This window comes from Oryza sativa, chromosome 2, assembly GCF_034140825.1.
Source record: "Oryza sativa Japonica Group chromosome 2, ASM3414082v1".
Lineage (NCBI taxonomy): Eukaryota > Viridiplantae > Streptophyta > Magnoliopsida > Poales > Poaceae > Oryza > Oryza sativa.
Genome location: NC_089036.1, coordinates 12,382,660 through 12,525,009, shown reverse-complemented (window position 1 = coordinate 12,525,009; position 142,350 = coordinate 12,382,660). Strand labels below are relative to the sequence as shown.

At 40.7% G+C, this 142,350-nt stretch overlaps 10 protein-coding genes, 1 long non-coding RNA gene and 1 other non-coding gene across 28 annotated transcripts in view; 6 read left to right on the top strand and 6 right to left on the bottom strand.

The window, feature by feature from the left end:
- Positions 1-23,237: 23,237 nt before the first annotated feature.
- LOC4329142 (aspartyl protease family protein 2) lies at positions 23,238-25,201 on the bottom strand. Its single transcript, XM_015767657.3, has one exon. It carries the CDS (start codon positions 25,071-25,073, stop codon positions 23,529-23,531), a length of 1,545 nt encoding a protein of 514 aa, XP_015623143.1. The 5' UTR covers positions 25,074-25,201; the 3' UTR covers positions 23,238-23,528.
- Positions 25,202-35,206: 10,005 nt separating this feature from the next.
- Positions 35,207-38,854, bottom strand: LOC9270966 (uncharacterized). 2 transcript variants are annotated; one of them, XR_010739680.1, is made up of 8 exons: positions 37,605-38,785; positions 37,181-37,281; positions 36,978-37,056; positions 36,619-36,781; positions 36,152-36,235; positions 35,950-36,045; positions 35,769-35,847; positions 35,207-35,439 (listed from the first exon to the last, which is right to left on the bottom strand). It is a non-coding gene; the product is annotated as an uncharacterized lncRNA (long non-coding RNA). The 2 variants fall into 2 exon arrangements; XR_010739681.1 differs by lacking the exon at positions 35,207-35,439 and having other exon boundaries at positions 35,554-35,847; positions 35,950-36,053; positions 37,605-38,854.
- Positions 38,855-41,013: 2,159 nt separating this feature from the next.
- Positions 41,014-57,383, bottom strand: LOC9269067 (vacuolar cation/proton exchanger 1c-like). 3 transcript variants are annotated; one of them, XR_001542769.3, is made up of 11 exons: positions 56,987-57,383; positions 47,710-47,777; positions 47,576-47,604; positions 46,546-46,742; positions 46,248-46,463; positions 42,514-42,651; positions 42,294-42,410; positions 42,151-42,215; positions 41,939-42,055; positions 41,758-41,848; positions 41,014-41,499 (listed from the first exon to the last, which is right to left on the bottom strand). XR_001542769.3 is itself a non-coding variant. In NM_001424281.1 (11 exons), exons 1-11 carry the CDS (start codon positions 57,287-57,289, stop codon positions 41,477-41,479), a joined length of 1,353 nt encoding a protein of 450 aa, NP_001411210.1. In that variant the 5' UTR covers positions 57,290-57,350; the 3' UTR covers positions 41,080-41,476. The 3 variants fall into 3 exon arrangements, 2 of the variants coding, with proteins under 2 accessions (XP_015622640.1, NP_001411210.1); NM_001424281.1 differs by having other exon boundaries at positions 41,080-41,499; positions 42,151-42,204; positions 56,987-57,350; XM_015767154.3 differs by lacking the exon at positions 46,248-46,463 and having other exon boundaries at positions 42,151-42,204.
- A 10,400-nt stretch (positions 57,384-67,783) lies between these two features.
- On the top strand, positions 67,784-75,467 carry LOC4329138 (uncharacterized). Of its 8 annotated transcripts, none has more exons than XM_066307771.1 (16): positions 67,784-68,387; positions 68,514-68,612; positions 68,721-69,225; positions 69,538-69,670; positions 69,789-69,881; positions 69,975-70,017; positions 70,112-70,198; positions 70,348-70,474; positions 70,613-70,663; positions 72,090-72,152; positions 72,263-72,355; positions 72,471-72,670; positions 72,810-73,003; positions 73,090-73,166; positions 73,873-73,939; positions 74,863-75,467. In XM_066307771.1, the coding sequence occupies exons 8-12, from the start codon at positions 70,412-70,414 to the stop codon at positions 72,492-72,494; spliced, it is 294 nt and encodes a 97-aa protein (XP_066163868.1). In that variant the 5' UTR covers positions 67,784-68,387; positions 68,514-68,612; positions 68,721-69,225; positions 69,538-69,670; positions 69,789-69,881; positions 69,975-70,017; positions 70,112-70,198; positions 70,348-70,411; the 3' UTR covers positions 72,495-72,670; positions 72,810-73,003; positions 73,090-73,166; positions 73,873-73,939; positions 74,863-75,467. The 8 variants fall into 8 exon arrangements, with proteins under 8 accessions (XP_066163868.1, XP_066163865.1, XP_066163867.1 ...); XM_066307768.1 differs by having other exon boundaries at positions 70,348-70,504; XM_066307764.1 differs by lacking the exon at positions 72,810-73,003 and having other exon boundaries at positions 68,032-68,387; positions 68,721-68,857; positions 68,926-69,225; positions 70,348-70,504.
- An 8,661-nt stretch (positions 75,468-84,128) lies between these two features.
- Positions 84,129-91,864, top strand: LOC4329137 (C2 domain-containing protein At1g53590). Its single transcript, XM_015771118.3, has 12 exons — positions 84,129-84,837; positions 86,425-86,499; positions 86,654-86,797; positions 87,325-87,420; positions 87,527-87,658; positions 87,741-87,893; positions 88,003-88,044; positions 88,656-88,704; positions 89,338-89,430; positions 89,579-89,762; positions 89,914-90,040; positions 90,281-91,864. The coding sequence occupies exons 1-12, from the start codon at positions 84,712-84,714 to the stop codon at positions 91,214-91,216; spliced, it is 2,157 nt and encodes a 718-aa protein (XP_015626604.1). The 5' UTR covers positions 84,129-84,711; the 3' UTR covers positions 91,217-91,864.
- Positions 91,865-95,020: 3,156 nt separating this feature from the next.
- On the bottom strand, positions 95,021-103,972 carry LOC4329136 (uncharacterized). 3 transcript variants are annotated; one of them, XR_010739108.1, is made up of 18 exons: positions 102,376-103,972; positions 102,200-102,285; positions 101,984-102,067; positions 101,761-101,899; positions 100,672-100,743; positions 100,481-100,575; positions 100,250-100,336; positions 100,104-100,179; positions 99,702-99,995; positions 99,068-99,207; positions 98,794-98,982; positions 98,615-98,705; positions 98,401-98,527; positions 97,480-97,587; positions 97,300-97,390; positions 95,623-95,819; positions 95,448-95,522; positions 95,021-95,365 (listed from the first exon to the last, which is right to left on the bottom strand). XR_010739108.1 is itself a non-coding variant. In XM_026023412.2 (16 exons), exons 1-16 carry the CDS (start codon positions 102,517-102,519, stop codon positions 95,783-95,785), a joined length of 1,860 nt encoding a protein of 619 aa, XP_025879197.1. In that variant the 5' UTR covers positions 102,520-103,972; the 3' UTR covers positions 95,394-95,782. The 3 variants fall into 3 exon arrangements, 2 of the variants coding, with proteins under 2 accessions (XP_025879197.1, XP_066163272.1); XM_026023412.2 differs by lacking the exon at positions 95,021-95,365 and having other exon boundaries at positions 95,394-95,819; XM_066307175.1 differs by lacking the exons at positions 95,021-95,365; positions 102,376-103,972 and having other exon boundaries at positions 95,394-95,819; positions 102,219-102,285.
- A 1,281-nt stretch (positions 103,973-105,253) lies between these two features.
- LOC112937956 (uncharacterized) lies at positions 105,254-106,941 on the bottom strand. 4 transcript variants are annotated; one of them, XM_026023415.2, is made up of 5 exons: positions 106,755-106,941; positions 106,464-106,651; positions 106,186-106,274; positions 106,012-106,109; positions 105,254-105,645 (listed from the first exon to the last, which is right to left on the bottom strand). In XM_026023415.2, exons 2-5 carry the CDS (start codon positions 106,471-106,473, stop codon positions 105,522-105,524), a joined length of 321 nt encoding a protein of 106 aa, XP_025879200.1. In that variant the 5' UTR covers positions 106,474-106,651; positions 106,755-106,941; the 3' UTR covers positions 105,254-105,521. The 4 variants fall into 4 exon arrangements, with proteins under 4 accessions (XP_025879200.1, XP_025879202.1, XP_025879199.1 ...); XM_026023417.2 differs by having other exon boundaries at positions 106,464-106,595; XM_026023414.2 differs by having other exon boundaries at positions 106,464-106,574.
- A 353-nt stretch (positions 106,942-107,294) lies between these two features.
- Positions 107,295-111,455, top strand: LOC9272178 (uncharacterized). Of its 2 annotated transcripts, XR_001543440.3 has the most exons (4): positions 107,295-107,795; positions 107,886-108,068; positions 108,157-108,279; positions 111,192-111,455. It is a non-coding gene; the product is annotated as an uncharacterized protein (transcript). The 2 variants fall into 2 exon arrangements; XR_010739109.1 differs by lacking the exon at positions 111,192-111,455 and having other exon boundaries at positions 108,157-108,336.
- A 2,906-nt stretch (positions 111,456-114,361) lies between these two features.
- LOC4329135 (apoptosis inhibitor 5-like protein API5) lies at positions 114,362-124,079 on the bottom strand. The gene is made up of 16 exons (NM_001416575.1): positions 123,866-124,079; positions 123,583-123,747; positions 122,322-122,418; positions 122,179-122,244; positions 120,770-120,849; positions 120,608-120,682; positions 120,352-120,501; positions 118,852-118,917; positions 118,527-118,592; positions 117,970-118,080; positions 117,730-117,816; positions 117,540-117,646; positions 116,478-116,592; positions 116,196-116,261; positions 115,118-115,212; positions 114,362-115,033 (listed from the first exon to the last, which is right to left on the bottom strand). The coding sequence occupies exons 1-16, from the start codon at positions 123,950-123,952 to the stop codon at positions 114,853-114,855; spliced, it is 1,614 nt and encodes a 537-aa protein (NP_001403504.1). The 5' UTR covers positions 123,953-124,079; the 3' UTR covers positions 114,362-114,852.
- A 2,892-nt stretch (positions 124,080-126,971) lies between these two features.
- LOC112937900 (uncharacterized) lies at positions 126,972-129,977 on the top strand. Its single transcript, XM_066307174.1, has 5 exons — positions 126,972-127,900; positions 128,284-128,372; positions 128,482-128,606; positions 128,690-128,767; positions 128,850-129,977. Exons 2-5 carry the CDS (start codon positions 128,326-128,328, stop codon positions 129,080-129,082), a joined length of 483 nt encoding a protein of 160 aa, XP_066163271.1. The 5' UTR covers positions 126,972-127,900; positions 128,284-128,325; the 3' UTR covers positions 129,083-129,977.
- A 6,861-nt stretch (positions 129,978-136,838) lies between these two features.
- Positions 136,839-139,593, top strand: LOC112938007 (uncharacterized). Its single transcript, XM_026023570.2, has 5 exons — positions 136,839-137,242; positions 137,344-137,497; positions 137,612-138,244; positions 138,325-139,029; positions 139,114-139,593. Exons 1-4 carry the CDS (start codon positions 136,839-136,841, stop codon positions 138,481-138,483), a joined length of 1,350 nt encoding a protein of 449 aa, XP_025879355.2. The 3' UTR covers positions 138,484-139,029; positions 139,114-139,593.
- A 1,549-nt stretch (positions 139,594-141,142) lies between these two features.
- LOC4329134 (negative regulator of systemic acquired resistance SNI1) overlaps positions 141,143-142,350 on the top strand; it is an 8,185-nt gene continuing 6,977 nt past the window's right edge. Inside the window, exons 1-3 of the mRNA XM_026023458.2 lie at positions 141,143-141,295; positions 141,434-141,500; positions 142,074-142,167. Of these exons, the coding sequence (XP_025879243.1) occupies positions 141,172-141,295; positions 141,434-141,500; positions 142,074-142,167 (285 nt within the window). The 5' untranslated portion in view covers positions 141,143-141,171. The remainder of the gene's footprint in view (positions 141,296-141,433; positions 141,501-142,073; positions 142,168-142,350) is intronic.

Genomic DNA, 142,350 nt, shown 5'->3' with positions numbered 1-142,350 from the left:
CACGGTCCTCTATTATGGGGTACACGGTACTCGGGTACTCGCGGTAAGGCTTTGGGCCAAGTAGCATAGGGTGGGCCGAGAGTCCTAGGCCCATGCAGCACACTTGTAAATTGAGTAAGAGATAGAGGATAAGGCAATCAATCATATTCCATGTAAATAGGTAGTAGGTATCTGGATTATAAGGGATACCATAACCCTAGTTCTATATAAAGGGCACCGGGAGAAACCCTAGGGGGTTACTCTTAGCGGCGTTGGCTAGGGGTAGCACGCTACGAGGAGGCGACGCTGGCCAAGGGCGATGGACTGTGAGGAGGTGACAATGATTGGGGGCGACGCGCTATGACAAGGCGGCGATGTCCAGAGGTGACGCGGAAGAGGTAGTACCAACTCGGGATGGTGCAACTAGGGATGGCACGTGAAGAGGCAGGTTGGCTAGGGGCGGCGCGCTAGGAGGAAGTGATGTGCGAGTCAGAGAGGAGAGAGTGGCGGCTTTATTTGGGAAAAGAAAGGGTTTTTCTTATGTAGTCCTTCCCCTAATGGGCCAAATGGACCTTAGAATGTGCGATCTTTTGACATGTAACTCATACCATCGAGGCCCTGTGGGTCACTTACGGGTCAACTCCCATCCCCGCCCCCGACCCCGCTCACCTGCGGGTGAGAAATTTCCCCCACCTCGGCCTCAACTGGAAAATTTCCACCCCTCGAGATAGATGGTGGAGAGGATTTGGTTTTTATATTTAGTTTCTAGTGATTTTCGTAAAGGGCATCTTAAAGGATTTGCCTGCGAAAATCTGATTTTTGCATGTGACCGCTTAAGAGGTCCATCTGGAAAAATAATTCTATTTTCTCAGGCGAGTCTCTTAAGAGGTCGCATACGAAAAAGCATTTTCACATGCGGCCCTTGAACCGACCCAAAGGAGTGATATTTGCAAGTGGGAGCAATTATGGTCCACTTGCAACCTAAATAGGGCCTCATCAAGAAAAATTAATTATGCAGTGTGGTAGTTAGAGTCATATTAAGATATGATTTATTTGTATGGACTCCTTTATTATCTCTAGATTCGTTCTTATCTCCTCTACATTTACTCCTCTATATATTGGTTCCTGAGGCTTAATATACAACGTGTCCAATATTAGCAGTATTCCTCTTCCTCTAGCATTCAACATTGTATCATAGCAGGACATAGGGCCGTCTGTCACGCTTCCACTGCGGTCGCCCTCATTGTGCATAATGGCAGTTATGACGACCGTGTGGCATGGTGATGACCGGGGGATCAAGGCAGCTACAATGGTGGCAGGAGTGCAAGGTAACGAAGGAGTAGAGTGGGGAGGGGGAACGGGCAGGGGTGGCGACCCTATCAACCGGCCCGCACACAAGGGTGCAGCGTGATGCACGCTGTTGGTATTTCTTAACGACATTATTAGAAATATAATTCCCAGCAATGGCGCAGAAATACTCCTGGTATATTATGGTTACAGAGTTCATCCGCAAGCGCATGGATACGCCATTGTAGCATTTCACCCGAGAGTATTCTAAGGGTGTCGTATTTGTTTAATCCCGTGGGAAGATTATAATAGAGAGAAACATACTAATAATTTATGTTACTTGTAATAACCAAAGTCTAAACAGGGGTTAATGTAATCCAAAGGGTAGAGTGACACTAAGCAGAAGCATTAATACTCTCATACATAATTATCTGAGCTAAGTGGAAAGAAGGTAGAAAGAACTTGTTCCTATACTTCTAGTATACATACATATTATACATACATCCTAGTTATATGATTACTTACCTAATACCCTCTTTCCAATGCCCTCCTGGTGTTTCGAGAAGCCACCCCTGATTGCCGAGTTTCTTACGACAATCCGTCATGACCATCCAACCGGGGCTAAATACGGAGGAGTACCCTCCCCAGGAAAGTAACTTAGGACTATATACACGCGCGGAGGAATACCCGTATTAAGCTGTCACCATCAGTGACCCACTTCGCTTCCGCAACATATAACCCCAAATAATGACATCTAGTAATCTAAACACTACGCTTAAATTACCAAATACTACTCTAATATCATCATCATGATATAAAGTCATCGTATACACGATCATTATACCCACACCATTGCATTTCCTAGATAAGCTAGCATCATAATCAATATGACTTGGATATATAGTAAAGTTAGTATTCATAAACTCGAAAAGTAATACAATACCAGAGTAGTATAAAGAAGAATATTCTAATAAAGTACAAGTCTTACAAAAGAAGGAAAAGCTACTAGAGCCATACCAGAACTCTTCCGAAGACTCCGAGGATTGAAGATTCTATTATATTTCTATTCCACTATACTCTAGAGACTATACTAAACTTGAGAAATGTATGAAGCTTCTTGCTTGAGATGTGCGGTGAAATGGAGGAGGTGAAGGCCTTATATAGCCTCCCAATGATGGTTGTGACGGTTGAAATGGTCGGAAATACCCTCCAACCGTCATTGGGGGTTAATCCACACCATCCAGCCGCAACCCTGCATCCAACGGTGCAAAGATAGGTTCGGTCGAACCATGGGATTGTCCAATCCAGCCCATGTTCGACTGGCGACCTCTTGGACTTCTTCTCTTTGCAGACTTGTGAACTTTGGGCCATTTTGGTCGTGTCAATTTGGTCTTTCCAGCCCACTTGTCCGCAAGTCTGATTCCTGACAGCGTCCGATTGATTGATCGTCCATTTTGCTGTCGATCCGCCTCCATTTAATATTTATTATCTGCAAGAGGTTAGTAATCCTAGTGCAAATGGAATATTTCTTATTCTAACACAAATATGCGTTGCAAGCATAACTAGTTCTCATTTATTAAGATAATATAGACTGGCGAAACTGATTGATAACGACCGTCAACACACCCCTCGGACTTGGCTGATGTACAAAGCTCAAGTAAGTCTTTTTTCACTTGTAATAAGTCTATTTTACCTTTGTCATCTATTGTCACTGGTTGAATCGCCTCCCTCAAAAGTAAAACCGGGTATAATGTCTTCTACATTTTCGAAAACCAGTGCAAATAGACTCCTTCGTGGTTTTAGAAGTGGTTTCATCCTATGTGGCGCTCATGGGACCCACTTGCCAGTGAAAAAAAATTAAAAAAATTAACAATCCCACATCTCGGTCATCCCCTCTCTTGTTCTCTCTCACACCGGCATAGTAGTGCTGTATTGGTCGGCGTGCTCCTCCCAGTGCACGCCACAGACAACGGCTTCTTCCCCTGTGCGCAGCTGGTTGGCGTTCTTCTCCCCCCACGCGCCGCAGCAGACCAGGTCCTCCCCGCGTGCGCGGCTGACTGCGGCGCGCGGGCGACGACACGGTGAATGAGTCAACCCTCTTCTTGCTTCTACCTCTTCCACATATGGTTCTTCTTCTTGAAATAGACTCCACGCCACGAAATGCAATTCAAGCATATGTGTTGAGATCGATTGCGGTTGACTCTAGCGAGTTGTGACTTGAGCTAGCTGTTGCTGCAATGATTTTGGTTTGCGTCGTTTGATTTGGTTTGGTTGATTGGCTCTAGCGAAAGTGTTCTGATTGATTGCTTCCTCATGATGGAGCTAGATTTGAATGGCATAGTGTAAGGGGTGCCGAAGAAGTAGGAGACGGCGGCGTGGAGCGACTCCGGCATGTTGGAGACTTGGAGTCGTCGGTGCTCAACGCGGATGCGTCGTGCATGGTCGTGCCCTGCCCGCGGAGGAGGGGTCCAGCTCGATGCCACCTCCTTCCCCGGTGGTGCTCGAGTTCATCATCCTGAGGAGGTTGGCGTTGGGGGAGAACAATGACAACGACAAGGAGAAGGCCACCCAGTCGCCTTGCAGCACCAGCAGCCCATCATGAAGGAGTTCATCCTAGCACACAATGATGCCATGGAGACAAACCCAGCAGCAGAGAGGGACATCGCGGTGGCGACCGCGTCCTCGCGCTCGTGTGGCTCTGCTCCCAACTTCCAGCAGGTGATCCTCACCACCACGGTGCTCGCCGTCGAGCTGTGGTGACACGTCGACAAGGCAGTGGGTCCAGAGGCGAGGGCACTGTACAACATCGGGCAAGCCTGTTGGAATTAAAAGATGGGCCTTAGCCCACTCGAAGATTAATTCTTTGGAAAATCACAAAAGCCCACCTCATGGGATGGCATGCATGGGGAGTTTAGTACCACCTTGCTTATTTTAGGAGGGGGGACCTCCTTAAAAGGGAGGATGCTCTCCTAGCCAGTTGAAATATGTGAGGTGAAGAGAAGAGGGGGAACACACGCGCGAGCTCGCTCGCCTCGCCTGGCACTGCATGGCGGCACGCGTGCACGACGTATGGGTCGAATGATCCACCAAAATTGGTTCCCGCCATGCCAGGCATGGCATGGCGGCACGACGTACGCGTCGAATGGTCCGCCAAAATTGGTTTCTCACCCTTGCGCAGATGCAGCCTCTTTTGACAGTTTTGTTTTGTTGCAGAAAATTCGAATTTGCTTGTTTTGGAAACATTTCGAAAAATCCGGTGCGTGAAAACGGCGTGGAGTCCGGATAGGTTACGCGCGACTTATCCGGTTCAATTACGCGAAGTGGAGATCGTGCGGGCGCCTTGATCAAGCGACATTTCTATAAACCAAGCCGCCGCCTCCACGCAACAGACATGAATTCAATCTAGGGTTTGCCTCCTCCTCTGTACTACACTGTCGCTCGTAGTCTACTCCATCCAGCTCGTCAGCGTGCACCAGCGATCGGGAGAGCATGTCTCCGGAACCTCTGCGTTCGACATCCTGCACCGGGAGAAGGCGGCAATAAGGTTTTTGGGAAGCGCTTCGCGCGACTGCTCCCTGTTCGACTACAACGGCTCGTCTTCCTATTCGCTTGCGTGCTGTGCGCCTTTGTCAACGCCCGCAATCACGAGTAATTCCTGCTGAGCAACCGGTCCTCCGGTACCATCGATACGTGTTCAACGTGTTGCTCATATTTGATCTATTCATGTTTTACTGGTTTGTTTACATGTGTAGATCTAATGATGCGTTCATGCTAGTTTACATCTGCAATGTCATGATTTATTTATGGAATAAATTAAATCATTATGTGCTTATAAATTTAACAACCCAAAAGCCTTATTTTATGCACTATGGTTTTACTATGGCTGGTTTTGCCGACGCACTGAGGTCGGATAAATTCACCGGTGTGCACTTTAGGAGATGGCAGATCAGGGTCACTCTGTGGCTGACCGCTATGAAATGCTTCTAGGCGAGTACTGGCAAACCTGTGGGAGTTCTTACTGCTGACCAGCAGAAAGCATTCGATGAGGCCATTACTCTCTTTATGGGATGCATTCTTAGCGTTCTTGGCGATCGTCTAGTCGAGGTGTATATGCATATGACCGACGCTAAAGAGTTATGGGATGCACTGAATACCAAATTCGGTGCTACTGATGCTAGCAATGATCTGTACGTCATGAAGTAGTTTCATGACTATAGGATGGTTGACAACCGTTCTGTAGTTGAGCAGGCTCATGAAATACATACCATGGCTAAGGAACTCGAACTCGTTAAGTGTGTCTTACCCGACAAATTTGTGGCTGGGTGCATTATTGAGAAACTATCTCCATCTTGGAGAGGTTTCGACACTGCACTCAAACACAAGAGACAGGAATACTCCGTTGAAGGGTTGATAGCGTCTTTTGATGTTGAGGAGAAAGCTCGGGAAAAAGATTCCACGTCTAAGGGCGATGGTGGGCAGTCCAGTGCCAATGTTATGTACAAGGCCCAGAACAAGAGCAAGGGAAAATAGAAAGCTCAGCAGACCACCAACTTCAAGAAGCAAAAGAAGAACAATAGCAATCCGAACCAGGATGAGAGAACTTGCTTTGTGTGTGCCTTGACTGGTCATCTGGCCAAGAAGGGTCCACAACGCAAGGGGATAAAGGCACCTGTAGGGCAGACTTCCAAGTCTGCTAAAGTGACCATTGGTAACACTGGAGAAGGAAGCAGGTATGGTAATTTACCTACTGTTTTTTCAATTAACCAGTCTACTAATTGGTGGGTTGATACAGGGGCCAATGTACATGTTTGTGTTGATATTTCGCTGTTTTCTTCTTATCAGGTCACACAGGATTCCACCTCCCTAATGGGGAATGGGCCACATGCTTCTGTTCATGGTGTTGGCACGGTAGATCCGAAGTTTACTTCGGGAAAGATCGTGCAGCTGAAGAACATGCAGCATGTCCCTACTATTGACAAGAATCTTGTTAGTGGCTCCCGTTTGACTAGAGATGGATTTAAGTTGGTTTTTGAGTCTAATAATGTAGTCGTGTCTAAACATGAATATTTTATTGGTAAAATTATGAGTGCGGAGGCCTGTTCCGCTTTTCCCTTTCTGATTTCCGCAATAAGTCTGTGAACCAAATTTGTGGCAGTGTGGATGATGAGGCTAATGTTTGGCACTCACGTTTATGTCATATTATTTTTGGCTTGATGTATCGGCTTTCTAGCATGTGTTTAATTCCTAAGTTTTCCATTGTCAACGGTTCTAAGTGCCATAGTTGTGCGCAATCAAAGCAACCTCGCAAGCCTCACAAGGCTGCCGAGAAGAGAAACTTGGCACCTCTAGAACTCCTACATTCAGATCTATGTGAAATGAATGGGTGTTGACAAAGGGTAGAAAACGATATTTCATGACATTGATTGATGATGCTACTAGAATTTGCTATGTGTATTTGTTGAAAACGAAAGACGAGGCTCTAGACTATTTTAAAATTTATAAGACAGAAGTTGAAAATCAACTTGACAGAAGGATAAAAAGACTTAATTAGGTTTGATTGTGGTGGAGAGTTTTTCTCAAATGAGTTTGACTTATTCTGTGAGGAACATGGCATCATACATGAGAGGACGCCTTCCTATTCTCCCGAGTCTAATGGGATTGCCGAAAGGAAGAACCGCACACTGGCTGACTTGGTGAATGCCATGTTGGACACCGCGGGACTACCTAAGACATGGTAGGGGGAGGCATTGTTGACCTCGAATCATGTGTTAAACTGAATTCCTAACAGAAATAAGGACAAAACACCGTACGAGATATGGATTGGGAGGAAACCATCACTTTCTTACTTGCACATATGGGGGTTCTTGGCGAAAGTCAATGTACCAATAATGAAGAAGCGCAAACTTGGACCTAAGACTGTGGACTGTGTCTTTCTGGGATATGCTCATCACAGCGTTGCCTATAGATTTTTAATAGTTAAATCTGAGGTACCTAGCATGCATGTTGGTACAATTATGGAGTCTCGTGACGCTACCTTCTTTGAGAGCATTTTTCCAATGAAGGATACATATAGTACTTCTAGCCAACCCTCTGAAATAATTCCCAGTTCAATCACACAACCAGAACAAAATGAACATACGCGTGAACATGTCATTGAGGAGGATGACAGTGAAACTCCTCGGAGGAGTAAGAGACAAAGGACGGTTAAGTCTTTTGGTGATGATTTCACTGTGTACCTCGTGGATGACACTCCTAAGTCGATTTCAGAAGCATATGCATCTCTTGATGCAGACTACTGAAAGGAGGCTGTCCGTAGTGAAATGAATTCCATTATTGCTAATGGGACTTGAGAGGTGACAGAGCGACCCTATGGGTGCAAATCTGTGGGGTGCAAGTGGGTGTTGAAGAAGAAGCTTAGGCCTGACGGTACTATTGAAAAGTACAAGGCTCGACTTGTTGCTAAGGGCTATACTCAGAAAGATGGCAAAGATTTCTTTGACACTTACTCACCTGTTGCTAGATTGACAACAATTCGTATGCTACTTTTCCTAGCAGCCTCACATGGTCTTCTCGTTCATCAAATGGACGTTAAGACAGCTTTTCTTAATGGAGAGCTAGATGAGGAGATCTATATTGATCAACCTGATGGGTTTGTAGTTGAAGGTCAAGAAGGCAAAGTGTGCAAATTGTTGAAGTCTTTGTATAGTCTGAAACAAGCTCCTAAGCAATGGCATGAGAAATTTGATAGAACATTGACATCTGCAGGCTTCACAGTCAATGAGGCAGATAAATGTGTATACTATCGCTATGGTGGGGGTGAGGGAGTTATTCTGTGCTTGTATGTTGATAACATACTAATATTTGGGACAAACATTGAGGTGATAAATGAGGTTAAATCATTTTTGTCTCAAAGTTTCGATACGAAGGATTTGGCAGTAGCTGATATTATCCTAAACATTAAGCTAATTAGAGGGGACAATGGGATTACACTCTTGCAGTCCCATTATGTGGAGAAGATCTTAAATCGCTTTCTCTACATTGATAGCAAGCCTTCTCCAACACCTTATGATCCTAGCTTGTTGCTTCGCAAGAATAAGATAATTGCTAGAAATCAATTGGAATACTCCCAAATCATTGGCTCGCTTATGTACCTGGCTAGTGCAACTAGGCCTGACATCTCCTTTGCTGTGAGCAAGTTGAGCCAGTTTTCCTCTAACCCGGGAGATGATCACTGGCGTGCGCTTGAGCGAGTGATGCGCTATTTGAAAGGTACTATGGAATTGGGGCTTCACTATACTGGGTATCCTGCGGTATTGGAGGGATATAGTGATTCTAATTGGATCTCTGATGTGGATGAGATCAAAGCCACTAGTGGATATGTCTTCACACTAGGTGGTGGTGCTGTTTCACGGAGGTCTTGCAAACAGACCATTTTGACGAGGTCAACCATGGAAGCAGAGCTGACGATACTGGATACAACTACTATTGAGGCAGAAGGGCTGTGTGATCTATTGATGGATCTGCCTGTTGTTGAAAAATCGATGCCGGCTATTCTTATGAACTGTGACAATCAAACTGTAATTGTCAAAGTGAACAGTTTTAAGGATAACATGAAGTCGTCTAGACATGTGAGAAGACGATAACATTGGATTACATCCAAACAGCTAGAAACCTAGCAGATCCCTTTACGAAGGGACTATCACGAAATGTGATTGACAATGCATCGAAGGAGATGGGTTTGAGACCCATGTGAGTTATACTATGGTGGTAACCCAGTCTATGTGATCGGAGATCCCGTGAATTAGGTCCTGGAAAGAACAAGCCATTAGTTAACTGAAGGAGAGTATCAATATAAACCCTCTCTAAGTGAAGATGCATGTTCTCTCGTGAGCTGCAAGGCAGGTTGGCTATGCCTTAATGAGTTCTGTTGGTTTTAATTAGCGAAGATGTTGTCCTGCAGAGCATTCTTGAAAGAACTCTCCTTTGTGAGCTTGACTGTTGGTCGTAGTCTATAGAGCTTTTGGGTGAATCTTCTAGGAAGCTTACTAAAAGACCAAAGAGTATGACTTATACGCTCCACCTGAGGGGTAGTCTACAGACGGTCTAGTATCAGATAAAACTCTGAGTAAAACTTGCTTGCACAAGACTTGCAATTCAATGCATAGTCCTTTGTTCAAGTTGTGAGTAAGTGTAGCTTGGAGTTCTAGATGGATATTCAACCTTAATCGGTCTCCATTAAACCACTGATATATAAACAGTACATTGGAAAAGGCAAATCTCAGTGAGATTTTGAGATTTGGTGGGGAATTGTTGGAATTAATAGATGGGCCTTAGCCCACTCGAAGATTAATTCTTTAGAAAATCACAAAAGCCCACCTCATGGGATGGCATGCATGGGGACCTCCTTAAAAGGCAGGATGCTCTCCTAGCCACTTGAAACATGTAAGGTGGAGAGAAGAGGGGGAACACGCACGCACTCGCTTGCCTCGCCTGGCATGGCATGGCGGCGCGCATGCACGACGTACGCGTCGAATGGTTCGCCAAAATTGGTTCCTCACCCTTGCACAGATGCAGCCTCCTTTTACAGTTTTGTTTTGCTGTGGGAAATTTGGATTTGTTTGTTTTGGAAACATTCCGAAAACAAAAGGATTTGTTATGTTTAGGGTTTAGGGTTTAGGTTACGCGACTTATCGGTTCGGTTACACAAAGTGGAGATCGTGCGGGCGCCCTGATCAAGCGACCTTTCTCTATATAAACCGAGCCGCCGCCTACACGCAATAGACATGAAATCAATCTAGGGTTTGCCTCCTCCTCTGTCCTGCGCCATCGCTCGTAGCCTACTCCATCCCGCTCATCGGCGTGCACCGGCGATCGGGAGAGCAGGTCTCCGGAACCTCTGTCTTCGACAACCTGCACCGGGAGAAGGCGGCAATAAGGTTTTTGGGAAGCGCTTCGCGCGACTGCTCCCTGTTCGACCACAACGGCTCGTCTTCCTGTTCGCTCACGTGCTGTACGCCTTCGTCAACGCCCGCAGCCGCGAGTAATTCCTGCTGAGCAACTGGTTTTCCGGTACCCTCGGTACAAGTTCAACATGTTGCGCATACTTGATATGTTCATATTTTACTGCTTAGTTTATATGTGTAGATCTAATGATGCGTTCATGCTAGTTTACATATGCAATGTCATGATTTATTTACGGCATAAATTAAATTTCAACAAAGCCAATGGGCTAACCATCTGGTCACCAAACGGGCTGACCCGAGGTGGGGCCGTGGCCAGGAGACCCCGATGAGGACCCGGCCACAGCGAACAGATATGCCGCGGTGTTCGTGACGGGTTGCAAGCGATCGGTAAGGGCTCGCCGGAGACGACGACTCCGCCAGGGAGAGAGATAGAATGGGACAGAGAGATGTGACCAAACCAAAATAAAAGGATGATTAACATGTGTGGGTGTAAATTTTTTATTTTTTTTTCTTACTGACATGTGGGTCTCACGAGTGCCACGTACGATAAAATCACTTTCAAAACCACCTAAGGAGTCAATTTACACCAGTTCTTGAAAATGAGGGAGACGTTATACCCGGTTTTGTGATTGAGGAAGGCGATTTAACCAGGGGCAAGACATGAGGGACGTAACATAGACTTATTCCTTTCCACTTTAGCATGGTTGCGAGCCCTTTTTGCATGCGTTGGGGTTGGTGTTGGGCCAGGCTGAAAAGGCCACAAAGACAACCAAACAAGAGGAAGAAACACCCATAAATACGGGCCCAAGCTAATAGTGCAAGCAACTAATAGTATATCTGTAAGACTGTAACGGCACAAGAGAACATCAGCACGCACCCTACAATGACTTTTCTTCTGTTCATGGCCATGCTGATGAGCTGCTGATTGGTCTGTACTAATGTCTGATCTTAACTTCAACTTCAAGGATAAGTGTACGGTCGCTGCACACGTGTTTTTCCTTTTCCCTTTTTCTTCTATTTTCTTTCCTTTTGGGGGAAAAAGAATCACGTGTGTCCATTTTTGCGGCCTCAACACATGCATGGCCAGGACGGCCACATATATAATTTGCATATTTTTATTTTTCACTATTTCAAAACGGCAACATTGAAATAAACAAAACTAACTTGTTGGTTGTTGCTCATTAATTTCTCCAGTCGATTGGTGCTATAGATTACATTAGCGACTCAAGACTTATCTAACTTTGACTACTGATATGTCGAAAACTAATTAAAATGATCAATGAAAAAAAAGACATGATTACATATCTGGTGAGATAGTATTGATTTTCTTTGCATGTCATTCATTTTCGTTATTTTTTTTGCTTACACGTCTACCAAAAGGTGATGGTCAATGTTGCATGTTGACGATCGCCATCCAAATTAAAATATAGTATATTCTGGATATAGGTTGTTATATCTTTGTCGAATTGGAGATTAGGCACATGACTGATTTGCGGCCAGGTATTTTTACCATAGTTACATTGAACTAAGACAACCATCCTTTTAGACTTAACACCAGCTGAGTTCTATCCTCAACTTTCCCAACTTACATATCTCGTTTTTCACGTGCACACTTTTCAAACGGCTAAATGGTATGTTTTTTTTTCTAAAAATTTTCTATACGAAAGTTGCTTTAAAAATTTATATTGATCCATTTTTTTAAAGAAGTAAATACTTAATTAATCACGCGCTAATGAACCACTCCATTTCCCGTGCACAGAAGATTAGTTCCCAACACTACCAAACGAACACAGCCATTAGGGCAGTCCCAACCCATAGTGTCCATAAGCAGTGTTTATGGTGCCATGTCAATAAGACATCACAATAGAAACTAGACTTTACAACCCATGGTTTTCTTAAAGTGGACCATTAATAAATACATCATCTCTCTTCTCTACCAATCATATTTATTCTTCATCTATTATGAAGACACTATTCTCTTCCAATGCAAAACTTGATAGTGTTTAGTGCATAGATTCTCGTGTTGAAGCTGTGTCTTGCATGAGACCCAGTTTCTTCCTCTCTTCACTCTCTCTCTCTTAATTAATATAGTGCCACATAAGCTAAAAATCCTACATGGTAATGTAGTTAATGCCATAGACACCATCCTAGATGGAGGGTTGGGAGTGACCTTAGTATATGTTTGCACATTAGACCGGGGATTGCATAGATGATGTAAATTTTGTACTTATGGCAAGAATAAGAACCGGTGCCAACTATAGTATAGGCCGGTGATTGATCTAAGTTAAATCGCATATTATTTGGTATAGCTAATTTAGGGATTTTGTGCAATGTTTCTTGCTTTATTTGTCCAATCAGTACGGATATGGCACATCCCTCCAAAATCCCTTATATTATGGGACGGAGGCAGTACTTTGTCATATTTGTATATTACTTCCTCCGTTTCACAATGTAAGTCATTCTAGCATTTTCCATATTCATGTTGATGTTAATGAATCTAAACATATATACTATCTAGATTCATTAACATCAATATAAATGTGGGAAATGCTAGAATGACTTACATTGTGAAACAGAGGAAGTATAAGATTCTAAAGAAAGAGTACAGTAAAATTATATAAGTGGAGCTTTCCTATCCATATTCGTATTATCGGCATATATAACACATCTATTCATAATCTCTTATATTATGGGACGTAGGGATTACTTCGTCATGTATGTATATTCTAAGACTCTAAAGAATGAATACAACAAAATTATATAGGTGGACCTATACAAATTACCATATCATATCTATCATATGTGAAGACAAGAAAGAAGAAAAACAGATTATAGGTTTGTAGCCAGCTACAGCATGAGCTCTAATAAATAATATGGGAGAGATGTGTGCCATATTAACGGTGTACTCCCTTAGTAACATAAAAAAACTAATATAGTACTAGATGCGATAGTCTAACGAATCTGGGTATGTCTCTTTTCAAATTCATTATAATATAATGTGTCACATCCAGTTCTAGATTCATTTTAGGAACGGGGGAGTAGTATATATGTAAAGTTAATTATTGTTATTATATAGGTGAGCTATTAGATTAGATTAACTATGGATGATATGTTTACTGTTTTAGCTAAAAGTAAAGAATATTATTAAACTTTATCCGATACATACTGGTTACCGCCTTGAGTCCTGCAATGTGTCCTGCAATGTGTCGTACAGGGGCAGATGTACAGTATAATGACCGGTGTCAGACGACACCGACGACTTTCGGCAAAATCTATAATTAAATTGCTTATCCACATATTATAAGGCTCCCATCGGATGGTCCAATAAGCCAAAGAATAAGCCAAATTTTAAATTTTCAAATTTAATTTTGAGATTAATTTTAAGATATTTTCAACGTAGTATTTTTTCAGTATTGGCTTTTAAGTTATAAAGAACACATATATAAAAGTTTTACCTATAAATTTATTTTTATTTCCTAATAAGCCGTTTTGGCTTATTAGAAAAAAAGCCAACCGATGGGGACCTAACATTATGATCTAAGCATAATTAGCATACTATGACACTTACGATACCGACGAATCAATTTTCTGGATTCACCACTGGTGTCATATGTGGTAAGTGTACTTCCTTCGTTAAAAAACTAATCTAACATTAGATTGGATATTTTTAAAGATTTGTTGCATAAAAAAATATCTCATCCAATATTTTTTTTAAGACGGAAAGAGTATAATATAGCATCTGAATCGGTGTGCTAGATCGACTAAAATAAGCCATACAGCATCAATTTTGCACACAACCGTGACTCATTGGAGAAGCCGCTAAAAAAACGTTGCCATCTTTTAATCCATTTACATGGTCCAAAGCTGATCAGTTGGTTACCAACTCAACTCACATCACACGAACGTGGCTGACAAAACTAGCTTAGGAAAGTGAGCAGCGCACACACAAAGTCCTACAGATCTGAATAGTCAAGTGGTACTGACTTGTTTGCAGTTAAGCTGTGGTTTTAACTTAATGTCCTCCATGGAATTTGCAAGGAAGTCTTGTCCATAATTGATATTGCTTCCGGGCTTATCCCTGAATGAGGCAGATGGAAAGGAGGAGAAATTAAGCCCCGAATTAGCAAAAATTCTCCGAATCGAACGGCGAAAGGCCAGGTCGGCAGCACGTACGGTCAGTGCACATGCCCCTGTGCTCGCGTTTCCATAGGTCAGAGAAACGACACGGCGTGGTCGCGTGGGAGAGGGATTCTTGCCTGGCCCAGCGTTTGTTCTCAGGTACAAATCTATTGCAGTTTAGTGTGGCTTGTGTAATCCAACAATATTGCATGGTTGAAAACCTACATATTATAACACAAGAATTTCTCTGGTGCTTAAAAAAGTATCTATAAGTATCAAAATTTTATAATAAAATTAAAAAATGATATCTTGCGTATTTTCTTAAAAAAATATGTTTACAACACGATAGGGAGAGTTGTACATAATCTGGAGTTGATGAGTTTACACTACTACAAATCCGGTTTTTCCATACGATCCAATCCCGGTTTTCGCAGGCAGCAGGGTGATCTGCACACACTAAATGATATGTGAAAATCACTATTTTTACGTGTGGTGGTGCACCCGCACGCGAAAGTCTGATTTTTGCGTGCGGGTGCTTACATCGCTTGTACGTAAAAATAAAAAACCAAAAATGGTGAAACCCTAACCCTCGAAGCCGCTGCTGTCATCTTCACCGTCGTTGCTTGAAGCCGTCGACGCCGGCGAGAACAAGGTAGGGGGCTAGATGCGGCCAGGTTCGCCCGCTCCCGTCGTAGTCGCCGTCGCCGGATCCGCCGCCACCACGCGGGGGGAGGGCGGCCGCTGTCGGATCCGCACAGGCGATGCAACCACGCCTCCCCACCGCCAGATCCGTCGTTGCTACGTGGGTGGAGGGTGGCCGCTGTAGGATCCGCGCGGGCGATGGCCGCCGCCGTCGGATCTGTGCCTTCGCACGCCTCCTCCACCCTCCCCTGTTGCTTGAGTGCTCCACCGCCGTCGAGAGGGAGGAGTGGGGAGAGGAGTGAGGGAGAAGAGGAGGAAACCGTCGCCGTCACCACTGCCGCCGCCAGGAGGGAGGGGTAGGGAGAGGAGGTGGGGAGAGGAGTGAGGGAGAGGAGTGGGAGAGAGAGAGTGCCGGGAGAGGAGTGGGGGTGAGGGAGAGAGAGGAGTGGTGAATAAAAAAAGAGTAGGAATTTTCCGGGGGTATTTTCGCATGCAGATGAGTTAGAGCCCCACTTGTGAAAATACCATTATTTTCACGTGCAGATATTTTAAATAGTCCGTCCGGGAAAAAATATTTTTTGCATACAGATTTCTTAAGGAGCTGTATGGAAAAATGAGAGTCGAATTTCGTAGACGCGAATACTTTTGGTCCGTCTGCTACTTATTGGGTGCTCGTCCAAAAAAATATTTTTATAGTGTTTGTGTTAACTTCCGCCTACCTCTGCACTATATGATATAGTCATGAATCATCTATGTTCTTTGGGTTAATAGCATCCATGCCACTGCAAATTTGCCTATTCAGAAAAATACCATTACAATTCGTCTATTCGTAACCGTGCCACTAGAATTTTACAAAACTAAAACAGTGCCATTGCCGTCACGTTTTCCATCCATCTCTTTTTTTTTCCATTTTCTTCCTTCTTTCTCCTGTCTCCTCTTACTCTGCTTCGTCAACCACGGCGACAGTGACCTTGTTGATGAGAGAGCGAGGCGAAAGGAGCTTGGGTCGTCGTCGCTAGCATCTAGCGCGGCTCAAATCTGGTCATCGTCGATCCCGTCGATGGCCTGCCTGGACAAGAGGACGGCGAGGCGCGCGGCGCAGTCAGAGTTGCCGACTTGGGCAGGGACGACACAGAGAAGGTCGCACCCGGCACCGCCGTGGAGGAGGTCGCCCCCGACGTTGGATCTGGCGAGCCGGCAGCTGGATCCATGCGGCGGCGGAGGAGGAGGAGACAATGGATTTGGGGATTTCGCCACCGCTCCCATTTCTTCCCGGAGCCAAGCCGGCGAGCTCCGAGGAGGAGAGGGAGCTTGCCGGCGACCCAACCATGGTAGGCGGTGGCAGTGGGCGAGCGGCGTCAGATCTGAGCTGGCAGCCAGCTCCACCGCCAGCCACTGCGTGTCCCACTTTTGGTATTTCTTAACGATATTGCTAGAAATATAAATTCCTAGCAATGGCGCTAGAAATGGTCCTGGTATATATATGATTCACAGAAAAAATCCGCAAGCGCACGGATATACTATTATAGCATTTCACCCGGGAGTATTCCAAGGTATCATATTTATTTAATCCCAATGGAAGATTGTAAGAGAGAACTATGCTAATAATGTATACATGCACTTGTATAATCAAAGTCTAGGCAGGGGTTGTTGACGCAGAAAACACACGCTGGCCTGGGAGATCTGCTTAGCTCAAGTGCAGGTCCAAATCTCGATGAGATGCGGACGTGCTAGTCAGTTTGATCCTACAACTGACAAGATATGTAAACAGTAGATCAAATAGCCGATCGGCTGACAAGCCGATGGAGTAATCCCAGCCGATGTCGATTGGGTTTTGAGCAATCGGCTATATGTCCAATGTAGATAATGATATAAAGGCAATTGGCTGATGATAATAAAATATAACAGTAATATAATCCAGTATAAACCAATCGGCTAATAATGATATGATAGATAAGCAACGATCCGAAGGTTAAAGCATACATCGGCTGGAGGTCCGATGTCATTAAATCCATAAGATTAGATAAACAGTAAAATCTTTGTTGCGATCGGCTAAATCCAACTTGTATGTAATCCTTGTAAGCCGATGCAACATCCAGATAACTTATCGGCTAGCACCCCGATAAAACACTAGCATGAACCTATCGGCTTAACAAGATTTATATTATCAACAACAATCTAGTAGGTCGAACCTAACCGATGTAGCACGACATTGTATATGATAATCTAATACTCGATAAGCCGATAGATCTATCTAATATGATGGATATAACAAATTTATTTATAATAGCATTGTGATTGTAAAGATATATTTGCTAAGACAGAAGATCGGACCTAACTGAGACAGTTCCAACTAAACCGATGTGTCTCTAAACACAATGCAATTAGAGATAGAATTGAGATATCAGGTAGGCAAATATATCAACCAAACCAGAGCGATCCAAGAGATCGAAGCGGTGCAGCCTTGAACAACACCAATGTAGCCGATAGATTCACCAGGGCCAGCAGAACGTAGGACTTACCCCTTCGCCGGAGATCGAACTGAACCGATGCAGCCCCACGTCAGGTGCCAAATTCCGCCGGATGATAAGTAAAAATCTCGGTAAAGAGGGTGGCGATGCGCCAAGAGTAGTTGTATTGATCGAGAGATATATTACAATGACCCCGGGTGTACATATTTATACCCATAAGTAGATACTAGTCCTTGTAGGACAAGAAAGAAACTTTTCTAAAGATAAAAGGAAAACATAAAGTCCTTATCGGACACTAAACACACATTCCTAAAGATAAAAGGAAACTAACAAATACTGCCTAATTAATAGATAAACTGCTATGCCGCATCCTCCTTGAACTCGGTCACTTCTGGATAAACTTCCTTTAATAGATTAATTTCCTTAACCGAATATAGCAAGAATCCGGCTATTGGCGACTTGATAATTCCCATCGGCTGATTCCAGGACTCTGAAGCCGATACTGACTCTAGGCCGACGGTGACTTCGGGCTTACCAAATTTTGGCGTTAATAGGGGTTAAGATATTTATATGGGTAGAGTGACACGAAGCAAAGCACTCATATATCTCATTTAATCATTCCTAAACTAAGTGGAAGAAGAAATAGAAAAACAATCAATTCCTATAACTCTAGTATACACTCAACTTTAGTTTACACCTGCTAGTATACAACCATATAGCCAATACTCCCTAAGAGTGCCCTCCTGGTGTTTCGAGAGACCACCCCAGGTTGCCAAGTTTCTTACGACAACCTGTCATTGCCGTCCAACCGGGGCTAAATATGGAGGAGTACCCTCCCCAGGAAAGTTTCTTAGGAATATATACTATCGTGGAGTAATAACCGTACTGAGCTGTAACCATCAGCGGCCCACCTCGACTGACCCGTAACATATATGCCCAGATAATGATACTTAATAATCTAGACACCACATCTATACTATTAAATACTACTCTACATCCCTCGAGATGACATATAGTAACCGAGTGATCAGATATTAAACCCACACCACTGCACCTCTGTGGCAGGCTAACTATACGACTGCGCTGATACAGGTATAAAGTAAAGACAATACTCAGATATACTAAAGTATCGAGAGTATATAAAGAATAATATTTCATTAATTCCGAGAGTCTTACAAAAGAAAGAAGGAAAACTACTAAAGCTATACCGAAATTCCTCCGAAGACTCCGAGGACTCCGAGAGCTATTCTATTATACTTCACTTAGCACTAGAATACTAAACTAATGTGTGGAAGAGATATCTTGAGCTTACTTGAGTGTGTGAAGGAGTAGAGGAGGTGATGGCTTTTTATAGCTGAAGAATGACGGTTGTGGTGGTTGGAAAGGTCGGTAATACCCTCCAACTACCATTGGGAGTGAATTCCCACCGTCTGATCAAAGCCCTGGATCAAACGGTGCTGGGACTGATTTAGCCAAACCCAGGGTTTGGCCGAACCCTCGGCTGGGCAACCAGCCCAGTACTTGGCAGTCCGTCCCCTCTTCTGCTTTTAGACTAAGATCAGTGAATTATGGGCCCATTTGATCGTGTCAATTCTAAGTTTCTGGCCCATTTCTCCACAAGTCTGATTCTCGACAACGTCTGATTGTTTGTTCGAGTATTTTGATGTCGATTCTCCTCCATATTGTGTCTCTTCCTCTACAGATAGATAGAATCTAAGTACAAGTGGAAATAGATTATTCTAAAACAAATATACATTGCAAGTATAGTTAATTCTCCTTTATTTTAGTTATATTTTAGTTAGTTCTCTATTTCTTGTTGATTGCAAAATCAAATCAACTGGCACGCTAACACACCTGAAGGCGAGCTTTGGACCTGCACTGGAGTTAAGCAAATCTCCTAGGCCTCGTATTTTTCGTCAGCAGTTCTTTAGCTTAAATATTTGAACGGAAGACAAGGAATCAACTGGAGGCATTACTTCTTTTGAGTAGTAAATGTGTTATTATGGATAGGTTGATGTCTTGTTTCTTTTTGGTGTACTTCTGTTGACCACATAACTTAGAGCCGGCACAAGGAGTAGTCATAGTCTCTTCTGTTTAATATAACAAAAAAAAAGAATAATCATAATCTCTTCGGTACAAATTTGGTCTCACTTTATCCCTCAACATTGAAATGAAGAATTTCACATATTTCTAACCATTTATTATTGCTCAGTTTTTTTATATCTTTCTTTATTATCACTATTTCACATTTTATCTTTTTATTGAACGGAGACATGATATATGTTTATCTAGTAAACTTATCAGCAACTAAATCAAACAAGATTAACTATGTAGTGTTCATTTGGTCTTAGTCCACGCGCACTAAATTACGCGCACTAAATTATGCATCAAAATAAGTATTTTATAAATTTATAAATTTATGTAGTAGATTACACTTACCAACAAGTCCGTGTAATACCACAATTTACTTAAAAAAAACCTGCACAAACAAAAAAAAATGCCATTATACTAAGTCACAGGTTTTAATACTAGTACAGACTACAGTGAAGTTTAACGCAGTTCCATACCTAGTAGGCATACTCCAGTGCAGATTAGCCTGGAAATGCTCGCACGCATATGTTTATACGCAGTTTCTGATGGCAATTAAATCGATCAATCGATCTTGGGTAAACGATTACGATATAATCGAGGTAGATGAGTTTATGGGGGCAATCAATGGCACGTACGCAGCATCCCTCCGGCCACCGGCACCGCACCGGGTTTGCATTGGTCGGTGCGTCTAAAAACGATGGGAGTATACAATTCCAACTAGATCGTTCGTCCGTTCGTTGCTCCTACCAACCCAGACCGTACGGACTTCCGGCCGGCGACTTCTGTTGTTAGACCATGACTACCGTGTTTTCCCTTTCACTTTCATTCTCCACTTTGTTTAGCCCTGAATGGATTTATGAATAGCAGTGCACCTTCTGTTAATTAAAGATAGGTTAGGAGAGGTGAGAAGGGGACAACTTCATTTTTACAGTAGTAAAATATATTTTAGATCATTGATTTATGGTTCAATAGATATGTTTAATTGTTAATTTCTCTAACAATATATTTATAAAGCTTATTAAACTATACAAATGTATTTTTCACGGTGGATTAGTCTATTAATATTAATAATCTTCGCTATAAATCTTTGTATCATATATATTCTGTAATAATTAAAAAAAATTAACGTTTGGAACGTCATCTACTTAGGGAGTACCAGCTGGTTCTTAACAGAGATGCTCTATATAATATTCCCTCCATCCACAAAAGTTACATCTATTACTTTTATCACCAAGACCAAGGAGAAATTAAATCATTTTGGAAGTAACAAAATAAAGAAGTAAATGCAAGCATGCAACCAATAAGTATTTAGATGACTTCTTGGATTCTAATCAAACATTTAATTTATCTCTTCATTTAAGTTTTGAATGAATAAAGATTACAAATATAAACAACTTATTTGGAAAAACTCAAATGTGAAATAGGTGTAACTTTTGTGGATGGAGGGAGTACTATGATTACTGGGGCTGTTTGGTACAGCTCCAACTCCTAAATATTACTCCAGGAGTTGAGTCTGGAGTTGAGTTGTGGAGCTGCCTAAACCCAGCTCCACAACTCTAGTTCATTTTGTGAGAGAGATCCACCTAACTCTACTTCTAGTTTTATTGGAGCTGAAACTGTTTGGCTGAGCTCCAGCTCCAGGAGGGGTGGAGCTGGAGCTGGAGCTGTGCCAAACAGGTTACTACCTCCATACCATAATAATGGTTTTTATAGGATTTAAATTAATCCTAAAATAGTTGTCACAGTAGAGTATTAATTGCCCGATCAATCATTTCACATTCAAAATTTTCCCTATTATACCATCAACCACTCTCCTACTCTTACCTACTTCATTCCTCTCATAAAAAAAACCTACACATGTATGTCAGTCTTTTTCTCAAACCTTAATATATACTAAATATTTTAGAATTACAATTATTTTAGGACAGAGATAATATCTTACTGCTCCATCCGTCCTAAAATATAAGCATTTTTGGATCCTGATACGGTTTACGAGATGCTACTTTGACCAACAATACCTATAAAAGTAAGATGCTTTAAATAAAAAGAGTTGTATACGATGATAGTTTGTTTAATGATAAATCTAGTAACATCAATTTTACATGATTGATCTTTTTTATTTTTTTACTATTATTAGTTAAAAATATTTGATTTGTCACTATGTTAAAAATACTTATATTTTAGAACGGATGGATGTAGTAAGTTACTATGCATGAGAAACTGAAGTTAGTACAGTACTTATCCTAGCTGGCACCTGGCAGTCATTGACGTAGTAGTAGTGATTTGTTGACAAGGTCCTAGATTCCTAGTAGGGCATATGTGTTCTTCAGCAGATATGCTAATTAATTACTCCTATCAGGTTTAGAACCGAGGATGCGTAAATTAGCAGGCACAACTGTTTTTTGGAAAATTCCGAGAACCAGGCTGCTGTTGCCGGACCGGCCGGAAGGTTGAGAACCATCCAGCCATCTAGGCAATATTACACGATCTCAAACCGGCACGTGTCGTCTTAAAAATCGGTAAAACACAGACCCACGAATCAACCCCATTTTGAATGGAAAAAGAACCAAACTGTCCTGAAATTCTCCATTGAATATTACAATTTGTAGACTAAATCAGAAAGAATAATTCGTACCTCCAATCCCTTTTCTTAGAAAAAAAAAGTGAAACAGCTAGCCCAGCTGGGTTGCATCCGCAGCAGAAGAGCGCAGCTCGCAATTAAGCCTCCTTTAATGGTTGAGCTAGTGCACTAGTTCATGCTTGTCCATCTCGTACAAGAGATAGCAAAAAGTCTACCTCTCCAATAGATTGTCTCACAGCATATTATTTAAAATGCTTTGGGTTTTTACAATTCCTCTCACATTTTCTTTAGTAGCTTAGCTCTTTAAGAAGAGATAGTGCATTCTCTCTTCTTATCTTCTCTCTTCCACATCATAAAAAACTGATGTGGAGATTTATAAGCTAGCTGACTCACCTTGGAGGAGACCTTAGGCCAGCTCGCGCGCGGTCCATCACCATGCGATCCAATCCCATCCAATCCACCTGTGAGGCTGTGACGGCAAGATCGGCACCGCCAGCCACCGCGCGCTCGAAACGAACTGCGCGAGTAGGTCGAGTCGTGCGCTCCGAAGCAAAGCAAAGCAAAACCACCTGCGATTCTCTGCGAGCTCGACCAACGAACGAATCCAACCAACTCCTCACGCGCGCGCCTATGAGTTGACAAAAGAAAACCGCGGTGTCAGCGTTGCATTCGCCGAGCGGCACACGACTCTGATCGAGGCGGCGTTGCAGATTTCCAGCTTGTTCAGTTGTTCTTTACCGGCTACTAGTAGACGAGACGTTGACGCCACCAGGGAAGAACACTGTTTCTGTCCACGCCTCCACGGCATCAGGAAGAAAGATTGCAATCATGTCATACCCTGTAACTCTGTATCAATTCGTTTGCTCAGCTATGCCCAGGTGAGATTTCGGTTCAATTATGCCTGAGCGGTCACGTTTCGCAATGAAGAAAGAAAAAAGAAACTGTTCTGATGATTGATTTCTGTATAATATTTGCACCCAGAAAGGGGAACCATCACACACAAACAGGACGACAGGATCCAATATGTCACGATCCTAACAATACTACTAGTTGTACTACTAAGCTATCAACACCAGAGAGATCAGAGCAAGCTGGAGAAGAAAATTCTTGCGAAATGTTTTGAACCAAAATCTGTATACAAACTGCAATCTTTTTGGTAAAAAAGTATTCCTAATTATTCCTAAAAAAATCTCTGTTACTTGGAGATTTCGAAACCTTTGTGCTACATACAACTTTGCGTGTCAACCCCCTCCTCCTGACCTTTAATTTCCGCCCCCAAAATTTCTACACCCAAATTTGCCCCAAATTTGGCCACACCTAAACCCGAATTCGATCAAAATGAGGACCTTCAAATTGGTGGATCCTCTCGTGGCCGGCGCCGGCGCCGGCGCCGGCTTACACCTCGGCGCACCGCCGCGGCGCAAAGCCGAGGCGGTTGTTCTGCAGGTCGTAGAGGACGTGGAAGTTCTGCTGCTGGAAGTTGCCGATGATGGACATGGCGGAGCGCGGCGTGCCGAGGACGGCGAGGCACATGATGCCGTCGGGGTCGAGGCGGACGAAGTAGTTCTCCGCCGGGAAGTCCCAGACGGCGCCGTCGGCGAACAGGAGGGAGAACTCCGGCACCTCCACCCTCTCCACGCCGGACACGTTGTAGCACGGGCTCAGCACCGGGAAGTCGGCGACGAGAGGGTACGCCTTGTCCATTCGCTCCACGAACGCCCGCCGGATCACCTCGTACGCCGGCTCCGCGAAGTAGCTCAGCGTCGTGCCGGAGTCGATGATCGTGCCGCCGGACCCGTCCTTGCCGACGTCCCACGTGGACGGCGAGATGTTGAGCTTCTCGCCGCCGACGAGGACGCCCTTGAGCTGGACGTAGTAGAATGTGTCCGCCGCCGCCGCCGCGGACGGCGCGAACGCCGTGTAGTTGAGCCGCGGGTGGCCGAGCAGCGCGTCGTCGTCGCCGAACACGATCTTGCTCCCGACGCTGCTGCCGTGGTCGACGAGGCAGTAGGAGAAGGCGTGGCCGTACACGGCGCGGAGCTGGGACGCGAAGGAGAGGGCGCCGCGGCCGAGGCCGAGCAGCCCCGCGGCCCCGTGGAAGAGGCCGCGGTTCGAGTGGCCGCAGCCGAACACCACGTCGTCGACGCGCCGGGACGCGCCGGGGGCGGTGAGGTTGACGGTGAAGGCCTCGAGGGCGAGGTCGCCGGTGGTGTTCGACTGGTCGCCGTACCAGTAGTAGTACGGGCACGGGTCGGAGTGCGGGCGGCGGCACGCCCTGGGCGCCGTCGGCGGCGCGACGAGGCCGCAGCGGGGGTCGCCGCAGGTGACGTTGCGGTAGGAAAGGGAGGCCGCCGGGTCGAACACCGGGCCGCGCTGCTCGAAGCAATCGAGGCAGGGCGCGCACTGCAGCCAGTTGAGGTCGCTGCCGGTGTCCATGATCATCTGGAACCGCCGCGGCGGCGTACCGACGTAGAGATCCACCAAGTACTCCCCGGACCCGACCGCGACGCCGGACTCCACCGTCGCCACAATCCGCTCTGCCAGCGCGCGCCGCGGCGTCGAATTCGTCGCTGCCCTACCTCCGCCTGCTCCGGCCACCCTCCTGAGCATCGTGTGGATCCGGGCAACGTCCTTCCCCGCGGAATCCAAGAACGACTCCTTCCTCGTCCTGCCCGCCGCGGCGGCCTCGGCGGCGGACCGGTGGGTCATATGCAGCTTCAGCGAAGGGGACCGGCTCACCTCCTCCATCCCCTGCACCATCAGCTTCCCGTCGCATCCGCCATCCGCGACGCCGGCGTTGAACGGCGGGAACTCGATCCCGTACAGCGGCGACGACGACGACGACGCGTTGAGCTTGGCGCCACCACCACCAGCAACAAGAAACGGCGAGGCCACAGTCAAGAACAAGACCACCAGAGAGCGCACGGCGAGCCGCGTCATGGCTAAGCCCACATGAGACAGGCGGCGCCGATGTGGTGGTGGAAGAACAGGAAGAAGAAGAGGGCGGTGGCCGCGCGCTGGGAGAGAGAGGAAAATAGCGAAAAAGGCGCGAGGTGGGGAGAGAGGTTGGAGGAGGAGGAGGAGGAGGAGGAGGTGGGTTTTGAACGCGGCGAGAAGAGAAGAGGGAGAATGTTAGGGGGAGGTGGCCGTGGAAAAACGCGGCTTCGTCCAAGATGGGGGAAGAAGACTTCGGACCAGAGCTCAGCTGAGCTCAGCTGCCGAACCTTTTCAGAAATTTCCTTCTTCCTTTTTTTTGTTTGAATTTATTTATCGATGAGGGGGAGATTCTTAAATGAAAATGCTCTCAAGCTCGCGGTCGCAGCACCTGCTAGGCTGCTCTGCGTAACTGCGTTGGTGCGCAGCTTACACACACGCCCTGCACGAAATGCACGTTTTTCTACCGAAAATATTATAAAATTTTCAGCAAGATTTGGAATTCTCTTTAATTGCAGGTTCTAATATTTCTTAACTGCTGTTGGATGTGGAATGACAATTTAAGATTCGGCTCCCATGATCATCTCCTTAACTCCTTTATGCTAAGTTTGATCCAGCAACTTCCTCATTTCTCCCTGAGCACACTTCCCAGACTTTTTAATTATGTGTTTCGTCCAAAAACTTAATATATAAAAGTTTCTATAAAAATAAATATTTTTTCAAGTTTGCATTAGTTAATAGTTAATTAATCACTCGCTTTATCTTCTCCTTTTTCATACCGTGAAAAATCTTACCGAGTTGCTTAAAAGGAACGGACCTTAAATTTGTGGTTGTTGAATATGGAATCCAGAGTTTATGGTTCATCTGCCATGTTCATAACTTTAGGCTCCGTTCAAATGAGTGGTACTCCCTCTGTTTCAGGTTACAGGTTACAGGATGTTTTCACTTTGATCAAAGTCAAACTGTTTTAAATTTGCTAAGTTTATAAGCAAATATAATACTAAATTAGTTTCATCAAATCAATAATTGAATACATTTTTATAATAAATTTGTCTTGGGTTAAAATTGTTTCTACTTTTTTCTACAAACTTGGTCAAATTTAAAACAGTTTGACTTTGACCAAAACATCTTATAACTTGAAATAGAAGGAGTAGATATTAGCTTTTTTAATTGCACTAAAATTAGATGAGCCATTGTCACACGATAAACCCGAACCACAAAACCAAACATTTTATACCATGAACTTTCCAAACCGGATGAACAACCCCTAAACCCAATACATATCGGTTTTGATCCTACGTGGCACCAATGTGGTCATCTAGTTGGCCAAATTTTAATAAAAAATAATTAGATCAAAAATTTTAATAAAAAATATGTGAGCTCCACCTGTCAGCCCCTTTTTGTTTTATCCTATCTCCATTTCCCTTCCATCTCTCTATTTTTCAATTACTACTCTACCCATCGAGTGTCACGGCGGACTAGGGTTGCGGCCGCGGCGGAAGCATTACTGAGCGTTGGAGAAGGCGCCAACGCTACTCGGCTTGTCGGGAGAAGCAAAGGTGGTGGGGCGTTGTGAGAAGCTGTAACCGATGGCCTGCAGGGCGTCAAAGGGAGGCGGCAACGACATCATGAGGGGGAGGCCGCAGGGTTTGGGGAGGGGGGGTGGATGGGCGGCGCACTACTACCTGTGTTGCCTAGGCGACATCATCGTCCTCTTCCCCCTGGGTGAGCTGAGGACGATGGCTTGGTTGTCGAGGCCAGCTCTAAGCCAGCGAAATAGGGAGAGCTTCGGTGATGAGGTACGGATCTAGCAACTGCTTTAGAATGGATCATGCAATAATGTCAAGATTGACGATTCACCTTCCTTCACCACGAGCTCCTCGATTATAGTACGGGGAAGCTATCACCGATTGGTTGGTGGGCATGGAGCGGGAACAACCTCGATGTTGGTGGCCTCTCCTTGATCCGGTGCTACCGGGTGTTGATCCAGTGGGCTAGCGCCTCGAGTAGGAAAAATCTAGGGTGGTATGGTCCTGACAACAAGCTTCTAGGCTATGTAGACGTCGGGCGTGGCGGCCACCTCCCCCTCGTGCTGTCGTTGTCGCCTCCGCCTCCCCATACAGAGTACCGTTGTCACCTCTGCCTCCTTGACATGCGAAGTGGCCGTTGGCTCTCCCGACGCCCATTAATGTTGTTGTAGCCGCCGCGAACCTAGTGCACCACCTCTTTCATGCTTTGTTCTGGCCTTTTGGGAGAGAGAGATGGAAGGGTAAGAGGTGGGAGAGAAGAGAAAGGGGTTCACAGGTGGAGCCCAGTTTCTTTAATAATTTTTGGCTGACTAGACCGTCATGTGTGATAAAAGATCGCTTCGGATTGGGCTAAAGGTTATTTTCCGATTTGAAAAGTCCGGGGTGTAAAATTTTGTTTTTTCAGGGATAATTTATACAATCACAATAATTCAGGAGGTAATTCATATTTTTTTTATTATTAAAATTTATTTTATATAAAAAATGTATCATGCAACAATATAAAAAGCGTGTTTATGAAAGACAAACGAAGTAGCTCATCCAAATAACCAAATCGAACCAGGCTAGGTAGTATTAATATGTTGGATGGTAAGATATACCGAGTAGGAGTATTCGTTCATGGTTTTTAGATATCACTTTGACCATAATTTTTGGGCTTATTCACTTTGCTACCATTTTCAATCTCATCAAGTTTTGGCATTGCCAAATTTTTATAAGGTTGCTAAAATTTTGGCAATGTTTGCCAAATTTCAGCAAGATTTCATATGTACTTACTAAAATTTGACAACAAACTAAACATAGCCAAAATTTTGACAACTTTATTAAAAAATGGTATGGTTGAAAATGACGTCAAAGTAAACAGGCCCTTTGTATTAGATACGATTTTAAATTATAACAAGTTTTAAAAAGGATTAATAAGAAATAATTTACTACTTGGGCATCTTATATAACTTACGACTCTATGTATGTACTTTTGCATAAACCATCTAATGTCAAAACTATATATACCACCTATAACACTGAAGAAATTATAGGAGACTAATAATTTACAATAAAGCGGTGCATCGTATTGGCATAAGCTAAACCCGTATGTGAAAGGGCATGTAGCCTAATAGTTGCAGTGACCTAAATAGCATCTCAAGATCCTAAGTTCAAATCTCTATATAAGCGAATTTCAGATTGGGTAATTTAAAAGCTAACTTCCCAGTTTAATGTGCTAAGTTTTCAATTTAAAAAGACTGTATATATTCGGTTGGATGTAAAGACCGGATAAAAATTACACTTTTTTTTAAAAAAGAAGCTAAATCCATCTGTGAACAAATTGAGGAGAGGTGATGGACCAAAATGCGCACTGAGAAATTCAGGTGAGCCAGTAGCCTAGTAGTGAGACCACGCTATGTTGTTTCTTTTATTCTTTGCAGTTAATGTGCAACCTACCATGCTGCCTAACTGAGAACATGGTCGCAAGACGAAAAGTCAGATATACGGATACACATTTAAAGTATTAAACGTAGTCTAATAACAAAGCAAATTACAGATTCCGCTTGTAAACTGCTAGACGAATTTATTAAACCTAATTAATCCGTTATTAGCAAATGTTTACTGTAGCATCATATTGTCAAATCATAGCACAATTAGACTTAAAAGATTTGTCTCATAATTTACACGTAATCTGTGTAATTAGCTTTCTTTTCTATATTTAATGCTCTATACATGTGTCAAACATTCAATGTAACAGGTGAAAAATTTTTATTTGGGAACTAAACATGGGCTAATAGAATTAGCAGCAAACGACTCTACTACCACGACAAACCACCTCAACTTTTTCTTTCACACGTGGATAGTTGAATAACTCAGTTGATGAATATTTTTTAATAATTATTTAAGGATACAGATAAATGAATTAACTATTATAAAATTGAAAAAATGTTTATTTTTTAGATTTTCATATAAAAACTATTTTTAAATTAAGCTTGGGAAGCGTGCATGTTAATGCAATCATCCATTTCATGAAAAAGAAAAGGGAAAATGTGTCATGATCTTGATGCTTATATTTAGCAATTGATGGTGTAAGATACGCTCTTTCTCTCCAAAAATCCCAAAATATAAGTGTGGTCCTAGCATCCAAATTTTGTTTAGAATAACTACTTACGTACCCAACCAATCGCCCCTAATTTAATTGGTTGGAACGTTAAAGCGATTTTATTAAATGTTAGTTCGTGTAGCGAAAAAATGGTTTTGTTTTGATGTTATTCAATGGGTTTACTTAGAAATATGGGCAACATAGTTTTCACTTAATTTCTCCTATATGTATGTATGCTCCTATCTCTCTATTTCCTATTATAAGTAGATAATAAATTATTTTTAATCATAATTCTCTTATACTCTGTGTATTAGAAAATTTATAATATAAATATTGAAACTTACTCTCTCCATTAAAAAAATAACTTCTAACTACGAATCTAAATATAGAGTATGTGATTCATAGGCAATGTTAAGTTTTTTGAAATGAAGGCCGAGTTTATAATATAAGTTTTAAAATTTATAGTGTAATTATAATATAAGTGTAGGTGTAGGTAATTTATTATGACTGTTTATTAAAATATAACATCATAAATATACTGCTTATGAATGGTCAAGTCGGTTTCGTGGGAAAAGGACACCAGCGGAAGTCTCCTCTTGTCGTGTCATTCGGCGTGATGTCAGGGTCATAGATATCTTGAGACCTCAAATACTAATGACGTAGTATTCTTGTAGTGGAATGCAACAAAATGTTTTGAAGCTCTTTTTATTTAGAATAAAAATACATGGTGGTCTATCTTTTTTGGGAAAATATATGTGGTTTATCCCACAAAAAGATGGGTCCTTGCTTCCAACTCGATGTTGCACCTCCTTCAGGCTGTTTTAATTTGTTAGAAAAACATATGAAATTTTGAGGATTTTAATGCTATAAGAAACATACACATAAATGCATATGAAACAAATGATCCTACCTTTTCTTTTTCAAAATTCCTATGGAATGAACAATTCTACGAAGATTTCAGAGAAAAGTTACCAAAAGCTCCAACCTCTTCAAAATTTCTTATTTTTAAGTCTATTTATTTCATCCGATTTAAACCGACCATTCCTGTTTTTTCCTATGTTTTACATTTTTCTATTTTGCACTTACGATCTATTCAACATCATGTGTTTTCCTTGTTCCTTCATTTTTTTTTCAATCTTATGTTTCAAAGGAGCCCTTAAAATTGTGAGGTTTTATATGATTTTTAGCTAATTGATCTGAAATTTCTATAAAACTTATGCATTCGACCTCTATAAACCCAATCCACATAAATACCAGAGTTGTAGAGTTACAAATAAGAAATTGATATACTATGTACTACTCCATTCCAATGACGTGTTAGGCCTATTTTTTTTCCTTACACATAAAATGAGATGAGTCATTAATGTAATTAATGTAGAATTGATTAAGTATTAACTATTATAAATTAAAAAATATAGAAAATTATTCACGAAGTACGCTATTTAACAGTTTTGTAAACGTGCTCATAAAAAAGGGAATAGCCAAATCGAATAGCCCATTTAGTGAATGTTGTATGCATCACATTCCCTACAGCTTAATTCTTTTTTTAATTTTGATAGTGAGTTTAACAGGCACAGAGGATGCTTATTTGGTCGGTGCAATTGCGCCGAAATGCTGATGGCCGGCGTCATCCATGCATGTTTCGACAAATACGAGACTGACCACTCTGACTCGGTAATTACTTTTCTTTCATTGGAAGTAAGTACAGCAGAATGGATCGAGTCAAAATGTTTTTTTTTATGGCTGAGATAGCACCAATCTTACTTTTTTTTATAGACTAGATGAACATATTCCTGTCGGATTTGCCATACTTTTTTTGTCTTCATTTTTTTTCTTCTTTTGAAATGGTCTGCTAGCTAGCTGTCCGTGAGAATCTTTGTTGGGAGTAGAAAAAACTCAAAAGCATGCCTTTTTTACTTGGACTTGCTGTGCTGTATGGTCATATATATATTTCCTCTTGTCCAATTAAAAGTATGTAGGGGGAGAACATCTCAATCGTGTTGTTGAAAATTGAAACCAATTTGCCTTCAATCTGGTTAAAGGATGTGGATTAAATAAGACACATGATTTGGCCTCTTAGCACTGATCTCCTTTCTTTTTCACTCTTCTTCCCGGCATTATTGGAGATGTTTAATCACGAAAGCTAGCATGGAATATTAAACACGTCTCTCCATTCTCAGATTTGGTTACATGATCATGTAAAGAAAAGAATTAAGCCAACAGCTCACAGAACAATTAATCATCGTGTTAATTATGTGTCTTAATTATCGTCCAATTTGTTATCTAGATTCTGTTGAAATTAAGGCGTTATTTTTATGTGTAATGTAGAGCTTTTACGTCCCATCATTCCAATTATGCTTATACTTATCCATATAGTTCAACTAAAACTAATTTGTGTATAAAACCTTTATATATATGTCCTTAGCAATTTAAAAATAAATGTTGTAAAATATAGTACGACAAAAAAAATACAAAATCAAGTCTAAAATTAAATTTCAAAATTCAAAATTAAGTTTTAATTTATCTCTCTATCTCAATTTACCAGAAAGCTCTTTGTTATTTGTGAGTAATGAGCTGATTGGTGAAACTATACGTCTGCATTAGCGCGCTGCAATAGGTAAAGCTTGATCTAGTGGTGAACTGGTGAAGTGGTGATGGCACTTCGGTTGCGTGCAAGTCAGAGTCAATCCTATATCGACATGTCAACGGACTACAAATGGGATTTGAAGGGACGATATAAAGATTTTGAACGTGGTATTCATGTGTTCAATTAAAAATAACAAACTTTCTGTCCTAAAAATATAGTTTGGTTATTTTATAAGTACTATTTAAAAACGATGTGACACCAGCATGTGTATAAATTAATTAATTTCTGATCCATAATGATTAACAATAACTTGAATTTCTCTTTGTAATATGAGACTTTTTATGGTTCTTTAGAAAATACTGGAAGATATCATGCTTGTATGTAAATTTTGGTATACCTCTCAATATCCTTATAATTAATGTATCAGGAGGTACTATATATAAATTAACAGTAAATATTTTTGGTATCTACTTATTTACGACAGTAAAATTTCTCCTAGAATACTTTCATAATATAAAACGGAATAATGCTCCTGTATTCTCTATTTGAGATTATTCTTCCCCCCTATGGCCATACCGTACATCAAAATCAGACGGGCTTGCTTCAGTTCTCTGGCTCTTGAAAGTTGAACAATCCCAAATTTTCTGGCTCTTAAGAGTTGAACACCCATTTTTTCTCAGTTAACTTATAACACGCTATGACGATTTTCTTTTGCGTTGAGATCTCCATGTGTTCTCCTTTTACCCGGCACCAAAAGGCCACAAAAACTTTCAGATTTCTCCGCATGAGGCTTTACACATATGCCTCTGATGGCGACCAACGTGGTTGGACCGCCGATAACTAACACTAACCTATCATATTCAGCAATATCCCTGGAATAATTTTCAGTCACAGAGGGAATGAACGAGCTAGCTAGGCATGCAGCCAGGTCAACACAACTTGCTTTGAACGCTTCTTGCAAGGCCCATGACGACGTAACCAGGACAGCAATTCACAAGGTTGCAACACGCTAGCAAAAAAATGGGATTATCTGTGGCTAGCTTCGTCAAGCCGTGTGCTACTGCACTTGCACTACCAACTTGCAAGTCCAGTTCGTCCAACTGAAGTACATGACCCTGCTATATGGCTAGGCCAAGTAGTCGCAACTAATGAAGGCTTGTTCGGACGGCAAGAATTTTCGCATGGACTGCTAGGATTTTCGTGTGTTTCATACATTATATATAAGTTATTTTAGTATATCGTAAGTCAAACTCTGGTCAAATTTAATTAGTTTCACAAAATCCACGACTGAAAATATATTTTTAATATATTTATCTCTTTATCTTTTTTTGAGTGTTTCTATATTTTGTGCAAACTTAGTCAAACTTAAAGTAGTTTAGCTTAGACAAACGTAACTAAAATGATTTATACTATTTAATGGAGGGAGTGATGTGGATAAATCGTTTTAGTTTTCTCGGCGCTTTACTAAATGTAAGTCACCGTTTTTAATCTTACAGTACTTTTGCACAGATGCATGTCCATTTGCCCTTGCTAAATGCAAGCCATTACTCACAAATAAACAGATCATCTTTTTCAATGTAGTAAAAATGAAAGGTAACTTAGTCATTTGAGCTGGTTTCTTAATTTATGTGTACAAGTTTAAACAACTTACATTTGAAATCAAAAGGAGTAAACAAAATTTCTTTGAAAATCCTCCATATTGCGGATTAGCAATTTTAAGATAATGTAAATATGCAAGATGATAAGCTTTGACGGATCATATACACTGCCATTCCCATGCTCGTTTGTCTCGACGTGATCTGAAATGTTGCAACAGAAGTAGGGCAAAATACAGTGAATTATATTTGTTGATATTTGCAATCGTGGTCGATCTGAATGCAGTGTCCACAATGTCGATCTGAATACAATATATCGTGGCACGGTGGCACCCCAGCTGTCTTGATGTTCAGAAAAGTAGGAGCAAATGATGTTCTCTTTTTGAAATTGTGTGCTTTTTGTCACCCCCAATATAGCTTGTCGATTCAGACCAGCCAATTAGTTAGAATATTTAAAGTACAGGCTACTACTTTGTATATGTTTGACTACCCATTTGTTAAGAAAACGAAATATATGGTATGTATGAGAGTCAAGAAAAATGATGTCTTTTGCTCATTTTTCTCTTCTGATCTCGTTTTGGACGACAAAGACTTCATACCGGTTCAAGGTATCTTGAGGGCCTGTTTGGCAAGTTACGTCAATTCTATATTTCTGTTCACCTGTAAAGTTGTCAGGCGTACATTGAAACTTGACTTTAAAAAAGAGAGAGAATTTCGTTTTGTTTAGTAGATGCTAATAAAGAGAGCACATTTTCTACGATAAATTTGTAACACCTTTGGATACTTCAAGACTACGAGGTTATTTCGATTTTCGAATGTGTAGTACATAGCTCGCTATCGTTGCTCGCCTATGGTGAAAAGGGTTTGTTTTTTAGAGATTGGGTAACTGACCGCTGTGTCACTGAGAGACAAAACCCAATGATACATCTATACCTTCTATACCCACTACTTAGTACTATAAGCTTAACATCTAAATATGACACATGATCACTCACTAGCAATATTTATCTATGGTATTTTAAAGCTCATGGAACCATGACATATATACAATTTATTACTCCAAGCATACCAAATCATGTCAATTATCATCCTCACATCATTTTCACATTATTTAACATATATATCCATAATTTATATTATATATAGCATAAAATCATCCATGTATTCCATAGCAAAGCGCAGGGTTTCAACTAGTTAATTACTACAAATGATCCACCCTAAGTGGAGTTGAGTTAAATAAAGCAACCAGTTTTCAACAAGATAAAGAATTTCAATTTGAGTAGATTCTACTGTTAGACCTGCATAATACTCTGCTCATCAAAAACCTGCACAAGACATTTTGATATTCCTCGGGTGCATTTGCATGCTTTGGCAACTATATATATTAATTTTTTTTAGATAATGGATTAAACCAGCCTCTACATCCAAACGGATATACACAGCCAACTATATATATTAATAGAAGTAAACCACCTTTTAGATTAAGAGATGAATCTTTCTTGTGGGGGGACACAATATGAAGTTAATGGAATCTTTCAAGGCTATTGCAGATTTGCAAGTGGTCTGTCTAACAAACCGAACCCTCTTATGTTATGGAAAGATCAATGGAATGGGCATCAGGCACATTCTTTTCATTGATAACAAAGTCTAATATCATACTGGAACTAGTTTCTGAACAGGATGAACTAGGCAACATCTTTAACCTGTCTGTCAGTGGAAGCCTACAACCAGTTTGAGGACCAACATGCCATCCTACAAGATCTGAGTCTCTATGACCAGAAGGATGTTTGTACTATTTGGAACTCGGATCAATACTCATCATCAATAAAAGGATACAAATGTTTCATTGGGGACTGTAAACATTGCAGTTTCTTTTAACTGGTTTATGGAAATGTTGCTCACAACCAAAGCACAAAGTCTTTTTTTTTTCGCTGATACTCAATATTAGATTGAATACAAGAAAATTTTTGAGACCAGATTACTACTTGTGTTGTGTGTAATCTGAGGCATGAAGAAACTCTCCAACATCTCTTCTTCACATGTCCTTTTGCGCTACAATGCTGGGATTTTTTTTATCGATCTACAAGAATGAGATATGTCTTACTGTAGGAGGCAATTGAACTATTGAATATATGAAAATCAAGTTGTAAGTCCCTATCTACATGGAGATCGTAATTGCAATGTCCTGGATAATCTAGATAACAGGAAACAACAAGATCTTCAGAAGCATTAATTCTCTAATTTCTGTTTGTCAAGATCATTTTAGAAAAGAATTTGCCATGGTTATCCATAGAGAAAAAGCTAGATACCTTCCCATCATTCCACAATGTCTAGACAATTAATTACTACCAATCAATGAGGAACAATGTTTGATGGTCTGGCCAATTAATTCTGAGGACTAGCACTCACGCAATCGTTACTCCATCCTTTCGATTTTGATTGTTATCAACCTTTCCTTGGTACATTGACCTCATATGAAGGTTAGCTCCTACAAGACAATGAAAGAAAGATGCAAGAGAACATGGAAAGGACACTAGATCAATATCATAAATTTGGGGTTTTAATGTGAACGTTAAGGGATTATGGTTACCTATTTATGAGAGTAAGGGTAGAGGAGTTTGGCCAGAAGGCGTATGTGTTATTGGCCGATTAGGATTGCAGGCCGCAAAAACACTTCGAATGAGTTCTGAAAGACTACAACCCAAGTTCAGTAAATATAAAAGTACTCCTCAATAAGATTCCATTTTAAGTTATGCTTGTATGTTCGGAGGAAGAAGAGCTAGAATACATACCCTTCGTGATAAGTTTGCACCTTGACTTGATCACTTGGCTTAGAAAGTGCCTCCTCATTGATCCATGCCATGATTCCTAGTTTCCTACAAACAATATATTTATATATACCTAAGAAAGAATGATAGTGGGAGTGATGAGAACCATTGGATTGACATCCAAGTGGGTAGAAAAACGACTAAAAATTTCAATCTAGACACTCCCAAACCTAAAATTTTTCTCATCTAGAACTTTTCATAAGGAGCATGATTTGAGTGGGTTGATAAAGTCATGGTTTACTATGTTTAAACTTCACACACCTATTTTGCTATCGCTAGGCAAAATTGACAATCATGTGCCAGTTTTTTTTTTTTAAAAAAAAACCAAAATACATGTTCATATTAATAGTATAAGCACTTCCATGACACATGCATCCAAATGTCTATGACAATGTCTATCGCAGAACTGAGCTTTGACCATTCTGAAGTACCTTTGAAATTATTTTCTAGATTAAGGTCGCTTGAGCAATGTCGATCTTTTAGGAGAAAACTGTTTTTACAGACCGGCCACCCCTCATTTGCAATTTCGAAATATCCATCATGGTCTTCAGTATTTTGATGCACTCCTCTCATTCCTGATGTACTGTAGCTTATCTGGCACATCAATGTAATTACAAAACAGAGCAAAGATTGCACTAAGTAATGTTAATTAGCCCCTGATCAAGGCCGGGCCTGCATTCAGGGGAGTAAACACCATGTCCTACATCACTCATATGCAATTACTGAGACCATATGCATGATTGTCTGCTTGCTTGCACGCTGCTAGCACAAGAGTCAACAGATGGGGTACCTGTACTTCCTTTGGCACCTAGCCTGAACACACATTGTCACTGATAACATTTCTGGAATCTAGAACACTGGGTATTTGTCTGTGCAATTCCATGGAGAGACCCCCAAAAAGACATCAATCGATCATCAGGCAACTCTGACCATCAGGATAGTAACAAGATTTTTTTTTTAATAGATAATGGAGGATAGCAACAAGAAGTTAACCTCTGCGATGTCGGAAACAAGCCACATCCATGTATGAAACTTGCAGCTGCATTATATTGGAGATGATGAATTGATGATGTGAATTTATAGCACTCTGGATGCTGTAGGACAGCAGCAATCAATGATCAATATGTTGGAACTTTTGTGGTTTTATAATGTCTTCTTGGACGGCTCGACCACTCTTGCTCGATCTTCTCACATGAATTATGCATGAGAACTGGCTATATTTTACATATATATGATCGAGCAAATAATGCATCAAGAGTCACATCACAGTGCAAACATTGATGTAAGTATGTAACGAGATGGCTGGCCTAGTACAATGTTTGGTCTTCTGTTGCCTGACCATTAGCGGAGCATGTATATATATAGTACTAGTACTGCTTGCAATGCTTAAAATAGCAGACTTGCAAGCGTTTGTTACCTGAATAAATTGAGAGAAAATGCAAGAAGGGGACCAATAATTTACACTCTTAAACCTACAAAATACAGGTAGTAGTTAGTTCTGACATGAATCCCATAAGCACTACAGATAGGCAGCAAGTGCTAGCAAATGGCAAATTCCAGTGCAATGTACTGAAAGATAAGTTGCATATAGATTCAGTTAAGTATTGTCAAACAGTGCCTGTAATCTTCTTTTATATTTTTCAGATCATTTACCATCTATCTAGCCATCTGATCTGCTTCATGGAAAGACAACCAAAATATTTGTTATTGCAAGTGGAGAACTCTGAAAACTCAATTACAAGAGCATTTGCAAGTATGCAAGAACGAAACCTAGTATAAAAAAATATAACTTGCAAAGACTGAAGGTGAAAGACTAGCTACAGTACGGTAAGCAAAAATAGATTCAGGTACGATGAATCTAATCGATCGATCTACTGGATCATACATGATGTTTACTAGATTGAGTTTTCATCAATACCATAAATAAAGTTGCACACACCTGTTCTTCATGGTAATCTTAGTTTATATTTCTGAAGCTCTAGGCAAGGGCCGAAGTAGTAAGAACCTCCGCATTCGTCTTACCTACCTTACAAGATAGCTTCATAGTTTTCAGACAGGAAACAACAGCTAGTAGCTAGCAACAAACCAAATTAGTCATCATCAACAAAACTAAAAGAAAAGGTTCCATCTTAATTTATAGAGCTTTCATGCATGCCCTGAGATAATGATGGACAAGGAAATCACAGAAGAATAAGAGCGACCAAACCATTCAAGAACATGCAGACGAGGAAGAACAGGAGACAAAAACTCAGTAAATGCATGCATTGTTCCATCAGAGGAGTAAAGAAAGAAAAACTTTGGAGAGAGGAGAGGAGATCGAGATCAAAACGTTATTGCGCAAGAACCGCACAACCATGGCCATAGCCAGCGCATCGCCGTCGATACCTATCCTTGACATGATCAATAAACAAGCCTTCTTTAATTTTGAGCTTTTCTCTTATCTGAAGATCAACAGGGGCTCTGGATGAACATGATAGGCATGGACAACGATGCGGTGTCATATGGAATCGTTGCGCGGTCTTGAGCAAAACGCCTCTCAAACTTCATGTACACACACAAAGAATGTGCAGACACATTACCTGGGGGCAGCAGGTAGGAGAAGGATCAGAGATAAGCGAGGAGAGAGCTGGGCTACGGACATATGTCAAGATAGTCTGGATGGCCTATAGACTGCTATACAAGGTGCTCCCTCCGTTTCATATTATAAGTCGTTTGATTTTTTTTCCTATTTAAAATTATTTAGGTTTGACAAAAAAAAATTAGCAAAATGCACAACACTAAGTTAGTTTCATTAAAATTGAAATTAAATATTTTCGATAATATGTTTGTTTTATATTAAAAATACTACTATATTATTCTAGAAACTTGGGAAAACCTAAAGAAATTTGACTAGGAAAAAACTAAACAACTTATGATATGAAGCAGGAGTACAAGTTTGCCCAGATGGTACTTTAAGATTTGTGCAAACTTTGATACAGGTTTTTTTTAAAAAAAGAATATATTATATTAGTGGTATACGAACCTGTGAAGTGGGTGCAATATTGTCAATTTTAAAAAAAGAGTATTTTTTTTATAACCTAAACTTATAAGATGCCAATTTCCATGTAGGAACATTCGTAGTTTGTGTAAACGAAGGCTAAAACAACAAACCATGCATGGCTGATCTTACTAACGTCTACTCCTCTACGTAATTCTACTCCTCTACGTAATTAGAATGCCACATAAGCATATACATGTTCACTTAACCATAAGTTATACATATGCTCAGATGAAGGCCAGGTGCAGGGATAGAGAGAGGTAAAAGAAGAAAAAAAATAGAAACCAAGTACATAGTTTGTTTTCAAATATAACATGCCTAGTACCCTAGTCATGTACTCCCTCTGTTTCAAAAAAAGACAAACCCTAGTTTTCGTGCTCAACGTTTGACCGTCCGTCTTATTTGAAAAAATTATGAAAAAAATTAAAAAGACAAGTCATGCATAAAATATTAATCATGTTTTATCATCTAACAACAATGAAAATACGAATTATAAAAAAATTTCATATAAGACAGACAGTCAAAGTTGGACACGAAAAACCAGGGTTTGCCTTTTTTGGGACGGAGGGAGTATGCGCGTATGTGTGGCATCTTAATCAGCATCCACATAAGCAAGATTAGGTATGGTGTACTATGTTGACTTCGGATCGCAAACATTTTGTTGCAAGTTTATGAACTGAAATAAGCGTTTATTAGAAGTTTGTGTACAGTTCTTTTTTTTCTTGATAATTGTGCTATAGAAGTGTCGTTCAAGAACAGAGTTCTTTTGGATGAGGGAGTAATTTTCTTCCCTTACCGCTAGCGTAATTTACTCTTTTACAAAAGTTTGGATTGAGCCCTCCACCCATAACACGGGAAAAAAAAATCATGTACCAGTTTAGAATCATGAGCGACGACCAAAACCCTAACCGGCCACCACCTCTCCCCTCCCTCCCTGACCTCGTTGCCACCTAAAGCGGGTCACCGGAAACTATGTGGCAAGATAGGACTACGTCTTAGGACTGGAGCTCGGCTTTGGCCACTGTATTTAACACGGAAGAAATGGGTGGCACGTGAGCGACAACAGCGGCCGGTGCAGAGCAGAGCAGGTGGTGCACCTGTGAGGAGAAATTGGTGAACATGGCGGCGCGAGGTGGAGTTGGTTGTGGTGGCACGGAGAGAGGCCTACCATGGCAACGACGCGAGAAGTTGGACGTGCTAGGGGCGCACTGGCGAGGCGTGAAGGGAGGAGGCCAGCTGTGGGGTGGGGGTGAGGGGAGGGGCCGTGGCCGGTCTGTTACTCTGTTGGTGTCTCATAGAAGGTCCAACTACATATCTTGGTGCTCCGTGTGGGTTTTACCAATTTCCCTCAAATTAACAGTGTTACAATAAAGTTTGATCTCAGGCCATGTTACAATTGTTATTTGAATTAAATCACTTATTAGCTATTTCCTTTATAAGAGTCCTGTACTCATATAGTAACTCCCCACAAGTAAGACCATTATGTTGAAACAAACATATGGTGTATATATTCATTATATGCACCACAAAATTTCCCTTGTATAATATCTATGTGTGTGTGCAAACCACTAATTAAGAAATCCAAAGTGTATAACACTTTTGGTTGCAGTGACCTGAGTAGTACCCCAAGATTCTGAGTTCAAGTCTCCATAGGAGCGAATTTCAGATTGGATTATTTCAGGGCTAAGTTCTATATTTGATAGGCTAAGTTTCTAATTTAAAAATACTATATATATCCGGTTGTATGTAGAGGATACCCTTCTCTAAGAAAAAAAAAGTGCATAACACGGATAAAATGAAACTAAAATAAGTGCTGAAGAAAAAGTTGTTTTCCTCAAGTCAGACTGTCGCTCGACCACACTAGGATAGGCAAAAGAACCAAGGCTACTGTGATCTTGTTTGTTAAAATAAAGGCAGAAGCTCTGCCTCCTTTCGTTAATAAAGAAGATAACGCATTGACCCAATAAATGGTTTACACTAAAAACACCATCCTACGAATACCTCAAGATCATTTCCCAAATCTACACTAATCACCTGAAAACACCAAAGCAATCAAAACATCTATCAGTAATCTTGTTCCCGTCGCTTCAGATGAACCTACCATATATTCACTGCTGTTGTTGCTGATTAATTAGCTGAACCCGTCATGATGATGAACAGCTTGATCAGGAGCTCACCGATCTAGCTACAGTCTTCAACTCACATGCATGCATCGTCTCATCGGTCTCTTGATTCGGTTCAAAACAACACATTTAGTCATCTTCCTTTTTTAGCGCTGTGTCACCAAGTAGATAAACAAAGGAGTCATAAGTTATTTAAGGATGTTACTCTATTTACATAGATAAAAATCAGCCAATATCTTCCACAAAATGTGATTAATTTTCTGTAGATTAGTATATATGCTTATTTTTCTATCTCGGTTAGATCAAATCCTTGTTTTACTTAACTTCTGTAATATGCAGAAATTTATTTACATGAATGCATTAGATTAAATGGTCAGGCATGATTATGTATTAATGTGCAGCGTGCTTACTTGGGAGAGCTTTCATGACGAAAAAGCACACCGCTATGACGATATAGGAAAATACTAGATTCAAACCCTTCAAGTAATGCCATTTGTCATCCTGTAAAATTATAGACATAAAATTCATCCGACATGTGTTAGTCTTGACAAAAAAAAAATTGGTGCATCTGTTAGCAATTATTTTTATTACCTGAAGTGTAAATGCGGTGGTGATTACTGCCATTGCCAATGATCCAGTCTCAAGAAGGTTGAAGTCAAGATCCATAGGGATGGCATTCACCCAGGACACAATTAGAATGACTGGTACCTAATCATGTAGAATAAATACACTCATGAAAAATCTAAAGATAATCATACCAGAAAGTCCTTCAAAGTCGAAGAACACTACTATTAATTACGCACCACAAGCATCGATATTTGAGTTGCTGATCCAAGAGTAATTCCCAGACTGATATCCTACATAACATCTACCAGTTAACTTGGGTAATCTGAACTCACATAATATGTACAAACTTGACTAGTAGAAACATTGGATACGTCCTTACGATTTTGTTCTTGAAGGCAAATATGATAGCGCCTGCATGCTCTGCTGCATTTCCAACAATAGGTAGTAGGATAATACTAATGAACCTGACAGGGATACCCATTGATTCTGATGCTTCCTGTTAATAGAGATTGTTACAGTAGTCAATCCAATTGAATTTTGGGTGATGAAAAGAAAATGACTACCATGTTTATAAATGTTCATCATCTTCCAAATTATACCTCTATTGTAGTAACAACATAACTAGACAACATAGCAGTGACTACGGCCATCCCTATCAACCAGACCATTGCACTGGCAAATCCTATAACTGATTTGTCTGTAGCATCATCTTCACTGCTACTGCTATCTGAACTGTCCTGCAATTTAATGCTCGCCCAAATAAGTGTTATGAGAAGATGGATTTAATCAGTAAGTTTGAAATGGTGCACCGTGTCCAAAAACAAGAAAAATAACAATCTTGTTTAATGTGTTTTTATTTGTCAAACTCCACAGTACCTACATTTCAAAGATTCTGAAATTTTAATTCAAAACAGAGAAAACATACTGGTAAAAAGAAACAAAAAGAAACAGAGTATAAATTTTAGACAGAATTAAAATATGGGTAAATGATCCCAAATTGCAGCTAAGTGGACAATGCCATTACTGTGTAGGTTTTTCCCTATCTGGCAACCCAAAGAAATGTTTGCCTACCTGCAGTAGAAAATGCAGTTGTTCTGTTGTTCACAATGATAATTACAACTATTGACACCATTCCTATATCATCCCTAGGCTGCGTTCTATACCAAAGGTTCCCAACTTCCCTCACTCATTTTCCACGCGCACGCTTTTCAAACTACTAAACGGTGCGTATTTTACAAAAAAATTCTATACGAAAGTTGCTTAAAAAAATCATATTAATCCATTTTTGAAAAAAATAGCAAATACTTAATTAATCACGCGCTAATCGCTGCTCTGTTTTCCGTGCCAACGCAGCCTTAGTTGAGAATTGAGATACAGAACTCGACTATACTAGTGCTACATGCAAAAACTTTACTAAACTTAGCGTTCGTTCTGGTGAGTTAGGGTGAGAAAGCACATTGTAGTCCGCGCACACGCTTCCCAAACTACTAAACAGTGTGTTTTTGGCAAAAAAATTCTATAGAAATGTTGCTTTAAAAAATCATATTAATCCATTTTTGAAATTTAAAATAGTTTATACTCAATTAATCATGCGCTAATGGCTCACCTTGTTTTGTGTATCTTCCCAATCTTCTTAATCCCCTATCCCTCAAACTCACCCTTAGGGCTCCTTTGGCAGCCCAGGATCCCACTGGGATCCCAGCCCATTCCCTGGGAGAAAGGCCCACGGGGGAAATTGTCACGGGTTTTATTCCATGTCCATTTGGAAGCCCACGAGGCAGGGATTTCCCGGCCCAATCCGCGGGGAAACCCTAGGGAAAGGACCCCGACCTTCGGAGGTCGGGAATTTTTCCTCTCTCAATCCGCCGCTGCTTCTCGCTCGCGCAACAGGAGTCCCTTCTCTCTCGTGCGAACAACAGCGGGCGCCGCCGCGCCTCCTTCTTCGGCGAGACCCGCCACCGTCGGGACTCCTCCTCCGGCGAGAAGGGTAAGCCCTTCTCCTCATTCCTCTCCTCTCCTCCTCCTAGGGTTTCCGTTCTCCTCCTCCTCTAGGGTTTCCGCCTCCTCTAGTTAGCTCCCAATCTCGCTCTCCGGCCTTAGCGCTTGCATCACAGGCACCGACACGTGGGCGCGGCGGGTGGCACCACGGCAGCCGGGGTAATGACGACGAGGCGGCGCGCCGGTAGCGTGGGCGCACGGCTCCAAGCAGGCGGGGACAGGGGGATCGAAGGCGGCGCGACTCACCGGCGGAGGAGGCGCTGAGGCGCAGATCCGCCTCCTCCTCCTCGCTGCTCGACGCCCGCCGGCGGTTGCCCGGCTAGGTTTGTGCCCTTGTAGCTGCTGCTTGATTCTTGGGGGTTCGTTCAGTACTTCAGTTTTCTTGGTGTATGTCTGGTCTGTTCTTGATTTGGTTTGGGAGAGTTGTACTCTGTTCTCCTGTTCTTTCTAATACATTGTAGTATTGTACCCTGCAGTAGCAATTCATTTTGTTATGGAAGCGATTCAGAATGGGATATGGGTGCGCGTATGGTGCTCTTGTTTTAGATCATGAAAGAGTTTTGGTAAGATGATGTTCTAATTTGATGGAGTAGGTTGTGCTCTGGTTTTTCCTACAGTGTAATATCATGCTTAGTGCAGTCTAAATATGTGAGATCAATGTGCCAGTCCCAAGAAATGAGGAATTATCACACATGCAGTGAGGATCTTTCAACTAGTGAGGTATATGAGAAATTTTAGTCTGCAAACCAGTAACAGTTTTTTTGTAGTTAATTAGAGATGCAGTTCTTTTAGTTGGATGCTGTCAGCTCTGTTAACCTAGAGGTAGATCTCAGTACTGGTTGAGCTGCTAGCATCAAGTTTTTTGTTTTTTCTAGAGGCACTTTTTAGTCTGATCCATTCTTGTAGTCTCTGTCAGGAACTGTAGAATTAGTGGTCAATTTAGCATGCATGTTGGGACTAAATAAATGGTAACAATCATATTTTTGATAGGAACTCATACTTACTACAAAATGAAGTCTTTTATGCTCTATACTTATACATTAGTCCAAACTTTAGTTGCATGTCATGTATCACAAGCAGAAAATGAGCAAGGTGGCATTGTGCATTCAAAAAACACAAGCTTTGGCAGCAACCTATATACAAAGACACGCACACACAGATATTTCAATCTCCTCTCTCTCTCACTCCCTGCACAATACACTGGCCAAACAAAGTGACCTAGTAGTACTGATTAATTAAAACAACAACTACTACTACTACTACTACTTTTTTTTCCTTATCATGTCCATAATGATAATTCATAATTGTGCTCTTGCATTCCTCCTCTTGCCAGGATTCAATTTGAATTGCATGCTCAACTTACTTTCAAATATGGACTTGAAATAGAGTATTGCTGGAAAACTATCAGTACAAAAACATGGACTTCAAATGTGTTTGATTTAAAAATAATGGTGTGTATCTGCATGTAGGGTGTTTGATCTAAAAAGAAAGTGCTTACACCAAGAGTTTGTTTACGCTGATGTAGCTGACAATTGCAATATGTTGGTTGATGTGCATGCATTTTTTTTTCCTAAGCTAGTATCAATGGCCGTCCTTCAAATTTGATTGCTGAAGTATCACTATTTTATATTTATTACTTAAATTTCAGATTATATTTTTCATCCTGGCAGATTTATTAGAACATATAAAGATTTGTAGAAGAGATGATGAAGAAGATAGAAGAGATAAAGATTTAAATGGACCCATGTCTCATTCTTGATCAAGACATTGTAACCCTGTATAAATATGATGTACAATTCTATATTTGTGGATGCAAGGATGATTCCAAAGATTTTAAATTTTGTATGATATGGATGATTCTAAAGTTTAACTTATGTCATGTCACGAAGTTGGTTTCCACATAAACTCATCTATATTTCTTTGTATTTTTCTGAATTTCTAATACTTGTTGATTTTTTTATGTTTTTATATTTTTTCTGGAATTTTTGTAGGTTGTTTCCTATTTATATGGATTTTCTATATACTTTCTATTTTTCCTGAAATTTCTATAATATTTCATATAGACATGTTTTGTTGTTCAAACACTGTTTAGCAGTTTGCCTCTCTAAATCCCCCTTCCCCCATCAACCCCCTCTCCCTACTCTCAAATGGTAGCAGGGAAAATTTCCCTAACAGGAGTGATTCCCCTGGTGGTGGAAGGGGATTGGTTGGTGCAGGGGAAAATCCCTGTACGGGACTTTTTCCCGGGGGTTTCATCCCCCTGCATCCAAAGGAGCCCTTAGTGAAGTAAGTGAAATCGACTCAGCATCTTGACTTAGTGAAGTAAGTTTTGTACCTCTTCAAGCTCAAATATTTGACGATGAGTTTTCAACTGGAACATGAGGCTTCCAAAGTAAGCAATTAGCATTACTATAGCGCATGATCTTGATAATTGCATAACTGAGCTTGAGTTTATGCTATCTCCGGTGCTACTTGTGTATTTAGACACTAGGGTAGCAATATGACAAAGAACACCCAACAACAGAAGGCCTATGCTTACATCTGCTTGTCTCTGTTAAAATAGATCGATCACAAAAAGTTAACACGGTTACATATGTTATAGTTACTGCCTGTATGTGCACTTTTACACTTACCTTATCTAGTGGACGCTCCTTGCCGATATTAACGATCCCTCCAAAGAGGAGTGATGAACCAAGAACAAGTAACAAATTTGATAAGATGGAACCTAACAGTGACCACTTGAGAATTTCCATCTTATTCTTATGCAGAGCGAACAGTGCAATGATTAATTCAGGTACATTCCCACATGTTGCATTCATAATCCCACCAGCTATAATAAAATAAATTCCATATTAGAGGAAACTATCAAGTAATTAAAGACTGTAAGACTGTAAATCTGTACTTGGAAAAGCATATGTCAGAATAGTACAAAGTCCTTGGAACAAAATATATATGTGAGGCTCAACATGTTTGTATTCCATGCACTTTTAAGTGCCTAATTCTCAATTCTCAGTATCAGTGGAAGTTGTCAAAAGGAATATCAGAGTAAACTTTAAATATGAGTTCATTTCAATTTATATAAGTCCAAATTCCAATGGCAGCTGGAGATAGTAGTATATTTTAGGCCAATGTACCAACTTATTGACCTCTTTTTTTTTAATACTAGCAATACTGACAACACACGCATTACAATACACAGTATTTGCATATTGATCAGTTTTGAGAGAAGTTTAAATTTGTTCAGAAAAAATGACTTAAAATAATAGTCCAATCCCTCAACTGTCCTATTTGTACATGTTTGTGCGTACATCAGTAGCTTGAGTACATGTGTTTCCGCATGATTTATCAATTTGGTTTGACGTCATAGTTTTCATCTTCTACATAACCTATGTTCCTTTAATAAAAGCAGTGGTGGTGGCAGTGAATCTGCTACCCACCTACCCCCATTTTTACAAATTATCTCATAAATTTATTAATATTAAAAAATAATCAAATCTAAATGGATAGCCATGTAAAATTAAATTAGGATGAATATTCTCTGTAGAAAAGTATCAGCAACACATTTCATGGTAAATATGTTTTTTTTTATTTTTGACAATATTATAATATATATTTTTAATCGGCAACTAATAAAAATCAAGAACAATTAGAGATGGCACATACCTGTTGGTCCTACAGTATTGGCAATATGTCTGAAAAAGCAGAGATCAGGCTAGTGATCAGTGACAGAAGAGTGAACCTCGAAATAATCATACAAATCACAACAAAACAGATCACAATTGACTCTGAGATATTACTCGCTCAGGAAGCTCACACGTTCTGCAAGCGGTGCCAGGCCTATCAAGCTGAAGGCAAACACCCAAACCTGCCGATAAAATATGTCACCATATATTAGTGAAAAGACAAGACATCAAAATGCGATAAAAACACATTATGATGATAATATGCGTGAAAAAGATAAGCGTGTGTGTATCATTTTAACCTACTCGTTTCTATTTTTTCATGCCAATAATGTGCAAAACTGATTTCTTTTCTATATTATTTGTATTAGGAAATTCATCAAACAATGTGCATGCATTGTTAAGTAGGCACTCCATACATGTTACAATTGCTAATGATCAGTACTGTTCAAATACAGAATCATTCTGCAAACGCAACAACGTTGAATGTTGCCAGTTCTCGGGGCAACCAAGCAATTTCATTCTTACAAAGAGCTCCTGGTATTTATTCCAATTGTTTCACATGGTTATATGTTGTACTGCTTGTAATATAGTCCCTTTCATAAAGAAAATATATAATGAATTGCAGTTTGGGTCATCTTCTATTACCAAAGTTTTTTTTTTGAGAGGAACGACGGCAGGAGAGCTGCCGGAATTTAATTGAAAGGAGAAAACAAAACAAAAAACAGTTACAATCCCGTCAAAGGGACAAAAGTTCCAGGTTCCATAGGAAAATCAGGGAGGCCTAAATGCCGTCTTACGCAGGTCTAGATCCTGCTTAACAAGACAAGCGACCTCAACAGCTGTACAAGAAATGTTTTGAAAAATTCTCCTATTCCTTTCTAGCCAAACATTCCACCAAGTTGTTAATAAAGCTCCTCTAACAACTTTCTTTTGGGACTCTGAGCCTTGTCGATTGATTTGTTCCCACCATGAGGAGGTTTCGGCCGGCTGTGAGTTGAGGACTACCAAATTATGCCATTTACAGACTAAACTCCAAACCTCTCTGATGAAGTTGCATTCACAAAACAGATCATTGGTGTCCTCGAACGCGCAGGTGCAAAGTCCGCATATCCAGTTGCAAGGCCAATGTCTCTGGAGTAGATTTTGAGCCATTAGAGTTCTTTGGTGGAGAATAAGCTAACCGAAAGACCTCACTTTAGGTTCAGCTGGGGCCTTCCAGAGAGAGACAAAATCCAACCGAGAGAAAGATCCTTCAAATTGATAAGAGTACGCACTTTTGCTTGAGTAACAGCCTACGGAGTTCCAATTCCAAGTTATGTCATCAGAGTTTTGAGAAAATTGGAAATCTTGAAGCAACCCTCCCAACCGCACAAGGTCATGGATCTCCTCGATCATCGTAAATTGTCTGAAGGAAACTAGCCAGTTGCTTGAAGACATTTCCGGTTGAACACTTCTTTGCTTTCGTTTTGCCAATTGAAAACAAAGGGGGGCAACATCTTTAGGACAACTTCCATGCAGCCAATGATCTTGCCAGAAACTAGTTTTTGCTCCATCGCCAATTACAATCGTAGTTGCTGCTTGAAACAACCGTTTGTCAATATCATCGCATGGTAGATTCATGCCGGCCTAGGGTTTATCAACCTCTTTCCATTTGAGCCACAGCTAGCGGAGACGAAGAGCTCTAGAGAATCTTTCCAAATCAGGGAGGCCCAACCCTCCCAAGGATTTTGGTCTGCACACTGTCTGCCAGTTTACCAGACAACTTCCAGGATTCAAATGATCAGGGTCCTCTTCCTTCCAAAGAAACAATCTCTGAAATCGATCAATCCTCTTAAACACCCGTTTCGGTACTTGGAGGGCCGAAAGATGGTGGATTGGCATTGAACTAAGAACTATTTTTACCAGAGTCTCTCGCCCTGAAGATGAGAAAAAACGTCCTTTCCAAGTTGGGAGGCGCGCCTAATTTTTTCAATTAGGGGAAGAAAATCGATTTTCCTCAATTTTCGGAAGTGGAGAGGTAAACCAAGATAACGACAAGGGAAGGCCATAACTATACCCGGGAATATCTGGAGCAATGGAGTTAAATCAACTTCGTCACACCTTATGAGATAAATTTCTATCTTGCCAATATTTGTATGGAGACCTGACACTTGTGCAAAGAGATTTAGAATCTTGAGGAGAGTGCTAAGCTCTGGCGCATCTGGCTTTGTAAACACGGCAACATCATCAGCATATAGCGAGCAGCGAAATCTATTACGGTTACCCTCAACCGAAGCAAGAATGGAAGCACTTTCAGTCGCTTTGATAATCTAGTGGAAGGGCTCCATAGCGAGAATGAAGAGCATTGGCGATAGAGGGTCACCCTAATGAAGTCCCCTGGCGTGAGGAATAGGTTGCTCAGGTGCGCCATTGAGGAGAACGCGGGACGATGAAGTGGAGAAAAGATTAGAGATCCAATGTAACTAGCGATTGCCGAAGCCGAATTGTCGAAGAACATCAAGTAAGTAGGACCATCCAACTGTGTCGAAGGCCTTTGCAATATCGATCTTGATGAAGAGGCTTTGTTTTCTTGATCTATTCAGAAACTAAACCATGTTTTGGACAAAAAGAAAATTGTCATGAATTGTTATTTTGCGTATGATCTATTACCAAAGTTTTAGTTTGGACGTGATTTATAAACCACACTTATGAGATTTATTTGGGTTTCATGGGCAAGTACTATTGTTCGTCCTCCTTTCCACCCTTGACCTCTTGCAGCGCATAGAAACACTAGCCGAAGTTTCCCTCTCTCCACCAAGTTCTCAAATGGATTTCCCAAAAGTCCAATGTGGACAAGGCGACCATACATAAGCTCCACGCTTTACCTAAACTATTCACTTTAAACTAGGTAAATTTATCTCAATGTTACTTTAAACCAGCCCAATTCTCTTATCCATTAACTATAACTGATCATCCTGTGTCGAATGTGTGATTTACATATAGCATCAGGGGTTTATCGTTATGCAAGAGTCGGTGTAATCAAGGTTATTGATATATTTTAGAAGATAGTTGAGGGTGGTCCAAAATGACAAAAAGGTAAAAGCAACTAGTCCAAACAGAAAAAAAATGTGGATTAAATGGTGATCTAGCGAAACTTTGGCAATAAAATGTGTCCAAACTGAAATTTACTCAATAATATATAACATTTTGGAAACTAGTATTCAAAATTGAGTATTAAATATTTTACTACGGGTCTACTGCAATCAATATTACATGATATCCCAATATGCCTTCATATTTCACTATATATGAGCACAGGTAAACATAAAGAACGACTAGATGCACTGTAAAACATAATGCGATGCATGTATAACTCTGAAGGTATAGAGTATATCATATTTAAATCTGGTGAGATCTTATCCATGGTTGGAACTACTGTTGTGTCCATAACAAGTTTAAAAGTTCTCTTCCGGCTAACTGTGTGAATGCACAACATTAGAATATTTTATGATAGAAGTGATCCAAGCCACTGATTTGTACATTCTACTATCATAGAAAACAATTATACACTCTTTAATTGTACTATCAATAATTGAAGATGATAATATAAATATATATGGTCTATTGGATGAAAAAATATATAAAAAAATTATTGATTACATTACAAGTAGATGCCGTAAAAATTATCAAACATTTAATTTTCCACAAAAATTACAAGAAGACAAACCAATGAAGAAAATGCTACGACGAAGCTTCAAGGAAGCTTCTCTAATATTTTTCTTTCCCTGTCAGCAGCAAGTGAAAGAAGCTTATTCTGTTAAGAATCAAGAGTACTTACAACATGTGTGGTCATACATACGTCACGTGGAGAAATTTTAATGTAAGTCATATTCTTTGACATTTCTAATCATGTGCTTGTACTTGTTAATAAAGGTTAATTTGTCAACTATACTAGTGACCAGTCATGGTCAAACGCATACGCGTATTCTAGTACTCAGGTGTATCACGCCCTCGGTTAATTTACACTGCTTGGTTTATCTCCATTCTTAAATCGCAGATAACGAAAAAAATGCTGATTTAATGGATTACAGATAAAAGCGATGAACTCTTAATCAGACTATTACAAAAACGAACGGAAATGAGTTTTTTCTTTACTTTGACCAATATAATATGATATTTCCTGCATTAGCGTTTATATTTTATAAGTTTGGACATTTAAACTTCACAAATAACACTTCCTAAAATGTCTAATTACGCAGTGTAAGGATGCATCTAATCACACCTTTTACTTGATTGTAACTTCAGAAATTATGTTTGCTTTTATGTTGCCTAAGACGCAAGTTAAGATTATTTGAACCAACAGGACGGAAAAATTGACAGCACATACAAGAGAAGATAACACTATACTCTTAAATGATTTTTCTGGATGAGACCCTCTTTAGGTTGCACACGGATCGTAACTGGTCACGTCTGCAAAAATTAATTTCCATTTTTACATACGGCTCCTTAAGAGGATCGCATGTAAAAATCGATTTTTGCAGACTGGCCTCTTGAGAGTCCGCATGCAAAAATAAACATATTTTTACAAGCGGAACTCTTAATGGGCTGCATGCGAAAATATATTTTCACAGGCGTGCTTCTTAAATATTTGCCTAAACTCTAAGTTACCTCCTCTTCCCTCCCAATACTTTAAAATGTTTCATCCTTATCCTCTTTCCATCTCTCTCTCACATACTCTCCTCATACTCCTCTCTCCCGGAGCTCACTTCTATCCTCTCTCCCTCGACTCCCCTCCCAGGAGCAGTCAGCGGCAGGTAGCAGTGGTCGAAGGGCGCATGACGGCGGGCGGTAGCAGCGGACGGCCCTGCCCCACACGTCGAAGGAGGCAACGACTGCAGCGGTAGGGCCGTTCCCCGAGCAGATCCGGCGGTGGCGGCCATCCTCCGCCTGGATCCACGTGGATCCGGCGGCAGCGATAGGCACACAATGGGCAGCAGCGACAGACGGCCGACCCTCCCCACACGTACGTCGAAGGACGAGACGATGATGACGTCCCCCGCATGGATCCCGCGGCAGCGGCCATCCCCCGCGAAGATCCGGCAATAGCGGCAGGCGCACAGGCGGCATCAACGGTTTTGGTGACGACTAGGGTTTTGATTTTTGGCTATTTTTATTTTTTATTTTTGCGTGCAGACGACATAAGCACCCACATGAAAAAATGGCGATTTTCGAGACACCTTCGGGTAGACAGGCGGCTTAACCACACGTAAAATTGATTTTGATCGTTTGGAAAAATACCCTTTTAGTAGTAATGCACACAAACACCACCCACAGAAAATATATACCCCGAATCCACTGGCCCCATCAACGGATCCAGCTCTTGTACACTTATGCAGACCCAGCTGCATCAATGACAATGACAAGGTGTAGGCGTGTAGCGTTTCACCTGCATTTCCATTTATAACGTCCTATTCGTTTGTCAAATAAAATCCCTTGCCCACAGGTCCGTACGTGCAAGTCACACCTGTACAGACAGCTCGCCTAGGCTTACCTGCCTGTCTGTTTATTGTACATACTCCCTCTAAATTAATAAATTTGTATTGCTAGGTAGTGTCTAATCATCTGTCCAGTTTTATACTTACTTCTTCCATCCAAAAAAAACACAACCTAATACTTATATGAAACATAATCTACATAATTCGTTGTATTAGATTTTGTCCCATTCAAATACTAGGTTAGGTTTTTTTTAAACGGAGAGAGTATTAAATGATGTCTAATTAAGTACTCCCTCCATTCCATAATATAAGGCACAACTACTTTTTTTGATGTTCCATAATATAAGTTATGTATGCATGCATATAATTAACTATGACCTCTTCTCCATTAAATTATTACTTTTTAAAATCCTCCACCTCAAATCTCTAATTCTACTGGATACATGCATTATATTATTAGGGTGTCCAAACTAGGAGATGATAATAATTGTTTTTTGGTTAAAGGTGGTTGTGCCTTATATTTTGGAATGGAGGGAGTACTGAGTTATTATTATATTTTAAAACCGACGGACGCTGTAAAGGCATGCACGCAGCAGCTCTTCCAGACTCCTGACCCTCCGCTATGAAAGGGGGCAACAACCAAAATCTTAAATATCTTGATGTGGTCATTGACGACAAAGACAGTACAGGTGAAAGGGCATCTAACCACGTAAAATAGTATTGGTTTGACAGGAATTGTGTGCTGGAAGGGCTTCAGTGTTGGTTTCTGCTAAATTTGTGTGGTCTCTCTTTATTTTTCTACCGCAACAAATCCAAAATGCCCAAAATGTGTTGGAAGCTGAGTGGCTTGGTTGTACCTATAGCTAGTACTTAAAACGTCCATATATATGCCGGCCCACAGTTTGGAAGTATTTGATGTATATATCTGATCATGTTCAATCGTGTGTTTATTGTGTATGAGAGTGGGTGTAGCTTCTTAAACGTACCCAAAACCTAAATGTTCACATGCATGATATAATCTACCATCTCCGTTTCAGTTTATAAGACTTTCTAGTATTGTCCACATTCATATAGATGTTAATGAATCTAGACACACATATATTACTAGATTCATTAACATATATATGGATATGGGCAATGCTAGAAAGTCTTATAATATAAAACGGATGAAGTAATTTTTTGCAACTCCTGTCCAACTTGACTCTTGTTTGTCAACGAATGCATGTCCTGATAAAAACCAATGCCAAGTTTTTTCTTTTTTTGAAAAAAATAAGCAAACAAATGATCGGTAGCTTGCTAATTCGTCGATGCACATCTTATGAATTAGATACACACGCATGTAAAAGTAACTATAATTAGCTTATCCTGCTGCAAACTAAACAAAGGATTAAATTTCGGTTCACTATCGTAGCTCTCATCACCTCGCCGACCGCACAACTTGCATTGCTTACTTACGTTCAGCCTCTCAGCTGTATGTTTAACTAATAGCGTTTAGTCACTAACTGCTCACAATTTTTAGCAAAACCACCCCCGCCATATATATTGCATCCTAGCTGTAACATATAGCCAAAGAATTGTTCCCTCGGTTCTAAAATATGCTTCCTCTATTTTATAATATATGACGTCATTAATTTTTTGATAAACGTTTAACCATTCATCTTATCTAAATTTTTTGGGTAAATATAAAAAAATTTAAGTCATGCTTAAAACAACATTTGATAATAAATCAAGTCACAACAAAATAAATAATAATTACATAAACTTTTGAAATAAGACGAATGATCAAGTATTTATTAAAATGTCTATGGTGTCATATATTAAAAAACTAAAGCAGTAGTAAATTTTAACCTTCGATACGGATATTATGGAGAGGGGTAAAATGATTTGGTTGTCTCCTTGGATGGGGGAGGTATTGGCTAGGACTAATTGAGATATGTGTAGCATGGGTAGTTTAGTGTATTTTCATCCGTGTCATCTTTTTAATATTTCTAAATAAATGTAGGAAACAAAATAAAATTTCAGCCTATTTTTCTGATCATATCCTACCCTAGGCAATTGGTATAAATATTTCAGAACCATGACAAATAGTATGTCCATATTAGTATTAGGTCGTACAAAACTATGCACTGGTGCTAACTAACTTATCTAACCAACCAGACTAGATGATGCGTACAGAAGAGACATGCAAGTCCTGTCCAACTATTGGCTGTATTCTGAAATTTTTTTAATTTTGCAACTCTGAAAGGTATAAGCAACTTGTAATAAAGTGCAGGAATGTTCTGTAGTAGGTGACTACTAGTAGCCTAGTAGGTCCAAAATCCAGATGTGTACTCTGCAGTCTCCAGGCGCAACCTCCGGTGAGAAGAGAAGCGTCTCTGGTTTGCTTGGCTTATTTGGATTAAATACAATTTTTACCATACTAATTTTTTAACTTCAATATTATTAAATGGTTATTTGGTTTTCTATTAATTTTTATCTATACTACTCCCTCCTTCCCAAATTGATCATCATATAATGGAATTAAAAATTACTTAAATTGATCGTCGTATAATCGCATGGACACGGATTTCATCAAAATACAATTAATGCAGCATGAAAGAATATGTGAATGCTAAGGCATTTTAATCGATACATATATTATTGGAGAATGTGTGCATGGTGTCTTGATTGATATGATTTAAATTATCCTTAGTCTTGGTGCATAAACATATATGATGGTCAACTTGGGAAGGTGAGAGTAATTCATAAATTTTAGTGTAAAAACTTGCTAAGGTTTCGATACTACAGTACTATAATTTTAGGGTGGGTAAAAATTGACTTCAAACTAGACAAGTCCACAGTTATAGTTAACCCCTGGAATTTAAACCCAAGGCTTCTTCTTTGTGCATTGCTAGTAATCTGATGAAGCCATATGTGCACATTTCACTCATTTCAAATCCATTTTCTATTACTTTTCTGCATACATGTGATTAATTCATCCCTATTGTAATACTACTTAATTGTTGTTTTAGCCATTAATATCCAGTTTTCTACCATGTTAAGAATTGCTATATTCAGTCAGAAAAAAATGTAATGCTTCATTCAGAAAAGGTTAAACATATTTAGACGAAGCCCTTTTATTTGGAAGAAGAAAATAAAAGAGTTGGACATGAACCCGCAATTTTTATGGCTTAATTTTCCTAATTGTGCCGTTAAATTAAATTCAAAAACCATGTCATTAGGCGAAGAAGAAACATATCTTTGGTCTTTGCTAAGTTTTTTTTAAAGAACGAATGGTAGAAGTTCTATCCGATATATTGAGAAGAAAATACTCCCTCCATCTACTTTTAATAGTCATATTTTTAAATCTGAAAATTTTATTTTTGATAGGCATATTTCAATCCAACAACCTATCATCTTAATGATTTTCTCGAATTTAATGCATGACTCTCCATTCTTCCACACATGATTAGCTACATGGGCTTTGAGAAATGTAAATATTAATGAATCGCTTGTTTACGAGGAATGACTAATAGCATGCTTAAATGAATGATAAGTAGAACTACTTATTCTTGGTCTGTGTGTCAAGATGAAATATGAGTATCAAAAGTAGATGGAGGGAGTAGTTTATTTTTTCTTTGCTAAGATATAAACTAGGCAGACAATTACTCAATTAGTATGATCAGAAATTGAGTAGAAATGTCATTGTAACGTGTGAGCTGGACTTATTTGCGACTAAACTTCCTCAAACGAAACGTAGCAACTCAGTCAAAAAAAAATCGAAACGTAGCAATCGGGGTAGTACGAAGCACTAGTACTAATGGAGGAATTGAATTGAGGGGAGAACAGTTTGATGCAACGGTAGGTCGTATGGAAATACTGCACGGTACTACGGCGCGTTTCTGGGGTCAGGATTTGGCTTGGGTAGGGGCACGTACCCGGCCGAGGCGGAGGGACTCGGCGGCGACGGCGAGCGGCACGGCGGAGAAGAGCGGGTACAGCTTCGTGCCCAGGAGCACCTCCTGCAGCTGCGCCGCCGGGCCCCCCAGCAGCCGCCGCAGCAGCGGCGACGCCTCAGACTTGATCTTCCGCCCCGTCATCGACGACGACGACGACGGTGTCCACGCCGCCGCCTCCTTCTTCTCCTCTTCCTCGGCAGCCACCGCCGCCGACGGTGCCTTGCTGACTTCAAGCAGGCCACTCTCCAGGAGATGGTGGTGGCTGCTCTCCGGCGGCGCCATGTCGCGCGACGCGAGGAATTGAATCGATCAAAAAACACACGCGTGTTGCGGTGAATGGAGGCGATCCAGCGTGGTGTTTGGGTAGAATGGAAACGGCGGAAAGCGTGGGTGTATTTATATAAGAAGGGGAAAAATAACCGGCAGTGCGCACAGTAATTAATTCTAGTATCACTAATTATGCTCATATTCCTTCCATCTTTTTGAGGAAAAAAAACTGAAGCAACTAATTAATATTATGTTTTTTTCTTAAGAAACCGTACTACCGTGTCTGTTTCATATTATAAGTTAATTTGACTTTAGTTTTTAATCAAATTTCTTTAAGTTTGATCAAGTTTATATAAAGAAATATAATACAATAATTTGAACTTAAAACAAACGTATTATGAAAATATATTACATTTTGGTTTTAGTGAAACTATTTAGTGTTAAAGAAACCATCCATATCTTGCTAATGCGACTTATTCCAGATGACTCATCTCTAACAATTCAAAAGGTAGTATTACGTTTAAGATATGACTACCAGGGATGACTCGTCACCGATATAAGGTCATCTTTGACAGATTGTAATTCTAACACATCACGGATAACCTATAACGGATCACAACCATGTCCCGTCATGGATAATATGTCATCCGTCATCCGTGACGGATGTAATGAGATGACCCGTCAAAGATGAGAGCACTCATCCATGACGGGTCTTAATTACTACCCTTCACACAGATAATGTTATCCGTGAAGGGTGATAGTTACGAACCGTCATGGATAACGAAAAATTCAATCTTTTGAAATTTTCAAATAATCTCACATTGAGACATATCCTATATGAAAGTTGTAGATCTCAATGAGATATGTAACTTCAAAACTGACAATATTTGAACTTGAGATAGTTTACATGTCCGAATATTTTATAAGTGGTGAGATCTATTTTGAAAAATGTGATTTTAATTTTTCAAATGATCTCGGATGGAGACATGGCCTATGTAAAAGTCAAAGTGTTTGATGAGATCTACAACTTTCTAATTGACAATATTTTCATGTAAGATTGTTTTCATCCCCGAATTTTGTTATAGGTGATGTGCTCTATTTCCAAAATATTTTTTGAATTTGTCAAATGACCTTTGGACCATGGATGGAGACATACCCTAAACTAAAGTTGTAGAGCTCGATGAGATCTGCAATTTTGTAGTTGAAAGCATTCTCATTTGAAATCATCTAGAGTTTCATATTTGAACATGAATAGTTAAAACAATAACATGTGATCACCTATATGGTCTATAGGTGAGCTGGTAAGATTGGTTTGTATGTGTTGAGAGATCTTAGTTTCAAATCCACATATGGCATGCATGCACATATCACTTGAAGAATCATAAACTTCTATCTAGTGACGTATGTGTGACCATGGTTTGAATATGCTAGTAATATTTAGAATTTAGAATATTTTTAGGGCTTCTTGATGCACTTAAAATTAAAAAAAATGGATGACTCTCATCCCATTGAAAATTTAAAAATGTGAATATCCTAATATTTAGAATATTTTTAGGGTTTTTTATGCATTTAAAATTAAAAAAAAAAGTATATTCTCATCCATGAAGGTTCATAACTAAAAATAGTGAGATTAGAGACTTCATTTTGCCGCTTTGTCTTCCATATCCGCGCATACCTTTGAAAGTCAATAGCATCATATTTTTTTCATTAAAAAAAAGCATTTTAGAAAGCTTTCCTTGTTTTGTAAAAACTCACAGCGTATACATGTCTTATCGTGTTTAATTACACCTATGGTACAACTTTGCAAGTCGGTGTGATATAGTGCGAGAACTTAAGAATTGAATGTCTAAGTGTAACAACTTAACAAGTGGGTGCGCTCTAGTACAAGAACTTAACAATTTAACAATTTAGTATTTTGGTATATCAACTTGACTAAGTATATGCTAGGTAAGTTATTTTTATGATGCCAATATGCCATTACATAGAAATCCTACGGATATTACCTTATAATATTAAATTTAATCTTGAAGAATTATACTGCACATAAAATTTACATCCAATTACCTTTAAGAATTTTTTGTTTTCTTTATCTTTTCAAATATCAACCGAAATATAATAATTTCTACATCCATTTTAATTGACTTTCAATTATTAGTTATTATGATAAAAATATAATTACTGCTTATACAAATCCACATTAGTATATTGTCAAAAGGTTGAATCTATATAAAAAGGGCTCCAAATAATTAAGTTGTCGCATAAATCATACCAACCTTGCAAGTTATTGTTATTGTATTTATACGATCACTTATAAAGTTTTTATACTAAATTGCACTTACCTGCCAAGTTATTGTATTAGAACGCACATTTCTCAAGTTCTTGCACCAAATTGTACCCACATACTAAGTTGATACACCTTGGGTGCAATTTACTCTAAAACGCTGGACACATCACGTTAAGAAGCGGTGAACAGGTCTTTTTTTATTATTATTCTAGTGAAGAGGTGTCTTTTGAATGTAAGTGGACATGAATTTGGTATTTACTACTTCCTCCATCTCATTTTAAGTACACTTATGGGTTTCTAGTCCAAAGTTTGACCGTCCGTCTTATTTAAAAAAAATAAAAATAAGTCACAAACATATATACCCCTAAATATCACAAATATATATAAACATTAACCCCTCCTCTCCCCTCCCAATCTCTCCCTGCACCTCCTCTCTCTTCGCATCTCCCTTCCCTAGCGGCGCTGCCTCTCCCCTCCCCGCTCCCCGGTGCCAGATTGAGGCGGCAATGGCGGATTGAGCAGCGGAGGTGGTGGATTGAGGCAGCGTCGCCGGATCGAGCAGCGGACGCGACAGATTGAACGGTGGTGGTAGCGGATCGAGGTGGCGGCGGCATCAGGATCGGGGCCATCTTCTTCTCCCCGACCTAGCTCCTCGCCATCTTCGCCATTGGCATCAGAGGTAGTTGGCCGCAAGGTCCCGGGGCTACGACACGGGACAACGCCTCTCCCCCAACGCAGTTTCTCGCCAGTTCCTCGCCAAAACCTGACGAAACTATTTGATGCTCTGCAAGGGGTCGTGGTACTATGTGAGGGAGCGGTCCCGGCCGAGCTGGCGCAAATATACCCCTAGGGAGGAGTAAAACCACGCTCCAGCGTGGAGCGTTGGCCATGGCCGTATTCGCACTTCGTGGGCACACCTCCAGTAACTAGCTGTCCATGACTCCATCTCCATGTTCAGCTGGCACGTGGCAGTGGCAAGGAAAAAGTACAATCTGACTCCCTTAAATATACGTCGAATCTAATTTGTATCCCTAATCCACGAAACCAGATATGACGACTCCTCCAACTATTAAAACCGTCTAAAACGACTCCCTCAGCTATTTTAAGAGTGGTTTTCGCTGACGTGGCATCCACGTGGCAGTCCACTCATCAGACAAATTAAAAATAAACATGGGGCCCACATGTAAGTCACAAGAGAAAAAAATAAAAATTGTGGGGCGGCGATCAGCAGCATGATGAGGGAGAGGGGCGGGTGGCGGAGTCCAGAGCATCGGCGGCAGTGGTGAAGAGGCAGTTGTCCCCCCTGGGGGCGGCGGAAACGGATTCCCCGGGCAACGGCAGTGCCGACGGAGGGCACCGGGCGGTGGAGGAGGAGGCGATGGGGTCCGGTGGCGTGGTGGGCGGCAGCGGCCCACCAGATCGGCATAGGGCCCTCCTGCGGCGGCGGCCAAGAAGAGGCTGGCCGGTGGTGGAGAGGCGGTCGGCGGGGAGGTCGTCGAGGTGAGCTCACGGAGGATGACCGGCGCACAGGCAAAGGACGGGCCCTGGTCGGCGACATCGTCCCCTCCGGTCTCCGGCGAGAGGGCGAGAGGCCATCCTCCTGGAGACGACGGGGACGAAAAAGCCCAGCGCCGACGCGAGCAGACGGCGCACTGCGTTGCCGAGGGGACGGCGCGTGGTGGGGCAGAGATGTTGGAGCCGGCGGCGGGGTGGTCGACGAGGAGGAGGACGACGAAGGAGATGGGCCCAGCGGCTGCAACCGACACCCTCGCCGCCATGCCCTTGTTGCCGCCCGCCGGATGCCGCCATTGCCAGCGCCGGGGCGGAAGAGGCCGAGAAGGCGAGAACCCCACCGCCTCGCCGTCCATGGCCGCCGAGAGGGAGAGGGTCTGACAAGCCTCTTCAATGCCACCACCGCCGCTACCTCACCCGGCCTTCGCGCCGCCTCCAGATCTCCTCACCCTGCCTCCGCACCGCCGCCAGGAGAGAGAGTGGGGAAGGTGCCGCCAGATGAGAAGGGGAGAAGGGAAGAAGAGTTGGAGAGAGAGGGGATGACATGTGGGTCCCACAATATATTTTGTGTGTTAATGACATATGGGTCCCACTGATATTTTTTTAATTCTAATGCCACATAAGTGCCACGTGGGACTAAGACTAGGTCAACACCACCACGTTAGCAAAACCACCCTCCAAAACCGCTGGGAGAGTCAAATTGTACTGGTTTCAATAAGCCGGGGAGTCATCCTATCCAATTTTCTGGTTGAGGGGTACGAATTAGGTTCGGCCTACTTTTTTAAGGGAGTCAAAGTGAACTTTTTCCCAGTGGCAATGATGAAATTGCAATAGTTGGGCCCGTAACCTTTTTATAGCTGGGCCTTTATAACTTTTTTAGGCCATTAGTAGGAAGGCCGTTCATGGTCCACCGATGCCGGAGCTTCCGTGGGAAAAGTCTATTTTATTTTCCTTAACTGCAGATCGAGTTTCTCACTTTCCTCAACCACAAAATCAGTTATAGAGCATCTTTTAAAACTCAAAACCAGTATAAATGAAATCCCTCAGCGTACTACCTTTTTGTCCAATATTATGTCTACATAGTGTGTTGACTTGATCTTCGTTCTTGGTTAACACCTACTTCCTCCGTTCTACAATGTAAGACTTCATAGCATTTCTTAAATTTATATAGATGTTAATAAATCTAGAGACAAATGCAAAGTATATATATTGATCATTGGATGAATCGGTGAGTCCAAAATGTCTTACAATATGAAACGTAGAGTACTTGTCATCATAATTGAGGGATGTGAAGTGGACTTTTTCTGCTTCAGTGTGCCCAATAACTTGGGCCTTTGAGTCCACGACGTTGAGAGATCGACATTTGTCAGTTGCAAGTAAGCAAGTTCGTCAAGCTGTTTAATGATGGAGGCATGAATTAAGCATAATAACATATGATATGACAACGGATCATTAGGCATGTGATGTCCGTAAGTGATTTATTCCTTTTGGTATTTGCTATTTGCCTATTTGACACCAGTGTGTTTTCTTGTTGGTTTGCACTCAAAATTTAGACCGTCCAATCTGGTATCAAGATTTGTGCTGTTATGTTATTGGGCCCGCAACCAGCCCATGTCCGGACCCGTTTTCAGGGAGAAAACCGACCCGAACCTGAGGTTCTTCTCGTACCATCTACTCCCTCCGTCCTAAAATATAAAAAGTTTTATGTGGATGAGACACATCTTATAATTATAATTTCGTAATTAGGTATTCCAAATTAGTTACATGGTATATCAAAATTCATAGGCTTTTATTGCTATTTGTATTTTGGAAAAATTGTAAGAGCGTGCGGTCAGACAGCTTTTAAGATGTAGGCTACTTAGCATGTTATTTTATCTTCTAAATATAGACTAATATAAAAAGTACGAGTTCATCAAATACCTGTCTTTCCTAACCCTTAGATCTATTCATCCAATGGCTTATATCAAAAGTTGGATCACCCCAGCAATTAGCGATCCGCGTCCTCCCGCTCCACTTCGTGTAAAATTAGCGTCGGTTAACAAAAAGGGAAAAAGAACAATGCTTTTCTCCACCCCGACTGCTCCCAACGAGACCTCCATTACGTCTCTCGCCGCCGTCGACGGCCTCCACTGTACCGCTGCCATTTTCTCCCTCTTCACCGCTCGCCCTACCCTTTGTCCCGCCTCCTCGCGTGCTTGCGCTGCCGGCATCAGAGGCCGGAGAGCGTGGGGTCGCCGTTGGCCACTTCCCCGCTCTTCCCCTTCGTCGCTGCATCACCGTCCACCATCACCGTACGTGCATGCGGAGATCAACCTCACCGCCCTCCCCAGACCTCTCTTCGGCGAGGTGCATGGACTCATCGCTCATCCCGGCTCTCCCTGAGCTGTGGAATCGTCGTCAGTCCGCCACGCCCGACGACTTCCTGGTCACCGCCACGAGGGACCTCCATATCTAGCATTTGGAAACAGCGGTTCGTTCAATTTCTACTATTCGGTTTACTCCTTTTCTTGGTTCTATTTGATTGTAACTTGAACAATCAACCAATGAAGTAAATTCTTTTATGTACATACGTGTGAAGAATCTACTATGAGTGTATTGTGCCCTGCGGGGTGTTGATGAATTGCCGTTGAGGGAGGGATGGTCTAAGATAATCAGTTCACACCCTTTAATTTGGTTGTTCACTTGCTTTCAGGTGACATAAAGCTACCGACATTGTGACCTATTTGCATCTCCCATTTTTTAGGTATTTAGAATTCACCATAGATGTAAAGTATTTAAGGGGACATCACGAATGCAGGCGATATGCTCTTCTTCCATGGAGAGATCTTCAATTATCGAGCTGAAGATGCAGATGGATATGTTCAAGATCAAGGGCAGCTACTTCAATAAATCATGCATCTTCTCTCTTAGCAACTTAAACACTACCATATCTTAGCTAAGGTAATTACCTGAATCAGCTAAGATTTCGAAAAATCATATATATGGCAGTTCCTTCATATTTATCACCCTTTTTTGTTTTTGTGGAATATTGTTCTTTGATTACCCTGCTTTCGAATAGAAGGAAATGATGTTTGCTAATATTATAATTTCATTTTTAAAAATGGCTATTAAAGAAATTAAAAAAAATGTGTACTTATACTACTCAATTTCTTCTCTGGTCTTTAACCTTGCCAATTTGGCATGTGTAATTTTTTTTTTACAAAATCAGTCTTGCATAGCTACATCTGTGTCTAACGTAAGACTGACTAGGAAATTATTCATGTCTTCAGGCATGTTATCAAGAGTGAATATATATTGATGAAACAAGTTGATCTGCAGATCAAGGTGAAGGAGAGGGTACTCTTTTAATTGAGGCAAAAACATTGTTTGGTTGTTCAGTCAGGTCCCAGATGAATTTGAGACGATATCGTCTCTTTTCAGTTCATTCTTTAGTTTACATTCTTTAAGAATTGCACTGTGAATAATTTTGGTTTTCTATATCTGATGCATTACAGTTTCATGCGGTGCGATCTGAGATGATATGAATATGCACAACATCTTTTGACTTGCTGACTGGTACAACTTAAATTGCAATTGGAATGAATGAATAGTCCAAACACTATTGCCTTTCTGACAAGAGTCCTCTTTTGCTCCTAGATTTTTTTTCTTCCTTGGATTGGATTGCTGCCAGAATTTTTTTACCTTGGATGGACTCATCGCAACCCCAAGCTGGATTTTGCATGCTGTCCTTTATAAGTTGGACAAAGTGCTACAATGCGTGCTGTAAACTGTGAAAAAGTCTCATATTTTCTTTATGTTCCCCCCGTACCTAGCTGCTTGCTTCCGTATTTTGTCATGTTTACAAACTACTGTCTTTGTACATGATGAAACACAAATTCTTAGCCATTTCCATGTATTTATTCTTAACCACTTTTGATATTACTCATGTTTACAAATTGCTGCTATCTTAACTTATTATTAGACCATGTTCCGTCAGCACTATTACCACCAAAACTCCATAGTTTTAGACTGGTGGCTTCAGAATTTGCCTTCAAAAACTCGATTGTTTCTTGTTGCGATATTGTAAAGTTAGCACAATCTGTGAAATTGTTCATGTCAACTGACATCCTGTTTAGACGATCCTATAGTAATTTTGAAATGTGTTTGACTATACAATCTACATTATATTTTTGCATCATATTGGTGTTTTCAAATCCTATGAATTCTAGAGCTCTGTATCTAGAACCTAGGCAATGTGAATTCTAGACCTCTATTCGAAAAGTTGGCAAAATTTGAAATCCAACTTCTCCTATAGTTTAGCACATACTCTACACATTAGCAAAGTGTGATCTACAGCTACCCATGGAATTCACGTGCAGTCAGCACACATATGCCTATAACAGTTAACATGAGATTAATTGCCACGCTTCAAATTATTTTCCTCCAATTCAAAATAATTGAAATGTTATATGTGTTTATGTTCTCCTTCCAATGCTCTGCCTGCACCATGGTTCTCTCCTTTCACTCTTTTGTACAACAGCGTGGCTATTGTTTGTTTGTTAAAAAGCTCACCATATATTTGTTGAGATGCTCTATGAATATTTGCTCCAAACAGCCGTTGATATTTGCTCCAAACAACCGTTGCTTCACTACCAGGCACCTACAATGGACATCACTATTAGGGCCTCCACACCAATATCATCAACAAGCTCGGGTAAATTGTCTTGCTGCTGATGTCAACAAAGAGGTGTTATATTTCTACATGTTGTAGCTTTTATCTTACATTAACATGACATGCTACCATACTTTTATGTATGTTTGAACAACCTTTGTAATATTACTAATTTGAGCGCGTAGTGCAGAATGCAGTCCTTTTTCCTCTTTCTTTTTTTTCCCATTGAAGAAATATGTTCTCTGAAATATGAAGTTTCAGGAAACCTTCAAGGTGAAATTGTCCAACCTCCACATCAGACAATTATGCATGAAGTTCAAACCACTGTTTTTCTAGCATCAGGATGAGAAAAATGATTACTCCCATTCACCAAAAGACGCACAAGCATTCATTCAGTGAATAACCACTTTTAATAGTGAACTACCTAATGGGCACATCACCAACTGGTTAGCCTAACATATTTGATTATTTGAGACGGTTTTATTACATAATTCGTAGCACAAATGAACACCATCAACTGGTCATGGTCTTGATGTGTGGCTGGCATCAAGTAAATTGGTTATCAGTTATATCGTGTTTGGAATTTTGGAAAAAGTTGATAATTGATGTTATTAGTTACATTCTTCACATTCACATTAGTTCCTCGACGTTTTACATTTGTAAGATCCTTTTTGGTGTCCTTGGTTTTTGTCTAGAAATTAAATTGACATTGTTCTTCTGTCCATTATGTATTCTGGACGCTTTTAGGTGGTAGATAGCTAGATACTAAACAGAAACACAAGAAAGGTATTTTTACCAAGGAACGTGGAACATGCATTAAGTATATATGTTGCATATGCACTTAGCCCTTTTCATGGTGGCTCCCATCACGTATCTTGCTGATAATAGGTATTAAGAATGCATTTTTTGCAATACCGTAGTCAATATGGTAGTTTTTTCTCCATTTTATTTTGACCTAAAACTCAAAACTCAGTCATATGAATCCAAACTCTCCTATGATGCTTTTTTGACTTACATTTCAGTCTAACTTGTAATGATTACTGTAATTCAAAACTAAGAGATCAAGGCATCGAGCTGTCTTTTGTTCGTGTAGATGAAGGATGTTTGATGATTTGTATTATTTTCCAAGGCTGATGGTTTGTATTTGTATTAGACTGATGAAGACATGGCTAGCTAAATGTGTTCTCATCCTGAACCAGAAAGTTTAATGTGTTGTGATGATGATTTTGACAAGCAAGTAAAGGCACATATAGCTTGATAGATTTCTTGATCACTTTTGTTGCTCCCTATACCTGTGGTGATCAGCCTCCATGAGGAACTCCAAGTATTTAGCTTTTAATGAACACAAAATGCATTTTTCGAAAGTCTTTTAAGTTTCTTTGATACAACTGATTGTCACTCTACTTAATTCTACTGGTTATTTGTGAGTAACAATTGATAGTGCAATACATGAGTAAATCAAGTGTACACGTAAATCATTCGCAACATATATTTGCTTCCATATCATAGGCATTGTCTGATATGCGCTTGAGACATAAATTATCATTAGTAAACAAGAGTTGTGCTTGTGCTTTAGCATAGGCATATTACGGTGTTATGTTTTGCTTATTTTTGAAATTTATGAAATAACATAACTCAAATGAATTTTGATTGATTATGTTCTTCAATTTAATCCTTCAATATATGTCGACGTGCGTTGCACGTGCACGTTTACTAGTAATTCAAATGATGCACATATCGGAGTACATTAAGGGGGCGCAAGGGGCGGGCGAGGAGGGGTGCCACGTCAGGATTTCGCTACAGTATGTTCGGTGTGCGGGGTGGTCTTTTTGCGAAAAAGCCCTCCGGTTCACGCGTAATTCGTCCGCAGTCCCCCGTGAATAGTACTTGTGGGGTGTTATTTTCCGTAGAGTCCCTTCAAAAAGACGATTATTACATTATAAGTAAGGAAAGTACGCGCGTTAGGACCGCGCTGTAAAACTTAAAACTCGAGGGTTTTTTTCGCTAAACTGCCCGCACTAACCCAGACCCTAGCCGCCGCCGCCTGCATCCCCTCCCCGGCGCCGCTCCCGTCTCGCTCACTCCCTCTCCTGCCTTGCCTCGCGCCGCCACCGCCTCCCCCTCGCACCGCCGCCGAACGCCGCCGCCGCCCCTCCTCCCTCTCCCTCAGCCATCCTCCTCCTCCGCCGCCGGTCCACTCACCCCTAACCCTAGCCGCTGTCGCCCGCCTCCCCTCCTCCGCCACCGTCGTCGCCGTCGCCGCCGAGCGCCGCCACTTCCGCCTTCGCCTCGCGCCACCGCGTCCACATCTGCCTCGCCCTCGCGCCGCCGCTTCCACCTCCACCGACGCCGCCGTCGTGTCGCCGTCTCCGAGTGCCTTCACCTCTGCCTTCCCCTCGCTCCGACGCCTTTCCGCCGAGCGTGGGCTTCGAGGTGAACATGGAGAAAGCGAGGAGGCGAACACTCCTCTCCACCCCCGCCGACGCCGATGCCGACGCCGCCGCCGCCTCCCCATCGCGGTGCCACCTCCTGCTCTACCCGGCCGCCTCCGCCTCGCGCTGCCGCTGCTGTCGTCGCTGTCGATCGCCGTCTCCGGCTGGCTCACCTCCGCCAATGCCGAGCAGTGCCTCAACCTCTTCGGCCCCAACAAGCTCAAGGAGAAGAAGGTGACCCACCCAATCCGTAGTCTCTCTCCCAAGATTTAGTAGAGAAAAGTTTCTTGTTCTGTTTAGGAATCGATTCGATGGTGCAGAGTTTTTTTTTCATGTTTGTTTGTGTGTGTGTGTGTGCAGGAAAGCAAGTTCTTGAGGTTCTTGGGGTTCATGTCGAACCCGCTGTCCTGGGTCATGGAGGCCGCGGCGATCATGGCCATCGCTCTCGCCAATGGAGTAGTAAGTAGTAATGAATTTAATGAATCATGATGTTCCAGAGCATGGCATGTGAGGGATTGTGAGAGGTTTGATTGAATTGACGAGGGTTGATTTGTTTGGTGTTTTCAGGGAAGCTGCCGGGCTGGCAGGACTTCGTGGGCATCATCACACTGCTCATAATGAACTCCACAATCAGTTTCATTGAGGAGAACAATGCCGGCAATGCCACCGCCACTCTCATGGGCCGCCTCGCCCCAAGGGCCAAGGTGTGCAGCTGTGATGATTGTGTGTTGTGATCTCAAGCAATACTGACTTTTGCTTGTGGTTGATCTAGCGGACACAGAATCGAGCTCTCCTTGAGCAGCTTGCCACCATTGTCAACGATGACAAGGGGACGAATCGGCCACAACAGGGAGGCTAAGGGTCTCAGATCCTCCTTCCCCTTGTCTTTGCCGCGGTGTTCATCCCTTTCACAACAGAGAAAAAATTACCGGTTCAATCGGCGACAGCAATGGCCGCTCAACCTTGGTGGCAGTTCCTCGACCTGCTGCTTCCGCTGCTCGTAGCGGTCATGAGGCAGGTGGCTGGCGGCGTCCAAGCCCCATCCCCAAGGCTCTTCCCAGTGGCCATCTCGGTGAGTTACAGGAAGAAATCTCCTCTCATCCCCGATTCTTTACTGATGCAGCACGATCCCAGTTTGTATGGATTCTATTATTCACAGTATATGAGGATAATGGAGCTGCACAAAATGACTGATCCTTTATCGTGTTCGCACGATCAAAGGTTGCTTGTTTCTCTGGCTGTGGATAATTTTTTTTGTTTCATGAATGTGTTTACATCACTATGCACTGATAATTAAGAGGTGGCAAGACCGTGCTCAGAGGAGTTGCTTGGTTGTTCTTTGTTGCACAGAGTCATTTCTGATGAGCTTCAATTTTGCATGCAGTGAGGGTGGCCGGATTTCTGACCATGTTGCGCGGGAGAGATGGCAGCAGCGGCTGGAGCGATGTGATGGGGAACAAAGGAGGAGGCCAGCATCAGGTGGGACAGGAGGTTTGGGCCTTTTTATTTTTAATGAGGTGCAACCATCTGTCCATCTCACTCGTTGGTACAATTACAAGTTTTGCTTGATTTTCTTCACTGCTTATGACAGCTGAGATAAAAGCTCATCTGTGCAGCTTCATATTTCTGATGCAGGGGTAGGGTAGTTGTCTGGTTGTCCATGTTCTAATTTACCTCATTAGTGTTGTGCTAAATCGAAGGCGAGTTCCAGTAGTGCCATTATTCACGGTACATCCTTATATCTAATATCCCCTTCCTTCATCTCATCTAATTGCCCCCACCAAATCTCTATAATCATTTTTTTCACTGTTGCTGTTGCAGATCATTAGGAAAATAAATCAATGATGTACACAAAAGCTTGCAGGTTGGATGATACAGTAGCTTTTCCATTCATGTAACTACGTAATATTGTATTTGTGCAATTAAGATTGTTTATGTGCTTCTTTTTTCTGATGCAGTGCAACATTGCTGCCTTCCATGAAATGATTTCTTCCAAAAGAATGGAATGATAATGTCATCATTCAGCGTGCTGCATTTTTTCCACTGTATGTCTGTAGGACCCAAACTTCTTTTTTTTTAAAATGCTCAATCATCGGTGCAATTGTGTATCATATGTCAGATTGTTGCTGCAATTATGAATCATGTTACAAGCTATCTTGGTGGCCTTTTTAAGTTCATTAATTTCTTATTTCAGCGCTCTTAGTGGAGTTTACCAAGTCTCAAGTTGTTACATCGATCCCAGGATTTTTCTTTTGCATATGGTATTCTGCGAAGAAGCATTGGCTAGCAAACAATGTTTTGGGGATTGCTTTCTGCATTCAGTATGCTCTTGTCTTATCTTGAGATATAAGGTTAATGTGCATTATTGAAATGACTATGGTTCAAGAGCTTCACAAATATGTTCTGTTTTCCTCCCAAACTTCTTGGAGATAAACCTACTGATTCTCTTTATCTTACAGGGAATTGAGATGCTATCACTTGGATCATTCAAAACTGGTGCTATTCTCTTGGTATGGGTGGTTTGTACTGAACTGAAACTTATGTTTTCTGGCAGAAATCTTATTACTTTTTTTTCAACATTCTTCCATTAAAATCATTACTTAGTGGAGCATGACAATACAATTTGAATTATCTGACATTGTAGAATTTATGCTTGTCTTTCATTTGCCTATGAAATTAAAATCCGGTTATATTTGTAGAAACCATTGCACTGCTTGCTGTACTGTGTAAATCATTATTTATTTGTAACGCTTGTGTATCATGGGATTTCCCAAATCCGCTCCTACTCCTAGCCTCGCTCGCCGCGCCCATCATCATCTCCACTGGCGATGACACCGCGGCCTTCGATTCCACCATCGTGGGGCGGTCCATCAAAGGTATAATCGTGCCCGCAGTTTGGTGCACCATGGGCGGATTTGGGACTGCTGCTGCGTTTGCACGGGGATCGTAGCGCCGTTCTATATAGGGTTTAGGGCCTTTGGGGTGGTTTGGGGTTTTCGCTGTAAGATGCGTCTGATAGCATCTTGGTATTTTAGGTTTTCTTGGGGTTTAGTCATAGAATTGGGTTTTGGAGTGGGTTTGTGGAGGGGTGATTGGAAAGTTGCAACTCTTTTGCCGTGAATAAATCTGCAGTAACATGCCTTTCCTTTCACTTCAAAACCAATGCATTTCGGTAATGTCTCAAAATTTGTTTTGTATTTGGTGGTTTCGGCCTTTTTGGTTGAAGGATAAGTATTCCCGTTTTACGAAGTATACAGATGGATGATTTTTACCTGAATAACATCTCTTAATAGCTAGACCGTACCCACTTTGTTTCGATTAATCTCTGTGCTTGGTATGAACTTCTTTTCGTGTATAGTCCTTTTATTTACATATTCCTTTTAGCGCAACACTTGGATTTTCGTATGGTTCGCATATTTGTGTTGTTTCATAATCCCCTTGTAAGTTTGTATCTTCAAACTTTTATGGTTCCAATGTCCTATTATTATTTTTTTCTGTGTTTTTTTGACAGTCTTCTACATAACATGATGGTCTAATTGATTACTTATCAGCAGACAACATTGTTAAGTTAACTGACTGCATTTTGTTATTGGGAACTTCCATCAAGCTTATTATTAAGTATATGAAATTGTTAAGTTAACTTACTGTATTTTGTTATTAAACACCTCACTCTGAGTTTATTTATAGAATTTTCCAGTCTAAACATAGAAATCTCTTGCTCTAATTAGCGAAGATAGTTTTTGTTGTAATTTTGTTAGTTTGTTGTAAAATACACCATGAGGCAACTCTAAACTGTGTGGGAAGACCAAGAAGTAATACCATTTTCTTTTGATAAGGAACGTTCAGTGACTCAATTTTAACTAGGATTTTTTTTTTGCTTATGGAAAAATGTGTTCTATCAAATTGATTGTTGGTGTGACCTATTATTCGTTATAGGGGATGAAATTGTTACCAATGGGAAGGAAAAGTTTATTTTACCTCACAATTTATGGATCTGTGGTAAGTTCCATATGCCCACAGCTTTCTGGTATAAATTGTGTTGGCACACTCTTCAGGAAATTGCAATTAGTTCTGGTTACATAACATATCATTAGTATTCCGATGTTCAGGTAGGGGTTGGCTCCTATGCTGTACACTATTTCTCCACATTGGTTGCTTCTATTCTGGAAAATTTTGGTTTAAGTGAAGAGATGCACAACCCTGTAAGTTGGTCCTCTTGAATGTGTCAATGATATCAATTAACTGATCCATTTATTTACTTGACATGGTATATTTGCTTGCTGTCTGCTGGCTTATAATTTCTGCTCCATAAGGCAGAAAGCACATATAATCTATTGTTAAGGAAACATCTCGCAACGATCTACGGGGCGAGGTTGGAGTCCATCCACAGGAGGACGACGTGAGAGTGGCCGCAGCTGGAGCCAAGGCCAAAAAAGAAGCCGAAGCTGGTGGGAATGTCAGCGGCAAGCAGAGCACAGCCGGGTAGGGGAGGGGCGCCGTGGTCCTGCTGCATCCTGGTGAGCATCCACATCCTCTTTCTGATTCTGTGATTCATCTCTCTCACACACACCTACTTTGTCTCAAATTTGCTTGCATTAACCCTACCTTCTCTTCTACATCTGGATGAAACTCTTCTCTTGTTTTGTTTGTTCGTAGCCCCCAAAAGTCCAAGCTCGATCCGCCACTGCTAGGGTTAAATAAGATTCAATTCAACACGAAACACATCAAAATTATTCTGAAGCACAAGCCCCTTCACTCCCTCCACATGCGGTTCTTGTAGTTTAAAATGAACACAATGATTCATAGACTAAAATGAACAAATGGCAACGATCGCCATCTCTGAATCAATGGTAATTTACCCCTGAATGAATAATGCATGAATTTTCACTGCAATTTGAAGAAGTAATTTGTCTATGTTCTATTTTTGGCAATATAGTGCGTGCTTCGGAACTAGGGTCAACTACTATGTCGACTGTTGCTCGCACCTCCATTGACATCAATCTCATATCCAAGGTACACTGGGAATTAGGATTCTTGGCTTCATTAAGACTGAATTATGATTCTTGGCTTTGTTATGATTGAATTAGGATTCATCCAAGGTTATCTTCTTTAACAACATAAATCTTAGTTTCTTTCGATTTATTACTGTATGACGGCTGAATGTTGCCCATCTGCATCTTACAAAATCAACTCCATGAGTTCCTAACACACTATATTTTTTTTTCTGGAAAATGGGAGTTTGAAGATATAAGACTGCAGTGATATTGCTTGCTGATCCATCATGAGTTGACGACCTGGGAACCAATTTTCTTGCCAGAAACTCTGTACTATAGTTTTACAAAGTAGCATAAGGAAAAATTTAGGAGCTTCACATACTGGATGATTTTTTTAGTAGTTAGCATTTTGGTTATTGGCAGTCAATTTTTTTTAGTACAACTGGTAGCAGGAAGGGCTTTATATTTGGCACTATTATTCAGAAGATGCAAATCTCAATCTTCCATTTTACTGTACTGAATGTTTTCTTAAATGTTAAATACTTTAAATGGGACTGCAATGGGTAGTGATGGTTTCTTGATAGCCATAAGGAAAAGAGATGAAAATAATGAATTCATGCAGAGGTTTCAGTCAATTGCAAATAATATGAGTTTGGTTGACTTAAGATTGATGGTATGGTATGATGAGCCTCTGGTGATCTGATCATTTTCCTTTTTCATGTCAGGTTTGACACCTTTGGATTGCATACCAGAATTTTCCATGTTATTCAGCTCGCAATAATTCATCTTCAGGTAATATGACAGTAGTCCAGGTTTTTAGATGATTCGCAGCAAGGAGTGAAAATAAATTGATCAGCACTGCAACATTGATCTTTTTATGGGTTGTCGCTTTAGCTACCACTCTGCTTATTTGCAAGCTCGTGATATTCATACTTTGAAGTCCTTTCATATGATGCTAATTTCATATTCATTGGGAGCATAACATGGAATAAATTAATGGTCAAAGTATGTTATTGAACACCATGTAAAAAATATATCCCTTAAAAAATACATGCCTTCAGTAATAATAGGTTCCTTTATATCTCTTTCAGTGCACCCAATTCTTGAGCTTGAGATGTGCAACTAAACATTTTCAGAGTACAGATAAGATAGATATCAAGTTTGCATTGGCTAACTCTTTCATGAATTATGTGTTTGTGGAAATGGCAGGTATGGTTTACAACCATACACTGAGAGCACAAAACGATAAATATTATGTTTGCAACTTTGCATGACTAGCTGGTTCTTGGGTTGGGTATTTTTAAAATGGACTGTGTTGTCTATCACAAACTCTTTGTTTTACCTATTAACCATACAGATCATACATCTTATTAAGTTCTATTGCAAGCTGCCTAGCTGTATGAGAAAGGAATATATGGTCGTTGCATGCTAGAAGGATATTCTTTTCTTCATATATGAAGTAAGTGATATGGGCCTAACAGTGACAATTAGAGATGAGATTTCTATCATTCAAGCAACATGCTTTGGGGTTGTTCTCCATTTAAGAAAATTGAGGTTGTCTATAACTTGGGCAGTGTAAATATTGAAGCATCAATGACAGATATGCGCAATGGAACACCACCATCAGTTTTCTTCCGTTGCTTTGTATACCCTATACCATTTCTGAAGATCACTATAATACCAAACCAACTGCTAACATTTTCTTTATGAAACAGGCAACCATGCGGTCGGTGGAAAACAATTAGAGGTACAGTGTGGAGTGGTTTGCAATCCAGTTAGCAAGCTTATGCGCACTCAAGATGAAGGAAGGGGATGATGCAATTTGGAGCACCTCTTTCTGACCAGATGGACTCAATTTTCACGGGCTCAGAAACTAATGAAAAATTAGTTCATATGTATGTTGTGCAGGCAATAGCTGTCTCTTGAAAGGTTCTCACAGCCTTACAGATCAGTAGATCACAATGGGCAAGGTCAAGATTGGAAGGAAGTGAGAACATAACATGCATCTGATGAAGGAATTGACAGCAGGATAGACTGAGAATAAGCCGGTCCTTTTCTTTTCCCTTTGTTTGGACATAATATTGAAGAAGTGGGTATACATTTTTCAGAAGAATGTGAGCATAAATGTTGATTTATACAGTACTGAAAAACAATTACATAGAGTTTTTTTTTTTTGGGGGGGGGGGGGGTGGGGGGTGGGGGAGGACAATTACATAGAGTTGATTCATTTGTTAGTACGAAATTAGTAGTGCATACCTGAATTCTGAACATGAGCGGTCTCGACAATAAAAACTTGAGATCCTAACACCATTCTGGTCAATTGTTTAAATTTTATATTAGAAGTATATTGATATATTCAAATTTAATTTAAGATGAGCCCATTGTGCCGTGCGACAAGTGATGAAATTGGATATGCGTCATTGGGACCATAAGTGCTTACCATCCATACTGCAGAACTGCACTACCTTGCAGATGTTAAAGACCATCTGTATATGTGCCTATTACTACTAGAGACCACTAAGTATTAAGATGTCTATCTTATTAGCTGCAGTTTGCTTCTCTATGAGTGCCTGCTTTCTTATTTTTTTTAGCCAAAACTTGCTCATTCTTTCCTCCATCTACATCTCAACATCTGATGTTTTCCTAATCATCCACTGTCTCTTCACCATCATTCCACCCAGGCGGCGCGCCAACGGGCACTCCCTAGGCTCTAGTTTTAGGAAGAGTCTACGCACCGGGCGCCCGATGGGGGTGGGAAAAATCAGACACCCACGTCAGCATGACATCATCAGCATGCATGCAAAACTAATTAAAACTATTTTTTTCTCTTAAATTATTTATCCAAATCATGATCCAATTGCACGGTGCACCATTAAATTCATTGCAATTAAAATTTTAAAACAAAACCACACATGAATATATTCCGATGAAAAAAATAGCTTATTATTGAATTATTTTTAAATATTGCATGTTGTTCCACCAAGTATATTGGGATTGTTTCACTAAGTAGATCGAAAATATTTCAATCTTTTAAATCGGGCACTGTTTCACCTAATATAAAAACATTGTTTCAGCAAATAGCGAAGAATGTTTCAATTCACTGCAACATTTGATCCATATATACTGAAACATTATAAGTACACTAGGTGAAACATTTTTTGTGGAACAAAAAATAAAACGAATTCTCTTAATAGAGGGATTCTATAATATGTGGCTGATTCGTTGCAAAAGAATGTTTCCATTCACTGCAACATTAGATCTATACATAGTGAAACATTGTAGATCTATACATAGTAAAACATTGTGAGTGCACTAGGTGAAACATTTTTGGTGGAACAAAAAAAATGAAACAAATTCCCTTAATAGAGGGTTTCCAAAATATGTGGGTGATTTGTTGCAACGGAATATGTGGTGGAGACACGTGGCAAGTGGGCAGGGACACGTGGTGGGGCCCAGGGAGAGGCACGTGCGCGTTGTTAGGGGTGGGGAGCGCCCGATTTTGCTCACCCGCCGGTCGACTGATTCCCAGCATTCTCGCATATTTTATTCTAAGAGTGCAAAAGCTGTACATCATGTGTTACATGCAGGTTTGTTAGGGCGTTCACAATGGGATGAGGTGTCGTTCGGCCTCGAACGCACACGTTGGATGGGGGAGAGAAATCAGCGCCACTTGACAGGAAGGGCCCACCAATTCCTAGCGCGTGTGACTAGAGTTAGCCATCCGTTCTTGGCGCCGAGGCTGCGTGGGGCATAGATAGCATTGTGAATTTAGTCACTTGCATTGTGAATCAAGTGGCTTTTGGTGTTCTTGAGTCCAGCCCCAAGCCCAGGCGCAGCATTTGCCATGGCGCACTGTGAGTGCTCTTAGGGGTGGATACAGGATGATTTTAAAGGGGAAATTTAACTATTTGCCACTTTTAGGTTTGGCAATTAACCAAATACCCTTCTTAGATTTGCACTTAAGAATTTGCCATTGGAGAGAGAAGCTTTTGTAATTTTTTGCCACTTTCTGCACTGTTCAGTGCCACATATACATGCCAGCATGGACCAGGCACACGAAATGACTAATCTACCCTTGTTAGTAATGTCTGTAATATAAGCTGAGTCAGGAATAATATTTGGACAAATTGTTTTCGCGAATCAGTTGCATCGGTATGGATGCTGTTCACTTTTACGAGGTACTATATTAAAGACCGAGTACCTCCACATCAGTTAACAAATCAATATTTGAAGGAATAGATCCACTGAGATGGTTATAACAAACTTTCAAAACGATACTTAGATTGAGTTCTTTTGTTCACTTTCACAACTCATCTCTCTCGTTTTTCACGTGTACGTTTTTCAAGCTGCTAAACGGTATTCCAATTTGGCTGGTATTGTTGGGATGGTGCCACCTGGAGTGAGCTCGATTAAGGTGTACGATAGCATGGTTTGGAAATATTTCTCTCTTCATGTAAAACTGAGCAAAGAATTAGCGCATGACTAATTTAGTTTGAGTTTTAATAAATAAAGAATAGATTAATATATATTTTTAAAGTAACTTAATTTTATTTAAAAAGTTATTAAAGAAACGTGCGAAAAAAAATGAGGGAGTAGAACTCAGACCGGCGGAGGCCCTGGTTCCGGTTTTTTCCAGTCCAACCGCCGGTCCGGTCAGTCCTAATAAGTGTGAGTAGAAGTTAGAAAAAAGACATCCGAATGCCGCCTCAAAAAGTTAATGAACTGACTGTAACATGAATGGTGCCATTGATGTTGTTGCCTTATAAATTTAAAAGGGTAAAATGGGAAGATTGGGCAGGTTGCTGGTTTCTCTTGGTATCTTTCCAGTGAATGAATTATGACTAAGATTCAATGCGGACAGGCTTAGCAACTGAGAAACTTACCACTAGCTAGAAGGGGTAGGTTGGTCATTTTTCACGTTGGTCCATGTTGGCATGCACATGTGGCACTCCACAGGGCAAAAAGTGGCAAAAAGTTACAAAAGCTTCTCTCTCTAATGGCAAATTCTTAAGTACAATCTTAAGAAGGGTATTTGGTTAATTGTCAAATGTAAAAGTGGCAAATAGTTAAATTCCCCATTTTAAAGTGGGTATTGGAGACTTACATAGGAAAAATTCAGTAACATTAATAACAAATATTAAAAAGAAAGAAGAGAAGAACAAATATTAGAATCTAAAGAGAAAAGAGAAGAGGCTGATATTAGTAGAGAAAAATGAAGCCCTCATATATGTACCCACACTCGCTTTTATAAACACACATCATCTTTGAATATATCTTGAGATTAACGAAGTTATCACAAATGCATCACTTAAAAGAATAATTAGCCATAAATATGAGCACCGTGTCAAATCTAAAATTTGAATCCGGATAGACAAGTTTCACCTCCAGTAGCCTAATCAGTTAAGTTACGCTCACTCCTCGATAAATCTATTTTTATTAGGGAAAAGTCCGAATTACACCACTGAACTATTGCGTGAGTACGAATTACCTCCTCAGACCCAAAAACCAGACATCTTTCACTCTTAACTATCAGTTCTAGATGAAAAACCCCCTTAACTCAAACCGGAGTGGTTTAGCAATTCTTCTTTTTTTAAATCGATGGGTCCCACCTATCAGTCTCATCCTCTCTCTTTTTCCCCTCACCTCTCTGTCTCTCTCTCTTTCCTAATCCTCTCTCTCTTCTATTCTCGGCTCTCCCTCTCTCTATCTATCACTAAGCAGTCGGCGGAGAGGAAGCCGAGGATGGCGGCCGCGGGGAGGCGACTCGGAGCAGCGGTGGCGGGAGGGGACGGTTGAGGGGGAGCCCAGGACGGCGGCGGCGGGCGGGGACGGGGGAGGCAACTCAGAGCGGTGGCGGCAAGCGGGGATGGCAAAGAAGGAGCCGAGGACAGCGGCGGCGGGCGGGGACAGCGGCGAGGGAGTCGAGGACGGTGGCGATGGGCGGGGACAGGAGAGGCAAATCAAAGCGGTGGCGGGCAAGGACGGGGGAGGGAACTCGCGCGGAGCGGTAACGGCGAGCGGGAACGGCGGAGGGGGAGCTAAGGACGGCGGCAACGGGCGAGGACGACGGAGGCAGGCAAGGGACGACGGAGGGGGAGCCGAGGACGGCGGCGACGTGCAGGGATGGGAGAGGCAACTCGGAGTGGCGGTGGTGGGCGGCGACGATGACGAAGGCAACTTGGCATCGCGCCCATTTGCGTCAGTCGCTTCAGCCTCGTCATCTCCTTCACCACCGATGCCGCTGCGCGCCTTTCCCTTCGCACGGAGAGCCAGCCTCCCCCCTGCCGTCTACTCCATCACACCGTCGCCTGTCGACTGCTAGAACGAGGAAGAAAGGAAGAGGGGAGAGGGAGTGGCGCTGGCGGTGACTCAGGCCCGTGCAGGTGCTGGTGGTGTTGTCTGTGGCGATGGCCAGCTGCCACGCCGAGGTCCATCTCTATCGCCGCCTCCCAGCTCCTGTCCCGGCAGCTGTTCCCCTTCCCCCCGTGGCGCCGCAGTACCCTCACGCCCGCCGCCAAGCTCGACGCCCCTCAAGGCCGCAATGTCGTCCGCCTCGCCTCACTTTGCCTGCCTCAACAGAGAGAGAAAAGAGAGATGGGTGAGGTTGCCTTATTATTATTATTATTATTATTATTATTATTATTATTATTATTATTGGATTGGTCTGTCATGTAGACGCCACGTAGGACAAAACCGCTCTGAATTGAGTCAAGAGAGGTAATTCATCCAGTATTAATGGTTGAGGGTGAAAATATCTTGTTTTGTAGTTTAGGGAAGTAATTTATACTCTAGGAGAGTAATTCGGACTTCTCCCTTTTTATTACTGTCTCTTGCATACTTAAGCATTTTTTTTCTCTGTTAGAAGTTGGCTTTAGATTGTGTAGAACACTTGAATGAACTCTGTTCACAACAATCAAGAGTTTGAAAAAAAAAACGATCAACGTCTGAACTCTGAAGGTAACTTAATTATCTAGTGTTGTATCCTTCTCGATAAACTACTAATGACCTAATTCGATGCTTTTATTTGCATAATTCTTCTCGCAGAACAAATTTACGGACCTAGCTTGTTTCCTGTGAAATCATATACAGATTAAACTATCATAAATAAAATTTTTCAGTAGTTGTTAGTACTTGTTACTCATCAAGTTCCCACGTGTCTTGATCGAGGGCACAACATGTTCACAGATAGATTAGCATCCGATTATTATTAAGAAGGTAGCCCGCGTATACGCGCGGGTATTTTGTTTAATGTTGTTTGAAATTTTATTATTACAAACATTTATGTGTGTATGATATTTTTGAAATATTTTTTACTCTATTTTAAACGTATATTCGTTAATAACTGTTGGGCGTATTATTTGAACCTCTATATCCTCAAATTTATGAGATAAAATATGTCCCAATATTGGAGTTAGTTCATATCTATTTATATTGTGTGTGATTCTTTTTTAAAAAATTTTGGAGTTTCCAAACTTTATATAACATTTTTTGTTTTGTATGGTATAGATGACTTTAAGTAACATTTTAATTTTATTATATATTAATGAAATATATTTTCTATTAATAATATAACTAATGATACTACTTCATGTAATCAAAGATAGACTTATATTACTTATATTCCCCTTTGTCACATAAATGGAAGGAGTTAAATTTTATCCTAAAATAATAGAAGAATTTATACCTAACCAAGATAGTGATTTTCTAAGTACCACCACGATAATCTCCAAAGTATCGTATCATATTTTGACAAATATCTATACTGTAGTGCATGTTCGTTCAGTGTCCGGTTTGTTTTCCACACCTATTGTTTCTAATCACATAAGACACCTTTAGTAATTTGGAGAATACATATATACATTTAAATTAGTGTTGTATATTTGTCAAGTGTTTTTCACACCTAAAATATGATGTGAAATTATTATCATAACATTAATTATTACAAGTCAGCTCCATATTTGTGATGTATTTAGGGCTATATATATTAGTAGTTTATTTATATAAAGGAATACGACCGGATCACAAATTGGATATAAAATTTTAAAATAATTTTAAAGATAGAACGCTTAAAAGCATTGATTGGATATTTTGTATTTACATTTGCGTAAATTTCAAGATTATTATATTTTTTATCCTTAAATTGTAGAAAACTATTTTTAAGGAGTGCTGATTTTTTTTGGGCTTTATCATAAGTACATTTTATATTCTTCCGGCAAACAATATGTAAGCATTATTGTTTTTTTCAACCATATGTACATACGGAGTACTTTTTCAGTCAACAGTTATATATTTCTCATATATCCGTATATAGGAGAAACAATTAATCTAACGGTGTAAAATGAAACAACTAAATTGTGTTGTTTTCATTTTTACAAATGTAAATTTAAATTAGCATTATATATTTGTCAAGTGATATCAGCCTCGTATGTTAAGATTGAACGAACAAATATCATTGATGGGATATTTTATATTTATAATATAGATTTAGTTTAACAATGATTTGTAGAGTAATATATTTATCTTTAAATAGTAGATAATACTATTTCAAAAGACCATCCATCTTTTTCGAATGATACACCTTTTTTTTTATAGTAAAGGATTTTGAAAATACTATTTCAACAGACCACCGTGCATAGATTTTTCTTTGTTCCGAACTTTCGATGGATAGTGGTTAAGCTTTATTTCTTTTTCCAAGTCGTATGTACTTACAGACTACTTATGCTCTTTTTCTTTTTCTAGCCTAATTGTTATATGGATCTCCCGTATACGGACACAGAGTAACAAGTTATTAGTTTTTAAAATAAAATACATCTAATCTAATGGTCTAAATTATTGGTTCACCAATTTAATTAAAAATCGACGGTGATATTTGCTTAAATTTATAGAGTAATAGATTTTATCTTTAAATATTATAAAACTCTATTTTAAAGATAATCAATTTTTTAGTGGTACTAAGCACGTATGTTTTTTTTTGCTTTGTTGTTTTGTTTTTTTTGCTTTGTTGTTTTTATAGTAAGTCTGTGCATAGTTTTTTTTCTTTCGATATAAACAGTAGGTAATAGATTCATTGTTTTCTATTCTTACGTATGTACGTTACCTGTATATACGTATATACGGGATGGATGCATATGTCCGCGCGGGGTAAGGGGAGGACTAAAATCAGTTTTGTTTTCTTTTTCCGGTGAATAGTAGTAAGGTATTAGTTTCTTTTTAAATAAAATACATCTAATCTAATGGTCCAAATTATCGGGTCCACCGATTTAAATAAAAATCGACAGGGAGATTAGACATTACCACGTGGTGGTCTAGAAGCGTTTGTAGAAGTGCCACGTGGCGAGTTTCATGGACTTTTTAGTATAATAGATAGATAGATTTTTTTTAAAGAAAATGATACTCCCAGCTGAGCAGGATGCCAGGATGGAAGGGAAAGCGCTGAGAATGAAGAGTTGGAAAACGTGACGGTTAGAACTGGTACCTCCGTCGTGCGTCACAGGCAACCACATCCGTTGACCCAGCAACCAGAGAGGAGGAATGCCCGTGGAAGGTCCAAACGGAAATTAGGTGATCTCGCATGGCCCATGTATGCTTCCATTCCACCCGTATATCTGGCGCGTCTAGTATCGTCAAATCTCTACCCATGCACATGGTCACTCCGGAAATGCTAATGGGCGGGTGATCGCTCCCCCGTCCGCCCAACGATCACCCTTTACTCCTCCCCTATACTCAGATACACTCCTCCCTCCTCTCCTCCTTCCTTCTCCTCTTATTCTCTTTCTACTATAGTACACCGCAAATTTTTTTTAAAAAAACAAAAAGTTAGAAAAATTTATGTATAGAAATACTATATATAAAAAATTTAAATTTAAATTCAAATTTGAATCGGCTATGTAAACTTTTGGCTTATAAACTTTGGATCTATAAACTTTAGGCGTATAAACTTTAGATGTATAGAAATACTATATATATAAAATATTTGAATTCAAATTCAAATTTAAATCGGATATAATTCAAATTCAAATTTGAAACGGGTATATAAACTTTTGACTTATATAAACTTTAGATGTATAGAAATACTATATAAAAAAATATTTGAATTCAAATTCAAATCAGATATAATTAAAATTCAAATTTGAAACGGGTATGTAAACTTTTGACTTATAAACTTTGGGTCTATAAACTTTAGGTGTATAAACTTTAGATGTATAGAAATACTATATATAAAAAATATTTGAATTCAAATTCAAATTTGAATCGGATATATAAACTTTTAACTTATAAACTTTGGGTCTCTAAACTTTAGATGTGTAAACTTTAGATATACAAACTTTAGGTGCATAAATTTACTAAAATAGGAAAGTATTACAGTGCTTAAAAAAAAAAGAAAATCAGGTGGAGAGATGGAGGGGGGAGGGGGATTGATCGCTACCCCATCTTCCGGCGATCGATCGCCCAGTAGGATCCTCCGGTCACTCACACGAACCGTAAGCGTCTGACCATGTATGCCGGGCCACCATCCGTGGTCCGTGGACAAGGGCAAGGCTCCGAACGGCCGAACATTCCCAAATCGTATCGAATGAGGGCCTACTGGTGGCAGTTAGTACTTAACCATCTTCTGCCGTATGGAGCGGGACCACAGACGGGTTACAGGAGTTGAGGAGTACGCAATACTGTGATTTGCTAGCCCTCTTACAATCTTTGATACAATCCTATGTGGCGGCCTCTTACTTTGCTCTCACACCAACACGAGTACCATAAAGAAACCACTCATCGCCTCTGCGAGTAGGACACCATGTTGGAGAGAAGGAGAACCACTGAACATCAACATATAAGAAAACAAGCCCAAACACATCCCTTGTCAGTCCAAAGTCCAAATTCAACCATGGTACGTCGGTGTCCATTTGGCCAATTCCAATTCCAATTCCTCGGCTGCGCGTTGAATTACAGGTCCAACTATTTCGGCCACCTCTACTGTCTCTCTCCCATCCTCTCCGCCCCCAAATGGGCAACAAAATAAAAAACCCCAACCCGCGATCCGGCGAATCGGCGTCGATGCTTAGCCGGGGAGGTAAACCCCCGACGCAACAATTCCACACCTACCGCGGCTACCGAGCCACCGGCCAACCCCTCCCCCTCCCTCCAAAACCCGCACGCGCGGATCCCGTCGCGAGAGCCGAAATCACACGTCGCCACCGCAGCAGCAGCCGCGGCGCGCCACGCGGCCGCGGCGGACCCCGCCCGCCCGCCACGTCCCCCGCGCCGCCGACCACTCCGGCACGTAGTAGGCCGTGAGACATCCACCATATCTTCCCCGCCTCGGCGCGCGCGTACTCCTACGTCTACGTGCGTGAGCCCCCCACACACCCTCGCTCGCCGCGCCGCCGTCTCTAGTTTTTTTTTTCTAAAAAAAAAAAAGCCTCGGCCGCCGCAGCCGCCCCTGCCCATCGATCGCGGCTTGTCTCTTCCCCTTCCCTCTGCCTGGCGTGGAGTACTACTGCGCTACTAGAGAGTTTGCTGGTGGAGGAGGAGGACGAGGAGGAGGAGGCTGGGTGGTGGCGGCCGCCGCGATGGACATAACGGAGGTGACGGTGGTGCACCACGCGGCGCTGGTGCTGCTCGCGCTCTGGGCCGCCGTGTCGGCCGGGTGGGCGCACCCGGCGATCTTCCTCGCCGCGCTCCTCTATCTGTTCGCGGTGAGTCCTCTCTCCCTCTCCTTCTCCCTCTCCCACGGTTCGATTCGATTCCGCATGTTCTGAGATTAACGGGAGCTGGAAATGGAATCCCGTGTTGGGATTTGTTGTGGCCGGGGTGAGGGCCCGATTTTGGGATGGGTTTGTGGATGGATGGATGGAGGAGGTGAGTACTACTTCCCTCCTTGCGTTGTTCTCCTCCGCTGAGCTGCATTGGTGCGTTCCCGATCAGAGCTAGAATTTCTTGTCTAGTTCTTTTTTCCACTCCCTGTTTGGTAATTGGTGCGCCATCAACTGATTTTACTTCTCCTCCTCCGTCGCTGTTGCACGATAACTTTTACATTTCATGGAAAATTGTAGAGTATTTTTGATGGTTTTGATTAAAGCAAGTAGCTGGCAAGCCATCATCTGTGGATCATTTTTATCCTTAAATTCCCATCAATTCATTTATGATATGATGCATCGCATCAGGACGCATCGCATCAAGTATGACGTAGGCTGATGTTTCAGCTTGATAAAAAAAACTGGTCAACAATGGAGTCTGTACCTCACCTTGATTCAGCCAAAGTGGCCAGGTAGGAGTAGATGCCAAGGAATTTTTTCCCCCTTCCTGTGTGATAATTGGTGATCTGTGGTCTGCTAGCCTACGTCAGCAACAGCTTTGCTTGCAAATGGTGAACTCATTGGGATGGTGGGATTGGTGTGGTTAATAAAGTTTTTGTCTATGATCACACAGCTTATTCTGGATTGCCTGATGCTGAGTCGCTGACACTGAATTCAGGGTTCACAGATCAGTACATCTTAGTGGAACAGTTGCACAGCATGGAGTAGTTACGATGGTTGTTTGTCGTGCTTTTTACCTTTTTCTTTATTGGGATAACAAGGCCCCCTTTTTGAATGTGTGGCTTTCCTCAGTCAAATTTTAACAGCAAATATGAATTGTTTTGGTGCTTAGGAGTAGCCGTGTTCTTCTTTTTGAATACGCCACTGTGGTGTTCAAGGAAAAAAAACGCCATGCTGCTTTCTTTAAAGTTAAGATTGTAAACCTTTTTTTTCAAGAACTCATGGATGTAGTATCCATATATTTAAGTCAAGACAAATTCTATCTCACGTTGATCATAGATGACAAGAAACAAAAGAAGAATATAATCACTTAGTCTTGTTGTACGGTTCATCTTGCACAACATGCACCCGTTCTGTTTTTTGTTGCTCTTGACATCAGGAATGAATTTGAAATTAAACTTTGTAGGTCTACTAAACGGTTGTGCTACGTACTTGCATTTTGTCTAAATTTTGAAAACATTGCAACATTTGAATTTCATTTTGTGTCTTCAAATCTTCATGCCCAGGAAAAATTATATTTCATTAGCAAAATTGAAACGACAACCCTTTAAACATGGTGAACAGAAGAAATACATTGTAGTCATATGGATTGGGAAGATTTCTGATAAAAAAATATTGAACTCTGTAATCTCTGTTTTTACAGAACTCACTGCCCAGGGTTCAATCTCTAGAGTTTTTGTCATTCTTTTTTTTTTGGTATCTTATAACACATGTAGAATGATAGATTTTTCATATATTGCAAACCAGGTGAATGAACGATACACAATGAGGCTGCGAAAGCGAATACAACATGAGGAAAGGAAATGTGCAAACCAAAGAAGGGTAGGCATACTCTGTTTATTTAACAGCATTTGTAGGCTACCATTCAAATTTGCTGCAGAACAATCTAAATGTACTTGTTTTTAATAGTCTTCAGCTATCATGTCAACTACAGAACCTAATTTCCCTAGATTAAGCTCATTTATTTCTGGATCAGCTTCTCTCTGATGCAGAGACTGTCAGGTGGTTGAATTATGCTGTTGAGAAGATCTGGCCGGTTTGCATGGAACGGGTTGCATCTGAGCAGTTCCTTTTGCCCATATTCCCATGGTTCCTGGAAAAGTTCAAACCATGGACAGCGGTAAGTTCAATATTTTGGACACTAATTCCGTTGCTCATTTTCTTTTGCTGCCTCTTGAATGGCAACCATCAGTTGTCTGGCAGTACTATTATTTGTGCACAATGTACTGTTTGGAGTTCACAGATCAATGCTGAAATGCAACCTTCTTTCACTACGCATCTTTTATGATAACTTACTTTTACACAACATATCAGGTCCAACCACCTAGGTGTACTAGAATGTTGCTCTAGCTGGGGCATTAAATAAATAAATATTCTGAAACAAAATTAATGAATGTATGGAGTCTTAGATCACAACTTGTAGAAACACCTAAAATTTTCAACAACAAACTTAAAAGTATCTTAGAAGAAATAGAACTTGGTATATTTGATTGTGAACGATTACTTAGAAGACAAATTTAAAACTGTACTTCATCAATATGTATGTTAAATAAATTGAGAGGTACACGTATACTTTTAAAAAGAACCATGTGGTTTGGTATCTTAACCAACTTGGTTACATAATACTGATGTATATTATGCTTGCAGAGGAAAGCAGTGATCCAAGACCTTTACTTGGGCAGGAACCCACCAATGTTTACAGATATTAGGGTTGTCAGGCAATCAACTGATGATGACCATCTGGTGTGTAATTATATGCCTCAGTTGTTCAATTGCTTTAAAAATGTTCTCTTTCTGGATATTTACTCAAAATCGACCATAAAATTTATAAGATAAGTTAACATGCCAGGTTTTAGAGATAGGAATGAACTTCCTATCTGCAGATGATATGAATGCAACAATGGCTGTGCAACTTAGGAAGAGATTAGGATTTGGCATCACAGCAAACATGCATATAACTGGGATGCATGTTGAAGGGAAGGTAAGCTCTTTGAGGTAGAATATGTAAAGTTTAATACAGTTTTGTGCTTACTTAACATTGTCTAGAATTTATGCTTACATAGGTCCTAGTTGGGGTGCGATTTCTCCGACAGTGGCCATATATTGGTCGCGTAAGAGTGTGCTTTGTTGAGCCTCCATACTTCCAGATGACAGTCAAACCATTATTTGGTCATGGGCTTGATGTAACTGAACTTCCAGGAATTTCTGGATGGCTTGTAAGTCTTATTCCATTCCCATTCTGGTATCTTGTATATGGAATTGTCTCTGCATTGAATTGTTCTGCAATTCTTTGAGAACGTACTTTTGGTGTTTTGGATATGGCAGGACAGGATGTTGGATGTCGCCTTTGGACAGACCCTTGTTGAGGTCAGATTTCGCTATTAATCTGTTCTATCAACAAACATGTTATTTTTTTATCTGTTCCCTCCAGTCACAAACAAGTGAAGTTTTGGGTATCAACATTGTACAAAATGCAACTTTCACTGTGTTAGTAAGTGGTTGAAATAGCTTATTAGAATTTAAGTTCTATATGAAGCAAGAAATATTTGAGAATTTCCTATGAACATATAAACTTAGGTTTTAATTAGAATTCAATCAATTTGAGTTACGAAACAATGGAGCTACTGCTAGTTTCTGTTGTAGTACAATATTAAATTTTACTGAGAATATAATAATGAAAGAACGTTTCAAGACAATTTGCACAAATCATTTCTACCAATCTCCTTTTCTCGATTACCATGTTTACAAATCTAAAATATGAATATTAAGAGAGCTGCTAGCCACACTGCATGTAATCCTAGGACTCACTTGTTCCTGGGTAAGACAGATCTAGGGCAATTTTGACTATATATCAAACATTGGTTCTCTGCGTGTGTGTGAGAATGGATAGGGTTGGCATTAGCTGATGGTGTTTCTTGGACAATTTTTGTTCTAGTCTTAAGCAACAAGAAATAATTTTGTGAAATTGTTTTTTGCAGCCTAATATGCTAGTTATTGACTTGGAAAAGTTTGCATCGGAATCAACAGGTAGTTTTCTTTCAACATTGTGAGAGCACCATTTTTTTTACTTGTTATCGTTCCTTTTCTGACTAGCTCAGTAAGTTCTCAGTTCATTCTATCAATCTTTTTCTGCTCGAACAACACAGGAGAACTGTGTGTCGTTTCATCAAATATAGGAGGAATGAAAACAAAAACAAAGGGTAGGGAAGGTCCATTCAATCTCCATAGTGAATTACCATGATACCCATAGTGTTCAACCTAGACAATGTAGGTGCAAAGATTAAGTTGGCTTTGGTTTTATGGTGAGCTAGACTTGACTTGCAGCCATCCAAACAGGCAAGGAGAATATATGCTTGTCATTCCTTGGGTTCATTATGTATGTATGGATGACATTATGTCATTGCAACAGAACATTATATGTTTGTCATTCCTGAGGTTCATTATGTATGTCTGGATGACATTACGTCATTGCAACAGAATACGATTTTAAGTTTAGTAAAATTTAGCAGTCAGAAAAAAACATGGCATGTGGAACATGGACCCATAGTCACAAGCAAACTTGAATACCGTTCACAGCACTGATAGTATATTGAATCACAAATTGCTTTTATTCAATGATGATTGTATGATACTAACAAATTCATTATCCAAATATGTCAGATAGCTGGTTTAGTGTTGATGAGAAGCCACCTATTGCACATGCCAAGGTAGAGATCTTGGAAGGTGCTGATATGAAACCCTCTGATCCAAATGGTATGTTCTCAACTACCAAGCCCGTCCATATATAGTATATTTGACTAGGAAAATTCCACAAGAGATTCTCTGTTGAATTACTGTACTGGTCCTTGTTCATATTTAGTTGATTCTCACAACAATGCTGCTTTGATGGATCTATGTGCAGGATTAGCTGATCCATACGTGAAAGGCCATCTTGGACCCTATCGTTTCCAGACAAAGATCCACAAGAAAACACTCAATCCAAAATGGATGGAGGAGTTCAAAATACCAGTAACCTCATGGGCAGCTCTCAATCTTCTCTCTCTTCAAGTTCGAGATAAGGATCCCATCTTTGACGACACACTCGGGTTGGTCTCTTTAATACCGTCCATGGAACCTGCTTTTAACGGTCCAATTAGTACTTAGTAGTGTTCTGAATTATATTTTATAGTTCATACAAAGGTTGCAAACCTCCATGTAGTCCCAATAAGGCTAAACATTGACTCACTTCTCATGTAGTGACTGTTCCATAAGCATCAACAAATTGAGAGGTGGACAAAGGCACGACATATGGATTGCTCTGAAGAATATAAAGACAGGGCGGATTCATATAGCAGTAACAGTACTTGAAGATGAAAATGAAAAGGTGAGAGGAGGGTTTTAAGATTTGAATTGTTATTTCCCGGCTACCCTGCTAGAGTTCTTTTTTATCATTCTTGTTTGGAACTGGTGAGCTGGTCAGAATTGCAGTTCTTGGCTGGCACTAGATCATGCATGAGCTCTACCATGTGTTTAAATGCGAAAGTTCAGTTCAGATTGAGTGTACCTTTTCTTCTTTTTGACAGGGAAGTGATTTATTGCTGATATCACATACTTGAACTTGCAGGTTCCAAACGATGACGATGAGCAGTGTGGAACACCCAAGGGGGGTAAAGCAAGCACACCAAGGTCTAGCTTTTCGTCCAGGACCAACAATGAAAGTGAATCATCAGAGGAGTTTCGAAAGATATCTGCTGAATATGAGCCAGTAGACATTGAAGGACTGGAAAAGGTTGATGTTTGGGTCCATCGGCCAGGCAGTGATGTCGCAGTCACTTGGGAGCCTCGGAAAGGACGTGCGAGGTGTCAGGATTCCAGAATCCTACGAGAGAATGATGTCTACTGTGACAGCCCTAAGTCGTGCCAATCAGAATCTCAGAGAAGTGACTCCAGTACTGAAGAACCAGCCAATGGCAAATCACGCCATCATCTCCACAAGGTCAAAAAGGGTTTGGGGAAACTAGCTGGTGCGATGTTCAAGAGCCCAAAGAAAGAGAGTGATGATGAAGCCTCGCCATGTGTGACGCCTCACCCAAATATAAAACCACTTGGAGAAAAAAGGGTGTCAGTAAGATACGTCGTCGATGAAGATCCTTCTGAAAACTTGCCAGATGACCAGCATTCCAGTCCTGAGAGAGGCGAGTCGGAAAGTCCGACCAAGAGGCATTTGAGGAAGAAGGCTGTGCACATGGTGAAACATGCGGGGAACAAAACAGCTCATAATCTGAAGAACATGTTCAGCAGGAAAGGCAGTGACAAGAGCAAAGAAGGCCAAGATGACCAGAAAGACGATCCTGATACTATAGTAGTAGAACCTTCAAAAGTTAAGAAAGACAATCCTGATGCAAGTGAGGTAGACATAGACCCTTCACAAGTTGAGAACGACATCCCCGATTCAACGGCAATTGACCCTTTGAAGGTTGATTCTAATGTGGCCAACAACATTGTGGTTGATGCACTAGAGTATGCATCTGAATCTGATGCGAAGGACAAACCACAGTGAAATGTGTTCTGCTATTTTTGGCGGTCCTCGTGCTGTTGGGACTGTTCATGTAGGCAGGATACTAGGTAGCAAAATAGTCTGATAGCCTCCTGACAGCAAGCGAAGGTTGACAGTATAGTCCGTTTGGTTGGTTGAGTCCTCCATCTTACCTGACGACCGATGTTTTTCTTGTATTATAGATGCTCAAGGAACAATACCTCTGTACATGTCGTATGCAGACTGTCTAAGCTGTTTGCTTCTTGGACATGGAAAGCAGGTGGCCGGTTGGCTTTGGCAAGGTGTTGGATAGGAGAGAACGGACAAGGAGAACCAAAAAAAAAAAAAAGAGATTGAACCAAGCCTATTATGTGACCATGCAAAAGTAGGGAACATGCCCATCCCCATCCATATACTCCTTTGATAATACAAAAGTAGGAGTACTAGTTTTGTATAGAATAATAGAATTAGCCTACTTGCTTTAGATGTAGTCTTTCAGCGTACAGTATGTCAGTACTACAGTTACATCCCTAAAGTTGCGTACTTTGGGAACAATACATCAAAATACCAAAGTATGGGACATCCCTAAAGTTCTGTTTTTTTTTCAACATTCCGTGTATAAAATGAACCATCAAGTACATATGTTTACTTAAACACCATGGGAATGGGGAAGATTAACTTGCCACCTGATCAATATTTTCAGAAATACCTCTCATCTCTGGTTAATTGCATTCTGGTTCAGGCAATCGAGGTCCGTTCGATCTCGGGCTAGTTACAATTAATAATTGAGTGAAAGCGTTAAGGCTAGTTTGGTTTGGTTCCAAATTGTGCCTACCAATTCATTTGCAATTTTTAACAGTGTTTCTATGTTTGGATTGGTGCCAAATTTTAACAACACATCTCTTAGATAGTAAAATCTAACATCTCTTAGATAGTAAAATCTAAAAGTTTTGGCCATCCAAATTTGCAACTTTAGCACACCAAGATTTTGGTATGGCACCAAACCAAACTGGCCCTTAATTACTTCCTCTGTTCCACCATACTAGTCTTTCTAGCATTCAAAAGTTGTTCCAAAATGGTTATCACATCAACCACTTTCAATTCAAATTTCTTTCCATTCTACCCCTAACCACCATCTCAAATCAAAATATACATTATCTATTAAGGGGTATTATAGTCTTTATCTCTTAACCTTAGTACATGCTAAACAATCCAGAACGACACGTATTTTGGGATAGAGGTAGTAATTAACCTTGTCGTCTGCTCAATCCATCTGTGAAAAGAGTACGGGGGCATTTAATATTGCCATTTTAAGATGTGAAAAGAGTACGGGGGCATTTAATATTGTCATTTTAAGATGTGATAGATTTGTCACTTACAGTCTATAACATATGAGTTTCTATGTGTCTATGATATGTGATTTTAGTGGTAAATCCTTAATTGTTACTCGTAAGAGTTACAATAGTTAAACAAGAGTTCAGCTAGTTTAGTGCAATGTCTAATAAGCAAACTTTTGCTAGTGTCACTACCACGAAAACGCACAAAGCATACAACACTATAGGTGTCGAACCAACTAAAATCGACAACCAACACCTTTATGAATAAATAGGTGTCGGTTCTAGAGAAAAATCGGCACCAATATAATAAATATCGGTTTTTTAAAAAAACCACCACCTTTAATTTATTATATTTAAAGGTGCTAGTTAATAAAAAATCAACACACGTAATATATTATACTCCCTCTATCCCAAAATATAAGGGATTTTGGGTGGATGTGGCATTATATTTTGGGACGGAGGGAGTATGTACCCGTTTTTAAAAAAACCGACACCCGTAAGCTAGGCCGCCAAGGTTTTACTTTTCACATTATTTATTATAAGGAGGCCTTGTGGGATCTTTCAATTGGTGCCATTTTAATGACTTAAAATGAACAGTGAACCAGAGTGGGTGTCCTAATCCACTCCACTCGCCTCCCAGTCATGAGGGCGATGCGGTCAGCGTCAATCCACCCGGAGGCGGTGCAAGCCGTCGAGGCCGCCACGTCTGGTGCCGGAGGAGGTGGAGCGGCGCCGATGGCAGGGCAGATCCCGTGGCAGATCTAGATGTGACCATGGATAGCAGTGACCAAGGATGGGCAAAGCCACGACAAAATCCAATGGCTGCAGTAGCGTCGGTGACTTCCCGTGGTGGATCCTCGGGCGTCAGCGGCTTCCTGGAACGGTGGCAACGATGGTGATGGAGAAGGAGGCTCGCCCCTCTCCATCCAACTACAGCGGCGGTAGTGGATGTTCCTGATGTGTTCAATATTGTAGTGTTCTTGGATGTACTTGGTGGTCTTGGACACCGATTAATACTGATGAAATTTGGTAAGTGAAGGGGAGTTGCTCGATGCACCGGCTCAAGCCAGCTTTTTTTTTCCTTTTTTTTTGTTATTTGTAGGTTTTTAAACTGACACATTTGAGACCTCACTACATGTCGGTTGGAAAATTCAGCACCTATGACCGGTTCCCAACCGACACCTATCTTCTTTTCTGTAGTAGTGTGTTAGTTAAAGGTGGATTAAGGACAACGCTAGATGACTAATATGCTCATCATGAATGGGGAAAGAAAGCGATGAGGGAATTATAACGAGAAGAAACTTTGATTGCTAAGACGAAGAGTACCGCACTCAAAAGTACAATTTTTGAGATAAATTTTTAGGCTAAAAGTACGATCTTTTAGACTTTAGGAGTACAGTTTTTTCCTTCAAACCTTTGCATCTTATATCATCGATCCAAAGTTTTTCAATAAACGTACTATAAAACATGAAAATGGCATGCATAGATTTGTTCTTAAGAGTGCTTTGTTCTCATAAGCTTATTAGAGTTTATAAATTAAAACTTATTATATTTGTATAAACTAATTCTAAGGACAGTTCCAAACATCCACCTCAGCTAGTTTGCATAGTGTTAAATATAATGCAACATAAGCAAAAAGTTAGGTGACAAGAGAGTTAATGCAGAGGGGCAAAAGATGAAATCGTTTCTCACGCGTGAAACCAATTTTAAGCATGAACCAAGAATGAAAAGAAAAAAGAATAGATGGGTGAAAGGAGAAAAAAGAGTTGATTGGATGAGAATTTTAAAACAAAATCTGCTTATTGGTCTAGATCAACATCGATCTACCCTGAAAGAAGATTTTTATAAAAAAAAACATCGATCTCCCTGCACTTGTCAGCTAACATACTGCTGATACTGATATGTTTGCCCCCCGAGCTGGCGCCTTTAAACAATTAACTCATCAACCGTCATTTTGATCAAATTTTGCAATATATCCACCAAAACTCCAGATTGTTCGAACAATGCACGATGAACTACTTCATCGACTGTAGCTTGAAGTGTTTCAACCATCGACATAGTAGATTGTTTCTTCTTAGCATTGACTTCCTCTTCAGACATGTTGGGTGCAAAACTTGTGTCCCACTGGACGTGCCAAAAATGTGTTGACGCGAAAAACACACACTACCCTAGAAGATCTGCTTAGAATGCAGGTCCAAATCTTGGTGAGGTGCGAGCATGCCAGTCAGTTTGACCCTGCAACTGACAAAATATGCAAATCTCTAAACACAATGCAACTAAAGATAGAATTGAGATATCATGTGATGGAATAAGCCTTGTGGTCTTTGGTCCTTGTGGTCCTTCTCTTGCTTTTAGGTTGTTTTTCCTCTTTTAGGACAGCATCCTTTCAGTTTTGCTTTTAGCATCTTTCGGTTTTGCTTTTAGCATCCCTAGGACAACATCTAGCATCTCCTTTATGCTTTATTCAGTTTGGATGCTCTCTAGGACAGCATTGCGTTCAAATTTTAGACTAGTGTGGGCAGCAATTAGCTAGCAGCCATCCAGCCAGCTATGGCTATATATATGTATCCAACCTCCCTCGGGAAGGTATGGCTTTTGTGTTTAGTGAATGAAGAAAACCAGAAAATTGCCCCATCTCGAGTGCCATCCTCTTCTCAATGAGAGTAACCATTGAAATTCTAACATCATGTAGGTAAATATATCAACCAAACCAGAGCGATCCAAGAGATCGAAGCGATGCAGCCTTGAACACCAATGTAGTCGATAGATTCACCAGTGCCGACGAAACGTAGGACTTACCCCTTCACCGGAGATCGAAAGCCGATGTATCCCGCGTCTGTCGGATGATAAGTAAAAAACCACGGTAAAGAGGATGGCGATGCGCCGAGTAGTTGTATTGATCGAGAAATATTCCTTACAATGACTCCGGGTGTACATATTTATACCCATGGGGAGATACTTGTCCTTGTAGGACAAGGACAAGAGAAACTTTCCTAAAGATAAAAAGAAAACATTAAGTTCTTATCAGACACTAAACACTTTCCTAAAGATAAAAAGAACTAACAAACTATTCCTAATTAATAGATAACTTGCCATGCCGCATACTCCTTGAACTCGAACTCTTCTCCTTGAACTCAATCTTTTGGATAAATTTCCTTTAATTGATCTGACTCCACCATGAACACAACTGCTGGCGATTTGATAACTCCCATCGGTCGATTCCAATTCCAAGACTCTGAAGCCGATACTGACTTTAGGCCGATGATGACTTGCGGCAGAGGAGATGGGGGCTGAACGCAAAGAAGAAAGTGAGTCCACAGAATAATGAATTGATGGGTATGTTACATTTTTTTTCACCCAGCATTCAATTTTGTTCATGCTCTCATGACCTTCAATTATAGATTATGTCTCGCTCTTCCTTACCTCCAATCCATAGGAGTATAGTCTTAAGTGTCAACTTTCATCCTTCTCAGAAGTTGTGAACATTTTTTGTGCCTAATACTTTTCTATGCCATTCGTAAACTTAAAATTATTGTCATAGTAAATCATCACCTCCACCTATAAACACCCCAGTTGTCCAAACTAGTTTAGTGTACGTTTGTATATGACATGGAACTTTATTTCATAGTGTCCATTAACATAGGCTAGCGCTTTATTGGTTTTTTTTTCTAAACACTGGATAGAAGATAAATGGTAGCATAGTGGGATGGGACTGATGGCAATTGGCAGGTGTGAATGAGTTGATAGGTGGACAGTGGCTGAAATTGCAGTAGGCGAGCAGATTGATCTGGTGTGGAGTCCTGGATATTTGAGGCGGAAGGAACGGGCATGATATATCAAATGATATGACAACAGCAAAACCATTCAGAGAAGGATAGGGGAAACCACTCTGGTAAAGCAGGCTCACATTGCACAACAAAGGCTCTGCTCGACATGGACTTGGTTGGATAAAACCTTTCGTGTTATTATTGCTTGATTTATCATAATACACACCAGGATACCTTTACAGTATCGAATTTTTCAAGGCACCACTGCCATGTGTGTACGCAGTTGATAGTTAACACTCGTAATACCAGTTCATTATAGTTGTATTCAGAAGCTTCACCTTGTGACTGTTATTAAGTACCTTTAATCCCAGATACTAATCGGCAGTTTGTTTCTACAAGCCCATTTTAAGAAGAGAAAGATGTACCCACAGCCATTAATGGAGTAGATAACAGAAAGTACCATTTCGGTTTGTCATTTATCAATTAATTTGACAAGTATTTTTCCATATTTGTTGTATTATCTTCTTTATGTAGTAATTTTACCAATTTTTTACTACCACTGGTGACCGTGCTATGGCTAGTTTCATTGAGGATAGACATCATGGGGAGGTCCAGGAATATATCTAGGCAGTGTTCGCATGTCAGCTAGAGGATTATAGGCAAGGATGACGAACTGAGGAAGAGATTATAGAATGATCTTCATTACTTAATTCAAATGACTAGCCCAATACCCTTTTTGGCTGGCACCTATTTAGGGATCCCTAAATAGTCATAAAAGTTAAACACAAATAGTCATTCATTAATCTAATTATTAGAAAACATTAAAGTTCAAGCTACTAACATATGCAGCAATTAACTTTGGTGTATACTACACTCTTAGCTGTCAAATCATGACAAAACAAGATAAAAATGAAATTTCCGCTACAATTACAGGATCCAATGCATAATTAAATATTAGATAGCATATCTTTAAATAAAGAAAACAAGCATGGTAACAGATTACCTTATGGCTGCATGATTTTCAATTGTTTTTTCTTCATCTTCAGTGAACTCAAACCAGATGTCATTTCCAGTGAAATTCTCATTATCAAATTCTGATACAAATGCAACATTATTTATCACAATTTTCTTTTGTCATGGAATAAATTGAATTTTCTTGTACAATAATCAGAATCAAACAAACCTTGCAGCAATAGCATCTTGTTGTTCGAATAGCCATCCAGCTTCCAGTATGCCTCCCTGTCCTCTAACATCAAAGGCTTGCTCCTAAGGACAGTTCCCAGCTTCTTCTCTGTTGTTGGCACAGTGTGAGAAATGAAACAAGAGAATTAGTAAAGCACATGTACTTAGTTCAGTTCTCACTACACATTAAAGAATGATGTGAAGTACCAATAAGATCAAAGTAGGGGACTTCTCAAAACAGTTTCATTTGAAATGCTAAGGACAAAAGACAAACCATTCAGTTAATTCATAGTCAGGAAAGATAAACATACTCTCAACTCTTCAAACTAGCTAAATATGAAAAAAAAAGGATAAATAAAAACAGCAAGTAAAAGAATGTTGTCTTAACGAGAGAAGGTGAAATAAGTAAATAATTAAAACTTGATCAGTGTGTCATGATGGAGACTATTCTAAGGTTTTGATATCTCAACCAGAAAGCTTCAGTAGTTTATTCCTACATGTGATGCATTTTCTATTTAAGAAAACAATATAAAGATAATAAGGAATCCTTCTTGGTTTGTATTCGAGCATTCTTTATTTTCCAAACACAATATATAGTTCTATTAATTATCTATCAAAAACATTATCACGTTTCACTCCTTTTGACAGAACTAGTTATGACCATACTAGGCTCTATCATTGAACATGCTCTTATAGGACGCCCCTAACATAATCTCTAATTAAAAGAAAACAAATCCTTCTTTCAAAAGATAGCAACTAATCCCCTTGACTTTCTCCCGCCTGCTATACGCACTCTGCATGTGTGCACAATGTCCGTGAGCATGACCAGAACAATATCCTTACGATCTGTGGGCAAAATGCATAAAGCTAAAACAAATCAAGTTCAAAGATATGTAGCTATGTCCTCTCAAACGGTTCAGACCTTTTATGGCTGTCAGCTTGACTTCCTTTGCCTTCTTTATATCAGAAATAAGCTGATTTCTGTTTCCTTCAATAGGGGTTGCTCCTTCTTTCATGTCATTCTTTAACCCTTCTCTTAGTTCCTTTTCCTGCGAAATGACATAGTCGTGTTGGTTATTACTAGAAATACAAGTGAGTAATTAAACAACAGTAATAAGCTTGACAGCATTAAGGACCTTTGCTTTTGCAGCCCGCAGTTTTGCTTTGGCATCGTTCCTTCTTTCAGCTGCCCTTCCATTTTGTTCTTCAATCAATTTTCTTAACTTTCTGTTCAAAGGTTAAGACACAGTTAACAATTCAATATAAACTATAATAAATTGAATCATTCCAGTAAATGTGGTAAAGAAGCACTTACACGGTAGAGAGGGCCTCATCGCAAAGTAAATTAAGTACATGCAGCTTACAAGGACTCAGCTTGTTGTATCCCAATGTTCCCTTGTTTACAAATTCAAGATGCAATTCCTTTGACATAAATGCCAATTCATTGATATATGCACCTAAATCATTTAACCATGCATCTCCATTTGTTATGTAGATTGAATTCCTGGAAACAAAATAACCCATTTTTATCGATTTACTACCAAAAATTTGAACAAAATGAAGGAAATTTTGATTCGGATGGTATTTACTTCTCCCCTCTGTCTTCTTTGATGACCGATAGCAAGTTTTTGTGAAAGCCAGCAATAAGCTCGGGTACTATTTCAACCTCTTGATCTCTTGCTATGTCTTGTAGAATTTGTTCAGGTTGGCCCTTCCTTATCTGGAAAATCTGCATCAAAATCATCCTATATGTCATTCCATTTAGAATACAAAATATAATTTATAGAAGATAAAGGAGCTTACAGTATTATATAATAGAAACAAGAAAACTTTCTATGGAGATAACTTTGGTAACTGCAAATCAATTGGTGACAGACAGCCATTAATTCAATGAACAGAATTTCGGCTTGAGCCAACCGGTTCGAATTAGTATACATGGAATTGTTGGATATTTGCGCATACAAAGAAAGAGTTAGGACAAATAAGAAATCCGATTCTTTAAGATGTATTGTATTTTTATATAACTAGGATAGTGAAGTGAAAAATATGGAGTCCATGATATTATCTATTAGGTGAGAAGCAAAAATGTGTCTAGTTGGAGTCACATAGATTTCTTTTACTAAGAAACATTACATTAATTCAACTGTCTGTGTATGCTAGCAAGATGTTGTCATAATAAGACATGTGTCGCCATGCTATTAATAAGGTTGTTGGTTCAATTACCTCGCCAAATGAATTGCAGAACTCGTATAACTGAATTGCTGGTCCAACATCTTTCACCTCCAGATCTGCACCTAGAATGTTAGTGACCAGACTACCCCTTGGAAGCACTTTTTTATTGGGTGAAGAAACTGCGCTATTATAGCCCAATATAGATCCATTTTTGTCTTTAGCCAAGGAGCTTTCACCATCAAAATTTTTATTCACCACAATGTTGCCCTTCAGCTTTATTTGATCCCCCTCGACCAGCAATTCTTCAACAGAATTCTCTATCCGAAGGGATCTACCTGTGCTTTCCTGCTTGTTCATTACAATTGTTAACCATAATGAACCAGCAGCATACAACAAAGAATTGACAAACAGTTAAATATAATATGTATTGCCAAATAAAAACAAATATAATACCTCATCGGCAGCCCCTTGTTCTCCTTTCTTGGCAGTGTGGACCAATCTCCCTGTGGGTTGTTGTCCTTTCTTCCTTCTGCCATGCCAAACAAAGTAAGCTGCTGCAGCTATTGATTACCATTCCATATCAGCTTCTGATGGCTTACCTGCAGCAGCTGCAGTTGCAGATGCCTCTACATTTTGGGCAGATCCAGGCTTCCATCTGTCCCACTTCTTCATCATTCTCATCATACCTAAAAGAATTAGTCACAAACCAAAGCCAAGTAGATTGATATATTCTTAGAAAATCAGTTTCCTCCACTGTGGAGATGGTGAGTGTCTTCAACTATGAAGGAAAATCTCACCTGCCAAGAAAATAGAGGGAAGAAAATTCTTACCTCTTAAGAAGGCACCTATGGCAGTATTTTATTGGGCATACCCCCTTCTTAACCTGCGTGCATGCCACTGCAAAGTTTCGTTTCATTTGACGGCACTGTGGATCAAACGGAGAAATCAAACGTTAAGACATACACCATGTGACCCAAACAACAATAGAATAGCAAAAGGAAAGACAACTTAGGTCATTTACCTGGTGGCAAGCCTTGCCAGCCATCACAATTTCCATGGAAGAAAGTGCTTGGGCAAAACAGAGATCCCAGATCTGTGATGTAAAGTCAAATGAATTTGTTCACAACTTGTTCCAAGAATGTGTATATATTTAATTTCATAGGTGTGAAAAGGGAAGGCATTTAATGTACAAATCTTTTTTGTCAAATACATTTAATGTGCAAATCTGGAAGCATAAATGGTAAGCTGCTTGTAACAGATGTAAATGATTTAAATCCCTCCTAAAATTTGTAACTAGTAAATCCCTCCTAAACTATCTCTTTTCAGTTTTGGAGTGTGGAAAGGCCTAGAGCCATGGCTATATATTTTACGGTGAAGTGGTTCAACCATCATCTAACACGCTTAGAAGTGTGAGTACTGCGACCAGGCAATCTTCTATATTATTTCTATTGTATCTATAGGATTGAAGTGCTTTCAAAAGAACTGGATTTATCTAACTTATTTCTATCATTAAATGTGACAGCAACCAATCTACATGTGATTTCTATTTTTGTATCTCCTTAATTGGTCAGGTCTTAAATCATTCTAAAAGAAGATGATGCTCCTTTTCGAAAAGAACTACACAATGTAATGTTTTCATGCCTAGCATAGCTTATAAATTAATTGGTTCTATTTCTTCTTTGGGGCAAACAATAAAATAAGTAAAATTTTAAGTTTACACCTTTGATACTTCCCAAGAGAAAGATTAATAGACTATATATGATAAAAAAAGCAAGCGGCAATGCAAGTTTGCAACGATGCTATGGGCTTTATGAATAAACAACATGCGAAAGAGAGCTTGTTGCATCTTTTGACTACAAATATATATCTACAGGATACACTGCTTTTAACAAATTGGATGTATCTATAATTAATTTAGTAGAAGTGACAAATAATCCACCAACTAGATATTATGATTTGTTTCTTTGGACTTGGCAATGCCTTTAAATATGCAATCATTTTCCCTCTATCTTAATGAAATGATACACAGATCTCCTGCGTGTTCTAAAAAAATAAATATACAATCCAGAAGGTTGTGTTACTTGTGAAGAAAATATCATTTGGACTTCACCTCTAGAGGGGTTGATGTCAACATCTCTGCAACAGCCACCACATATGAACCCTTGTTCAACAATTTATGGACGGAAGTGTAACCCAACGTATTGACAGCATGATCCAGTATCTCTGCCAGCATCTCCCAATTCTTCTTTCTACCAAATTAAAAGGATCAAATCTAAGTATCTAACCTTAAAATTATAATCTACCATGGCATGCATGTTCTTCACATGGCTTACCTGTATAAACGGTAACTACACATGCCCCTGCATTTGGAGAAGTTCCAGACCTTCTGCGCCACCCCTTCTGCACTCTGGTTGCATCTGAACAGATAAAAAACAAATGGAGAGCAGAGCAAGATGCTCAGAGATTCTTATGTTGCTGAAACACACAGATAATTACCAAAAAGACATAAGAGAAATTACACCAATAAAAAAAGGGGATAAATTGCGTACATGTTCACCAGGTACTCACGACAGTATTTATTTTCACATGGCCTCCTCTTGTGCTGAGAGCTAATCATTGTGAAATCTCTTCTTTTCTGAGGTATAGCAGTAGGGAAAATATTGAATGGAATAAAAACCACCAAACAGATCCATAGTGAACCATAGAAGCTAAAGAGATTGCTCACCTGGTAACAGATCATGTGGTTCTCTAGGTCATAGATCTGGCATTCCGAGATATGGACTCCAAGTAAAGGGTAATCCTTCACCTTAAGTTGCAGTGGTTTGACAAAGCTTTCTTCAGCTCCTTCATCTCTCCTCTTGAGATCCATCCACCACAGTTTCTATGGAAGATGAATTGTAGAAAGGGAAAAACTCACGGGCACTCACATGGCAAATGAAACTTATGCTCCCCATGGCTAGCTCCGTTGGCGTATTTATTCAGTTTTGGGTTCCCTTTTCTAGGAAGGAATTTAATGTGTTCCATATAAAATAATGGTGTTTGGTGTGACGGTTTCGGAAGCAAGGGGAAGAACCCAGAAACTAGTGGTTCATGTGGAAAAACACACACGCACCAGTGTGCGCCCCATCCCGAAATCCCTTATATTATGGGACGGAGGGAGTACATGTTATTTTTATTTGTGGATACTTTTGGTTGGTAAGGTCTTAAAACATTCCAAACACTACGTGATGTTAACTAGAATAGCTTATAAAAAACCAATCAGTTGTACTTCTCTTTGCAAAAGAAGAAGTGATAGACAAAAAAAATATATTGTTATTAACTTTTTAATACTTCCCAAGACAAAGATGAATAGACTACATTGTTTTCAGAAAAAAGCAAGGGGTGATTCAACAATATTCTCTATGAATAACGAACATGTGCAAGAGAGTTTGTTGCATCTTTCGACTTCATATATATCCACATGATACATTGCATTTGAATAAATTGGATGTATCTATATTTTATTTAATAGAAATGACAAACAACCAACCTAATGGACATTATGATTTTGGATCTTTTTGGGCAAGGCAATGCTTTTAAATATACAATCCAAGAAAAGAATAACTTGTCTTGTTTTGCAGTGAGCGGTCACCATAGCTATAATATGAGACATGAGCCAAACATAATGCTGCTCTTGCAAAATGTATAAGAAAATTCCTTGTGTGCCTAAGTCTTCACTCCATCCTTCTATACATGCTCCTGATTCTTTCTTTATTCCTAGATACCACCGAGTTTACGTACTAATCACCTCAACTCATTTTGTTACTATTCGATTTTTACAAAATATCTATATTGCACCTCGCTCAAACATATCTAGCTTCATATAAATATTGAGGTTAAAACCTTTATAAAAAAAATGAATGACACAAAATTGTTTGACCCAAAATTTGAAATTCAATTTCGAAATTTTCAAATGTATTGAAACAAAATTTGATGAAATTTCAATACATAAATTACACAAACCACCATTTTTCTATTTCTCCTCTTCTTCGACACCAAAACAAATACTCCCTCCGTCCCAAAATATAGCAACCTAGTATCGAATACACAACCTAATAGTACTATAAATCTGGACAGGACAGGAGGTTTGTCCATATTTGTAGTACAAGTTTATGTTCGATCCAGTACTAGATTGCTATATTTTGGGACAGAGGGAGTATCTTTTTAATCAACTTCAACCAAATTGGAAAAAATTTCCATGGAGATAAGTGAATCTACTCTCCAAAAAAATCATCAAATTTGATTGAAACTCATTTCAAATTATAATTTTTATATTTCAAATTTGGGGTCATATAATTATATCCCCTTCTATTTTTTTAGAACTGAAACAATTTTCACCTTGAGAATGATGCTTTTTATGAAGCAACTCACCCAATGTGTATAGAGGGGATTAGAAAAAATCTAGGGCATGCAAGACAAGACAAAGCTCAATGGCATGGAAAGGATGGAGCAAAGACTCAGGGGAACATAAGGAATTTTCTAAGGTATAGCTTGGTGATCACTACAACAAAAGTATACATTCATGATGGCTCAACTAAAATGGTCGTTGATCATTGAGTACCAACAGCAATACCAAACAAAAACTACCGCTAATAATTTGACTCATGACACAAAAGGCAAGCACATTTTTTAGATTTGAGCATGTCACCAAAGTTCCTCACTTATGAGTCGAGGTACAGGATCAAGGAACACGGAATGCTATTTTTGAAAGGTTTTAAAACAAGGCTGGGATGGGACGATGATCTGAGGACAAGCAACACGGCATAATTCCATGTTTTGGCTGACTTTTGACTCATACTCCCTCCGTCCCATAATATAAGGGATTTTGGAGGGATATGATATATCCTAGTACTACGAATCTGGACAGGGAGCCTGTTTAGATTCATAGTACTAGAATATGTCACATCCCTCCAAAATTCCTTATATTTTGGGACAGAGGGAGTACTGCACTAATAAACCCACCTACTTTTCTTTGGAGATCATATTAGCCCAAACAATGTGATAGCTCAAGAAGAGCAATTTATCAAATTTGGAGATTCAATTAATAAATATTGGAGTTTAAGGACCTAGCATGAACAGGGCAAGTTCGTGATCCGGCTAATAAACTGAAAGGATTTCAAAAGGTAAATTTGATAGTGAAGTAACGCCTTCATACGTCCACCAAATGCACGCAGATTATAGTATCTGCTTCTTAGTTCTTAAGAACAAAATTTGGAACAAACTGGCAGAACTTTTGTAGGTACTAGCTAAATGTTCGTGCTTTGCTACGCTAAAAGAAAATATATCATAATATTTCCAAAATAAATAAAAGCATATCTTTCATGAAGTATATTGCCACCTTTTTTATAGAGAATACTCACTTCCGTTTAATTTTATATGTAGCTAACCATTTAGATTTAGATGTTATGTGATCTTAAGAAGTTCAAGGGGTAATATGTAAAACTACAATGGAAATAGGTGGGGTGGCAGATACACCGCCACCACCATTGGAGTCCTTTTAAATGAGTATAGATATCAGCGATTTTCTATCAAGTTGCTCTTCCGAAAGTGATGCAGCTATAATCTAAAAACAAAACTGGTGGTTACTGCTGCCTTACTAGAAATGGAAACAAACAGTTTTATGAGTTCACGATGAACATTCACAAGAAATTACTTGCAAGCATGTGTCACATGGTTCTAACAATCCTAACAATTGAAGAGGAAATTTCAACATTTCATAGTGTTTGTTCCCTTCATCTTCTTGCTATTTATTCTCTTCTTTATAATTAGACTTGACTGGTTTCCTGGATGATGGCCTTGCATTAGAACCAAAGCTACCTCAAAATCAAACAGCTATCTTTCCTCGTTTGGACCACTTGCAGAACTTTCCAGATTGTTTTTTTTGTTGGGTGATGGGTTCATGACATCCTCACTTCTAAACCCAAGCTCTGACATATCTTGCTTTGCCATCAGGTTTCTGGAACAAAGATATTTTTCACAAAGATATAATACACAAGAATAGCATGTCTTGAATTTATAATGGAAACAGCAGCATTAAACCTACAACTGAAAAACAAACTCTTCAATGTTTCGACTTGTGAGCCTGAATAGGTAGGTTGGAATATCGAAGTTCTTAAGCACTCTTAACACAGCAAGAATTTCAGGTATTAATAGAACTGTTTGATTTCTCTTAAAGTTGGCTACTACAAGCATCAAAATATCCCCCACAAGACCTTTTGCCTCGAAATAAAGAGAAACCTTCAAGACATGGAAAACAGATTGAGCTAACCATTGTATGGTAAGAGTAAGTCATGGATCTGAAATTAATATGTCAAAGTATCACCTCTCCATCCTACATTCCAGGTACTTCTTCGAGAACTGCCGACATTTTTCGGACTGAAATCCAGTTGATTTAAGGCACGCAAGATAATCTTTCTTCTCCTGTTTGAACGTGCAGTTGTCACATGACAAGTTATGACACCAAAAAAATCGGGGCAAAAAAGGTGTGCAAACTTACCAAGTCACACTCGTGCAAGTGATCCAGTGGGAACACTCCCTTTTCGGGAGGCACAGGCCTCACGCCCCGATTTCCACCAAACGCACCGCCTGCGAGAGCCCACAAAGTTATTCCGAACTTCACATTAGCATCACTTAACTTGGGAGATTAAGCAGGAAACAGTCAGTACACGAATGGATTAATGGAACCCATAAGTTCTTCACGGTTGTGACATACATCCAGAGCAAATCAATGTAGAAAAAAAATATTAATAGAGGACAAATTCAGGATCAGCACACCTGCACTCATTTCCAATGGTGATACTTTCTCAGTGCTCAAACCGCCCCACCAGAACTTCCCAGATGAGTAGCAACCAAGGGGGGAAATGCGGATTCAGTTGAAACCCTAAACTTTTGTGGGGAACAAGCAAACTGTTACTTGTATTAAGGTTAAGGCTCTGAAATTAAGAGAAGAGCTTCTTCCAGATCTAGAAGAGAAGCTAGGGTTAACGCAAAGCAAATTCCAGACAGAAGTACTCCCGGTGGGAGAGAGAGAGAGAGATGAATCAGAAATAGAATGTGGATGCTCACCAGGATCCCCTCCCCTGCCCTGCTCTGCTCGCCAGATGGAGATCGGCGCCTCTCCCCTGTTCAGCCGAGGATGGCGCAAGTAGCGGAGGAGACGAGACGGGAGATTTTCTTTTACGCGCAGGGAAGGGGAAGATACTCTCAAGTACTCACCTTTTATCTCTTTTTTTTTCTTTAAAACTGCACTTGCAAAGTTTGAGATGTGCATCGGAGATATTAAAACCATCGCAGAATGCTCGCACCATAGCGATTGTGCGGTTTTTTGGCTGGCGTGTTCGCTTCTGGTGGTATCCACATCGCCCTGCGTTGGAACTGGTCATCTTGTAAAAAAGTCCTCGATTAACTTGATAATTACTCTTACGTCCCTCACCCTATGTTCCTGTGTTTTGTACTCTTTCGTAACAGCCCTCAATGTCTTGGTATATACTATGTGAAGGAGACAAAATTCTAGATATAGGACCGCGCTCTGAAAAAAGGGAAATAAGTGTGTTTTCTGCAAAAGAGAACATCCCTATCCTATCCTCTCCATTCCCCTGAAACCCTACACATCACTGTTCTCCCGCCCTTTCTCTTCCTTTCCCCTGCCCTTGCACCGCCGCCGCCTTGCCTTACCTCCCCGGCTTCTCCTCGCCGACGACGGCTTTCCCCTCACGCTCTCCCGTACCCTCCTCCTCTCTTGGCGCTCCCTCCATCACCCCCCTCCCAGTAGAGCAAGGGGATTTAGGGACTGGATGGCGCAGCGTTGGATTTGGGTGCGGTGATGGAGTTTCGCCGGCGACGGCCTCCCCCTCGCGCTCTTCCATGTCCTGCCCATCTCCTGCCGCACCCTCAAGCACTCTCCGCCCGTTTCTCCTCGCCACCCGTTGCAGCAGTTACCCTGTTTTGTGTTGGGCTCCACGGAGCTGCGACGACGGTAGCCTCGGCCAGGAAGCGACCCATGGACCAATGGTGGGAGCATTTGGCAAGGACACACTCACTCAAGAACCAGACATTGGCCTGCGATGGGAAACAAGCTCGAGGATGCCAGGTTCGGTCGCCATTGAGGTGGTTCCCCTTTTTATTTGCTTTTCTTCAGTTTTTACTCGCTTTGCCTACCGTGAGATAGTCTTGATCTGGTTTTTTCCTCTATGTCAGATGGCTACAGACTTGATCCTTCCACTCTCACAGCCGTCAACAACATCGGGGCGATTCGTTTTGCTGCCTGGTGGGCTATTGTTTACTGCTGTCTGCTTGCTGCTGAATGAAGCAGCTAGCAAATATTGTTCCAAACTAAAAGTTGTAGTGGTTTGGTGTGATGAGGAAGCCAGAAAATTAATGGTTAGGATTCAGTGGCCTTTCATTTTATCTTTATATAGGAATTCATTCCCCTAAATCTTGCCTTTATATATTGATTTTAATTATGCAGATTTTCTGTACAATTGGCACTGGACATTCTTTCTGTATCCAATTGGCACTGGACATTCTTTCTGTATCCAGATTCATTGAAGCATGTAATATTTCATCTTTGTACCATGCTTCTATTTAAGAGGTGTGCAGACTCTCACTGTTTCGTTTGAATATGCCAACCATCATGTTTATTTTGCAATTACCTACGGCACTAGATGAAGCACTTATATGTAAATATTACTGCAGAGTGTTTATCATTTTGCTTAGGTTGCTTCTTAAAATCTAGCGCAGGTGATTGGAAGAAGGTTTAGCTGATCTTGGATATGTTAGGATTATTAGAAGCTAAATGTTTCCTTGATTTTACTTAAAGTAGCTGTTTGCCGCTTGATTTTAGCGATTAAAGTTTCTGGTCTGAAAGAAGTTAGGGTGTGTTTGGTTGGTGGGATATACCCGGATAGGACATGGCCACCGCTTTTTGGAGGGTGTTTGGGAGTGGGATAGGGCGGCCCAGAGGAGAATATTTCCTCCAGATGCTGGATAGAGGGATCCGGTTGATTTGGCCGGATGCAACCGCCCGAGGCTCGGGCGAGCCGGGCAAGCGAGTTGCGTAACTCGCGTCACCCCTCACCACCACGACGCGAGCGAGGCGACGAGCGCGGTGGCCGGCGAGAGGGGCGACGAGCTCGGCGGCCGGCGTGGGCGACGAGAGGGGGCGATGAGCTCGGCGGCCGGCGAGAGAGGCGACGAGCGCGGCGGCCGCCGAGAGAGGCGACGAGCTCGGCGGCCGGTGCGGGCAACGAGCGCGGTGGCCGGCGAGAGAGGCGACGAGCTTGGCGGCTGGCGCGGGCGACGAGTGTGGCGGGCGGCGAGAGAGGTGACGAGCTCGGCAGCTGGCGCGGGTGACGAGAGAGGAAGGCGGCGGCGGGAGGAGGCGAGCCTCGGTGGTGGGAGGAGGCGGCCGGCGGCGGGAGGAAGCCGGCGGGAGGAGGCTGCTAGCGGCGTCGGCGAGCCCAGATCTGGCACTGCTTTTTTTTCTTTTTTCTTTTTTCTTTTTCTTTTTTCTATGTGTATTTATAATGGAATGTGTATTTATAATGGAGTGTGTATTTATAATGGAATGTGTATTATGTATTAATTTGATGGGGTATATTCACCATCTCAAGTGAGAGGTGACCACACCTACAAATCCACCATACTTCCTCCAACCAAACAAAAAATTGGATCACCAAATCCACCTTTGTCCCTACAACCAAACAAAAAACTGGACCGCCATATCCAGCAAAATATGGACCACCGTATCCCATCCAATCTTGACCAGGAACCAAACACACCCTTAGTGTTCTATACAAGCATGTTGACTGTTTGATAAAAAAAATCACAATACTGACTCTGGTTTTTGAAAGAAGTTAGTGTTCTAGACAAGTACATCAGGGCTTCTGTCCTAGATCCCCATCCATTTGTGCCTATGAATCATGTTGCTTCTCAGAACAGATGGTAAATTCAATATGCAGATTTATTTACTACAGCAAAAAAATAACACTCAATATGCAGATTAGTTTTCTATTAAGCAAGCATGTATAACTGGATATGTGCTTAGGACAGAGGTGATATTGGTAGGAAAATTCCTATCCAGATTAGTTTCCTATTAAGCAAGCATGTATAACTGGATATGTGCTTAGGACAGGGGTGATATATTGGTAGGAAAATTCCTATCCAGAATCTGGTATGGCGCCACTGTAAACAGAAACTCCGTGTGTGTTTATTTCTACTTAGTGATCCTGGATCCTGCTAATATTTAGACCTTGAGATCCTGCTAATATTTGGACCTTGAATTATATCATTCCTCCACATACACAGCCTGTTGTAACTGCAGCTCTTATCTGTTCTCTCTGTTCTTACCTTGAATTATGCAGATTTTTGCATGGTCAAATTAGATAGCCATTAAAAAAACTATGGTATGTTGCTTCTCAGAGCACATGGTAGATTCGATATGGAGATTCATTTTCCAGAAAAAAAAGAGGCAATAGCAGATTAGTTTTCTGTAACAAAAAATATCACATCATTTTCTGCTGGCGATAGGAATTTGCCCAGTAATTCTGTGGCATGCTGCCACCAAAATTTAGCATGTGTCTTTCGTGTTGCTACACAGAACATATTACCTATGTGATTAATAAGATGAATATATCACGTTTGGTTTGTCGGTTTAATTAGGTGGTGTTTATAGTTCATCCTGTGATGCCTTGGATCCTTTGTGTGGTTCACCGTGGGCATGTGGTTGGGTGCGTGTGTGCCATTGGTCCTAACGCTCTATGGCCCACCTGGAAATCACCTTGGTCCATGCTGCGCCTGGCCTATGTAGCTCCCTCCCTGCCTGACAGCCTTGACTTTTGGTGCACCCCCACGTTTACCCAGCATAGCCTCGTGTTTCTCTATGCGATGTCACTATGTGCGACAGTGCGAGGCAGGCACGTTTCTTCATGATTCTCCTACCAACGTCTGGTCCACCGTAATCCCTGGTCACACGAGTGCTCCTCTCTACCTGTGTTTTGTGCGTTAGGAGCACGTTCATCCAGTGCAACGAAAGGATTGGGCAAATTACCTACTGGTTATTACCTTGGATAAATGATGAACATGCACCTATTCGTTGCAGAGCCAATGACAGGTGGGGTCGGTTTTGTGGGTTGTCCCATATACCATGTGTTATGTGTATCCAAGAGGCTGTGAGTCTATCGTGCCATGTTTTTCTAAGCGCCGCGTGCTACAGTGTCTGACGTGCCGCGTCAGGCCACATCAAATCGTCCTGCGCACGAGCCGTACCGGCATGCGCGCAGGCATCGATGCATCCGGCATGGCCCTAGCCTTTCCTATCGTTCCTCTTACCCGGTTCGTTAGTAGAGATTGAGGCCATTCAAACAGCTGCATTGCTTCGGTTGTCTTCTTGGCTCTTCTCTCATCTTTCCCCTTTTCGCTCTTACATCAATGGCCAACACTAGGTAATCTACTGCCCTGATTTATGCTCCCTGCCTACTGTTCTGAATGTGTGTGCGTGTGCAGGGGGGATCGTGGATGCTGCGCCGGCGCTGCTGCTTAGAATTTGCCTCACGCCTCTAGGGTGGTCCCCCAGCCACGCTTCCACGCCGTCTTCCTCTCGAATTTCGCAGGCGTGGCCCTCACCAATCTACCCCATAATTTCCTGCCTATTTATCGATGTTAGTTCCAATGGTTGTATTTGTGATGTATAATGTACTCTAGATTATGCATTCTTCTCCACAAACAATGTTAACATTCAGTCTATGTATTTTATGTCTACTTAATCCATCACTGGTTTTCCTCACAACCTGAATGCTATAGCTAGCGGTGCTACAGCCAATCCACTGAATAGGCTCTTCAGGGCCTCCTTATTTATTTTCCTTATTTACACAGCAAGGGCGCCACGAAGCGCGCCGTAGGTTCTAGTGCTAGTTTACAATATGATATTTCGAAATTTTCAGCAGATTTTAAAAGTTTTCATCTCAAGGGTACTTCGGTCATTAAAAAAATTACTCTCTCTGTCTCATAAAAAACTAATCTAGTATTGAATGTGACACACGAATTTGAACATACATCCAGATTTATTGTACTAGAATATATCACATCTAGTCCTATATTCAATTTTTTTTGGGACGGAGTGAGTATACAATACTAATGAATCTTACTGCACAACAATGATATATTATAGAAGTTAAGTATGGCTCAGTAGCATATTATAGAACAACAAATTCAATAGATTCTCTCTTAAAAATTTAATCTAGACAAACATGTTAGGAAAAAATCGAGAGAAGGTAACATGAAGGGAAAAATTGCTTACATTCATGGTATGGTATATACGCACATTAATCGATAATACGCTAACATTATTAAATTTGTTCTTCGCCATAATGTGATGTGAAACTAAAACTTTCACCCCATATTCTTTTGTTGTTCCATCTTCTTGTTTTCTCGTTCTTTTTTTCATTTTCGATAATAATATTGCTAGAGTCAGCCTATTACTTACACATAAATACTACTCCCTCAATCCCATATTGATCATCCTCTAAGATTTTTGAGGTTTTACCAAAATGATCATCTAACAAGTATCTTTTTGTTTATTTGTGAAAAAAGTAAATGTGTATCATTGAATATATTGCATGCAACCAACCAAGATTAATCTCAAAACATGAATTTAGGCTATGCATGATCTTCTCTCTTCTCCCTCTTCATCTCGAAGCCGACGCGGTGGTCATCTGCGTTGACGCGGGCACAACATGCAATGTGCTCGACGGTGGCGGCAAAGGATATCGGCGAGGAGCTTGTTGGGAGGGGTAGGAAGAGGAAGTCCGATGTGGCGGTAGCAGGGAAGTAGAGACCGTGGGCCTATTGGGTTGTAGTCTGTATAGGATCATAAAGGGCATTTTCCACCCCAAAAGCTAGTCTACGAGATGAGGTGCTCCCCCACTATTCTTTGCCCTTCCACAACCAATGTGGGACTATTCAACAATCTCCCCCATTCACAACATTGATGTCCCTCAACCATTCACTGCCCTTTCATCGTATCCCCACGGTCCCTCAGATATACAAGCCCGCAAACATGCACGGTCCATCAGGCCTTCACACAGTGTCTCTCGGGTCAGAGATGTTGAAGTAGTCAGGCTTTGATACCAGTTGTAGGATCGTAAAGAGCCTTTCTCACCTCAAAAGCTAGCCTATGAGGTGAGGGGCTTCCCCGTTTATATATTAGGTCATTTAGCCTTCCACAACCAATGTGGAACTATTCAACAGCCCGAGCTTCCTCCTCGTCGCTGCACCGCCGCCGCCTTGAAGCTCCTTGCTAACTCAGGACAACTCTCCCGCGAAGCGTGACTCCAATGCCTCATCTTCTTCCTCTCCCTTCGCCTCGACCTCCATGTCATGCGGCTGTGGCGACAAAGACGATGACGGCAAGGACCTGCACCGCTCCTCCTCCCTCCTCCCTCTCCCAACTCAGGGCTCATAGTGTGCCAAGGCGCACGGACTGGAAGCGAACAGGCAAGCGTGCCACCTATGGGCTCAGTGCAGCACGCGAAGAGGCTGGGTCAGTGATGCTCCGTTTCGGCCTCCACCACGCCTCCACGGATGGGCTGGCGAGCTCTCGCTCACTGGCTACCTCTCCTATTCCATCACTCAGATCCACCGAGGGCCCATCCTAAGTCCTAACTAGTCGCCCATAGCAACCACCACCGGCCACCATCACAGCCGTGCGTGGCCAAGGGAGAGGGAGGGGTTGCACCAGAGGGAGACGGTGACAACGCTCGAGCTTAACATTCACTGCGCGTCTAGGGAGGAAGAGAGGAAGAGGGGAAGAGATAGAGAAGAGAGAGAATGAGGTGGAGGAAGTGTGACCCACTAACATGTGGGTCCCACTTTTTTAATCTTATTATTTAATTGACATATGAACCCACAAATTTTGTTTTAATTTTTAAATTGAACATTCGTTGCGCGTCTAGGGAGGAAGAGGGGAAAGGGGGAAGAGATAGAGAAGAGAGAGAATGAGGTGGAGGAAGTGCGACCCATTAACATGTGGGTCCCACTTTTTAAAATCTTATTATTTGATTGACATATGAACCTACATATTTTATTTTAATTTTTAAATTGTTAAAAATTGCTTATCGTGCCATGTCAGATGAAGACCAAGCCAAATTATAGATACCAGTTTCACCGTCCAAACCTCCATGGACCTATATTGCATCAGTTTTGATAGTTGCATCGGTTTTCATAGTTGAGAAACCCGTTGTATCTCGTATTGCGGTTCAAGTACAAATCGAACTCCCTATCAAGTTAAGGACCTAAAGTTAACTTATTCAAACGAGGTGATAGATATTTTTGGCGAAGTTCACGAAAGCTATTGTCAAATTGGCAAAGCGCAGCGAAACAGATGTCAAATTGTCAGAATTTAACTGTGCTAGTGACCGCCCGAATACAAGTTAAAGGAGATTAAAGTGAGATGGCAGATGGACCTGAAAACCGTAAAATGGACAAACATTTTTCCGCATTAGAAAGCAGCAGCACGGCCATGGTGTCTACATTTTCTAGGAATATTACCATGAAAGTGCACTTTCAGGATCAATAAACCGACCATTCTGACATCATCTCATCCGCTGTTCTCTCAACATAACATACAGCCATGAGAAAATTCTTAACCATTCACATTCACATTCACCGGTTCAATTGATGCTTACCACAACTTTGCCTAGAGTTCCCGTCATCGCCTCTGCGATAATACCAACAAAATTTGATACAAATCGTGACGAAAGCAAACAATATTGCAATAAACATAATTCACCTCGGCAATCTATTGATTCTTAAATAAATAGTCTTTAACAACAAATTCTAGAATTTAAAAGTTCTGCTTGAGTTCATCGAACCACCAAAACAAGTAGAACTGGTCAACTAACAAACGGTCAGGGATGTAAATGAACTAGGGCGTACATACACTCCACATTCTTGAACCTCCACGACTAGGGTCTAAAAAATCATCGATATACTCAAGCATCCATCATATGAGCTTTCTGTATGCATTCAGCAATTGAGCATGCCTTCACGGGCTATCACCAATCCCATTTTGCTGCATACAGAAAAGCTTATCTCCTGAGAAGTACCTCAAATCAAAGCAGAAAGCTGATCTATTCTCCCATCAGATTGCAGGGATTTCCAACTATTCTCAGCGGTAGCCCCATCCTCTTCCCCGGCCTCCCCTGCCCCGGCCTCTTCCACTCCCTCTACCACCACGGGATAACCCTTCAAAAGCTCTGTTCACAAGTTGATTCCGGGCTGCTCCCTCTCCCCGCCCCTTCTTGCTCGCAGGGGTGTTCCCATTTGTAGCAGGCTGGGACCTCTTCCCTCTAAAAGATCCACAAAGCAGACTTAACTATAATGAAATGCAAAGTCTGAGGGGGAAATGGAATATTAGGTAATAGAAATCTAACCCTGTTGTTGTAGGTGCTGGTTTCTTTGGCTGCTCCATCCATGAGAGAGTGATTTTCTTGTCACCAATAAATAAAGGGGATTTCGCACGCAACGGCTGAAATGAACATTCATCACGTTTAGTTAGAAAGCATAAACATTTAGGTAGGTTAGTATTATTAGTATACACAAGCAGTATATTTCATACATTGCCGTGTACTTATGCTTCCTCCAGCAGTAGAATAAGATGTGTTTTAGACATTAACACATGCAACTTTTCCATTGTACAAATTAATACAACTACAATGGAATTTTTTGACACAACCTACTCGTCATTTTCATATATCTAAGGTAATTCGTAGAGATTGGTAGCCAAAGTTGAATTCGGTTGTGTACATGCAATTATAAAAGGCCACTTAACTTTTACTTAAGATAGTCCTGCAGTTCCTTCACAGGCCTCAAAAGCATAGTGCAAAACTCAAACCAGCATGTGAACTATTCACTCAAATCAGTCCTCGGTTCGCTGATTCAAACATGGTTTGACAGTGAGCCAGACAGTTCAGAGTATTAATTTTGAATTAAACCCCAAGCCTGTATTAAAATAAAGGCTCATATTGAAAACTTCCTTAAATAAATCACATGCCAATCTCAACACAGTTGCTTATCAGCACATCCTACACATGCAATATAACCTCAGGTAAAAGGGATTCGACTCCAAGCGGAATTAAAATGTACCAGAAAGTTTAAACATCCCAGTTTTTCTCACTATCATTGTTTCTATTAATCCAAACCAGACCGGGCCCTGGTCACAGTTTTTTTTTTGGTCTTGACTAACAGTGGTCAGATTTCGGTACTATGCTCAAAAGCAGATCTGTAACGAAAAAAAAACTCCCACTGCTATTTGCTAGTATTTTCAATAGTTCTTTTGTTATACATTTAAAATTGTAACTGGTCCACCATGAGAAGCCCAAGCAGAGAGCATTTGGAAGCTTCTTGTGATTTCAAAAATACCCTCATATGTGTCACCACATTATTCTCACATGCGATAGCATTTTGCAATTCACATATCACACAGTTCCACTAAAGTAATAAAGAAATCACCTGCGCCATTGCTAGTATGTTGTTGTAGGCCCTCATTGTCATTGTTGATTTCTGCTGATCAGATTTCTGCCAAAAGAACATCATATCCAAACGATGATCAGTTGTTGTAATTGTTTTTAAAGTCATAGTATCAATCTAATTGCCAAACAAAGAACTTGGAAACAATCTTGTAGAATATGATGTTACAAGATTCTGAGACAAGGATAAGTCAGCTAACAATAGTGCTGATCCAACACGGAAGGAGGAACATAGAAAATTTATGCAAAGCACCTAAAAACTCACAATTTTAGTTTTCTCTTCTTCAGTCTTTGCTGAAGATATTGCCTTGTTAAAATCTGCCATCCCCTGAGTTAGTCTCTTTGAGACTGCTCGAACTGTCTCTTCTGTTCCAGTTAACCTGTGCACGTGCAGCAGTAAGAAACTAGCAAATAAAACAGATCACCAAAACAAAATACCATACGCTCTCACACCATATTAAAAAATTGAAAGGAATTTTATCATAATTTATAGAAAAACGATTTATGATTTATATTAGATTACCACACCAGAATATGGCGTAAAAGATGTTTCGCAAGCTATGGGAGAACAAAATTTGTGTAAGATAATGTTGCCACACATAGCGAATGACGGCCAATTAAGAGAGTTATAACAAATTGTCTATTTTCCTCATCAACGGAAACCGCCAAGCCAAGCATCATGTTTGTTAAAATCTTAATACAAGTCTACTAGTCGAACAACCATAGAATAATTGATCTGATTCAATCCTAGGTAGAATCTTGATAGTGGCACAGGGGGAAGAAGAGAGTGGAAACCTCACATCTCTCTCTCTCTCTCTCTGGGTTATGGCGTTAAGCCCTTACGCCCTGACCCCTTGGCACACCCTAGCACTACAGCGATGCCTTAACAATCATGCAAATCACTTCCAAATTCCAATTATTCTTCAATTATCTATATGTCCATATTTATATAAAATTACTACAGATCATCCATTTACAATGTACCTTTGGTCAAATCTTCTAGTACAACCTATTATTTTATTCTAAGATTTAACAATAGATGTGACCCAGATACTAGCGTCATGGCATCACTCATTTTTTACATGTCAATTACCCCTTACCTCAGGATCATACTCAGACAAGATGGATTCCTTCACCCTAGTGCTAGATTTTTTTTGTCCACTTAAGCACGTGGTAGTCATGGTACTACTGCAACTGCCCCAATGTATGATAACTAATGATTTGGTGGAACTAATTTAAAAAATAACCATTGTCTAAGCTGTGGTTCTTAAAGGAATGCACACAAATAAAAATAGTTCAAAGAAATCATAAGGAAAATGCAACCTACCTCTCCGTAAAGTCTTTGTAATGTTCTGAGAAATCCTCTCCAAGTCTATCCGATGGTTGTCCAGTAACAATCTTGTAACCACATAGGCTGTTTGTGGTGTTTGGTGTCTGTATTTCATTTGGTCAGCACAAGGCCATCCATGAAGAAAAGACATGGTTCATAATAGATGATAAACATTCTGTCATCAAACCTTATGGGCTAAATGGTGAAAAATGTACATCAGGCACTCAACATAATTATGGTTGATATCTTCCACCTTCTTCCCAGGCATATATTTCTGTAAAAGAAAACGTAAATGCAATGGTAAGACACGACATTTATTGTGTAACACCGCGGTGGAGGGGAAACCATCTAACAATGTCTTCTAGGGGACAAAATAAAACATTAACAAAGGGGGATTGGACACCTATCAGACAGGAATTGCACAGACCTTGAGCAATTGAACAACAGGGGGAAGCAGCTGCCGTGCATCTTGTGCTGTAGCATATGGTGAGCTTGCAGCAACTGTTTTGAGCAAATCCAGTTTCTTCTCTTCAGGAATCTAAAACAGGTAAAAAAGAGGGGAAAACCTTAATGCTCTAGAAAACCTTCATGCTCTAGAAAACCTTCATGCTCTAAGATGCGAATTCACTTTGTTTTGAAGATAAACAAGTTCAAGGCATGGTGGGGAGTCTGATTGCCAAAATGATGGCAATTCAATTAGAATATCCATAGTTACAAAAAAATACGACAGACTTTTTTTTACCATGCAATGTTAGTGCAGAATGCAGAAATGTGCATGATTGCAAGAGCTGTTTCTTTATCACAAGTAAGGAATGTAACCAAATGTTTCAAAAAAAAAATGGTGTGCAAACTGCAAAATGTTACATTATGTATGACAACAAAACAAGGGTTGTAGAGCTGCCATGCATAATATAATTAAAAAGAAGCATTTACTGTTTTTTCCAACAAAGCACAGGGACCAATGTACAAGATAAAGAAGATTACCTTGTCAAAAACTGGAACAATTTGCTTAACGAAATAGTTGAGGAACTTGCTGCTCGATCCCCCTCTCTGCAGATCATGCAAATGTAGTGAAAAAAAAAGCATAAGATAAGATGACATTCACTAACAAGTACTACCTCCGTTTCAGGTTATAAGACCTTCTAGCATTGCCCACATTCATATATATGTTAATGAATCTAGGCACAATATGTCTAGATTCATTAACTTATATATTAATGTGGGCAATGCTAGAAAGTCTTATAATATGAAACGGAGGAAGTAACAATTTATAAAAAATCCATTGTTTGACAAAACAAATTGTTCGTACCATAAAGATAGGAAGAGCCATATACATGCACGACGTCCACCTCTCAATGTGGTCAATGTCAGAAACCTAAAAAGAATTAATTGAGGATGTTGAGAAAAGCATACAATCAGGTTCAAAGGAAGAGAACAAATACCTTACATACATAATTTGATATCATAACTGACATTTTTGTTATCAAGATGACCAGTTAATGACAGATTGAGATATGTAAGAGAACACCTATATTTGGACATGGCCACAATAGTAACAGAATATCGAATAGGTTGGTTGATGCAGGAGATTGCAAAATTATCCAGCATCAATACATACTCTTAGGGGTTATTTGGATCAGGGATTTTTGGGAACTGGTTTTCCTAAAATCAGTTCTTAGCATGGTTATAGGAACTAGCTGTTTCAATTATAACTAAATCAGCCTTGTTTTTAACAAAAACCAACAACACAAGCCACTCCCTGCAGCGATGAAAAGACAGCAAGTAGAACAGTAGATTCTTTGAGCGATCTGCCACATTGGTCGATCCGCAACTAGACCCAACACCATTACACCAGGCGACAAACACCACCTGACACCTTGTGTCCAACCTACTGCAGACGGCCGCTGCAGCCACTGGGTTACCATCATCACTCTGCCCGTGCCGCTCCATCCATCCTAGAGAAAGAGAGATGGAGAGAGAAAAGAGAAGTCGAGTGGAAGCAGAGGATGGTGCCGTTTGGAGGAACTGCGGAATTCAAAGATGGGTATTTGAGCATAGCCTCACTTGCCCATGTGCCTCAACATTAGCCAAGGCTGCTATGAACACTAGCGGATGATTGGTGGAGATGTGGACTGTTGAGCATAGATTGGTAAGTATTTATAGAAAAACCAAGCAGAAGTAAGATTGATAATTGTGCACGGTGAAAAGAGTAAGAGAGATGCCTGGGGTGTCTTGTGAAGCTCACAAGCCAAAATGTGTAAACAAAGGCTGGGTGTGAGAAAACATGACAGGCTACCTAGATACATTAGTTCAAAGTCCAGTATGAGCCTACATACCCAATTTCATGAGAAAAAAACATTTCTTCTTGCATTTATCGAGAACTGTTTATGAAGGTCATATGTAGAGCATAAGATAAACAACAGTATGGGTAATGCCCACTAAACATCACTGCTAAAATCATTTAAGAAAAAAGAAGGGCATAATGCGCAGTTAAGGATGACAGGTGACATGTTATCCAACTAACGGAGCCATTGTTTCGCTTATTCGCGGGATAAGCAAAACGGCATATTTGCAAACGAGAGGTAATTTGTGAATAAAACCTTTATATACGTGTTCTTAGCGATCTAAAAGCAAAGGCTGAAAAATAAACTTCAATGAAAAAAGCTCAAAATCAGCTCCAGATTTAAGGTTGAAAATTCAAATTTTGGCTGATAAGCATAAGCATAAGCGAAAAGATGAGGCCCTAACTTGCTTGATTATGATGCGTATATGTAAATTAGCTCCAGGAACATTCAAAGAACATACTTACATTGAATTGTGCATCAAGATCAGCTTGTGCTTGAATGATTTCAATCAATTCCTGGAACGACTCTCGAGGAGCGGAATCCCCAAATATACTGAGACTCCGCAGGAAATCCATGAATAATTTAAATTCCAACCCGGTTACATCTAGCACACTCTGAATTATAACAGCCATTGTCAAAGGTCATCACACAATGTACATGGAAACTTAAATCACTGAAAAAAAAATCAGACAGCCAAAAACTGAAATAATGAAGGCATACTTTCTTTATCAAATCAGTTATATATCTTTCCATTTCTGCTTGAGGTTTCAGCAGCTCTGCTTTAACAGGGAAGACCTGGAAAAAAGATCAGTTATTATTTTCTGGTAGAACAGTGATTGCCCATGCCTACAACTCGAGTAATTCCTATGTGTAACTATTTACCTTATCTTTAAGGAAACAAATAACTTTTTCACGAATCTCTGATCCCGACTCCACATGCTTAAATAAAGGCTGCAAGGAACCTGGCCCAAAGAAGGTACAAATCAATAAAAGCAGCCAATAGAAGTATTTCATGAAGCCAACTTGCATACACGTCAGACCATTACTATTAAATAGAACTAGTCATTCAACACCTGCAAGGATATAATATCATACGAGCTCTGACAAAATCATGGGGAAAGGGCATGTCAACAAAACCATAGCAGGGATCAACAAAGCACCGGTTCAAGAAAAATCAGATTCTAACTCTGTCATACTATCCCCGTCTCAACCAAGAGCAAGGTAAAAAGAATGGTTATTGATTTTAAAGGCATCAGAAACTCAATAGACATGCTACTTTTAGAAAGATAAAGAGTCTTACAGACAGTTCACCAAAAGCAAAAATGTCTGTGCACCAAGCTATCGAACATTCATCTTCAAATTTCTCAGAAACCATGTGGATATGGAATAGTGGGATGCCAACACAATACAGATTGACTCTCTTGGTCTTGTAATCATTTAGCATATATTGATAATCATTCAGCGCATATCGATAATCATTCAGCATATATCAATAATCATTCAACGTATATTGACAATGATAACTATCCATTTTAAAACCAAAATCATGTGTACAAAATTAATGAATCCAAAATACTGATATCACTTTTTTTTGATAAATAGCTTAAAATACTAAGAATCCTGAAATTTAGATGGCATGGCTGTAAATGCATTTCTATAAATGCAGTTTACATTACATTTAGATGGCATGGAATATATGTCATTCCTAAGAAACACTACTATTTTTCAAGTACCAAATTCTAAGGCCAATATATATTAACAAAATGCATTCGTGGATAACTGAACTAGCGATAGACCTAGTTTTGTAAGTCTGTAACTAATCGCATGAACATATATTGATAGTACAAGCTATCTTGTTTCAAAACACTGGTTCTAAAACAAGAAAATAACAATAATGTGTTGTGTCCAACACATATGTCGTGATAAATTGAATGAAAAAAGTTCAGATAGTACACAAACTGGGACTAAATAAACATAAATCGGTTGGCTGGTTCTCCTGGTTTCTAAATTTACATGAAGGTCCAATAAATTGCCACTAGGGATGAATCTGGAATAAAAAAAATATTGGTGGTAGAAAATCAACAAAGTCATCTAATGTTGTTGCCTTGAGCACAATCTACAAATTCTTTTTAGAGCAACGATAAGATATACTTGAATACTCAACAGGTGTACATCCCAAAAGGAAAATTCATGGCAAACTAGGTCAGTAGTTCAATGTTCAAAAAGAGTACATATTCAGAAAAATATTTGTAAGGTGACAAACAATGAGCAAATGGTTACTGAAAGCTTACTTTTAACATCCTGCCGTATAAGCGACATCAGTGCTTTATGAACAGCATCACGCTCCACATTTTCCTCTAAAATACATGCAGAACTCAGAAGAATGCAAATGTGTACCATTTGATCCAAATTAAAAATAGCAAAATGATTGTACCACTTGCAAGGAGTTGTCCAAGGATATCGGCAATTTTTGAGACAAATTCTGCATCTTTGGCAAGAAGTGGAAAACCACGAATAGCTTGTATTCTAGTCTGCAAGAACATTTAAGGAGGAGTTAATCATGCAGAATTAATGGAACCTGAGACACATAATGCATCCATATTGATCTAAAGAAAACTGAAGACGTAATGATGATATTCTAACAAATGTAGTTTATTTCTGAAGAAGAGCTCTTGCTTGCCTTTACACATGAGAAACAACCATTAAGTGACAAAAGACTCTTAAGTATCAAGTAACCAGGGACAAGCATGAGAAAAAACCATTAACGGACAAAGGACTGCATTACTCAGTTCATTTGTTCAGCATAAATACATTAAGTCATATATGAATATCAGAAAGCAAATGGGCATCAAAATTGGTAGGAACAGTCTAATTTTCTATATGAGAACCGAAAACAAAATGCACCAGATACATATTTCCTAGTTACCACATATCAAATAGTTTCTTTCAAAAATAAAGGTACAGTTTCAGTTAGATAGAATACTCCAAGAAAAAAATATTATAATATTTTTCCACAATGTGCATTTCGATTGTAGGGTCTATTTGGCTTGTAGCCACTTTCAACCCAACTACCTTTATTGGTAGGGTAGCAATTGTTACAGGTTACCAAGATTTGGTATTTCCAGAAGTTCACAGTCTCAAAATCTCTACTAAGATATGGTACGGCTTCAAACCAAACATAATCCCAACACTGCCAAAATTTGGTTCGTGCAACAAACCAAACAAGCCCTTAGTAGCAACAACGCATGGATAAGATAATAAGAGCTAGAGAAGAAATAATTGAAGGCTGGGAAGAGTGACCTTGTCTCTTCTTTCTCTGAGTTTGTTCATGAAATGATGATGTTCAACATGAAGAAATAAATGATAGATGAAATCCCAGTCAACGCATATTGTTTGCACATATTAGGGAAAAAAGCTTCGTTGGCAAACAAAAGAAAATGATGCGCCTAAGCAAGGGGCAGAAAATGTGGCACGATTTTGCCAAAAACTCAGTGGACCAAGCAAGTTACCTAAACAGGAAAGACCTGAATTCCAGACCTTAAACATATAAAAGCTCTAGCAATTCAGGAATTTTGTTTTAAACGAATGGTTAAATTAGCAAATAATGCAAGTGACTCGTTCTGTAATTCTGTAAAGCTAAACTAGGTCGTACACGAGCAGCATTATCTGGATTCTCGAAAAGGGAGAGTGCATACCGCGAGTTCCTCCATGTCGACGAGGTCGAACATGGCCTCCATGGCGCGCGGGGCGAGTGCCGGGAAGCTCCGGAAGAAGCGGGGGATGAGCTGCGCCGCGAGCTGCTTCGCCTTCACGCTCTGCCCCTTCACGGCCGATATGATCGCCTCGTAGTCCGCCGCGTGCTGCGATGCGGAAGGCCGCCCCCCGAGCAAAACGAAACCCCGTCAAAACCCTAGGCGGCGGCGGCGGGGCCCGTAGCGGCGAATGGAGCAGGCGGCGGAGGGGGGAGCGGAGGCGCACCTGGGACTTGTCCTTGGCGGAGGAGAGGCGCTCGCCGAGCTCGTAGAGCCGCTCGACCTCCGCGGCGTCGGCGTCGGAGGCGGCCATGGCGGCGGGGGAGCGGTGTGGGAGATTTGGGGGGGTTAGGGTTTGGGAAGGGAAGGGAAGGGAAGCGGGCGGTAAAAGATGGCTGGCTCACCTACGCAACGCAACACGAGAAACCAGTGAACTCAAGAGGCAGGTGGGTCCCGGTGCTCAGTGTGTTATTATCATTCGGGAAGCCTCACGTACCTTCTGGCGTGTGGATTACTTGTTTTTCTTTTTTCCAATAAAAAAATAAACTTGTTTTTCTTTTGAGACTAATCTTTATAAACGAGTAAATGGGAGATGAGGTAGCAAAATCAACTACTTCCTTCGTTTCACAATGTAAGCCATTCTTTATGTTAATAAATCTAGACACAATGTAAGTCATTCTAGCATTTCTTACATTCATATTTATGCTAATGAATCTAGATATATGTCATTCTAGCATTTCTCACATTCATATTTATGCTAATGAATCTTCGCATAAATATGAATGTGAGAAATGCTAAAATGACTTACATTGTGAAATGGACGGAGTATAATTTTATTTTTCTTAAAAAAAACTCTAAATAGTTTAGGGCTCCCTTCGTTCGAAATGTATAGTAGGTGAACGTTCGCCGACTAATAATCTAGCGAATCGCTCAGATAGGGAGGATTAGAGGAGGCGGGATGGAGTGGTATGTGTTCTTTCTTTTCTAATTTCTCTTTTTTATACGATTTTCCTGGTACGTATCAAGCATATATATTCTTATCTTTCCAATTTTTCAGTTTGCCTTTATTTACGTGATCCTCATTGTACGTCAAGATTTCTTTTACCTTCTTTTTAGATTTCCTAGTTTTATTAATAGAGATATTTTTATATGAATTATTCACGTGAAAACTTTCTACATATAAATTTTACATATATAATTAAAATTTCTACGCATATCCTTTATATATGTAAAGTTTCTTTATATAGACTTTATATATAAAAAGTTTATATGTAGAAAGTTTGTGTTATAAAATGTATATGTAGAAAGTTTTAATGAAAATAAATTATAAAATGAATTCTGCTTATAAATTTTATATAGAATTTATATATGCAATTAGCAAATTTAGTTTTATAAATATCAATGGAAATAAAAAATATGCTAATCAGCTCTAGATATTTTTGGGAAAAATATAATCTTATCATCAAAACAAACCTCAGAATAAACGCTAGTCATGCTGAGTATGCGTAGATTTGGTTTTTAACCAAAGATCGACGCTAATCATCATTAGACGCGTAATTAGGCATATAATTAGGGGGAAGCCTGCCGGTTCGGATGTAAAGAGGGATAAGCTGTTGTAACGTTCGTGAGCCACGAACGTTCACGTACTAGACGCGTCCCCCATCGTTTTGCAGAAGTTGTTGCTTTTCAGCACAACTTGTGCTAGGCTGATGCTTATCTATAACTATATCTATACTAATATAAAAAGGAGTTGCCACTTCCAATCCTACAGGTGAAATCATCATCCCTAATCCCTACCGTCCATCCGCATCACATCACATCATCTACCATGAGTTTGCAATGCAACAGGTGAACTCATGCATCCACGGATCCAATCACCAACGGAGCAATCTCCTCCTCAATTCTCGCAAATGTCGCCCCCATCATCATTTCCTGATTACTCCCCCAATTCATGCTCCTCTTCCCCGGGATTAAACATCACACATTCGGCGCCGTCCCTTGCACCACCATGCGATGGAGAGATCGCTTCAGGTATCATTGATTCGCTGCACCTTGATCGTCACCAGGCCACTATCTCCAACTCTCCTCGCACCGCTGTCGCCTGACGACCAACGGACGGACCCTTCGCTATGCGCGGTTCCGCAAGATTGCTGGGGCACCTCCGCTACACCTCCGACGTGCCTCGCGATAGGCTCTTGGTCGAATTGGCATGACTACATCTTGATGGCACCAGCACCGGAGCCGACGTCCGCTTTCTCCGGCACCAACCTTGTTGCCGGCCGCTGGCTTCAGCAGTTCTGGCCATCTGCATAATCAGCCAACCAACATGCTTGGTTGTGTGTCGTCCACTGCTTTCGTGCGAGCATAGAGGACAGGTTGTTGCTCGGGGCACCACTCCACCAGTTGGACCTGATTGGTTCGATCAGACCGGTTGGAGCTGACTGGTTCGATCAGATTAAGGGTATCCAAAGTCGAAACACATATGAGAATTCATATGCTCCCTTCTGATTCATTTGTTTAGTACTTTTGTGAATGAGCATAGATGAGCATCCATGAATAAATTACATATATATTAAGTAGTTCACAAAGTAATTATATATCTAACCTGAGTCTATGTAATATAGCAGTTCATATGTGTTACCTCCCTTTTTTTGTCTAAAGAAAAACATTATTGCTTCAGAAAGAGTTGTAAAGTTTTGGGATACAATTAACTAACAAGTTACACATATCTGACAGGTTATGTGTTCAAACTTTTTCCCGGATCGGCATTATAGCAGTTTAAAAAAACATTCTCAGAACATGATGGGCAGCGGCCTTCGTTTCTCTGGGACCCCAGGTATCCCTCATCCCCTGCGGCAATTTGTTCAATCGAATCATTAAGAGTAGCGATGGTCAAGCAAATAGGAGTGGCTTTTGACTAGGAGAAGAAAATGCCTGACTCAATGGTGTGGCAAATGCTGCATCAGACGGTAGTTGGCGGGACCTGTGCTTTAGAATAGCATGTGTGGAGCTGATCAGTATAGTGGGTATTTAGAGATGTTCTAATTCTTTGACTCTTTTGGTTCGATCTCCCTTGGTTATAACGAAACATTCTTTTTTTTTTACTTTTGGCATAGAAAGCTAATTTGCACAAAAATTATGGCTACGCCCAAGGATGTGGTTAAAGTTGAAAAGTTTGATTTTATTGGTTATTCCTGAGAACATGAAAGATTTATATTTTATTTCTGTAGCCTAAAAAGGTAGATCTGAATTTCTGATTTAATGTGGCACTGCAATCCACCATTTGATACTGCTAGCCATGCTAAAAAAAACTACCATAATTGTCTCTACAGTTAATACAAGCATATGCAGATATGCTGGAGATGGAGTAAGCATAATGGAAGAACAATAGGCCTTTATTTGATGGCTTTTAGCTTTAAGATGCTCAATGAGGAGGGTCAAGGAGATTTTGTTCTTTTATTTGCCATTGATTGGCCTTTGGTTGATATATCTGATTTCATGTACTCCACAGGTACAACAAAAAGGTAATATCCATATATGCAGGATTATTTCTTTACTTTAGGTTTTTTACTATTTTACTATGATTAGACAAGGATAAATGGATATATTTTGTATGAACCTATTAGATAAACTCAGCTTAGTGTATGCAGAGGTACAAGCATGAACCAGTTGATTCTGAATAGGAATTACTACTACTCTTTTTTTTTACGAATTTGAGTGTGTACCTTTTCATTAGCATGGCTTAAATGCTTCCAACTAGCAGTAGTTGGTGAATTGATAGAATTTTGGTGCTTTTTGGTGAAATATATTCTCCAAAGAGATAAACCTTATTTTAGATAAAGAAGATATTTTATTTTGAAGCAGAAGATGTGCTATATCCCCAGCCTCTGCCCCAGGGGCACGCGGCGCGACCAAAACACATTCCATGATGCTCTAGAAGTCTAGAACTACTACAACATACATAATTTTATTTTTATATCAAGCACTACTACAACATACATAATTTTCATTTTTATATCGGCATTGATCTGGGATTATCCTAGCCATTGCTCACAAGCTGCTAATAGGCATTCTTTTTATTTTCTTCTTTGCAAGAGGAGGCAACCTAGTGGCACCTTTGACCACAGGTTTAGAGGATGGAATTAGGCACAACGTGATGCATATGACTTCAGTGGAGCAATTTTATCAGGATTGCAGGTTTGGAGGATGGCATTAGGCAAGGTGATGGACATGACTTAAGTGGAGCAAGTTAATCACGATTGTAAGTTTGGAGGACACCATTACTTAAGCATATTTGCCTATCAGAATAATATTTGACATTCACATGTTTGTACTTACAGATCGCTTGATCTCTCAGTTCTATATTTCTGCTGACAACTACATGACCATATCTACATGTTGCTCAATGTTTTGATTTTCTGTGAGCTAATTAAAGTTATGAGTTCTTATAGCTTAAGTACTGAAAGTTTACAAATTCACCAATAGATGTAAGGTTTGTCTGAGTTTAGTGTCTGACCTTGACCCTTGCAGTGTGTGTAAACAATATACTCATGTTACCTTTTAAGGTTACGATTTATTCTCTACAAATTCATACTAAATTCATATTATACAAGTTCATACTTAACAATTGATTTGGATTTCTAGGTATTTATAAAATCCAGATTATTTTGTGAACATGAACATGGAATGTATCTAAATTCTGCGTGTGGACACAGCCTTGCCATGTTTCTCAAGTATGAATATATCCTTGCACACACTGTTTCCCCCCTATTTTTACTTTTCTTAAATATATATTATACAAATGTGCTTTTGATTAGGTAACTTTTCTCTCTGTTGTTGTAGCTATCAAGTTGCTTTCTTGTGTGCTTTTGATGAAGTCGCAGACTTTTATCGGTCCCAGCTTATCACAAGTGAAACTCGACATGGCATAGTTGTTGCCACGGCATTGGAGGTTGATAAAGCTTCAAGTAAGTCGTATTTTCATGTTTCGATCAATTCACTGTCTTTTACTTGCTGTCATTATCAAACACGAAAGACATTTATGTTTCAGATTGCCTATCCACCATAGCTGCAACTACAATAATGTTTTTGCACAATCGTGACTACCAGCGGTATGCTTTGTTGGAAGGTACAACATCTCAATATTTTGCTATTACTTTTGAAGAACCATTAACAAAATGTATGTGCAATCTTTGTTAAAATGGATGCAGAGGTGAGAAACTCCTTGTTGAAAGAACCAACCCTACATGACGCCATTAAGATTGCTGTGACCTATAGGAAGCAAGAGCTACTGCAATTGGAAGAACAAAACAACGATCTAGCAGAGCCAGAAGTGGTGATAGTTGAAGATGATGAAGTGGTGATTGAACCAGTGCCAAAAAAGAAGCGCACTGGCAATAAGGGATTCACTATCCCTGAGGAGTTGGGGAGGGGGGGGGGCTAATGCGATCGGTCCCCCTCCCCCGCTCCGCACTCCTCCCACTTCTCCCCTTCCTCCTCCCCTTCTTCTCTTCCTATTACAGTACACCACAAAAAAATTTTAAAAAAATAAAAAGTTAGAAAAATTTATGTATAAAAAATTTGAATTCAAATTCAAATTTGAATCGGGTATGTAAACTTTTGACTTATAAACTTTTGATCTATAAACTTTAGATGTATAGAAATACTATATATAGAAAATATTTGAATTATTTGAATTCAAATTCAAATTTGAATTGGATATAATTCAAATTCAAATTTGAATCGGGTATATGAACTTTAGGTCTATAAACTTTAGGTGTATAAACTTTAGATGTATAGAAATACTATATATGAAAAATATTTGAATTCAAATTCAAATTTGAATCGGATATATAAACTTTAGGTCTATAAACTTTAAACTTTAGGTGTATAAACTTTAAATGTATAGAAATACTATATATAAAAAATATTTGAATTCAAATTTAAATTTGAATCGGATATATAAACTTTTGACTTATAAACTTTTGATCTCTAAACTTTAGATGTGTAAACTTGAGGTGTATAAACTTTAGGTGCATAAATTTACTAAAATAGGAAAGTAATACGGTGCCAAAAAAGAAAACCAGGTGGAGGGAGGGAGGGGGAGGAGGGGGGGGAATCGATCGCTCTGCGCGAGCGAGGGCGATCGCTCACCCAGTAGCATTTCCACCAGGAGTTGAAGTTATCGATATACCCTCTACCCCTTAGGCATAATAGTTATAGGAGAAAATGTGCACAACTCAATCATTTTGCAGTCCCATTGCGCCTTTTAGAATAAATAATATTGTGCACCACTATCATAGTATGGATTTTGGTTTATGCTATAGAATGTTTACTATTTATCAAATATAAATAGTGTCAATGGCAAATAATGGTGGTGCTTGCGGTTTAATTCTTTTGTGTAATCACTAGAAGTAAGCATGCACTGTTATAGGCCCTTCGTGTCATATTTTCCCTTTTTTAGGGAAGGGGGCAGATATGTTATAATGCCACTGCTCAATAATAAATTTATTCATAGTTTATATTTTGTTTAGTTAGATGCTAGACTATGAAATTTCATCACCTGTTGTCAAGCTGGAGTCCCCAGTGAAAACCTCTGTATGGAACCATTATGCTTCAATTAAATTCCATCACCTTGGAAAACTGGTTTTGGGTAATAGTAATCCCTGTAATCTGTATATTTTGGTGTGTGCCTAATTGTATGCATTGAAAGATTGCATTAAGTTATGAGCACTAACCAAATGGACAGGCTTGCTTTCAGTCTCCTAACTTTTGCCTAATTGTCTCTATTCCTCTGAAATCCGTCATGCATGTGCAGCGTTTTGAGGATTTGGATAAACAATACTTTATTGTCAAACTTGACGATGATGACTTCTCACGCACTGAAAATCATCACCATGGTTTTTCATTTTTATCATATGAATTACTCTTTGTGGTTGCTTAAGGAATAGTGGACTTCTAACTGAATATGATACCGATGTGCCTTGCACGTGCACGATTACTAGTAATATAAAAAGGAGGAGTTCACCCCTCCAATCCTACACGTCAAATCATCACGTGTTATCTCACCATCCACCACTGGGTCAAATAATCTCATCCGTTATTCGATTCGCTAGGAGAAATCTCTCTTCCACCAATTTCACTCGGTGACCCTATCCTCTCCACCACGCTTTCCGCCCGCCCTCACGCCACTGCACGATGACTCTGTACCCGCGCGCTACTTGCTCCCTCCTCGCTCCTCTTCGCTCCCCTCACCTCGTCGTCGCCATCGACGAATCGCCAAACCCTATGCGATGCCACGCCCTCATCTCTCCCATGCCGACAGCTGCTGACGCTGTCGTCGATCCTCCGTCTTCAAGGGCGTCTGCACGTGCCGCCTCTCAAGCCTACGCATCGCTGCCGTCCGCTTCATGGCGACTCGGTCGCTCCTCCACCTCTGCGCACGGTGCACCTCGGTCTCCTCCTTGCTCCCCTTAGCCATCGCCGCCGTCTACTATGCCACGCACGTCCACCGTTGGCCCAGGTCCCGCTGTTGTCCGGTACGCCACCACTGAGGTCTCCAGTCCACACATTGGTTGACCCATCCTGCTACCACCAAATTCGTCTCCCTCAGCGCAAAGCACGGTAGAATCAAGATGGTGTTTGGCAAAAGGATTCATATCGGAGTGCATCAGATGGTACGACTGATTCTTGCCCTATGTCACCAACAATTTCGATTGACTTTAAATTCGTTCAGTCTGGTATATGTCCTGATAGGATCACCTCTGCCAACTGAGTACTTCTGACAGAGTGAAACATCTTGATGCCTATAATGTTTCTGGCTTTTGACATTCCTTGCATGCTTTGACACTCATCCAGTCTGATTGTACGGTGGCTTTTCTGAATTTTGTGATGATGAAAATGGCCTTGGCCTCCAAATATCTACCATGGTGAGCATCGCCAAGACCCTTGCATAGCGTGGCTTGGTCTCAGGCATGCCCATGACGAGGGGTTCTTGTTGGACTCCCTGGTGAGCATCCTAAGCTGCGGTCAAGGTCAGCAAATTGCTTGGGTGTTGGCTTCCTAGATGTTGGCACGATCATTGGCCTAGCTAGAGGCCAAGGAAAGAAAGGATCAAGAGGAAGGAAAAGGAAGAATATGACAAGTAGAGCAAGGGGCATATTTAACCTTGCATATTGTTTCTCTCTTAGTTAGTCGGAAATGGATATTTTAATGGACATAATGTCCAATAGCAAATAACCATTTCTTGAGAGTGTCCTTCCCAAAGATTGATTTCTTAGCAAAATTTGCCTTTTATATTTGGAGTCGTGCAAAATATTTTGTGCGTATAGATGTTCCCCGTGTACCCATCTCCCTCCGTCGCTGCAATGTGTAGGATCAAGATGTCAACTAGAGGGAGGGTGAATAGGCGATTTAAAACTAAATAACACCTAATCAAAACTAACCTAAGTTGCTAGGCTCGGCGAGGGACAAGTCTAACTAAGCAACTAAGTTATATTTTGCAATCCTAGGGTGATATGGGCTCAAATATGTATCTACGAATGTAAATTGCACAAATCTAAATGTAACAAGTAAATGAGACAAGAGACAAGGAATTTTTCACCGCGGTTCGGAAACTCGCTGTTTCCTAATCCCCGTTGAGGCGAGCCCAACTCCACCACTCAACCATGAAGCCACCGCATGCCACTTTGTCAAGGGTGGGCAAGGCGGGAGCCGGCACACGGAAAGGACTACCCAAGCCTCGATCACTAGGGGTAGTTCTTCCTTCACTCCGAAGGTGGTGAACTCCAAACCACTCACAAACCGGCGCCGGACCTCCTCCGTAATCTCCTCGGAGAGGTTACCGAGCAACACCTCCACAAGCTGTCTAGGAGGCGGTAACCTCCAAGAGTAATAAGCGATGACCCGGCTCGGAGATGATTAAGTGCCACACTAGCTCTACAATGGAAGCAATGCACTTGACCCTTGGCTAGAACAACTCTCAACCATAACAATGGATGAACACAAGCTCGAGTGAATGTGGGAGAGATGCAAGGGTTGTATGCAATTGAAGTGAGTGCCAAGAGAGACCCCTTGCTGCTAGTGGGGGAGTACTTATACTCCCACCAACCAAAACTAGCCATTGGGGGCGAAATCCCCCAACTCAATGTATTGCCGGTCAGACTGCCGTTATGTGGCCGGTCAGATCATGCTACTTTGTAACGGCTAGAAAACTAGTCGTTACAGGGCAATAATTGAACCTACCACTAGGGGCTAGTCAGACCAGCCTCGGCTCGGTCAGACCGCCACCGGCTCGGTCTAACCGGTTACGGCTCCGGCGGCTCGGGTTTTCCACCCATGGAGCACCCAACCAGTACACGACCGAAATCCCCTGGGCCAGTCAGACCGGGGTTCACTTGCCGGCCAGACCGGCCGACCTACGCCGGTGAGACCGCCACTAGGGGCCCGGTCAGACCGGCCTTGGTCACCCAGTGCAGACACAAGCAAATATTGAGACGAGTCTAAATGCAAATGACCGAATGTAGCATTTTGATCATCTCTTTGCTAGGTCATTACCCCTCTTAATAGTACGGCAGAGCTATAAACAAAACTAGCACAATTTGATCGCCCAACTCCTCGATCAATTTAAAATTAAAACACTAGTTTATCATCTTCTTTCCTTTGCTTTGCGCCATCAAATTTTAATCCTTCGATAATTATCTATGCACACATATCACGTGGTCCTAACACAAAATATATAACTCAAAGAGAACGGTTAGTCCACAATTAGTGCTTGTCATTTAATTACCAAAATTAACAGCGGGGTCTAGATGCTTCACAATGAAGTTGCCACATGACTCATTCGAGCTTGGTTAATAAGCTATTATTTAAAATATAAACATTCATTAATTTGTCACGGTGTAGACATTTGCCACAATTCATAATACACATATTGCCTAATAGGAGATATTTCTCACGAAACACATTTTGGCAACTTTAAACACATTACAAGCACAATACATATGCTCCACAATTTATTTATCCAAGCATGCATCGTCAACAAATAATGGCATGTGCATGGATATATCAACATGAGACGTCTCCAAATAACATCATTACATCGCTTAGGGAATTTATAATAAATTGGTCCATAAAAATAAAAATAATCATCTTACTAAGGGCATTGGGGGTACTTCCATGGCCTTTCCTCGTAGCCTCCGACTGAGCTTCCTTTGCACGACATGCCCTCTCACGCATCATCCCATATTCAGCCATGCGCTCTTCCTTCTCCTTACATTCTTGATCCTCCTTTATCTTCTACTTGAATACTACCTGAATGATAGCTTCTGCCTACACAAATCCTCCATGTCTTTTTGACGGACATCTATGGGTGTGTTTGGTAGGGATTCTCGGTAGAATTAGTTGAAGCTAAGCCAAACGGGCAATTTTTTTCTTAGCTTCCAGGGCGAATCAATTGGGATCGATTCCCCTTTTTATGAAGCAAGGGTGAATCGGTGGAAAGCTAGCTAGCTTCTCATGAGAATCAAGCCAACCAAATATGAACTTCTCCATAAATTTTCTCAAAAATTACTCACCTGCCATTGGGTATACCCCCTCTGCAGTGCTATCAAAACAGAATGCTTGAGCTCGCACCCATCGGTAGGGTTGCAAGAGCTAGGAGACGATGTGCTACACCTAGCTCTGCCCTCGCTGGTGGCGTCTCCTGGCCACACCCACCACGCCCTCCTAGGCGACACCACCTGTCTCCATCTCCTCCCTCGGCCCTGCAGAGACATGCCGTCGCCACCGCTGTTCGCTTGGTATCCAGGACACCTCCGACACCAGGCAACGATGCCACTGGTCTCCTTCTAGCCCCGCCACCGCTTCCCCATCTCTTCGAGCTCCCTAGGCATGAACAACAAAGGTACTAATCCCCTTTCCTTTGTTGCAATAATTTCCTCATTTCCATTCCTTTTCTGATATATAGTGGATTTTATCCCGTGGATTTGTGTATATGTGACAAGATTGTAGTGCTGATAAATACAAATGCATTGTGTGTTAGTTGACTTGTGTAGATCTAAAGATTTGTGGCTCCATAAATATATTTTAGTGATGTGAAATGCCTATGATTATGACAAGCTCAAGATAAAAATGATTTTGTTCTGCATTTGGTGCAAGAACTAATGGCTTTGTATCTGGTGGCGCATTTGCAGTCATGGCCCCCTTTGACGCCTTCGTAGTCACCGCGCTGCCCCAGACTGGAATTCAAGCTGCGATTTTTTAGGTGTTTCAGAGATGTTTCAGTTTCAGAGTATTCTAGTTCCAGAGGTATTCTAGTTTCAGAAATTTAGACCAACACCGTGTCTCTCCTAATGAAGATCGGTTCATTAGGCGGAATTGTGTTTATAAAATGAATTGGAAGAATGGCCAACTTTGGCAATTTGAAAATCTGAATAGTAATTATGCGAATTGTCAGAGTCAGTGTGGCAAATATTAATTGTGTACGTAATGGCAACATGAATGTTAATTGGAGCAAACATGAAAGCCAATTTTTTCTGTACAATTACAGTAGTGCACTATGCACATGTTTTTAATTGGGAAAATTGGTTTCATGGCATCGAAATATCTTGTTACAAACACTTTATCTTCAAGTTCTTACATTAGAATCTACATCTAACATTTCTAGCCAAACGTCTAAAGCTACTGATTCAGATTCTCTTCAATATTTGTTTCAGGAAGAATCAAAATTGCAGAATCATAATCATATAATCTGGAGCTCTACCAAACATGCCCTATATCTATTAATTCCACAAAGTCACATAGAGGCTGAGATGGCGTATGGTACCATCACATATGACAACATATTAGCAACAATAAAAAAAAATATAATGATTGAACAACCATAATACAATTGAAATTACCTCCACTGTCTTCTTGGGCTTTTCTTTCATCCCTTGTGGCTTGAGCTTCTCCAAGGACTTTGCGATAATTTGTGCACATCTAATAGCTTTCGCGACAAAAAGTGTTATCATTTTCGCTAATGGCAAACTTGTGCAGGTTACTCTACCAACACATGGGCCAAGGAACCCCCGGCAGTGGCCATTGATGATGCATAGACCCAATGAATCCATCACGACCAACAAACTTCAAAAATAAATACGAAATACATATAACTGCTATTGATTTCGACGCATTCCACTCTATCACGTCATATAAAATACAACCTATATTCAATAAAGTTGGTCAATAATTATTTTTTTCTTAGCTATAACTTTTTCTCTTGAACCTCATCCAACATAACCAATGCACTACAATCACAAACCAGTAAAAAATATCAACATCCAAACAACCCACCTGAAAGGTCAAGTTGGGACATCCATAATGTGGTGCAAAAATAGTCCATAAGTAATATACGAGTAATATTCTATTCAGCCAGTTATTATCATTGTGCAACTAGTCCATATAAAAAAACAAAAGTTACCTATATGCTTATGAACTACCTATATATATATATATATAATAAATAATAGTATCTATCTCTACTTCTCTCTTCTTCTAATAATATCTTGTATCTATATATGTTGTCGAGATTGTTATAAGTCCTATTTATATGAAAGGTGGTGTTTGAATCTTCTGAAGATGAAGATGAAGATAAAGATGAAGTGTTTCACGCAAAACGAGGTGGTAATAACATGTGATTAATTGGGCTTTAATTATTACAAACTTGAAAAATAGATTAATTTGATATTTCAGAACAACTTTCATATAGAAAGTTTTCGCACGAAACGCACCGTTTAGCAATTTGAAAAACGTACCACTTTTATCGAGAAGCTTAACCAACTCTTGTTGGAGAAAAAACCAGGCTTTTATCATATACATTGGTGATGCCCCACATGCTGGAGGGTTGAATACTTGAATAGGCAATTAAGGTCTGTTTAGATTTCAACTTTTTTTCTTGAAACTTCTAACTTTTCCATCACATCGTTCCAATTTTTTCTAACTTTCCATGTTTTAGCGTGTAACTAAACACAGCTAGAAACTTAAAAGGGTTAATTAGACACATGCCATTACTAATTTGAAGGTTTGGAAAAATGCAATTACTATTTGACAAATTGTAAAGATGCCATTACAAATCGCACGATACTGGAAACATGCCACGTTCTACGCCTGATCCGCGATTGCTGACCACATGTGACTAAAATTTGTTCTTAATGACCAAAATGCCCCTGTTTGACCGGCTATACCGACTGGAGTCGGGTCAGCAGGAGCAGCACACATTTTATCCCCTTTCTCGTTCTCTTAGACCTAACCCTAGCAGGAGCAGCGACGACGGCGGCGACGTCGTCTACGGCGGCCGCGGCGATGACAACGTCTACGGTGGCGGCGGTGGTGGCGACGGTGCGGGCTACGACGGCTGCGGCGGTGTCTTCGGCTGCGGCAGCGACGGCGTCTACGGCGGCAGTGGCGGCATATTCGGCGGCGGCAGCGACGGCGTCTATGGCGGCAGTGGCGGCATATTTGGCGGCAGCGGCGACGGCGTCTACGGCGTCAGCGGCGACGACTCTTTCTTTCCATGGAGGGGTAGGAAACGTACTGCAAGGGATGGAGCCCAAATCAAGGTAAGGTAGTCGATTCCTTCGATTCGATGTGCTGTGAGCTGGATGTGTAGGTTTTTTTTTTCTGTGCATTCCATGTGTGGTTGACTTGATTTCATTCCAATGTCAGTACACTGTTGTTCTCGATAGAGTTAAAGGTTTATGGTTTTACCACCATAGATTCGGATGGTAGACGGAGGTATACTAAGGGTTGTGTGCTGAAATGGGATGTTGAGTATGGTAGCTTATCTTTGGATTTGTTGATGCTAAGCTTAAGCTCAGAGGTTAGATGGGGTGAGTAGCAGACTGCAACCGTGTGGTTTTTGGACAAGGGCAGTAATGAGGACGTTAGAATTGTCCATGAATCTCAACTGGTTGACATGTTTGAAATGTACAAGTCAGAAATGCATGCTGAATTAATGGTCTTAGTTGTTGAGAGTGTACTCTGCGATGCTAGTGCTAATAACATAGAGCCAACATCAATGCCATTGTGTGTTCTTCCACTTACTCAGACAGGGCAGGGAGCATCTGCATCTAAAGTGGCAGTTTCAGGTGAACCTGCAACTCAAGAAGCGGATGAAACATTGCCTAATGTGTTTGACATGGAGGAGGAGTATGTGGGTGTTGATGATGAGGGAATTTATATTCAACCTATTCACACCATTCCACCTACAGATCATGCTGAAACCTCTGGTCAACCTAGTGCTGAAAATGCTGAACCATGTGCTGAAAATGCTGAACCTGGTGGACCTTCTAGGACTACTCAACCTCATGGTAAGGTTGAGGTCACTGATGATGACCTAGCAGAGTTTAATGTTCTTCATAACCCTGAGATGCCAGTGATTAAGGAGGAAGCTGTTTTTCCTGACATGATAACATTCAGAAAAGCTATTAGGCACTTTGCGGTTGTTACAGGATTTGAACTCTCTAATTTGCAAACAGATCCAACAAGATTCATTGCCCACTGCAAGCATGAGGGGTGTAAATGGCGCATTCATGCATCAAGGTTGTCTGATGGCAAAACTATTCAGGTTTGTATGTCAATTTGCACATTTGTATCCATTTTGCTTGAAAGTTGTGACTTATAGCACTATTTAAAATGTGTGTGCAGATAAAGAAGCTACCATTTGCACATGAGTGTCCCACAACCAAGCTCATGGAAGGGAAGATGGCCACTCAAGACTGGATTGCAGATAGACTGAAGGATTGGTTAAAGAAAAACCCTGACAAGGGAGCTAAGGCAGCAAAAGAGAAACTTGAAGTTGACTGATGGAATCCTGCCCAGTGTGATTAAACAGCTCAATGCAGCAACAATCAACCTGAAAGTTGTAAAGATTGCTAGGAGTGATGATGACATGGCTGAGATCACATTGGTTGAGAGTGACAACAATACCAGAAGGCACACTGTGCATTTGATCAACCAAACATGTTCATGCAGAAAGTGGCAGGTTTCAGGAAAACCTTGCAACCATGCCTTGGCATGGATATGTTCCAACAGAGGAGTTGAGATTAAAGATTTTGTTTCAGAGTACTTTTCTGTTGGCATGTTCAGAGCAGCTTATGCAGGGAGAGTGCCAACTATGCCAGACAGATCACAATGGCCTGTGGTGAATTTAGGCTTCAAAGTCTGTCCACCTAGACTCAAGAGGGGTGCAGGGAGGCCTAGAGTCACTAGGATCAGGGGTGCACTTGAACCAGGGGCAAGAAGGGTGCGATGCAGGAGATGCCATGGTTTTGGGCACTTTGCCAAGACTTGCAAAGAGGCTGAAGCACCAGAAGACACTGATGAAGTGCCTACTGCTTCCCCCAAGAAGAGGTAATATGCTGCATGGTTGACTATTTATTTTGAATTCTTTTACATATGTTGCATTTGCTAACATATCCATATCACTGTTTGCAGGAAGAAAACTCAAGATGAAAGTTCATCAAGGCCTGCTAAGAAGAAGAAGACACCCAAGAAAAAGAAAACGCCCAAGAAAAAGAAGACACCCCAGAAGAAGAAGGATGCTCGAGCTGCCTCAGAAGGCCCAGCTAAAGTTGTTAGAAGCCTGTCACAATATCTACAATCCTGAAGCTTGTGTGTTTTGAGGCCTTGCTGACATGCCACTGTGATATGCACTATATATTGTATTTTGAGGCCTTCCTGACTTGCTGTAGTGATATGCACTCTATATTGTATTTTGAGGCCTTCATGTTACCTGCCACTGTCTTGAACCTGTATTTTGAGGCCTATGTTGCCTGGCACTGTGATATGCACTGTGTGCAACATGTGAACATGCAGTGTGCTGAAATTAGTCCAAACCTGTGAACATGCAGTCCATATTGTGAAATATTGTTGATCATCTGAACACATGCCATGTGAAATATTTGTTGCTGATCATCTCAACTTATACCATGTGAAATATTTGTTGCCGAAATATTTGTTGCTGATCATCTCAACTAATACCATCTGAATGCACAAATTTCCTGTGAACTCATTTTCCTGTACTTCTTTTTCATTTGTCTTAATGATGGGCAGTCTTTTCAAAGAGGAAATAAAAACACAGAACTTTCAGTTCTTTATATACTTCACACCAAAAGATATTTCGATGTCCTATACCTTCCTTTTTTTTTTACACCAAGTGAACATATATTAGCATAGCTTTAGTGCAGGAGTCAGCAGTTAGCTCTTGCTGTAAACACACAATATCAGCTTGTACCTTGAGCTGCCAGACTTATCCTTAACAGAGCAACCAGAGTGGGAAATTAAATCCACATAATTAACACACCTATGTCATTACTCAGAAATTGAATCCACATAATTCATAGACAGTGATTAACATTACACAAAATGGCACTGATTTACCTACTTGCACTAAATATGGCCACAAAATTTACAGAACATACATAGAAATACATAATTATGGCCAACAAGAACAACATCACATAAAGTTGTCTACTACGACTACACTTCTCTTCTTTCAACATCTTCTTTAGTTGCTCACACTTTTTCTTAGAATCATTCAGCTGCTGATATATGGATTGCATCTGCCTATGGTTTGCCTCAACCAAACCCTGCATCCTCGACCTCTCTTCCTTATGCTCTTCTGCAAGCTGTCGCAACATGTCTCTTAGACCATCGTCCTCGCCAGCATGGGAATAAGCAACCATTTCCTCCACATATTCGTTCAACAGATCCTCCCATATCCACAACGAGCAACACTTTGGCTGCACAATACATCTCAAATCAATGGCATCAATCAAGAAAACGAAACAAAAAAGAAAGGAATTTCAACAAAAGAAAATGAAAAACAATGGGGTTTACCTCTTTCCCGCACTGAATCCACCGCCGCCCTGGATTCCTCGGGGTGTTGGATTTGTTCACTGCAGCGGCTTTGCCGCAAGCACATCTCAACCATGGTGCCGACGACGCTGCGGCCCGTGTGCGCTGAAAGCTGCAACCGCTCGATGTCGAACGAATCGGGCTGCCTCTCCCCGCCATTGCCGCCAAAGCCCGCCGCTGCCGCCGACGCTGCCGCCACCGCCGCCAACGCCGCCAAAGCCTGATGCCGCCGCCGACGCCGCCGACGCCGCCTCCAAATCCCGCCGCCGCCGGAGAAGCCTAGTGTTACGTTTACGGTTCACTGTGAATGCACTTGGTCAAACTGATTCCACTCGGTCCCTACATACTCATACACAAAGGCATTATGGTCCATACGTAAATATGGTACGCATAAAAACGAGTACAATCGCGGATCAGGCGTAGAACGTGGCATGTTTCCAGTATCGTGCGATTTATAATGGTATCTTTACAATTTGTCAAATAGTAATGACATTTTTCCAAACCTTCAAATTAGTAATGGCATGTGTCTAATTAACCCAACTTAAAAACACCCCACAGGCGCAGCAGCCATCCTTTCTTGTTCCCGCCTCGCCCGCCGTTAACCCCCGAAACCCCGCTCAAAACCCCCCGAAGAAAATGGCGACCCGCCGCGCGCCGCCACCCGCCGCCGCCGCCGCCGCGGATGGCAGCATCGAGGAGAACGCGATGGCCATCCTCGACACCGCCGGCATCAAGGACGCCCGCGACCTCCACGACGACCGTACCCCCGCCTCCCAGTCCCCTCCCTCTCCCTTTCCCCCGTTTCCAATCTCTCCGGAATTTTCCTAGGTTTCTCTCTCTCTTGCGCCCAACCTGGTGATTCCCGGCGCTAATAGATCTTTTGCGCGCTCCCCCACAGGTTGCGCCTTCCTGGAGACCGTGCGCTCCGCCTGCCTTGCCGCCGACAGCCCCTCTCCCCCTTCGTGGTACGGACATAATCCCTCGTGTAGTAGGCTACCCCCTTCTGTTTAATAAACCTATGCCCTTGGGGTGAAATTTTTCTGGAACATGCTGGTAGCAATCTTACTTTAATAAGGACACATCTTTTGTGTGTGTGTGTGTTTTTTTTGTGCATATTGATACTCGTGATTCCTTCTCCAGAAATTGTTTCGCTTGCTGAAAGTTTTTCCGTACATGTTCGGGGCTATCTGTTCACAGCCTTCAGATGTTTTTTTTGCTTATCTGTTTTATAAATTTAGTCCAAAGCTCTTGATATATATACTCATACCATCTTCTGCACTTCTTTTAATTAAAATGGAGTTTGCATAGATATGCACTTGTTTTACACTAATACTGAATTCACGCATGTATTTGTTACGGTTTCTTTTATAACATTCCTTGCACTAGGAATACTTAATATTTTCTTCTTCTGTAATTTTTCTGATTAACTAGTTTTCTCCTGTGAGAAATATGCTCATTTTGCTCGTTGTTTGATCAATCCACAACCCCTCATGATGATATGAAAACCTTTTCATGTGAATCCTCCTTCCTTTTGCAAGGAGAATGTATAATGCCGTTTTCCAGATTCTTCAAGACAGCAGCTCGCTGGAGCTTACCATGGCAAGTCTCCACCTCTTAATGGAGTTGGGGAAGGTGAAATGTTTCTAATCCCTTTCACAATATTTCTGGCATTTTTATGCAAGCAGTGAGGACTCTTGTCCCTTTGGTTGTATATATCATTTACTATCTATGTATTATTTATTTGTCACTATTGAATTTACTATTTAAGTTTTGACCACTAATATATTTTAAATTGTTTGATTAAAATGAATGAGA

Coding starts and splice junctions, on each gene's coding strand:
- LOC112937900 (XM_066307174.1), top strand. CDS start 128,326: ATGTATCTAAATTCTGCGTGTGGACACAGCCTTGCCATGTTTCTCAA. Junction 128,373..128,481: donor AGCCTTGCCATGTTTCTCAA/GTATGAATATAT, acceptor CTGTTGTTGTAG/CTATCAAGTTGCTTTCTTGT. Junction 128,607..128,689: donor GGAGGTTGATAAAGCTTCAA/GTAAGTCGTATT, acceptor TTTATGTTTCAG/ATTGCCTATCCACCATAGCT.
- LOC4329136 (XM_026023412.2), bottom strand. CDS start 102,519: ATGGATCTCAAGAGGAGAGATGAAGGAGCTGAAGAAAGCTTTGTCAAA. Junction 97,588..98,400: donor CAAGCTGACAGCCATAAAAG/GTCTGAACCGTT, acceptor TGCCAACAACAG/AGAAGAAGCTGGGAACTGTC. Junction 97,391..97,479: donor CAAGATGCTATTGCTGCAAG/GTTTGTTTGATT, acceptor CATTTGTATCAG/AATTTGATAATGAGAATTTC.
- LOC112937956 (XM_026023415.2), bottom strand. Junction 106,110..106,185: donor ACTTGCACGAGTGTGACTTG/GTAAGTTTGCAC, acceptor ACGTTCAAACAG/GAGAAGAAAGATTATCTTGC. Junction 105,646..106,011: donor CTGGAATGTAGGATGGAGAG/GTGATACTTTGA, acceptor TCTTTGTTCCAG/AAACCTGATGGCAAAGCAAG.
- LOC4329138 (XM_066307764.1), top strand. CDS start 68,210: ATGCCGACGCCGCCGCCGCCTCCCCATCGCGGTGCCACCTCCTGCTCT. Junction 68,613..68,720: donor TCGCTCTCGCCAATGGAGTA/GTAAGTAGTAAT, acceptor TGGTGTTTTCAG/GGAAGCTGCCGGGCTGGCAG. Junction 68,858..68,925: donor GCCTCGCCCCAAGGGCCAAG/GTGTGCAGCTGT, acceptor TGGTTGATCTAG/CGGACACAGAATCGAGCTCT.
- LOC4329135 (NM_001416575.1), bottom strand. CDS start 123,952: ATGGCCGCCTCCGACGCCGACGCCGCGGAGGTCGAGCGGCTCTACGAG. Junction 120,683..120,769: donor TTTGTTTCCTTAAAGATAAG/GTAAATAGTTAC, acceptor TCTTTTTTCCAG/GTCTTCCCTGTTAAAGCAGA. Junction 117,647..117,729: donor TTCACCATTTAGCCCATAAG/GTTTGATGACAG, acceptor AATGAAATACAG/ACACCAAACACCACAAACAG.
- LOC4329142 (XM_015767657.3), bottom strand. CDS start 25,073: ATGACGCGGCTCGCCGTGCGCTCTCTGGTGGTCTTGTTCTTGACTGTG.
- LOC112938007 (XM_026023570.2), top strand. CDS start 136,839: ATGCCCCTGTTTGACCGGCTATACCGACTGGAGTCGGGTCAGCAGGAG. Junction 137,243..137,343: donor GGAGCCCAAATCAAGGTAAG/GTAGTCGATTCC, acceptor TTCCAATGTCAG/TACACTGTTGTTCTCGATAG. Junction 138,245..138,324: donor CTGATGGCAAAACTATTCAG/GTTTGTATGTCA, acceptor ATGTGTGTGCAG/ATAAAGAAGCTACCATTTGC.
- LOC9269067 (NM_001424281.1), bottom strand. CDS start 57,289: ATGGCGCCGCCGGAGAGCAGCCACCACCATCTCCTGGAGAGTGGCCTG. Junction 42,652..46,247: donor AAATATTTGAGCTTGAAGAG/GTACAAAACTTA, acceptor ATTAAATTGCAG/GACAGTTCAGATAGCAGTAG. Junction 41,500..41,757: donor CGTCATGAAAGCTCTCCCAA/GTAAGCACGCTG, acceptor TTGGTGACACAG/CGCTAAAAAAGGAAGATGAC.
- LOC4329137 (XM_015771118.3), top strand. CDS start 84,712: ATGGACATAACGGAGGTGACGGTGGTGCACCACGCGGCGCTGGTGCTG. Junction 84,838..86,424: donor CGCTCCTCTATCTGTTCGCG/GTGAGTCCTCTC, acceptor ATTGCAAACCAG/GTGAATGAACGATACACAAT. Junction 86,500..86,653: donor AATGTGCAAACCAAAGAAGG/GTAGGCATACTC, acceptor TTTCTGGATCAG/CTTCTCTCTGATGCAGAGAC.